This window comes from Buteo buteo, chromosome 11 (assembly GCF_964188355.1).
Source record: "Buteo buteo chromosome 11, bButBut1.hap1.1, whole genome shotgun sequence".
Classification (NCBI taxonomy): Eukaryota; Metazoa; Chordata; class Aves; order Accipitriformes; family Accipitridae; genus Buteo; species Buteo buteo.
Genome location: NC_134181.1, coordinates 14,829,609 through 14,949,560, shown reverse-complemented (window position 1 = coordinate 14,949,560; position 119,952 = coordinate 14,829,609). Strand labels below are relative to the sequence as shown.

At 41.3% G+C, this 119,952-nt stretch overlaps 4 protein-coding genes across 15 annotated transcripts; 3 read left to right on the top strand and 1 right to left on the bottom strand.

Moving 5' to 3' along the window:
* The first annotated feature begins 3,897 nt into the window (after positions 1-3,897).
* Positions 3,898-17,509, top strand: C11H16orf87 (chromosome 11 C16orf87 homolog). Of its 3 annotated transcripts, none has more exons than XM_075040160.1 (4): positions 3,898-4,028; positions 8,388-8,484; positions 11,099-11,281; positions 17,270-17,509. In XM_075040160.1, exons 1-4 carry the CDS (start codon positions 3,963-3,965, stop codon positions 17,386-17,388), a joined length of 465 nt encoding a protein of 154 aa, XP_074896261.1. In that variant the 5' UTR covers positions 3,898-3,962; the 3' UTR covers positions 17,389-17,509. The 3 variants fall into 3 exon arrangements, with proteins under 3 accessions (XP_074896261.1, XP_074896262.1, XP_074896263.1); XM_075040161.1 differs by lacking the exon at positions 17,270-17,509 and adding an exon at positions 16,146-16,918; XM_075040162.1 differs by lacking the exon at positions 11,099-11,281 and having other exon boundaries at positions 17,270-17,428.
* MYLK3 (myosin light chain kinase 3) lies at positions 3,922-67,481 on the top strand. 9 transcript variants are annotated; one of them, XM_075040150.1, is made up of 14 exons: positions 3,922-4,028; positions 8,388-8,484; positions 48,816-48,906; positions 50,211-50,649; positions 53,559-54,130; positions 55,856-55,961; positions 57,091-57,184; positions 57,505-57,614; positions 58,905-59,046; positions 61,260-61,330; positions 62,843-62,971; positions 63,993-64,145; positions 65,994-66,126; positions 67,140-67,481. In XM_075040150.1, the coding sequence occupies exons 2-14, from the start codon at positions 8,449-8,451 to the stop codon at positions 67,209-67,211; spliced, it is 2,148 nt and encodes a 715-aa protein (XP_074896251.1). In that variant the 5' UTR covers positions 3,922-4,028; positions 8,388-8,448; the 3' UTR covers positions 67,212-67,481. The 9 variants fall into 9 exon arrangements, with proteins under 9 accessions (XP_074896251.1, XP_074896253.1, XP_074896256.1 ...); XM_075040151.1 differs by lacking the exons at positions 3,922-4,028; positions 8,388-8,484 and adding exons at positions 29,468-29,595; positions 29,695-29,772; XM_075040152.1 differs by lacking the exons at positions 3,922-4,028; positions 8,388-8,484 and adding an exon at positions 11,144-11,281.
* Positions 67,482-68,456: 975 nt separating this feature from the next.
* ORC6 (origin recognition complex subunit 6) lies at positions 68,457-77,334 on the bottom strand. The gene is made up of 7 exons (XM_075040159.1): positions 77,216-77,334; positions 76,407-76,536; positions 75,422-75,585; positions 74,244-74,333; positions 73,048-73,160; positions 71,547-71,618; positions 68,457-70,882 (listed from the first exon to the last, which is right to left on the bottom strand). The coding sequence occupies exons 1-7, from the start codon at positions 77,278-77,280 to the stop codon at positions 70,707-70,709; spliced, it is 810 nt and encodes a 269-aa protein (XP_074896260.1). The 5' UTR covers positions 77,281-77,334; the 3' UTR covers positions 68,457-70,706.
* On the top strand, positions 77,289-104,236 carry VPS35 (VPS35 retromer complex component). Of its 2 annotated transcripts, none has more exons than XM_075040156.1 (17): positions 77,289-77,451; positions 84,377-84,475; positions 85,987-86,083; positions 86,873-86,996; positions 88,522-88,704; positions 89,027-89,240; positions 90,019-90,102; positions 90,591-90,700; positions 94,308-94,404; positions 94,495-94,643; positions 95,167-95,374; positions 95,902-96,057; positions 98,424-98,546; positions 99,520-99,699; positions 100,912-101,151; positions 101,871-102,014; positions 103,329-104,236. In XM_075040156.1, the coding sequence occupies exons 1-17, from the start codon at positions 77,446-77,448 to the stop codon at positions 103,506-103,508; spliced, it is 2,394 nt and encodes a 797-aa protein (XP_074896257.1). In that variant the 5' UTR covers positions 77,289-77,445; the 3' UTR covers positions 103,509-104,236. The 2 variants fall into 2 exon arrangements, with proteins under 2 accessions (XP_074896257.1, XP_074896259.1); XM_075040158.1 differs by having other exon boundaries at positions 77,423-77,510.
* The last annotated feature ends 15,716 nt before the right edge of the window (positions 104,237-119,952 follow it).

Sequence of the window (119,952 nt, the reverse complement as noted above, 5' to 3'; positions counted from 1 at the left end):
CTCAAGATAGAGACTCATGGAGGAGGAAGGATAGAAAAAAATCAATAGGTTGTACTGTCACAAGAAAGGATATTGCAAATGATAAGATGTTTGATTCTTTATTCATCATACAATATTGGTAGTAAGGATGAAGAGGTCTGGCATGACAAACTGGGAATCGGAAGTATGCTTTCTAGGGCATAAATGTAATTTACCTCTCAGAAATTCAGGCCCTGCTGAGATAGCAGAGGTCTAGTGCTTTTCCTGTTGCTTTGGTCCTGGTGGTGGTAGCGGTATGGTAGTAGCACACTGCTATCTGAGAAGATTGACTGTGGTCTTCAGGAAGAGAAATTTGTGTATGAGACTGCAGTAAGGATGGTTTTACAGTTGAGGCATTGGGCATAGAATCAGGAAAAGTAGATCAAACAAAAATGTATACCTGTATTTCTTACATTTATCTATAAGAGACAAAGTTAATACTTATATATGCTCATTGTAACTTACAGCATCAGCATCTAGAAAACCACTCAGAGTATATTTGTGCAGAGAGATGATAATCAGAGTTCAGTGATGTTCCCCCACTATGTCAATATTCAGAATTTAAACCACTTCTAATTATATTTTGACTATATGCACTTTATATTATGAGTTTATTTGTGTTTGCCTACAACTCATATATCCATTCCAGCATTGCTTTCATTTTGTCATAGTGTGCATGAAGCAAGCATTGCACTTAAAGTCTAACTACTATGTGTTCCAGTGGTGGAAGCATCCATCCTCTTTTGCTTTATGTGAGTAATTTAGAATCAAAATGTTGAGGTTATTTTATTGTCTTTACTTTTTACCCCAGCAAAAATATAAAGCTATCTGGAGCAATTACCTCTATCAGCATTTGTTTTATCACCTGAAATCAAAATCCTTTGTGTTGCTATAATGCAAAAGCTTCCACTGCAGCCAGTTGTGTCACGTAGGGCTTCCAGTGGAAAACAGGTAGAAAAACCATTTACCAAACAGATCCTTGCAGTTATTTAAATATCACAAGTTTTACATTAAATCAATTAATTTACGAAGAGTACAAAAAAAACAACAAAGAAACAGTACAGCTGGTCTATTTCCAGAATAGATTTTTCAGTGTCTTTAATTGACTTGCGTATATTAGTGAATACACAAAGTTATAAATACTTACATGAAGACTTGTGAAATTAAGTACAGTAAGAAGTACAACATTTTGTAGAAATATGGATCACGATCTTCTTCATTTAGGGGCTGTCTTCATGGAATCTCTGTCCATTACAAGGTATGCCCCTCTCTGCTAGGATGCTTTGAGATGGCTTCTCCCTCTTTAGGGTGACTGCTAAAGTAAGAGTGGGAAGATGTTCTCCTGGGCCAGGTGGGAAAAGTGGAGCTTAAACAGATTGGAAGTGATTAAAACCCTTGCATTTCCTCAGTTTGCATGTGAAAAATATCACAGTGAAGAGTTCTGTTATTCTGTTTTATCAAGGAGGTCTCATTGGAGATCTGCCCCTGATAATCATAGAGATAACTTTTTAACAAGAGAAGATAGTAAACAACTTTAAGTGATTATACTTGGAGCAGAACTGCAACCTCCCACTTTGAACGGTAAATGTGAGAAATATACTCTGCGGAGATCATGGTTAGTATGAAGTGGAAGAGATTTGTTTTTAAAATTTAGAAAAGGAAAATTTTATCCTAAGATTTTCACCTGTGGACTTTGTCATATGAGAAGATTACCCATCAAGATTACTAAGAGGAACCACATTTCAAATGATTAAGGTGAGATGTACCTCTTTACGGTTGTAAAGTTTATTATATCACATGATTTCCCTGTGTTATCTCCTAAATGTTCAGGTTTTCCTCACAATAGATGTATGTATTTGTTATTCTATATGGTCTTTCAGAAGATGTTTCAGTTTTTGCAGTCTACATTTAAGGTATGTGCAGCAATTATGTCACTTAAAAATCTGTAATAAAAATGTTGCTTATCTAGAGCATGTGTGGTCTTTTCTGAATCTGGAACTCCATTTTCAAGTTCCACAGAACCTGTAATAAATTAGCCTCAACAATTAAGCTGAATAAATCAAGCACTAGTGAGACTCTAGACAAACTTACTTGGCAACTGGGATACCTTGAGCTATCTGATCTGTAGGGAAGGTCAACAAGCCACAGGAAGACCACTGGCATTTCAGCTGTAAGGAGAATTTTACTCTGTGAGAAACTATGGCAAGTGCTAGTCTTTTTCTGCCTGAAGGAAGAAGTGTCTTTTTAATTTGCCTGGCAGGGAAAAATTGTTTGGGCTGTTCTGACAGACGAATAAGTACACTCTCTACATTCCTGTCCACCAAAACCTGACCACGTGCATCAAAGTAACTCAGTAATGAGCTAGCAGATGGTATTAACATTTAAATAGCTGTAAAAGTAACTTTAAAAAAGTTTCCTCCAAACTGCTTTTAGGTTGATTTCCCTGAAGGAGAAGTATAGACAAAAGTCTTATCAAAACTGCCTCTCCTCCAATGTTTTTTTCTCAATATGTAGGTGCAGCAAACTGAGTTCAAGACTAAACTACAAACATAAAATAAAAATTCTGTTATATTGGGCCTAGAGCCAGCCTCACAGATGCACTGATTGCTACCCATGTGAAAGCATTACAGTTCCAGTACAGTTCTTTAATATTTGTTGGCAGCTGTACCTCAGGCTATTTTAAACAGTAATCTTCAAAAAGAATTTTCTGGTTGAGACTTTGTGGCCCTTTTCTCCTGTAGACATTTTGTAGTACAACCGCCCCCCCCCCCAACATCCAAACTCCTGTTAATAGCAGTATTGTCATTATCACTTTCCTTTTTTTTTTTTTTTAAACTCCAGAGGTAAATGATTCAGATATAAATATTTTGTAGGAATACAAAGCTTTTACATGCTGATGCGAAGCTTCAGTCTAAGAGCTCTATCTTGAAGGTATTTGGGAGTTGAAATGAGTACTTCTAGCTGCAACATTTCTTTAAAAATGTATATTGTGAGAAACATAAAAGTGCAGTCAGTTTACATTATGCTACTAATATTTCTAGGTGGGTGTGACAGGAAAATTAACATACTAATGTAAAAACATCGAATTTGCAAGCATAACAAGTTTCAGAGGCATGACTGAATACACTAAGTGTTGAACTGGCAGGCTCACGAAGGTAAAGGAGCAGCAGGTGCTAACCCTTCTCCTCAGCTTTAGTCTTGTCTTTTTCTGAATTGCGACGAAGACCAGAAAAGTAGTATTTAAAACTTCCTGACCGCTTATATGTTTCAGTGTAACTTCATCCTGCTGGTGCTGCTCATGGGGCACAGGTAGCGGGAAGGCAAAAAGGAGCTGCCCTCTCACTTACTGCCTCGAATTAAACAGAAGACCCCGAGCATGCGAAAACCAAGCAGCGGCTGGCTTTTGTGGAGCGCTGCCCAGCTGTCAGCCACGCCGAAGACACCCGAGAGGGGCGATCGCGCCGGAGCCGAGGCGACAGCGAGAGCTTGGGCTCGAGGCGGGCACCACAGCTCCGGGGTCCCCCCGCTGCCGGCTCTCCCCGATTCCCCCTCGGCCCCCACGCTGGTGGCGCGAGGAGCCGTTACCGGCCCGCCCGTTACACGGCTCCGAGCCCGCCCACTGCGCGCAGCCCCGGCCGTGCGAGGCGCCTAGCCAATCCAGCGGCGGAGCCGGCTCCTCGCGCAGGCGCCCCGCCTCAGCTCCACCGTCGCCGGGGTGGGCAGAGCTTCTCCGGCGGCGGCGGCGGCGCGAGCGAGCGGCTCCTTTGTCGGAGGGCCGCGCCGGGGGCGGGCGGGGCCTGCGGAGGCTGCGCAGGCTCCTGCCGGCCGCGCGCGCCCCCGGCCGGCGCCGCGCCCCTGCCCTTTCCTCCCGCCCTCCCCGGCCGCCGTGGGGCGGGGCGGGGCGGGGCGGGGCGGCCGGCGCTCCGGCGGCGGCAGCAGCGAGCATGTCCTCGAGCAGGGCCAAGAAAGTGAAGATGGCCACCAAGTCCTGCCCAGAGTGCGACCAGCAGGTGAGGCGTCTGCCAGGCCCGCTCCCCTCGAGGGCTGTCCCCGCCGGGGAAGGGGGATTAGTGGCCGCGGGGTTAGAACGGCGCCCCCGTGAGCGGGAGGAGCGCCCGCCCCACCAGCCGGCGGCCCGCGAGCGGGGCTGGTTGGCCGGTCCTCAGGCCGGCGGGCGCCCTGAGGCGGAAGGGCTCGCCGGCCACCTCAGCGAGGACAGGTTGCTCCTGTCGCTGGGGCTCTGGCTGAAGGGAGGGATGGGGACCGCGGGCGGAACGGGGGGAGGTGGGCGTCAGCCCCCGCCGGCGGCCCGTGCCTGTCCGTGGGGTCCGGCCGCTCGGCTGCGGTCGGCGGCGGGGCTGCGGGAGCCGCTCCCTCAGCGCAGCTTTGGTGTTCACCGCCCCGGGCCACCGTCCCTCTCCGGCAGCACCTCGGGGACGAGCGCCACTGCCGATCCCGCTTTGGCTCGTCCCTGGGCACGGTGGGTGTGCGCTGTCCCTCACTGACCTTTCGCCGCGCCGGTCGGAGTTCAGGGGCCGCCGGCAGCCGCCCTCCGCCTCCCGGGGCGCCGGGCTGTGTGCCGTGCCCCGGCCGGCCAGCGGCTCCCCGCGTTAGTGCCCACAGCCTTGCTTCCTGTTTTCTCTCCTCTGCGTGTCGGTTGTGGTTGCTACTCGATACCCACCGCTGCAGATTATGCGCTTGCGATATCGATGCAAGACGCTGTCGGCTGAGCTGCTTGGTTTTGAGGCAGGAAAAAATCAAGCTGGCTCCGTGCTACTGCGAAACAATGCTTATGTAAAGTAAATAATCGTTGCCTTTGCAGTTTCTGCTGGGAATGTGGATTAAATACCGTGTTCCTCTTGCAGGGTAACGTAATAGTTATCTTATGCTGAAGGACTTTTGTGCGACGTGCGGAATTGATTGTTTATGTGCTAGTATTGTTTAGTAGCTATGTAATTTATTAAAAATGTAATGAATTTAGTAATTTATACAATGCAGTTTGCCCTTTGGATGACTAATGTGCCTAGGGATAGTCGGGAGAGCGTTCAGTTGTGTTGTTTTCTCATGGAGTAGTTTAGAAACGGCAAAACTGAGACCTTCACCGCAATTCCTATCATGTAGTCCAAATGTGTACGTGAACCGTTGTTTATGTCTCGCTGCAGTTTTGTTATGTGTACAATATGGAGTTACTTACCCTTAAACAGTAACAGCAGCTGCTTTTCACTGTTACTATATTACGAGCTTGTCTTCATTTACGCTTTTTCCTGGTAATGATGTTACTATTAAAAACAGGCCAGATTGTTGCAGCCGTGCTCCTCTGCTGGAACAATAGCACAGCACTGCAGAAGGTTGCTGTGGGGCTCAGGATAGGGGGAGAGGCTTTTACATGTAATCGTGGGAAACATGTTTCTGTTACTGGATCCTGAAACATGACTGGTATACACTAGTTTAGCTATACTTAAAAAAAACAATCTCATGCCATTTTTTCTTTACTTATAAAGATTAAAAAAAAGTCGTCTTATTTGTTCTGACTTGCATGGTTTTTTATAGTGTTTCTGCTCATCCTGGAACAGTTTGGAATGTTGAGCTGTGTGGGGGGGGCATCCTCTCATGTTTTAAGCAATAGATGAACCGCTGCAAATGCTCACATTAAGCATGTCACTGAAGTACTATTTCTGAGAAAAAATTGTGTGCCAAGTTGGGGTTATTCAGTTGTTGAAAGAAGAAATTAAAATGAGTGAGAAGTTGCATATGAGAGTGGTGGTGGTGTGGTTTTGGTTTTTTTTAATTTAAAGTAGAGAATGTCAAACCACCAACAATAGGAAGAGCAAGTAAGCAAGCATTATAGGCTTACTTTTTAAGCTGATGCCAAAACTTTCACTTTGTTCTGCCCTTTAAAACACGCGATATGCATATGTCAATGTAGATTTTCTGTTGGCAACTCTTCTGTGGCTAACATGGAATTAATGTGCATATGTGTCCTGCCCTGGCACAAGCATTGCTCATAGGACCTTGTTTTCCAGTGCCAAATGTTTGGGAGAGGGCAAGAAACTAAAACCCACAGTACAAGTCAACCCTTTGCAGAGTGTGGGGAAGCTCATGTGTGACTCTTTAAGTGGTTGTGTCCTGTACTAGTGTTTCTTAAATTCTTCCATAAACAAGAGCTTTGCATTTGTTTCTGATTTCTTTGCTAGAAGTGGCATGCATGGAAATATTTAGACAGCCACAAATATTGGAGTGTAATATTGAGTAACACTTCTTAGGCTTTTAAACTTTTTCTGCTGTAATTTAGGTGATACGTAGTTGCCATTTAGGCTTTTTTAAAATAAAAAAAAAGAAGGTTTTTGATGATATTTTCACAACCAAAGCACAGCCCCATTAAACTAGGGAGCCTGAAGTACTTGCAGTCAATCAGAAGAAATAATTATCACTTCTTAATTTAGCTTCAGGTAAACTTTCTTGTATGAGAAACTCAATTTCTTCTTGCTTAGGAAAATGTTAAACAGAGTAAAATAGTGTTTGTAGGCCTATGTTGCCTTAATTACATTACAGGATCTTATCAGTAAAGGTCTTCAAAGGATAACTGATACGTTTCAGTGAATAAGCCCCTTCCCACCTAATCCCCCCACCCTCCCCAAAAGGCTCACACACCTACATGCCAAACCTGCAACACAAGAACAATATTGTTCTGTTAAGCACAGTTAAGTTCATTGAAAAATATTGCGTCTGCTCCAATTCCTTTGGGTGGTTTTCCCCAAATTTTTTTTTAGGCTGAGCCTGGAAATGTAATTATTGGAGCGACCCAGGTGTTCAAAAAATGGGTTTAAATGGAACTTCTATATCATCTTAACAATACAGACAAACTATCGGCTAGATAGTGTTTTTTAGTACTCTTATACTGACATATGAACAAGGAGATAAGTGCGCACACAAGTCTGCTAAATTCCGAGCTTTAAAGTTCAATAAACCTTGATTAGAATTGTTTTTATTATGTCAGTGTCTCCATAAAGGGAATTTAAAAGTCTGTAGTTACATAAAACCTGTATCAAAAATCTATCTGTAATCTGTTTGTAGGGTGAGGTACAGGAGTTAAAATGTGCTACAGAAAGCAAAATAATTTGTTTATTCTGAGTAGCAGTTAAGTTCCCCTTTACAAATACAGGTACTATTTTGGCAAGTTTTTTCCCAGCCAGTAGAACATGGGAACTTGGTTCTTCTGTATGTCCGGTAAAATTGAGCAGGCAGTCATGGTTCTGTACTCCTGTTTGTTTCCATGGATATTGGCAAACTCATAGAGACCTGTCTTAAAGAATTACGTTTGAGAAATTACCTCCTGTTTTTTTCCCCCCACTGTTGTGCTTCAACATGACTTGACTTTAATGTGTGTTATGTTAATCTCTTCCAGATCTCTGTTTAAACTTGCTTTGATTTGTGTTTTCAGTCTTAAACCTAATGAAAGCAATGTGGTGTATTCCTTACTACTTAAAGCCAAGATCTTTTGAGATCTTTTAAAGTGAAGGTAAAGAGGTTTGTAATTTATCAGCATCACTTTTTTTTTTTTTAATTGCTCAGGGTAAGATTTTTGTCATTTTTCATGTAAGTGTGGCATTTCCAGGTTCTCTCATCTTGATTTAAATTGTCTTATGCTGGGGGAACGTACTGCTCCTGACTGCTTGGTTGATCACGAAAGGCACTATCGTCTCTTAAACTCTTCATCCTGCAGTCAGCTTTTGACTAGCTGTGGTAGGTTATTTGTGTTTTGAATTAACTAGGTACTTCTGTAACCACCCGGCCTTGTCTACAGAGCTGTTGTAGAGTGTGGTACAAATGCATCTGTTTTGCTTCGGGCTTTATTGTGCCTCCTGTTTAAAGCTGCTCCTGCTCTCTGAAGGAGTTGCTTTCAACTGCTTCTGAAAAGTGTATGTATTCAGAATGTACTGATACGTATGAAACTCATAGTTTTTCTTAATTTTTTTTTTTTAAAGTAAATGAAGGAAGCAAAACTGGGAATGTCTGATTGATTTGACTGGGGATGTTTTCTTTAGAGCTCTCCGCTTTCCCCCACCCACTTCCTGACAGTCTGGGGAAGAGGATTGGTAGTACAAAGTAGTCACAACAGCTGTACATTTCAAGCTTGATTTCCAACAACTGCATAAAGAAAAGGCTGGGTGGGTGATTCACAGCAGAACCTGGGTTTACTACGTTTAAGTAAAATTGTAGAATAGTACAGGCCATAGTTGGCAGTACAGACTGATTTTGAAGAGGTATCTCTGAGGACAAAATGTGCGTTACTAGTTTTTTTTCTTCATCAGACAGGAATTTTGTCATAATTTGAAATGATCTGAAATATTTGTCTTTTGTTTTCCCAGGTTCCTGTTGCATGTAAATCATGTCCCTGTGGCTACATATTTATTAGTCGAAAACTCTTGCATGCTAAACGTGCTGAGAGATCACCACCCATCACAGGTAATACAGAGATGGGAAGAAGGGGACAACAGTTCTTTCCCCTTATTTCTTGGAGGCAAAGGATAGAGTATTTTACTTCTCTGTGTAAAATGACTGTTGTCAGTTTGCTTTCCCTTGAATTTGTGCATGGTAGACTTTGAATATGTTGATTTTTCTTGAATTTTGAGGGGGGAAAAAGCTGATGTTTTCAGTCTTACTTTGTACTTGTGATGTTATTTATTCTGTGTATATTCTAGCTGTGCACATTGGTCATTATGCAAAATAACTCCTTACAGAAAGCTTTCTGTTAATCCTATTTTGAAGCTAAATGTCTAGAGGTGTCAAAGGGATCGGATTTCATAGTACATGCTGATTGAAGCTGGGTTTTCTGAAAGTAAAAACTGGTCATATGTTTAATCTAAAACCAGGTGGGTCTTGCTTCTCTCTGCATGGGTTAAATTAAAAAACAGTGTATTTTTGTGTCTAACTTGTTTGTCTGTTGTTGTTGATGGGCACAGTAAGAAGTTGGTTGAATGTGCATTCTGGCATGATTAATATTCTCCTTGTGTTCATTTTTATGACTTCCTCCAGTCCTAGTAGGAATTAGTCAGAACAAGCACCTGTCAGGGAAGATGTTTAAAAAAAATAAAAAAGGTATCTGATCTTTTTAAAATTGTCTACTCGGCTTACAAAATGGAAGCTAGGTGTATTTTGTATCACTATTTTGAAGGATACTTGCAGTTTACCAGCTTGTAGGAATTACATGATGTTATGCCAAATAACTGAACTTTCAAGGTGGAGGAGGTTAAGCAATGTCTGTGGTAGTTTGGAAGTGTTGGTAAATTTTATTTTTTTTTTTTCCCCCTTCCTGATTGTTGATAAAGTAGTTACCAAATGAAGCTCAAGGCCATGATCTGGTAGAGCAGAGCTCTTGTATAATTCAGCTTTGTACATAGGAAATGCACCAGGGGAGGAAGAACCTCATGCATGAATATATGCTGGGGGCCACCCTGCTGGAAAAGCAGCTTTGCAGGAAAGAACCTGGGGTCCTGGTGACCAGCAGGTTGAACGTGTGCCTTTGTGGCAAAGGCAAGTAATGGAATTCTGGGCTGTGTTAGGCAAAGTATTGCCAGCAGGTAGAGGGAGGAGATCCTTCCCCTCTATCCAGCAACGGAGGGGCTGCACCTGGAGTGCTGTGTCTGGTTCTGGACTCCCCAGTACAGGAGACACACAGACACACTGGAGGAGTCCAGTGAAGGGCCACGAAGATGATGAAGGGACGAGACCATCTTTCTTCTGAGGGAAGTCACAGAGAGCTGGGACACTTCTGCCTCGAGAAGAGAAGGCTCAGAGGAATCTTATCAATGTATATAAATACCTGAAGGAAGGGTGTAAGGAAGATGGAGCTAGGCTCTTTTCAGTGGTGCCCAGTGACAGGACAAGAGGCAGTGGGCATAAACTGAAACATGGGCTGTCCCCTCTAAACATCAGGAAACACTTTTTTACTGTGAGAATGACCAAACACTGGCACAAGTTGCCCAGAGAGGTTGTGGAGTCTCCAACCTTGGAGATACTGAAAAGCCATCTGGACATGGTCCTGGGCAACAGGCTGTAGGTGGCCCTGCTTCAGCAAGGGGGTGGGACAGGTTGGTCTCCAGAGGTCCCTTGATACCTGAACCTTTTTGTGATACTGTGAAATATAGCTTTTGTATTAATATTAGCGACAAGTTACCCTGCTGTCCAGTTTGTACCCTGTGTCTGTACTACAAGATTGATGGCACAACTGCAGCAAAAGGAAACCAGTTCCCCAGGAAGATAGAGTGGGAGACCACGTATGTCTATCTTGTGCTCATAAGGTAACTGCAACTTCTTTAAGAAAACGATGTTCCAGTATTTTCCACAATATAGCTACTGCAGAATCGTGCTCCAGCCTTGCAAATGTGCAACTAGTCTGTGTTGAATAGTGTACTGTGGCGACTGTACTATTTCCAGTACTGAAGCTCATTAATTCATACTTAACTTACAGGTGAAACTCATCTAAATACTTTTTTTTTTTTACTGGTGTGTAGGAAAACAGTACACCCGTTCAGTGTTAAGTGTTATGAGGCCTTGTCATAGGCTAGATTTGGTGAGACACATATGCTCTGTAATGTGGTGTTTACTGATTCAGCATTTCAATTTGTGAGAGCAGCGGGAATGATTTTGTTGTTGATGTCAAAAGATGATGAAGTACTTCGCTGTTTGCCTATATGATAAAATCCTTTTTTTTGGCTAGTGGAAACAAATGCAATGGGCAGTCTTGATGGCTGTGATTTGTACAGTTTTTTTCCATCTTATTGTGGGAAACGGTGAACTTTTTGCATGCTAGCAGATGTCTCATGTTGCAGAATGCATTTGAAGTAATTAAAGGCTTGATCCTTGTAATCAAGAAGTGAAGTGTCTTTCTGGATCTGACACCTTAATTTCTGCATGGATATCGTGCAGATGCAATTGTTCTGTAAAGGTACAGACATCTAACCACTTTTGCTAAGAGATTTAAAGAAAAAAGGTGATTGAGTGGGGTAAGCACTAAGAGTAAATTAAGAACAAAGATGAAAACAACTTTAGATCATACCATTTCTATTCATTTGCACAGAAAACAAGAGTGAGGCCAAAAGGAGACGGACAGAGAGAGTTAAGCGAGAGAAGATAAATTCTGCAGTAAATAAAGACTTAGAAAACCGAAAAAGATCCAGGTCTAACAGCCATTCAGATCATAGCAGACGAGGAAGAGGAAGACCTAAGAGTGGCTCAGCCAAAAAGCATGAGGAAGAAAGAGGTATGAGAACTGGAGGAATACGTTCATTGGGTTTACTTTTTGTATGAAGACTTTTTTTTATCAATAAACCTTTATACCACTCAAACCATTTAAGTAACTGGACCAGTTCAGCCAATACCCGTTATCTTAATATGGGGAAGGGACTGTTTCACACCTGTAGAGACCTCTGGTTTTATGTTTTTTCAGTGTCTGATTAGAACTTACTACAAAGAACTAAGTCTGTATTTTTAGCCACCCTATGAAGTTTCAACATGTAGGTTGAAAGCCATTGGACTGTAGTGCTTAGTAGGTTTTTTTGGTTTGTTTTTGTTTGGTTTGGTTTTGTTGGGTTTTTCTGAGGTACTGCTGCTCTGTATCACAAGGACAAACAGTGTCAGAGAGTGATGAGGATGACTGGATTGCTTAAAAAGTTCCTTGAAACCTTTTGGAGAGCCAAAGTAAAAAGGGCACTTTGAGTCACTACTATGACCTGAATTTTTGTCCCATGTTTCTATGGAATAATACTCTAGAGGAAAGAATGCCTCCTTGCTTATTAAGGTACCTTGGTGACCTGCTGTTTTTAATCTTTATACAATAAAGAGACTGTTACATGCACTAGAGTAATTTTGGAGCCCTTCAAGTATGTGACTTTCACTTAGGATTCCTATTTTTTTTCTAAGAGCGTGTTGACACTGCATTTGCTCTCTGTGGGTTTTGGAGATATTAATTTAAGGCCTGAATAATGAATCCAAAACTTTGCATGGACTTAGAAAGGCTGGAAGGCAGGTAGGAGGGGAAGAACAAGATTTCATATAAGTATACAGAAGATCTTGTTCTTAAAACTACTGAATCCTTCAAGCATACCTTATAGCATAATGCAGAAATGCAGTAAAGTTTTTCCCTGCCACCTTATTTGTTAACAAAAAATGGGTGTTAATCTGTGTTGCAAAGTGAGTTCCTTTAACTTCTAACTCTTCAAAACCAATTTTGTTGTCTCTGCTGTTTAATGTAGATCTAGTCCTTCTTAAATTTTCTTTCCTATAAAGTATGAATTGGGATTTGTTGTTGTTCTAGTGCTTTGGCTGTGGAAAGAGGAGATGGAATTTGATTTCTGTATGTTTTCAGAATGGTAATTGCTTTACTGTAATAGGAATACAGTTATAATATCTAATATCTTCACTGTTACATATGGATTATTGATGTATGTAGCTTCACAGAATACAGAGCTTCCCTATTTGTTGCTGATATAAGCTAAACTTTGTCTAGCACCTATAGGATCATTTCTAGGCATATTACTGCCAGTCTAGTTCACAGACAGCTTTGGTTTGAAAATTCCTGCAAGCTGGTTGGGTTGCCCTATAAATGTAAATCTTCTTTCCTGTCCCTGAAATAGAGGAAAGCAATCTAAGCAATCAAAAGAAAAGATCCATTCTCTTAATGCTTGTTTTATAGTCTCCAAAAAGCAAGATTTTGAAAGTATGAGGGATATTTAGAGAACATGTTTTCCTATCAAAAGCTAGGCTGAATGTTTTTAACTTCTTGCTGCATACTCTGAAGTGTGACAATATGCCAGTGCTCTGAGGTAGAAAACTAGAAATACGGATGCAGTGAGATCTTTGCATAAGAGTGCATGTGTGGTGTGTTGTTTTCTTCATGTTTGGTGTTGTGGTTTTTTTTAAGTTGAATCTCATCTGAGAAGATTGCCTTCAACTTCTTGTCCTGTCTTACCATCCCCTTTACTTGGTATTGTGACTACTGCTACTATTTCTTCTTCAACCTCTTCACCTGCAGACCTGGTACAGAGCTTGGGTTCATACGCATTTGTAATTATCTTTGCTCCTCACCAGTGCAGCACACATTATTGTTTAGGAATAAGTGGGCTTAGGATATTTTCTTACTTCTGATTTATTTCTGGTTATGTCAGACCGTAATGCGTGTAGACAACTGTGGTGGCTATTGGGCAGATTTAAAAAATAAAATAAAAAAAGTTGAGACATATGGCTGTCTCCTATAAAAATAAATTCATCAAAGAACTCATTGTTTTGTAAGTAATTACTATAAAACGAGTTAACATTGACTTTTCCCTTTTCAAGTGGCTTATAAAATTGGCCTAACTACTACGTGTGTCGTAATTAGTGGGAATTTTAGAAATATTTTTCCTTTACCAAACCTGTTGCTTGATAGTGTTGTTTGTGTAAAAGCATATTAAGCAACTTTAATTCTTCTATTACAATTAAGGTGATTTTCATATGACTCATTGTTAGTCCTTGTATCAATCTGCATAGAGTTGAAAGTCAGCTCTGGAGTCCAAGACATTAGCTTAGTGTTAGACTTTATGCGTCATATTTCCTTGCCTATTGTATATTTCTAGGATATTTTGGGTATACATTAGTTGCCACTAGAGATTGTGCTACTCTTCTTTCCCCCAAAAGACTTGAAAAGAGGCCACTGCTTGCAAAGCTGTTAAATATTTGGTGCCTCTTAGGTTTCTGCAATGCCTAATGTATTTGTAGGTGGAAAAACAGAAGGACAGAGAATACCTGAATAATAATAGTGTGCAAAAGCAGATAATCTGTCCCAGCTGTGAAAATTTTCTTCCTAAAGGCACCCATGACATCTATAGCTTTGCTTCCTTGCTTGTCATGCTCTTTCATATATAGTGTGCTTCTTCCCAGTTGTGTCTGTGCCTTTGACTAGTTCTTTTGTATCCTTCATGACTGGTTCATGTTAGAGCAAAGAGCTGCAGGATTCAACAGCAGTTAAGAAGAACAGGAGAAGGAAAAGGGCTTTTTAAAATAAGCTATTTTTTCTGCAGATTTAATAAAAAGGAATGGAGGGGGAGGAAAGAGGAAGCTGATGTAGATTGAGGGGATATGGCAGAGTGCTGGGGCCCAGAGAGTATGCCTATCGTGTTTCAGAGCCATGTGATGGCTCTGGAAAGTAGGAACTTCTCCCTGCAGGCTTGGCTTGTCAAAATTGTCCCTTAATTTCTTGGTCAGAAATGCTGCAATATATTTTGAAAATAAAAAAACTTCATAATAATTTCATTCTGATTTTTTGTTGTGGTGGTATGTTTTTTATTTTACTGTGTGGGACTGTGATACACAGCTAGACCGGTTCCCAGGCTGCCTTCTTATCTAGTTAACAACCTTGATTATATTGAAACAAAGAAAAAACCCCTCATATGCAGGAGGAAGTGGTATTGGTTATTCTGAAAGAGGTTACCATCAAGTGAGACTCACTGAGAGTGGCCTGTTGTCTTACTAAAGCATACTTGATACTTAACAAGGGATGAATCTTTATAAAGATATATAAATTTCAGTACCCTGATAAAACTTAAGCTGAATTAAGTTTCTTGACCCAAGTTTTCCTTTTCCAGTAATTTCTGCCTGTATTATATATACATTTGGTTGCCCAATGTGCACATTTGAAGTAACTTACTATCTTGGATAGTGAATCTCAGAAGTTTGGATTTTGAATCCAAAAAAGGGAGGGTCCATATTTGATTTATACATAATCACTATTTTAAGGGCTGTGGGTCTAGTGGGTTGCAGGAGATCTGGGGATGTGAGACATGCTCCAGAAAGACTAAATATCTTCACCTAAATAGTCTCTTAGTTGTACAGCAAAAGACGTAGTATTTTTAACATCTTACAAAAATGGCATTGTGATTCTGTAAGACAGTCTTTTGCTAATAATAGAGAAATGAGTCAGAGTTACTTTCAGATAAGACTGAAGCGGAAAGTTTTAATAGTGTCTGTAGAAACCATGGTGTCCTATGAGTAGCATATTATGAAATGTGATGCAGGTGCAAGCTCTTCTCCTCACTAGTTAGATGAGAACTAAGTGAACTTAAGAACACATAAAGCTTGTAAACCTGTGTTAATCTCTGCTACTGTTTGATATCAAGATTTGAATTTTTTAAAGCTGAAGTCTCAGAACAAACCAGTACTTTGGGAGGATGGGGGGGAAGGGAAACTTGACAATTTTTTTTTTTTTTTTTTTTGACTAAGAAGTCTACAATCTGTTAACTGTAACTGGGGGGGGGAGAAGTATTTTTAATTTTGCTGGGTGCTGACGTATTCAGGTGGTGGCTGGATTTGTTTGGATCAGGAAGTATGAAAAAAGGAGAGGTGTTTAGATAGAAAAATAGAAAAGATTAATGTGGAATAACCAGTGTGTGTGGTGTCTGTGCTCAGAACAACTCCCAGCATTGTTAATTTGTAAATGGTGGGAGGGAGGAAGTGGAACAACCCAGACTGAGTGTACATACAGAAACTGATTTGTCTTGAATACAGGGTAGGACTTGCAGTGAAACTCAGTTTCTTAGCTTTCATTTCAAGCTCAGTACACTAGAGAATATTGTTTTGTGTAGCCAGGGAACCAGCAGAAATCACTTACGTTCCAAATATCAAACGTGCTTTGATTTGTCTTATTTAGCTAAGCAAATTTCTTGTTTTCAGATTAAAAACTGATGCATCTTTGTATGTCCAGGCTCCTCACTAAGCAGTTTTACTTGTAGGGAAAGGTGAGCTTGTGTGTGATTAAGTTGCCTAGAAATCTTTAAGCATATGGTTTTGTTTCTGTGTGTTTGTGTATCAGTATTAAATCAGAACACAGTGGTAAAGGTTTTTTCAGTTTCTTCCACTTAGTTGTTTAAGGCAAGCACTTGACTTCACAGAGAAGGCAGTCTGTTGGAATGGTGTCCATAGCTGTAACACAGATGTGAAGCCAAATCTAAAAATGTTGTTATGAATGTGGACCCATTGAAGGAATAACTGTGTGAGTAGGTGGAGATAGGAGATGCTGGGATCTTTTTTCCATATGGTGCTTTCCATTATTTTCCAGTGCTGCTTTGTCTTTCACTTACCCATTGTTGATTTAGGTGTCTTGGTGGAGCTGTCTGCCAGAGCGTGCTGCGGGCAAAAAAAGTGTGCATATGTGTGTCTGTGTTAATAAGACAGAGGTGTCTGTCAGGTGAGTGTTATGTTGTGACTGTAAATTAGTCCAGGCCACTGTGGAACTTGGTTTAGAGATGGAGTTCCACAGCTAGACACCAACCTTAAAGCTCTATGTGTATTCCTCTCTTCTTTGTGTCTAGAGGCCTGGTCTTCTGCTGACAAAGCTGTTTTTTTGTTGGTGGTGTGGTTTTGTTTGGTTTTTTTTTTTTCTTAATGAGTTGTGTCAGCTACACATCGCTAGCTAAACTGGGATATAGATAGTAATGATCTGGAATAAATGGTATTTATGAAAGTGGTATTTATGAAATCATACTATTCTATGAGTTTTGTCATACGCTATAGTGTAACTTAGCATACTTGAGCACTGCACTATGGAAACTTTTTGATAGCTTGCTGTTGTGTGTCTGTAGCATTGAAACAAGCCAACATCCAGCCAGCAGAGGGAATTCAGAAGCTTTCACTTGCTCACTGAGGTGTTAGCACTATTCTGTAACTGGGATAAGATTTAAAGTCTGCAGTATAGAAAGTCCAGAAATGTTCATGGTGACAAATTTGGAACCTGACTTCTGCCATGTATCTGTTCTTTGGTCTTGGACACTGTAATAAAACTTTTGGGTTTCTGTTACTTAGATGTAAAACCGGCAGACAAATACTGTGTTTAATGAGGATATTGTAAAATAACTTTGTTTTCTAGGATGGGAGATGTTTGTGTAAAAGCAAAAAAAAAAAAACAACTAAAAAAATGGAGGAACGCTTGAGTACTTGTTTGTGTCAGGAATCAATATAATGTTAATGACTCATTCTTCATCATTAAAGAACAGAAATTCAGTCATGCTTTTGGATGACTAATTCTGTGATTCTTCTAGCAACGTTGTGTGCTTCCATTCCTTCCTCCTTTCTCTCAATCCCTCCCTGCATAGGAGTTGATTGTCTAACTTCTTTCAAATTCCAGTACTCCATTCCACATAATTTATTAACTACTATGTAGCTTGCATTAACTTCAGATAATGGAAAAAGCTTCTAATAGTGACTTTTTTTTCTTCTACAGAGAAACAAGAAAAGGAAGTTGACATGTATGCTAACCTTTCAGATGAAAAGGCCTTCGTATTTTCAGTGGCCTTGGCGGAAATAAACAGAAAAATTATCAATCAAAGACTTATTCTGTAATTTGTAAGCACAATCTGCTGCATTTATATGCAGAATGGCTAGCATATTTCCAAGGTGTTGTGGACTCTCGGAAAGTGTGTTGTCTGCACCGACAAGGACCATAGCATTTCCTGTTAAAATTCTGCTGCTGTTCTTGGAAATTGAATTATGTCTCTACAAGTCAGAAAGAAAGTGTTCACGAGATTGTACTATGAAAAATCAGAAAACAGATATGTTTTACGCCTTGAAGACAAATGCTAGACAAATGCACAGAGAGACTGCACCCATTCCAGAGCACTTCTTTTAAATTTGCTGCCAGAAATGCAATATTTTAAATATTTTCAGAAATAAATGATTTTCCTTTAAAATTATATATTTCAGATTTTTCAGCTATATTTCAGTTTACGTATGTACAGTTCACATAACTTTTTAATAAATTGATATTCAAATATTTTATTGAACCGGGAACTAAGTACATTTGTGATACTTAGGGTGTGTTGGTTTTAAACCTCTTAGAAATCTGGTATTCATCCTAGGGATGACTTTAGATTTGCATTTTTTTTAACAGGAGTGATATAATTCTGATAGGAAGAAAATTTAAGTGGTTTCGTTTTGGGGGGTTATTCTGCTCGACAACTTCATATTGTTTATGAATTCTCTCTAGAAAATTATTCCCTGTTATGGAGTTGTTTTTTAAAAATCACACATACTTTTTGGGGTCAGACTCCTGAAGTTTGAGAGCTAAGCACTTGTTTTGTAACAGCTGTTCGCTGGGTTTCTGCTTTGTCCAGCCGGTAAGTACGTCTTCCATATTCTTTCTTGGCCCATCATTTACTGGAGACTGAGAGAAGCAGGTGTCAGAGATGTAGATCTGCAGCTAGCATCTTCTTACTGGTATTTCCAAAAGATGAGGCTATGCTAATTCCTTTTACTCTCAATAGTTTTTTTTGTCTGTGTTTTAAAAGTGTAATTCTTAGCAGTATTTCCTTTGGACTGTTCACTGTAAATACCAAAGCAAAAGTCTACCTGAGTGCGCAAAAATGAGCTGTTTCAGTAGAAATAGGCTTGGGGAAGACATTCAACAAAGTTAGTCTTTGTTAAAGTGGTGTAGTGTAATTTGAGGCAAAACTCTTGCTTTTGTAAATATGTGGGGGTTTTGTCTTACCAAGGAAAAAAAAAAGATGCTCAAGCCCTGTAAAATCCTGAGGGAGGAGGTGTAGGAGGTAACTGCATTCATAAAATCTGACATACTAGCTTTTTGTCAGCTTTCATTCACCCTTTTCTAAGAAGGGGAATGCAACTAATTGTCTTAGTTTTTCTTCAGTATTACTCATGCTTTTCAGTATCATATTACTTTGATAGTGAGAATTACCTAATGAGGTTCTGCTATAGGACTGATCTCTGAGCGGAAGCAGAGATTTTTATTAATAGATCTAGACTATCAAATACTGACTGTTTATTAGTTATTGGTTAAAGGAAGGAGCTATGATAATTTTGAGTTAGGCCACAAGGGACTGATCAGATGCAAACTTTGTAAGCAGAAGCAGGAAACATGGAAAGTGATTTTTTTTTTTTTTTTAAATTCTTAACTCCTGAGCGATAATTGGGGTCCTTTTTAACACTGGATGAGAGGGATGGGTGTGGAAATGCACTTAAACCACTAATATACATTTGTCTTTATTCCAGTAAATGAGGAATTGCGAACACAAGACCTACTTCCCTACATCATGTAGACTTCTGCTTTCCTGAACTGTAGCCTGTCACAGATACCAGTAGTAAGGACAGATGAGTAACTCTTAAGGATAGAGGATATGTATGCATGGTAAGTTATTAAAGTCAGAATGACAAAAGGGAAGTTCTGATTTTGAAAACTTAAGGGTATGGTGAGGTTTGTCTTGCTTCTGTTGCTAGAAATGTGATCTACTGTGTTAAGAAGGGACAAAGGGAACTACTAATGCAGTCTGTTCAGCACTCTAACCTGCATTCCTACATTTATCTGTTTCTTTCTCCTGTACATGGAATTGAAATTATCTTCAGAGGACTGAAGTTAATGTTGTGAGATGTGACTAACTTACGATTTTTACATTTGTGCCTTCTCTGATAAGTACTGAAAAATATGTTCGTAGTTCTCAAAAGCGCAAGGCCATTTTTTCCCCTTCATTGGTGGAGACTCTCTTGAAGCAGTGGCTGAGTTCTATTTCCGTACTTCTTCCTTTTGTCTTCCCCAGGTCTCTGCTGTCAGCTCTTTCCCACTTTTCGTCATGCTATTTTTCTTCCCCTGCTGGCTTCCAGTTTATTCAGGAAAGCTGTGATGGAATCAGGTGGCCTTGAAAATATCCTAGGGAGAGAGTGGTTCTTTGCCAGTGGATCTTGCAAAGCAAGAGTCCTGACTTTCTCTTCCCACCAATCAGAAACAAACCATTCTTTCCTATATAGACAGGACACTTCAGCATCTTCCAGAAGGCCTGGTAACTCTGTGGCTGTCGTATGCTAAGACATAGATTTCTTGGAATGTATTCAGGGACCGAACTGGAAAGTGTCTGCATTGTATGAAATAGGCATCAACATAATGGCATCTCAAGAGCTCTTTGTGTGTTAGAGATGATCAATGGATGAAATACTGTGGCAAATCATTGTAGATTACATTTGTAAAATGTATTAGCTCTTGGTCTGCAAAACTAAAATAAAGCCAGTGACAGCTAAAGGATGAGAGAGTAAAATTCTATGTAGTGTAGCTCTGCCTTACTTGGAAACAGCATAGTTTCCAAGAAGCAAGAATAAATATGGTAACACTTCAGAAAGTTGCTTATGCAAAATTTTTTGGGGGGACTCTCTAGTTCCAGTATAAGTTTTTAAACCCTGCCTGTTTATACACCACCATCTAGCAAGTTCTCCTTTCTGCCACTTTTACCATTTTCTGAAGAACTATGCTTCCAGTGTTTATAGCTCTGTGTAATAGCATGTCAGACCATCAAGCAGGTTCATAGTTCAAATTCTCTTGAGATTTCTCTGCATTTACTCTATTCTGCCACTAGATGGAAGCCTTGTTCTAAAGACAGTTACTGTTTATTCAGGCATTCTTACTATTGATACTAGGAAGAGTATAGTATTCAGTTTTTAGTGAGAGTACACTGAAATGTTATTTTTCTTTAGAACATCACTCACTCATATCTAACATGGGAGCTTAAAATCCTGCTAATGGGTGTTACTGGCCATCTGCACTGAAAGTAGATGGCTTCATCGGTTGTGTGGGATGTTAGCTCTTGAGCTGTGAAAATTGGTAGAGGTGAATAATTTGTCAAGACCAAAGAACTCTGAACTTTCAACTGGCAATTTAATAAAAAATGGTTTAAGGAAACTCTTCTTCACCTCCCCTGGAAGTGCTATATATGTAAGTTTTCACTGGTCAGATTTTACAGACATCTGTAATTTTCCTGTTATTTTCACTCTAATACTGTTATGGTTGATTTAAAGAAAAGTTGAAAATGGGGCAAGGTATTGGGCAATACTTCGCAGATTATCATCACCCTGTGGATGGGCAGCAGGATTTACAGAGAGGGAGAGTAGAACTGAGATATTTGTTTCAAATATCAGGTCCCAAACAAGGTCTTTGGGTTGGTTTTTGATTTGTGTAGGCTACTAGCAGCACTGTGTCTCTTCCTTGCATTTCGGACTGTACTATCAAGAATGCTTAGTATCTTATTGCCTAACAAAACATGGTGCTTGACTTTTGTTCTTTAAGATACTGATGACCTTTAAGGTATTGATAATCTGTGATTAAAGAGTGTAACCAGAGAGCTGTCTTAAACCAGTGTTTTGTTTAAGCCTTTTTGGGTTGCTGTTTTCCAGAATATGATTCCTCTGCATGCATGAACACATGCAGGTATTGCTGGTGTCCTATTTTGCATCTGTGGGTGCATCTATGCAAGTGTTTTTGTTTGGATTAGGAGTGTGTGTTTCAAGCAAATCTCATGATAGTCTATACTTCCAGTGTTTGCATCATGGAACGGTCTTGGGGAGCAGGAATTAGATTCCTTTTACAAAAAATTGACCTTGAGGATGTCCTTCAGCAGTTAGTGGGTGCTTGGTCTGCTGGACCAGGGCTACCTGTAGCAGGTGTTGGGCGCTCTGTACCAACTGTTTCATACTACAGATTTCCTGATGTGCCTTACTTCTTGCTTATTATGAAAATACAGCAGAGCAAATGTTAACAAGTTTAACCAACACTTTCAGGTGAGTCTAAAAGCAATTTATCCTTCAAAGGATTAACAATGTCATCAGTGTTTTGTAGCAAGCTTCCTATTTTTGTATTTCACTGTGGATTCTGGCAAATAGCCTCTAGTGAATATAACCATAGCATTTCAAGATGTTGCTCTCCCCAGTTATTTGCCTATCCTTTTTGGAGGTTGCTGCTTAGATAGCAGTGGTAGCAGGACAGCTCTAAGTAGTAGTAGAATTTTTTTTTAATTACTTTTTTTTTTTTTTAGGCTGTCACTTGTGAAACTCATTAGTAGTTACAGAATTCTAACAGTCTGGCTGCCCCAAAGTTGTATCTAATTAAGCAGTTTTTCTTTTGAGTTGAAGATGATCAATTTTGCTGCCTTGTGGTTGATCAGACACTGCAGAAATACACTGCATGATTTCAGTAGATATTGTGAATTCATAATGAACTGAAGGTATATGTAAATCAATGTACTAGAGCGTTTTCATTGGGTTTTTTTCTGCTCTTACTTTAAAAAGGGTTGCTCATAGCTGCTAGCTGTTGATTGGGATGTGGAGTCTAAGTAAAAAGCAAGAAATTGATTAGGCAGAAGGCAGTGGAAGTGGATAAATCTGTGTATTTCTTCTTTTCTCCAGAAGAAAACCTAAACCTGCTTTTACAGAAGTTGTTTAGTTTCAAGCGCAAAACATGGTTCTCATGAATCATTTGGTGTCATCATGCAGCATATCCTCCAGGAAAAAGTCAGGTACCCCTCTCTCATCTTCCTCCCACCCCCAACAAGCTGCTTTTCTTGGTACTTCTTAGCTTTGTACATAGAACCTGAACTCCATCTTATAAAACTTAGTTTACTGCTTTTAGTCTCCTACTATGCATTATTTCTCTCAGTCATAACTTAGTCTTTAATTTTGTCATAAGTGTTAAGAAATAAATACTATTTTTAATCCTGGACAGTGTTGAAGGCCGTAAAATGCTGTTAAGAACAGTGAGTTTTCCAGATACCGGGAGTACAAACATCAATAGTCTGGCAATTTTCGAAGTAGCAGTGGTTTTTGTTTTGTCTTGGAATAATTTTATTGAAAATATCTTGCTAATAAAGAAAAATTTTCACATCGAGATCAGAGTTGCTTTATTTGGAGAAGTTGTGGCACAGAACTTGTGTGTTTGTGTGTGTGTACATGCACATGTGAGCATGCATAATGATGAGATGCACGGTTGGAGTCCGCTGTGTCGGTAGTCTGGGCCCCAGGTCCTGGTGGTCAACAGAAGCAAAGAAGTGTTCATCTAAGGTCACTGAACTAGCTGGAGCAAGAGGTGAACCAGGAGTTCTGGTTTGCAGTAAAATGAATAAATGATGCTGAATCCGAACACTGATTTTACTGGCACTGCATGGTAGTCTGTAATGTATTTGAAAATGTTTATTGATGGAGTTTACTTCTTCGGCAAATAAATTAAAATAATTCTGATGTATTAAAGAATATTTTTATTTAAGTCAAGGGATATAGTTTAACAGCATAGTTTATGACTTTTTAGATCTAGTGTTGTCATAACATGCATAAGAGGTGCACTAGGTATTAAATCTGTCTTGTAAAACCACACAGAGTGTCCTGAAGGTAGTACAGGTTTTGTCTTGAACACAAGACAGAAGTCAAAGAAAAGTCACAAGTGTAAGAAACTCTTGAAAAAAATAGCTGTTTATTTTGCATGAGGCGGTCAGCTGGAGGACTACATTAAAACTCTGAAATGGTGATGTGTAGCCTTGAATGAAGTTAGAAATGCAAGGCTCATTTTTTTTAAAATTCACTAAGGAACCTGTGTTACTGTAGAATGAGGGTTAAAGTATAATTGCTGTTTACTTTAGCTTTCTGAAACAGTGGAGAATAATGATTACTTTCTGTGACCTTGAAAAAAGTAACAAATGTGTCTATTCTTTAAGACAGAGCAATTCCAAAGAATGAAAAATGATACAGTAAGTTAGGAAATGCTTAAGAGGTTGAGATATATTGAGTCTTAGCCAGGTATTGACTCAGAGCCTGTTCTTGTAGTTTTACCTCTTAAATCTGAAAAAGAAGAAATTAAACTAAAGACTTTAAAAATAATAATAATTAAAAAAAATTGTACAAGTAGAATTCCCTACCAAGCTGAGCGGACAAATCCATTCTAAGATTTGAAGATGAGCATTAGAATTTACTCTTAGGATATTTTTACAATGACAGGTCTTGACATCCAATGAAAGGTTTTCAAGAAGGTACTTTTAAAACAAACTGTTTAACCGAATAAATAAAATTATGTAATGTCTTTCTAACACTTACATAGAGGAGTGTTTTAAAAATAGTATCTCAAAGCAGTGAATAATGGGCTGAATGGAAATGGAGAAAAAAGCCTAATTTAGATAAATACCAATAGCTGCATTCTGAAGAATAGCATAACTGTCCTGATAGGGGAAAAATGTCCCGCAGCATGTAGGATTACTTATGACTTTAATCAATTCTCAAGGTATTTTTCTTTCATTGTTGCACATGCCTGTTTTAAAAAGAGAGAGTCTCATCCAAAATATTTAGCTTACATTTCTTAGTGCTGACCAAATTATGAACTTGGCAACTTGTATGATGTTGCTTACAACATTCACAGTGCTATCTACTGACTGCCACACAGTTCCTTAGCAACAGTGAAGCTCACGTTTATGTACAGCTCATGTGTATGCATCTAAATGTAGTTCTGGAAAAAAAGAAGGTTAAAGGAGTGCAGAGTTTGGAAGAGGAAACATACTGTTCAGTTTTGATTTTGAGACTGATGGCAATGGTATATAGGAAAATACGTCTTAAAATGTTTTGTCTTTTAAAATCTTTATTAGATTGTTAACGTATTACAAAACTTGAAAACAAAATGAACAGAACCTGACTCCTAGCAACTATAGAAAGATCAAAAATTGAAATACAGCAAATGGAAAAGAGCAGGGGACGCATTCTATTTTTGAATGCCTGTGTTACAAATACATGCCTGGGAAACAAGAAGATTAATTATTTGAACATGGGGAATCTGAGAAAGTCACAAAAATGATTTATAAATATTTTGTGAGACTAACAGGTGGGTTGAGATTATACTAGATAAATTATTTCTGAGATTGCTGCTTGTCAATTTACTACTGCTTCTTTGCTGATCAAGCTGTGATATCTTAAGGGGGTTTTTGACAGCTTATGCTCTTTACAGCTGCAGTAATAGTCAAAAGCACAATGACTTAAAAGGATCCTGGCAGACTGTTATTGTATGATGAATACATTAATCTCAATTTCTGGGATTTCAGGCATGCACTTTTCATTATTAGCCAGTGTTATAGCTGCAGTGGAGTTTCCGTACATAGCAAAGGGAGGAAGGTGATTGTGGTTCGCTCCAGACATGAGAAGGAGGCAGAGACCAGAGTGACCAAGCTAGGAATGGTGAGGGTAGAAAAAAGAAAAACTAGACTTAGCTGGAGAATGGAGAAGGGTATAATGGTGAGAATTAAAGATGAGTATGTTGGGAGAGAGACATGGTGGAGAAAGCAGTGGATGTATTTCAGGTTTCTGGAGATGTGAGGAGAAGCAGGGCAATTTGGAGAACAAGAGAGAGGTGACTGGAGAGGTGATGTGTTTGTAAGAGGAGTAAGGATACTGCTACTCAAGCTTTTCTTAGAGTTGAGCAGTTCCTTTTTACCTAAAAATAGGTGGTTTGAGAAATGAATTCTCCAGAGGCTATATTCTTTTCTTCCTGTGGTGTTTGGGCTTCCCCATCTGTATCCTTAGTTGTGAGTTTACTGGGCTTTTCTTGTGGGAAACAGATTCAGACACGATGTGGAAGATGAACAAGATCCCCTACCACCACTGGGAGGGGGGATTGAGAGTGTTAATCCTTGTTTTTCAGACCTGACTCAAAATGAGGAAACATCTTGTAAAGAAGGCTTTTGAGGACTAAAATGAACCTAGTTAGTGGACACGATTTAAAGAGGAAAAAAAAAAAGTCAGCAATCCAGACTGCTGAATTTAAAATATATCTAAAAATATACCTCTGAATTTCAAACTCAAATGTAAAGGATCCTATAAATCTGACTTCTGCATGTATGTTCATTGGACACAGAATTTTGGTGCTGTCTGTGTACTTTATGGGGCTTACTCACAGAAGTGATGTCTTCTTTAGTTAATGGACCATTGAAATGAGAGGTTGTAATTGCCAACTATGCTTTGTGGCTGCCTCAGAGTGGGCAAGAAGGTATGAGTTAATCCTTTATAAAAAGTACAGAATAGTGTGTGTGAAGCTAGATAAAAATCTATCCAATGCAAGTGACAGCCTACTCATCCCACCTTCTGGCAAACATGCTTGATTTGCTCTTCTCACTACTCCAGGCTTTTTTGAGGGCAAGTGGATGAATGATGTCAAATTCTTTTGGTTTCAGGCTTTTGCAAAAGGTTACCTCTCAGCATTAAAAACTGAAAGGCTGTTGAACAGTAAATCTGTGTTACAAAAAATGCTTTGTAAAGGACAATAAGGTAAAACCAGAAAAAGTCGTCTTACTTTTTCCTTTTGCTGTTCATTCCTTCACTACTGGAGACTAGAAGGGTGCAGGTGCTGTCTGCCTCAGCATCCCAAACTTGTTTGTTGCTGCCTGTAGGGTTGACCTGTGTAACAAGGCTCTGTGCTATACAGAAGTAAAAGACTACTATCCAAACATTGGCCCTCATCCTTATAGAGAAGGCTTGAATCTGTTCTTCTTTGGACATTTTTTATGACCATCAAAGCCAGGTTTGATATGTGATGTGGTATGCCTTGAACGTGAAACCATCTACCCATGCTTGCCAGGAGATGAAGTAGATACTGAATCACTTTGTCTCTTTTAATTTGTTTTTATGGCGATTGTAGGCTGGTTTTGAAGTGTTCACTAGGTAAGTTGCTTTTTGTGAGTTTATTCAGCTGCAGATGTTATACCCACCCACTTTGGCAGCTGAAACAAAAGCAGAATAGTGAAAGAATAAAAATCCGCTGACAGTTGTTTTTGTGCTTTGCAGGCAGGATTTGTTCTACTGCAAATCTTTGTGGGCTAGTGAAGTTAAAGGAGGGCTTTAGATACTGTTCTTTTAAACAAAAGCAGCCTACCTAAAGCTGTCTCTGCTAGTGTTTTCCTTCTGAAACAATGAGAGTGAATACTGCAGGTTTAAAAATGGAACATAATTTATGAGGCTTCTAGCCTTAGGGATGAGTCTTCATGTAAATGGGATTTAAAATATAAAATGCCTATTAATGAGGTGGGGAGGCTTTCAGACCTGGCCTTTAATACTAATCTATTGTGAGTGGAGCAGCTCTAGAAATGTGCTGATACTGGCACAGAGACAACCAGGAATTGACTGCTCTTAGAAAACGCCTCATCAGTCTAAGTCTTCGCAGACTCCTGAATACTTGTCCTGATCAAATACAGAAGGGTACTTGAACATTTCTGATATCAATACTGTGCCTGCTGATTCTGCGTGCATTTCCCTGGGAACACTCCTGTATGCTGGCATTCAGTTCTAGCGTGTTGCATGGATGGAAGTGTAATGAAAGGGTAAGTTACTGGTGGAGTTTGGAAATCCCTTTTGGAAGAGAACTATGAACCTTCAATGAGATGTTTTGGGCGTAGCTGTGATGAGTTAAACTGGGTGACATCAGTGTTAGCAGCTCCTGGTCCCCAATTATTAATGACAAAAAGTCTCAAAAATACTTAAGTAACTTAGTAACTCATAAGTGTGCGTGAAAGTGTGCCAAGGGACTAAAGCTTCTCCTTATTTATTTTTGGGAAGGAAGATACTCAGTATTAACTACTATTTTAACAGTTTCAGCGAAGGAATGTTGTTTAAATTCCCTGAAAATGGAATGTGTTTGTGGAGCAATGCACCTTCTTCTAATTCACGGAGTCTGGTGCTGGGAGATGAGAGAAGTCATCTCAAAAATGCTGAGCCCCTTCATTTTACTCTGTAGATAGTGCAGGAATTGGCATATCTGTCAGCAGCTGGCTGGGAAAGCTAGTAATAATTAATAGCCTCTTAACATTACCTTTTTCCTTTTCTTGGTCTTTGCTCCAAATGCACTGATTTAGCTGTCAAACACCTCTTGGTTTGAAAGAGGAGTTTTGGAGCCTTAAGTATAGCAGATTCAAAGAGTTGCTCTAAAAGCTAAAGTACTAACCTGGATCTTGATTTCATTTGTTTGGTGTTACTTGCATGATTTTTGTAAAAGCTTTGCATTTATTCTATAAGTAAATGATGTCTTGTGACATCTACAAAGCCTCTACTGGAATACCTACACTCAAAGTGAGCACCTTCCTTGTCTCTAGCTTTTAGTATTTTAGGGCAAGGCACCAAACTCTGTTTTTCCTTGTAAGTAAAATCCACTAGACTTTTCTCTAGTACTAAAGAAAATGTGGTCCTGTGTCCATTGCCTGTTTTCTATCCACAGCAATACATTGAATTTTGTGAAAAGTGAACTGTTTCCTTGTGGATTGGATGTTAGATAGTTGCTACTGATTTGTTGATTTTAATACTCTTCTGAAAACACAGTCCAGAATCGGCATCATAAGACCTGAAATCAAAATGGGGGGGAGAAAAGCTCCAAATTTTTTTTTTTTCCAGAAGCTAAAATGGAGAAAAAGCAAAATCAGTGAAGCTTATCATTATAATAATTATATTCTTAGTATTAATTAATGAAAATACTGCAGAAAGGTGTTGTTTTACACTACAGTTCTGTATTTAGAACTGCTAATGGAAGGTCACAAGCTGAGCATTGCTTGTTCCGGAGTGCTTGCCAAATTTCCTAAAGGATTTTCTTTGTCATGCAAGCTTTCCCCTGTGGCATGGTGCTTACATACTGTACATGCCTCTGCTGCCACATTAAGTAGTAGCGTCTCTTTATTAAATCTGGAGTAACAACATGATTATTTGTGCTATTGAAATAAGTCACAAATGTATTAAAAACACTTTTTTTGTCCCCTGGGTCTAGGGATCTCCTGACTCATCTACTAAGCACTACGCCTTTTGAATAGCTGTAGTATTTGTTGTTTTCTTAGGATATGGAATAGGGGTCTTTAATTCATATGATCAGTTACATGTGAATAAAAAAGCTTAAGGCTGTGTTCAAGAGCTTGATGTCCATGTGGGTAGTCTCCTCTCCCACTGAGAGTGGCTGGATAGTGTTCCTTGTGCAAATGCCAGGAATACTGTTTGAGGTGCTGCCACAAACCTGCAAAAGTCTTACCCTATCCTGGCAAAATGGCTCAGCAGCAGTCTCACTGCTTACTGCTCGGAAGATACCAGTTTTCCTGTACCACTATATGGAGCTAGCCCATGCATCTTAAAATTTTTGAGGCAGTTTTGACCTAGGATTTATGGGTTGGTTTTGCCTTTTAAAGGGGGGAATAGTAATAACAGATTCTAAAGCTCTGAAAATATTCTGTGAGCTAGGAAGAGTTTAACTCAGTTTTACAGATGGAAAAGCCAAGGCACAGAGATTGAGTTAGAAATTATGCACGAGTCTGGCAGTTGAGACTGGCCTCCCATTTCTGGAGGTCTAAGTCCAGCATCTTAGGCAGCCTCAGGTTGGCTATGTCCCTTTACCAGGATGTTAGACTACTGACCTTTTGGTAGAACTATCCTACCTCTACGAGCTGTGGTCAAATCATCCTGTACCCCAGGCAGTCCCTGGCCTTTTCACTTGTTTGTTGAATGGCCTGAAAAATGTTCCCTGCTGGGCAGTAAAAAAATACTTGCAGCGTAGCAAGCATGCCCATCTCGTCCCTGGCTTTTGCCCTGCTAGAGTTCCTTGTTCACCTTAATTCACTGGTTTCTTCTATACTCACATTGGTTTTATTTGTTTTTTTTAACAGCATATTGATTATCTTGCTGTACAGACCCAAGTGGAGACAAAGCACTCGTTTTTGCTGTGAGAGGCTTAGCCAGATCTATACCCACACTTCTGGACCTGACATCTCTTAGATCATAATGATAAAGGTACAGTATCTTAACTCCATTGCTTGCTTGATTATTTTAGGGGAGAGTGCATGTGCACTCATCCTGTGGTAAAACACACTTCTGTTTTGATTTAAGCAGTGAAGACGTGGCCCGTGCTAAGCCCAGATACTGCTGTCTGAGATGCTTCTCCATCTGCTCAAAGGCCGCTGGTCCACAGTGAGTGGCTGTCATTTTGTATACCCATGCCTGATGTGATTCAGGTTAATGTTAGATCACTGGTAGCTAATAATGAGAGATAATTCTACTGCAGCTTGTTGGCAGAGTGGGAAAGGAAGGCACAGCACAGATGAAAATTGAAAGCAGATTTGCTTCTACTTCTCCAGAACTTACCTTCCTTCTTAGGTCACCCAGCATCTTGGTATCTGTTACCTTTGTATATTTGTACTCCACTGACACAATCTTATAGGTAAGAACTCAATAAAAAAAGATATGTATTTTCACAGGGCAAAATAAAAAGGAATTGATTAGTTGAGGACCAAATGCATGAGGGGGAACATCGATTGGGTGTATTATGGCTTTTTATTAATCTAACTGTGTAGGTGGAAAAAAAATATTCTAAATCTAGGGGTTCACAAATATGCCTACATGGACTTCATGGACATGTACATATACACTTGTGTAAGTACTTTTGTTTGAGGTATTTTACAGACTGAAGTGAATGGCTCTGTGCATAGCATCAGACTGTAGAAACAGTGCTTGAAGGCATAAATAGGTATGTGAATTCTGATAGAGGATGAATATTTGCCCTTTTTTGTCCATTCTTTTGTTCACTCTGTTCCTATGCTTAAGAAACTGGAAATAAAAGAAATGCACAAATGTATAATAATCATGTTATGTTAAAGCAGATTTCCTGCAGCAGTAATCAGTGTCACTGAAAAAAAGAACAGCAGTCAGATAAATGACAGTCTTGTCACTGCTTGGCTGAAGCAAACATGCTGTCCCTAAGTTAGAGCTAAAGCAAAGTTAAATTGGGCAAAAATAAGCTGAGGAACAGAGAAATGTGAAGAAGGGACTCTTCAGTGACTCGAGAGATTTGGCTGTCATCTTCTGCTGTTTCTGTGCCTTACAGTAGCTGTTATCAATAATTCAGGAAGTGAGCTGCTGGGATAAGGATAGAACTTAGTACTGCTGATAAGGAAGTGAAATGATTGAAATGCCTGGTGTAGTGTCAGATAAGATGAAATGCCTAGTTTATCACACAAGCAGACTTCTAGCAAGATCTAGGGAGGCTGCATGGCTTTATTCAGTAAAAGGCTGCAGGCTACCTGGGTGACCACCATACAGGCCAAACAGGATGGGAACTTTATATCAAGAATCTTCCCTGTACAGATCCCTTTGAGCATGGGAGGATTTTGTGTTTCTGATTACACAGAGAGATTTACGGTAAGGGATTCTTTAGTGTTCTATTGTGAGCCTAGTTTGAAAGTAAAAACTTTCTCGATGGTGCAGTATTGGTTTCTCTGCCTTTTGTAAAGTGCTATGTGTGTTTGACTTTCTTGGCCAGGTTGTGCAGTTTGTTGGCTTGCAAAACAGCTGCCAATGTCAAGGAGGTGTTTCTGAAATGATGAGTGCAGGCTTTGCCTTTGTAAATAAATTTAATTTTCATGACAGCCTTGGCACGTTAAAACTTTTATTCTAAGTGGTGTATTTGTAGTATAGGATGCCAGACTGCCATTCAAATTATGTGGAGGTTGGTTGTTACAGCTTTTTGCTTTAGTTGTCATGTGTCTGAGAGTTTTAAGACAATGAATCTGTTGGGCAGGCTCACACTCAGGTGATTTAATGAGGAGCCAAATTCTACATGAGCCCATTCAACCTGTGGTAAAAGCAGTGCAATCAGCTTGAGCGGTGGACACTCAATACCCAAAACGTGTGCTCTGTGGTTAAAAGTTGTGAGATCAGAACCCCCTTGTGCAAGGCTCTGAGGAAACAAAGTGAAAAAGAGTCTGTTTCTGAAAGCTTAAACACCGATCGACAGACCACAAACCCTGCAAGAGGAGAGAGACATAGAGATGTCACTGGTGGAAGAGAGAATAGGGATCTGCTTTTCTACCATTGTAAGCTATTTATCAAACCACACTGTGTTTTAAAGCTGTCTGTGGAGTTAAGTTTCAGTTGCTACAGTGGTAGGGAGTCTAGGGAAACACTATTTCTGTTTTCTTCAGTTTGTTTGCATTCGTCTACTTTTGGCTTGCTGAAAAGACCATTACCATCCAGCAGAAGATGGACTTGGGCAACCTTAAAAAGAATGTACATACAATAAAGTTTAAGTAAATAGAAAAAAAGAAGTTGTAGGAGTTGCATTTTAAATGAGAATGTCTCTTTCAAAATTTTGAAGAAAGGATTTCCTCATGTGTTTTGTTCAATAATAGCTCTAACAGGCTTTCTTAAAGAGTTTATGTTTGTAATCATCTTTGCTCTTTCAAGAGCCAATGCAGTAAATGAACTAAATCAACAGGAATAAATTAAATTCTGGCCCAGTTGAAGAAAAGGACAAAATTTCTAGTAATTTCAACAAGTTGGATATTGTTCCAAAGCTTTAAATTCACCTAATGTAATGTCATGTAGTGGATGTAATATAGCCAAAAGTACAATATGATTTTTTTTGGGGGGGTTATTTATTACATAAGAAAGAGCATGGCTCAGAAGACTAGATATGTTTCATACCACTGTGGCCACATGATTTATTGTCTGTTTATGGCAACATAGCAGAAAAACATTTTTGTCTATTAATTTGGATACACTGCTCAACTGTTCTTCATGCTGAACAGATAATGATGTGTTTAAATAGTTTATGTTCAGCTTTTTGTTAAAGAAAGATATTAAGCAGCCTCAAACACAAGAAATTTTCTTTTGCTTGTTGCCAGAGGACTGCAAATGAAAGATATTTCAGGAAGGACTACGGAAGGTGGCTTTAGAACCATCAAAGCAAATGATCCAGGGTTTTTTGGACTAGTCATGTCTTAAGGGAAAAAAGTAATTAATGCAGTTATCTGTCTACATGGCATTCTGTGGCTTGGCTCTGTGCAGATCAGTGTTAGTATTTTGCAATAACATGAAGGTGTATTGCCTTTGTGTGGCAAGGTTTTGGTAGTGGGGGGGGTTACAGGGGTGGCTTCTGTAAGAAGCTGCTGGAAGCTTCCCCTGTGTCCAACAGAGCCCATACCAGCCAGCTCTAAGACGGACCCGCCGCCGGCCAAGGCTGAGCCAATCAGCGATAGTGGTAACGCCTCTGCGATAACATTTTTAAGAGGAAAAAAAGTTGAGACAGAGGAAAACGGTAGCTGGAGAGGAGTGAGAACATGTAAGAGAAACAAGCCTGCGGACACCAAGGTCAGTGAAGAAGGAGGGGGAGGGGATGCTCCAGGCGCCGGAGCAGAGATTCCCCTGCAGCCCATGGTGAAGACCATGGTGAGGCAGGCTGTCCCCCTGCAGTCCATGGAGGTCCACGGTGGAGCAGATCTCCACCTGCAGCCCATGGAGGACCCCATGCCGGAGCAGGTGGGTTCCCGAAGGAAGCTGTGACCCCATGGGAACCCCACGCTGGAGCAGGCTCCTGGCAGGACCTGCAGATCTGCGGAGAGAGGAGCCCACAGAGCAGGTTTTCTGGCAGGACTTGTGACCCCGTGGGGGACCCACGCTGGAGCAGTGTGCTCCTGAAGGACTGCACGCCGTGGAAAGGACCCATGCTGGAGCAGTTCGTGAGGAACTGCAGCCCGTGGGAAGGACCCACGTTGGAGAATTTCGTGGAGGACTGTCTCCCGTGGGTGGGACCCCACACTGGAGCAGGGGAAGAGTGTGATGAGTCCTGCCCCTGAGGAGGATGAAGCGGCAGAAAATAACGTGTGATGAAATGACCGTAAACCCCATCCCCATCCCCTTGTGCCACTGCGGGGGTTTGGTGGAGAATCTGGGAGTGAAGTTGTGCCCAGGAAGAAGGGAGGGGTGGAGGGAAGGTGTTCTGAGATTTGGTTTTATTTCTCATTACCCTACTCTGGTTGATTTGTAATAAATTGAGTTAATTTTCCCCAAGCTGAGTCTATTTTGCCCATGATGGTAATTGGTGAATGAACTCTCCTGTCCTTATCTCGACCCACAAGCTTTTTGTTATATTTTCTCTCCCCTGTCCAGCTGAGGAGGGGGAGTGATAGAAGAGCTTTGGTGGGCACCTGGCGTCCAGCCAGGGTTAACCCATCACAGAAGGCTGTAAAATATGAAGGTTATAATGAGATTCAGAATATCTTGTTTCTCTCTAATTGATCTGTTGGGTGACTGAGTAACTCTTTCGTATTCATTACTTCAGTCGCCCTTTGTGTAAAGCTAGCGATAATGGGACTTCTCTTCTGAAAACACATTAAGGTCCACAGGTAAAAGTTATCTTGGATTTAGTTTGATTTACTGGTTTTCCTAGTCCTCAATGAGCTAAGAATCAAAAATAACTGTTTTGGATGTCTTGCTTTGGATTAAATCGCTCCGGCCAATTTACCAAACTCATGCTTATCTCTTGGAAAATCATTCTTTGTTTTGTTCACAAAGCTAGCACTCGAATTCATTGAACATTATAAAGGGAAGGATGCTTTTGGAGGATATGATGAGCAGAGAAGCATATAAGGATAAATAGTGTCTTGGAGCATGCGTGCAGTTCTTACTATAGTTGATGAAAACTGCTCTAATCTGTAAGCTTAATGTTAACCCTAGTGAGAGTTCTCTTTTCCCATGTAGAATGACAGCCTATAAACTAGGTTTGAGCCTGTTCCAGCAGGAGCTGATGAGCGTATGTATGCTTCTGATTTCCGTGGTTGCAGTGTGGAACCTGTTGTTTGCATATTTGTTGACTGTAGTCTCTTTCTGGCATAGTACTTGATGATCTGCCTGCTTGTACTCAAGTAAGTGGTTGGCTCAGCTGATCCTGGTGTTACAGAAGGACTCATAACACTAGGCAGCTCTGTAAACAGTAGCCTAAGCGTGTTTACAGATTGCTTGGAAATCTGTGTTATTGCTCAGATGTACAGTGGAGGGTGTAGTTCATGCTCAAGCACTAAAATGAGGCATTTTGTGTTTCTGGAATTAATTGGACTCTTTGTGAGGAGAGGCAGTGATAAGGAGTGTTCTAACATGTGCCTGAAGACTGAGTTGCTTATACTTCCTCCAATATTTTCCTTCCCATTAGCTGAACAGCTTTGATGGTCAGCTGCATCAACCCTTTTAACCTTAGTGGTGCTGCTCTCTTTCTTCTGTTGACTTGCTGGAGCCAAGTCTTATTTTTGGATATGGCCACTTAATGAGATATCTGAAGTCACCTAGTCCTTCACATAAGCTAATATTGATTCTCCTCTCCTACTTCTTGTCTGTGGTAGGGGGCATGCATTCCACTCACATATTTTTGGGTAACATCTTGCTGATTTTGCTACTCAGACTTGGTTCTGGGAGTCCTGTGTAGGGTTATTTGGAACTCTTCAGGTACTCTTGGTTCACATCTTGACCTTTGTGTATTCATTTTTGACTGTCTTGGACTGCACAACATTTACCTTTGTTTTAATCTCTCTTTGAACAGTTCTATCACGTTTTGTGTAGTTATTTGATGCTTGGATTACAGAGCTGCTGGGATAGGCCTGATGGAGGCCAGGCCTGGACACCTGCAGTTCAGCTCCTGTTTACCTGGGGAGTCACTCTTCTACACAGCAGAGTGGATCTGGGATTCCAGGCTCTGGGGCGGTCTGCATACTACAGAGGTCTAAACTACCATCCTTGGGTCCAGACTCTTGGCAGGCTATGTGCAGACTGCTACAGAGAGCTAGCAGAAAGGCAGACAGACTGGGGGAAGAAAAAAAAATAATCAATGGAAGTAGTAAGCCGTTTTGAAGGATTGGGATTTTTAGAAAAATACATGGTTGGAAAATTTCTGAGCATCTGTTATTAATGCTGTCTTCCCAGGCTTTGTGGGAACTCAAGAGAAAGATGTTATATGCTCCAGTGTAAATTTTGCACCAGTGTATAGTGGTTTGCAGTCTAAATATATTCTGTTGAGTATCCTTTTAGACAGTTCATATCCCAGAAACAAGAGTAGTAAACTATATATAGTCTGTGACATTACAAAACAGGTTTGTTTTCACCTTCTGTCGTGGCTGAATTGAGCTAGCAGGAGCTAGCAGGTCCTCCTTCTGTTGTTGTCTTCTATATTTGTGGCTCACCTTTCACTCTCTCATTTGTGTCCTTGTTTTGGTGTTAGGCTTGACAGTACATGTGCTTTCTGGCTCATCCAACTTATTTACACGTGCCTCTGACTTCAGGTATGTACTGTCCTGAAAGATTCTTTTCAGAGACCTGATTCTTTCCAGCGCTGTCATTGCATGCTCACTAGTATTGTATGGGGCTGAATAGAATTAAAAAGAAATGTCCTTTTTCTATAAATAGCTCTGTTCTGGATATTTTCTTGGTGGGTTCCTGTTCCCAGTTTCAGCTGAAGTCCCTCAGAAGCCCAGTGTGGGGAGCTTAGGCTTCAGGGTCCTGATTAATTCTCAGCATCAATTTAGGAATTGACACAGTTTGAATTGCATCTTCCTTGACCCTTCTTGCTATAAAAGAAAATAGTTTGCTACAAATTTGATGATTGATTGACCTTCTTGTTTTGTGGTTTGCTTTATACAGAATTATCAATCTTAGGGCCAGAAAACATTGGCACAAGTTATTAAATGGCTGACTGGGTCATCCCGCTCTGGGAGGCTGTTCCTACCACGGCTGTCAGTGATTGTTTGTCTTGGTAAGCCAGGTAGAAAGCTTCTGGTCATTGCTGTGGGGCATTATGCTTGTTTCAGTGCACTTTTCACTGCGTTAGGGTCAATGCAGAATTTCATAAGATCAGTTCTTCACTAGATTCAGTTTAGAGAAACTTTTGCAGAATTTTTCTGTCCCTTCTTCTGTGGCTGAACAAGAGCCAGGGAGCTCTGCATTTCACCTTTTTCATGGACTGTATGTAGAGGCTCTTGCCAGGCGTAACTTGCTCACCTCTCTGCAGAATATTACTGCCGTCTTTTCCAGCATCTGGCCCAGCATTTTAACTACTTACCTAATTTCTCACACTGAGAAGATCTTGATGTTCTGTAAATAGATGCGTGACTGGCACTGCCCTACTACCCTTTAGTGACAAATACTCCTGATATCAACTAATGTGAAATCCAAACCATTTATATCCTGGATCTTTTATCAACAGTGTTATTTGCTTGCTTTCCTCCGAGTGATTTTTGCTTTATGGTGCCAGGACTTGGTGCTGGTTTTTTAGTCTACCACTGATAATCAGTGTATCTGGGTTTACACTACAGCTGTCTCTGCATGCATCTGGAGATTAATTAGTCACTGATCTAATAGCAAATTGCAAAAATGATGGTTTAGTAGTTTTAATTTGGGAGCTTCTTATGAGTGCAGAGAACATTCTATGTAGTTTCTTAAAATTAATACTCTGGAGTCTGTTGGCTGTTAAGGTAGTAAGGGAAGCAAAACTTCCTGGGTTCTGGTAGAAGCCATGCAGAGAAGCACTAGGGGGTACTTGCTGTTCTGGGAGTTGAAATGGCTGCACCAAATGTGCTCTGGATTTCTGTTTTTACTAGATATTTGTACTGAGATACCAACTTCAGATGGAAAAATGGATCACTGTGCTTAGTCATACCACTGGGGCCCTAACTCAAGGCTTCTAATTCATACACAACTGTTCTTATGCAGAGAGATAAACTTAAAAAATTGCCTTCTAATTCCTTGCTCTGGAAAGCTTGGGGCCTGTTGTTAGCTGCTTTCTGCAATTCCACTGACATGCAGTATAATTTTCTTTTAGACAAGTTTTTTTGTAGATGACATTCTTTTGTTTGTTTCCTGTGTCTTTCCAACTTGATGAAAACCATTATAAATTTACCTGGAGATCTTCTGCACATTTGAAATGGATGCAGCATTTTCTGTGTTTTTTGCCAGATGTTTAAACATTCACCTAAAGGAGTGCAAGTGGCTTCTCTGTGAGTATTTGATTACTGAGAAGAGTTTGCAAAACCATCAGCTTTTGTACACAAACTCTTTTACTCTGAATCCTTTTCAAAGCAGAGTTTGTGTTGAGACTAAGCCTGAACTGATGACATGATTCCTGTGTTTGTGAATGACGTCAAAGCAAAATGTCAGACATCTAAATCAGCAGGTGAATATAGCACATAACAGACTTCATTATAGGACAGAGGACTATTTACTTGATGTAGAACTTCTTTAATATGGTGTTCTGGTTATTGGTGGGGAATAGTAATGTCAAGGAGTATTCTTACTTAAAATAAAAAATCACTCCATTGTTAGGTTCCTGTGAAGACCATTATTAGCAAGGAACACTGAGCACAGTACTTGGTGTTTGTTGTACCACAATGGCAACTGTCAGATGGAAGTGTGAGGGAGAGGAAAAAAAAAAATCAATAACTGAGACTCCAATTTGCACAAGGCCTGAAATGATGGCACTAACTGCTTTTGCAGTTACTTGGGAAAAGTTTCCAAGAGTGTGTGTCGGTAGCCAAGGCATGCTCAAGTCCAGTCAAATGGTTTGTGAGTGGCTGGAGGCTGCCCCTTGTGTGGTTGTCCATGGACGCTTTGTTCACTTAATTCCAGTGCGGTCTGACAGGATTTGAGGTGCTTGTGTGTTTTACCTTTCAAACACTTAAATCAATGCAATGTAAAACTGTGCTTGAGGTAATCATACTTCAGTCAGTAACTGTGAAGGGCAGAAGGGTAGCTGGGGGAACAGTATTATTGCCTTTTAACTTCGCAAATATAAGTGGAGGAGCAAAGAAAAAAAGTCAAATTTATTCTTACAGCAGTTGTCAGTGGTGGTATTGAGAAGGGTGAAGTTGGAAACGATGGTTATAAATTAGGAAGTCAGTACAGCTCTGTGTGCATATTTTTGTGGTAATTTTTCAAACTTGAAGCTGAAAAGATCTTCTGAAGTAGGAAGGGAACAGAAGACAACGCAAAGCACAGTGCAATTTGGTGATTTTCATCTTCTCAAACAAAAGTGTGTTGCTGACAAAACAGAGACTTTTCTGAGGGATTTGATTTGAAGCCAGTCAAATTTCAAGTCAGCAAGAGCAATTGTGCTGTTTTCAATGTGTTTTGGAGCAAACTCTGGATTATGTAAGGTTTTTTTTCTGGAAAGTTGATTGTCTAGAAATAACCCTTTCTTAAGGAACAGATCTGTTCCCTATATATTTATACTCAGAGGCCTATCACATCACTTCAGTGACAAGAATTTGCTTTTGCTGATTTTATTCCTGTTGGTATTACTGCACAGCCAAGGCTACTCTTCTGTATTATGGTAGATGCCTACTGACTTAAAATTACTTGTACCGGAGCAAACTGCCTTAGACACAAGAGCTTTTGGCAGGTGTAAAACGTGCCTTAGGGTTCTCTAATGAGCTCCTAGTAGTAGTGAGAAGGAGTCTTGTAAATGAGAGGCTTCTTGAATCTAAGGGTAGCTTTTGTGGCTGACTGTTAAAATCAGCAGGCTTTATGAGGAACTGACTGCATTCAATTAAAAAAAAATAAAAATCACTGAAATTCAGGGAAAGCAGAATGAGCAACATGACTTTTCTGTTCAGTTTCCAGAGGACAGGTCTTTGTTGGAGAGTGTGGAGGAGTGGGAAGGTGAATCCTTACCATCACACCAGGGAAACATTACTGATTACCAACTGGGACCAGAAGAGTGGTAAAATAGTTTAGTAGATGCTTGGATTTAAAAAAAAAAAAAAGTTTGAAAGAGTGAAAATTAAATGTAATGAGACAAATTCTTAATGTAGTTTCTGAGGTAGTGAGACTTGGTAGTGAGAATAAGCTCTGAGGTCAAGTAAGTGAATGTGAATGGGCAACAGGTGCTCTCTTGGCCTCCTGAGAGGCAAAGTAACCTGGAGGAAGGACTTAAAGGTTCTTGTTAAGCCATGTGGGCAAAGGGTAAACAGTGTTATCTAGAAATCTCATCACTTTGATGTAAATGAAATGTCATAATTGATCTGTTCAGCTATCTGCTGTCAGCTGCTTGACAGAGATGCATTACAATACTACACATGATCTCAGATGCATTAACCTATCCTTAGCTGTGCTGCCACCTGGGAGCATTATCCTTAGATTCAGTTGTTTGAAAAAGAATAACAGAAGGGGGGGAAGAAGTCAGGACTTGCAAGAGAGTGTTTCATAACCTACCATGTTAAAAGTTTTTTATCACTAAATATGTAGAAAAAGGAAAAAAGTTTGTATGGTGATTGTTAAGATTTAGTTGATATGGTACTACAGTAATGTTGGACTGTTGTGAGCTAGGCAATATTGAAATGTATCATGCCAGGGTCACTTAGGAAGACTGATAGTGCTTTATAGACCCTTTTACTGTGCAGGTGGATTTCAACCAACAGCTGACATGAGTGATGTGTTAAATGTCAGGTTCTTGGCCTTCTAAAGCAGGTGTGGGTCAGTTCCTAGTACAGTCTGATGTCAGCAGGAAACCCAATTATTGGACTAGACAGACTTATCCAGACTGTATGGCATATCTTACCCTTGGAAGTTATTCCTCTAAATTAGAGCCAATGCCCTTTCAGTGCTTGCCATTTGTCATGAGAATTGATCTGTGGCTGCACCATTGCACTGTGGACATGATTTATTACCTTTCACGTGTCTAGGAAACATGTTGTTCATGAGAAATTACTCGCTGGTGTAGGGCTTAATTTTTCAAAAGTTTCGGTACCCTAAAAAAGTTTAGTTACCCTTTCATTTGCTGGGGGAAAAACTAAGAAGTGTATGTTAATGAGCTGCAGCAACTAGATGTAGATTAAGTAGATTTTCAGTGTAACTTGGAAAAGTTGACAGGTGGTTTCTAAATATGTAAAAGATGTTTATTGGTATTTTTTGCCTGGGTAGTGTTTAGCAGATGTAGCCAGATTATCTGCTGTTTGGTTTTGTTTTTTTTTTTCTAAGCTCCTGATGTTTTACCACGTTGAGTCCTTCATCCCCTTAGAACTCTGTTGCGTTGCAACCACTGCAAACTTCTCCCAAAGCCCCCAAGTTCTCTATTAAGCTTTGGCTTTGTTTAGGCCGTATAAAAGGTTATTTTTTCATTTACCTACGTTATTTTCAGCCATCTCTGGTTTTACTGTGTTGTTGGAAACAACGCAATAATCTAATGAGATGATTGTTTGAGCAGCTGGTTTTAACCTCTGTGACATTTCTTGTTTCGGATATAAGCCTCTGCTGTCATTTTAGTACATGCTATAGATTTTTTTTTTTTTTTTTACTTTTCTATTCACACCATCTTTGTATTTTTTCCTTCCTTTGGGTCAGAGCTAGCAAGGAGGTATCGTAACTGAATAGCCATATCATAGATTATTTGTGTTGAATGTGAATTTTTCTCTTGGTTTTTGACATCTCTCTTTCACAACTGGGAGAGTGTGCGTGGGGTTGAAGCCAAAGAGGAATAAGCTCTCATTTCCCCCTTGAGAATAGAAGTCTCTTTGGCATCATCAGTTCAAGGTCACTCGTAGCTGTGATTCTCCAGCGTTTGTGTTCTTTTTCTTTGGCGCTCCTGAGATACTTGATACCTTGGAGATATTTTAAAGGTATCTGAGAAGTTCATTTCAGTTCAGCTCTTAATGGAACAGAAGCAGTTGCCTACACACTCCATCTCACAGTGCTCATTTTTTTGTTACCTGGAAGAAACAAGCAGAAATCCACAGAACACCGATTATCATCAGAAATTTTATTCAGGTTACATCCAGACTATGATGGAGTCTTGTGGATCATCAGTTTGTTTTGCCAATGACAACATGGGTTGACTGAGCATAGCTCTGTAATCTACAGAGGTCCTGCAAGATTCACTGGTATTTGTTGCTCGTACAACACTTCAAGTTCTTCAGATGTAATTTGGGGGGTATTGAAGATGAAGTAACATGCGTTGCAGTATGTAAGTGCAAAATGTTATTATAAGCAATAGCTCCTCGCAAACAAAAAGTGAGTTTAATAGGCTATTGCATTTGTTACGATAACTGTACTTTCTTGTGATGTCTAAGGATGGGTATGCTATGATCTGTAATATGGAGTTAGGCAATTTAGGATTTTTCTCTTATTTTTTTGGTAAGTATTGAAAGGCTTGAGACTGTCAATGGAACTGAATGCTCTCTTCAGGCTGCTGAAGGAAGATGCAAACACTGGGCACTAAATCAATGTTCTGAACAAAAATTGCTTTCTATTGTAATTCAAAGCAAAAGGAATAAAAGAGGGTTTGCCAGTATTTGAGCTTATTATCATCCTGAAGAAAAACAGTCAGTTAGATTTGTTGGAGCCATTTTTTCTTTTTGTGTGTTTGCCGGCAGTTCAAAAGAGGAGAGAAAGGAAGAGGCAATTAATGAGAAAAGAAAAGCTGACCTTAATAACTTTGTGACAGAAGTTTAAAACTTCACACTATAGGCCAAATGAGGCTTCCTTCTTCTCTGCCCTTCATCCCACCTGTAATTTTGCAGTTGCTTAGGGATGCACAGTACAATGTAAGTAGTGTTATAACTCTAACAGCTCTATCTGAGTAGGAGGCAGTTTTGGCTGTGTCTTCTCTGTATGTACCTCAGACAACACTAACAAGGAATATTTGCTGCACGTAGCAAGAATTCTCCTTAGTGCATTATCTTACACATCTCATCTTACACACTCACCTGTGTGAGTAGGTATTAGGTGGTGAAATCTGTTCCATATTGCTGGAATACACGGTGTATGTGGCTGAATCCTGAGGAGGAGAGATGGTTTGTGGCCCTTGATTTTGTTTTTTGTTTTGTTTTGTTGGTTGTTTTTTTTTTAAGTCCTCTTTTTTTGTTTTACACAGCGGTTACCATTAGAATCCATTGTATGTGAGGAAGATTATATAATCAGAGTTATATGAATAGTAACACTAGTAAACAACAGTGGGGCAGTGTTAATGCTTTTTGCTCTCAATTGTTAAATAACTAAGAAGGTGGGTCAAGATTTCAAAAGACTCCCATTTGCCCACGAACACTTACACAGAGGCCAGTTGTGCACTTTTATTGTACTTGCATTGTTTCACGACCGTGCATGCTGTGCCTGTAATAGCACACTGGTGATGGCAACCTAAGTTCTAAGTACGCAACTGTGGATGAGTTTCTATGGCTAGGTTTCCATGTTGAAATATTTGCTGCAAGTTGTCTGACTTTAAGTATAGCAATCATAACAATCTAATGACTCTACCTTTTTCTTTTTGTCCCTAAGAGGACAACATTCAGCTGGTACTCTTGATTTAGTAAAAAAATTGTCTGTTTAGATTATTTGTCATCAAGCATGTTTGTAGGCTTGAAAGAATTAATTATTTATAGGCATTTGGCTGAAGACTCTAATTCTTTACATGCAGCAGTAGAGTTGCAAAGCTTTTATTGCCAATGTCCTATACTTTTAAGATAGAGCTGTATATTTTACTGTGTTATATGCTTGATTATTGAAATAAGAATATATGGGATATCATAAAACTCATGCCATACTATCCCAGACCACTGTGAAAATCCCAGTGACTAAAATACTTTTTTGATCTGGAGAAGTGAGATGGCATGAAATACCAACTCCTGTCAGCTTTCACAAGCCAAGTTTTCTTCTAAAGTCATTGCTTGGTATTCAAACTCTCCCTTGAAGGTGATGAACAGTCCAAGTCTTAAAGCTTTTGATATCTTTTGTAAAGCCAGTTATTGGCCTCTAAATGTCACAGAACCACCAGGTTGGCTATAATTATTTGGTGGCCTTAGTAGACGTAACGAAATTTTTTTGTTTTAAAGGTAAAAACCTTGTCTTACAGAAGTGGCAAGGATTTAACATCTTCTCCAGAGGGTAATTTTAATGCTGGTACTACTCTGCAGTGTGTAGAGGAAGGATTTTAATTTTTAGAACATCCTATTTCATACAGCAAATTCACTTTAAGAATTACATTTTCTTCCCATAAGCCCCTTCCAAAAAATGAGGAAGGGATTGGAGGCAAAGGGATGCTCAGTATCCCAAAGCCCATGGCTTTGACATGGTTCCATGGTTGTGTTGCACCAGGACTTCAGCAGTAGCAGGATTTCCCCATTGCTTTCTCCCCCCTCCTCTACAGATGTATAGCAGTGAAAAGGGACCTGGGAGAGCTAGATGCAGTTTGACACAATGTCATGTCTGGCATGGGATAAACTGCTTTATCTGTTGATGCCACAGTTCATCCTCTGTGGAAGAGGACTGACTCTCATTTTGTGTTGTAAGGATACATTCGTTAATGTTTCTAAAGCATTCAGAACTGTGCAGTGGGGGCTGTGCAAATACAAAGTGACTATCTGTCTGTTCTCTAGTGACTGACTGTAATTTTTGTAGTAGACGTGCTGTGATTCAGAAGTGAAAGCAAGTCAGTAACAAATCCTTTAAGTAAGATTTATGGTTTAATAATTTTATTGCTAATAGTTGGAATAATTCTGCTGTCCCTTCATGAAATTTTTTTTTTTTTTTTTAATTCACTCGGTTCACTTTCATAGCCTGGGAGAAAGATTTAATTTTAGAAGTTTCACTTGACAAAGACATGCTGGTGCTAGATACGTATTTCAGATCCTTGTCATTGTACTCTATTTTTAAATTCAAGTGCCAGCCAACCTAAAGAGCACACCCTGTGTTTATGCTGCGTGCTCTGCATCCATGCTACAAAGCTGAATTCTTCCAAGCTTTAGCACAAGGCCACCAAATTTACTTTTGTATTTTTCCTATTTAATGAAGAAAAATGCTCTAGCAAGTTATTTTCATAATCAGGGAACTAAAACTTCTCATAAAAACAATCCTTCTCCCTCCAGAGGTCTGCTCAGGCATTGGCAATTGTTAAGATGCTTGCCTATCAACAGCCACTCGAGAAAGAATTTTAAATGGTTTTGTGACGTCAAGGAGGCCCAAGAAAATATAGTCTGGTGCCAAATTACCTCCATCATTGAAAGCATGCAATAAGGAATAGATAACACTGAAAAAAATCTTTTGTGCAGCAGCTATCTCATGATATGGTCTAGCGACTCCAGTAAGTGAGGTTGTCTGGTATAGGAATAGCTAAAGAAGATGAACTTCCCGACTGTCATTTTCTAATTTACGATTAATGAAAAGCTAACCTAATCCATCTGACATCCTGCTGTCTGGACAGAATGTCTGCGGGTAACTTGGACCTTGCAGAGGGAAATGCCCTGACAAAGTTACAGCCTACAAAAGTGAATAATTTAAGTATGATGGACAAAAAACTCAATATCTTGAATGAAAAGATGGACAAACTGTTGCATTTCCAGGAAGATCTGACAGGCAAACTGCAGCAAGTTGACAAAGGCATTGATGATGTAGAAAAAGGCATTAACAAGCTAACAGTATCCCAAGCAGCTCCTGATGAGACAGATGCAATGAAAAAAGGCCTAAAGGTATCGGACAGTACTCACCAGACTGATGTCCAGAGCATATGCTCAGAAGTGTTGAAATTGATGAAAGCTGCTCGGCTAGATGCCTTGAAGCATAAGGAAAGGCTGGCAAAGATAGAGAAAAGAGTTGATACACTGGATAAAGTTATTACATTTGTGGGAGAAGTATTAAAAAATTCTAAAGTAGTGGATTTTATTCTCAAAGGCGTTGTGCCTTGGAAGAAGGGGAGTCTGCTGGAAATCCTTGTTGAGGTTGGTTTTGTTTTGCTATTCATATTTTTCTTTATGATGTAGCAGGGCTTTAGGTTCTTCTGCTATTTTTTTGCATAACGTATAATTCAGGTTTTCCTTTCAGTATTGCTGTTACAGGTTACTGCTGTGACCTTTGAATTGCAAGGCTATTAAGGCATGTTTTAAGCCTTGGTCTCTGCCTTACAGTCTTATGTTTGAGGTTCCCAAAGTGTGCCAGGCAATCCTGTAACAAGTGTGAGGAGTAGGTTGCTACTGTAAAGACAAATTCAGCTTCTACCAGTGCTTGAAGATCAGCAATGTCATTCAAATTAGTGACTGAACTGAGGCCCCAGTGAAAAGTGAGTAACATACTGGAGGCATTTTTTTGTTGGAAGAAGCTTCTATTTTCTTGATTGATCATGCATTCTGAACACAACATCAGTTACTAAAACCTGTGCTGACTTATGGTCATACTACTGAGCGGATTTGTATGTCCTAAGACATCTAAGTTGTCTTTAGCTACTTTTTTATGATGAATCTGTGACTTTATCAACTCCATTGACATTGTTCACTCCTCAGATCAAATAGGTCTTGTGTTTGCAAGTTCCTAGGCATCAATTCCTAAGCATTTCTTAATTATTGAGAACACTGAGGAAGGAACAGGCAAGACTGGTATGTAGTTGATATGGTGTTTTGGAATTGATTAACCTTGTTTTTAAAAGTTACAGGCAGCTGGAATTAGTTTTTGCTAATGGGAGTTTTGAATTTTCACTATGGCCTGTATCCCATAGTGGGGAAGAATGGGGAGAAAACTGCAAGAGTTGGAATAGGTTTTGTTCATTCCAAGAATCCCTTGTATGTAGAGATATGATTACAGTAAGGAGAACTTAGCTCAAGTGCAAATGTACATTTGTATCTTAATCCAAATATTTTTCACCGAAACTGTAAAATGTATAGGTACACCTAAACTTTTACAAGAACAGGGCAATGCCAGATGCTAGCATACCTTTTCAGGCTTCTTGAGTGCTCCCCTCGCCTCCCTTTTTAAGTGCCAGAGGCTGACAGGTGAGCTAGACTGTTAGGAGACAGAAGAATTTATAAAGTTTCCATTAGTGTTGAGAAGAATAAATCATACATTAGGTATCAGTTGTAATTCTGGATAGAGATGAAGCTTGTACTTGCTTGCGGTTCCAATTTCAGTTCTACAAATTTTTTGAGAAATGGAAGAGTTTGATACGTTTTGGTTAGAGCTGCATTGTTACATGTTACTGCCTGCAGTCACTGCAAAATGCCTAGAGACAGATACAGTCCTTTGCAGTCCTTGAACTGCACAGTATGCCAATGGCCAGGTGAAGAGGAGTTTAAAGATGATAAATTAATTTTGTTTCCAGATTGTCAGTTTCTAAGTGAAAAGAGCAGTAAGGAGGGATGTAAATAAAGGAAAGTGATGTGAGGGATACTGGAGAAATGTTTCACATGGACTTCTAGCATACTGTCAGGATTAGTTGTCAGCTAGCCCCTATGCAGTGCCTCCTCATTGGTGTTTGCAAAAGAGGAGATTGAAGGAGGTCAGAACTTCATCCAGGTTGTATGGATAGGCAGATGGAGACTGAGAGGTGAACTGACCTGCTGGGCTAGGATGGGGTTGGAGGTCTGTGTCCCAGGCTGTAAGTACTGCCTCTGTTGCAGAACAGGCAATGTGCATTGGGCAAGCAGAGAGTTTTATGGCTAGCTCCAGTTTTGCAATGTGACCATCATTGTTCTCCTTTTTTGTTTCTGGTCATGAACAGTTTTTGAAATTGGAGCATAAGGTCAGTTATAAGACCTTAAGATATGTCTATACTTTGATCACAGGCTGCTGAGTGATATTTGAACTAGGTTTGAATTAGTGAGGTAGCGTATGTACGTGACCTAGCTGGGATAACGTGGAGCAAAGCACGGGTGAATTTAAAAACAAATTAACTTGTGCTGAGCCATGTGCTAACTTTGGTCTAGTTTTTGCAGCCTGTTTTGTGATAGCAGTATAGACATGTCCAAAGAGCTCCACAGTTGCACAGGGGTTGCACACAAAAAGAGTTTGCTACCTGTTTGTTTCTGTTTTCCAACCTTTGCTGTTTTGTAACAGCGTACTGCTTATCATGGAGCTGGCTTAGCGCAAGGTTACTCAATATGGGGATGGGAGTGGGGAGGTCATGTTTTCATTTCTGGGTGAAGCTGTTTGTTGATGGTATGACAGCATTCCAGGGATGCAATGGGAATACTTACAGAAGAAGTTCTGCAGGATTGGAGTTAAATTAATAAAAGACTATGAATTGAGCTTCATAGGATCCCAAACCTCTAACTTCTTATTTGAAAAACAAACAGACGGAAAAACCCACCAGCATTAAACTGTCAGTTATCCAGGGCTTTCTTGGCACGTAGGATTTCACAAGAATAATGTTCCCCCTGGTCGTTATTGGAGGTTTGCTTAGAGATGTAATAAAAATGGTAATGATTTTTTTACTACTTTTACTCTTTGGGTGTTTTATTTTTGGGGAAGGGGGAGATGGGGGGGCTCTTGTGGAATCTCTGTGGTTCGAGCATGAAATCCTTAACTGCTTTTACTTAACAGATGAAGGGGCTGATTTGCAGCAATTTGTAATCAGAATTATCTGTAGAAATATTTTAAGCATTGCTTTGTTTGCCTGTACAAATAAGGATAGGAGGCTGCTCATCACTAGATTTTAACTATATACCAACCAAGAAGTACATTATGCCTTTTCCTATTTTTGTGTAATGCTTTTTGCTAAATTTTAGTTATTTAGTTTTAATTTGATTTAAAATGCATTGCTGTGTGAAGTGTTTAGTGGTGCTATTACAAAATATCCCTCCTCTATGCTTTCTTAATTGGAGGAAGAAATTTGCTTAAAAATAAAAATCTGCTTCTAAAAGACAGTAAGTCTGTTGTTAACCATGCCAAAGGTGACACCTGTTATGTCAAATACATACACAAGAGTTACCATAAAAATAGAGGCTCTTTTTTTATATCACCTTTATCATAGCTCAAGTCATGAATCTTTGGATGCTGTGAGACAAATATATTAACAATATCTTCAGAGACATTGCTTATATTTCAGTCACCAGCCAAAAAGCAACAGAAATACAGTATAATTTCTTTTTCTAATCTCCCTGTTATGTTTCACGTGTCAGGAGTTTTAATCAATAAGAGTAAAGATGACAGGAGGCAAAATCTCTGACAGTCAAAATTTTGGAAAGCAGTAAGCTAATGTATTATTCTGTGTCATCTTGTTTTCGAAGTATGTCTGTCTGCAAAAGTAGGGAGAGATTGGAATAAGGGACTAAATACAGAGGTAACTAAAAATTCAGAACATCAGAAGCAGTAGCTAAAAATTCAGACGATCAGAGGTGTTAGCATCCATTTTACAGAGTCTGAATACCTATGTAGTTGGAGGAACCTAGTGGAAATAAACACTCTTGGCCATAACTCTTATTTTTGTGTTCCCCTGTCATTTTTAGGCCAAAGATAAGCCTGAGGAGAGTGGTGCAAAACCTAAGCATGTGCTTAGTAACAGAGGAACCCAAACTGAAAGCAAGAAGCCTCTGGAAGGTACGTATCACTCCAGGCATCCTACAAGCTTTGACGCTAGAATGTGCAGCAGACAAACTGGAAATTAATAGCCTGCTATTTTCTGCTACCTGAATTACTCAAATGTAACCAAGTAACTTTGTCCACCAGTACTGGGAAAATAGAGTTGTTCTCACCTCCTCCACAAGATGATCTGTCTCCCAGATCAAGCCCCGCAAAATGCTAGAAGATCAAGAAACTAAAAGCAGCATCTTTGTTTGGCTGCACTTTTTTTTTTTTGCTTTGGAATTACAGTGAGTTGAATTAAGAGAGCAATACTTGTTCAGAGATACCACGAAGATAGTGGCAATATCGCATAGCTGAACCTAATAAATTCTTTTCCCTTAACACATCTGAACCAGCCCTCCCTCCTCCCCCTCTCTGACAAAGGGATGTGTTGACATTAGGAATATCTTTTTTTGATCAGCAAGTTTCATTGCCATGTCAGGGCTAGATTCCTATTTAGGATGCATCTGTCAGGGCATTGCCCTGTTGCATCCATTATTAATGCCTGTGGGGTTGTAACGGGGTGAACGTGATGTTGAGCAGGCCCTGTCATGCTGTTGTCTTCACAAATTGTCAGTGAATCCTTTAAATTATGGGCGACCCTCTTTTTAGCTTCATCATTTAGGAAGTGACAAAAATAAAGCAGATGGTCATAATTCTGACTCAAAAGCTACACGGGGTTGTGAACTAACCTTGAATGCCAGTGACCTGTGCATGCTGAATCCTGAAAGAAGCTACCCTAGAAATTTCCACTGTTAATATTCACAACCATTGTCATGAGAAGGTGCTGAAGAACCTTGTTGTCCTTTTTGTGGAAAAGCAAGAGGCACTGTCTCAAGCCCATTGTCCCTTGGTGTCTTACTCAGTGCGTCTCTGCCCCTTTAATCAGGCAGAGGGTGTATCAGGTTCAGGAGGGTCCCGGATGGGTCTGCAGTGCCTGAACTACCTGTTATATTTGCCCAGAGAGTGACTTCAGATTTTATACGCAGTGAGCTTGAGCCTTGCAGGTTTTTTGTTTGCTTTATGGAAATCCAAGTTCAGTCTGTAACGCTGCTGGAAAGCCAGCAGAGCAGTTAAACTTCTGATTAAGCCGTGAGCATTAATAAGGGCTGTCTCAAGCCTGCTGGTGTAAGGATTTTATACCTTTCGGGAGGTTTCTTGCTACCTTTTCAGATATACATAACTGCGTAGGTTATTTTGAATGGTGGGTTACTTTATTCCCTCTCTGTTTTGCTCTTGCTTTTGTCAAGGATAGTTTATTAATGGTTTATTTTATTCAGAGACAAAAAGTGGGAAAAAGCTGGATGAAAACAAGGGAGCATGTGAGAAGGTGAACGCTTCTAGTGCAGTAGCCCACAAAGCTGACTCCAAACCCCAAGTTAAAGAGAGGACAGCGCAGCAGCAATTAGTAGAAGGTGCTGACAAAACACACAGCTCTAAGAGCTGTCAACAGGAAAAGGATGTTGGTATCAAAGCTTTGAATCAACACAACGGTCTTCCCTTCGTAAATCAAGATCATGTAGGCAACCAAAATGTTCCTGCTAAAGCAGATGATATGGACAGAGCCCCACGCCTAGATAAGTGCCACAGACAGCTTGTTCATCAGAAGCTCAGAGAGAATGAAAACAAACCTCCATCGTCAAGCGCGGCATCCCGGGAACCTGTGCCTTCCACATCCCAGGCTATAGCTGACACAGGGTGTGAAGTGACACATACCAGGTAACAGCCTTGCTGGTAGCTTTCTGTGTGATCTGAAACCATTTCACGTGTTAGAAGGAAAAAAAAAAGGAAAGCCAGGTCATTAAAGGAGGCAGCTCCTGCTGAGGTATGATCCAGGGGAAAAAAAAGCCATGCTGGGATAGGAGTGGCAAGACCTTACAAATGGTTAAGGCAAAAAACTCAAAGCAGCAAGGGCCCTTTGTAAGTTTCTATGAAGCCAAGGAGTCAGAGGGCTAGATGTATGGGAGATTTTTTGTATGATCGGGGCTTCTGTGTATTAGAGGTAGAAAGGTGACCACCCTAGTACAGCTCAAGTAGTTGGACATTTATAAACCACTCACTCCTGTCCAACTTTTCTGTTTCTATAACCGTGGGGATGAAAGGAATTTGAGATATTTACTCATATATGACAAAAACAAACAACTTGTTTCATTTGCTGTCCTTGGTGTTTTTGTGGGGTTTTTTAATGCCTTGGTTACCTAAAGATATGACCAGATTGCTCATTTATTAATCTCTATTAGCCTAATCTTTACTCATATAAGTGTTTTGTAATATGTCTTTTATAATCCATTTCCTTTTGAATTATTTATTTAGGATTTGATTTTAATTCCATTTATTTAATTTAAAAAATACTCCCACACCAAAAAAACCCCAAAAACCCACAACCAAAAAACCCCAACCAACCAAACCCCGACAGATGGAAATTCTGTCGCAAATTTTAACTGCTATGCTTTCTCTGTCTGAGCTGGTGGATATAAAGTTGTTTATATATGTGTATGTATGTACTGGTGATAGACACACTCACACATACATACACACACACATACATATACATATATAAGTTACTTTGTGTATGGAATTTCCTTATTGTTCATATGTACAAATCAGTGTCTGAAACGCGGACAAGAACATGACACTGTGTATGCTAATTTGAAGACTTGTGATTCGTAGCAGTACTTGTGAATACAGGGTGGACACTTAAATCTTCCTGTGCAATGGGTAATCCTGTGCAATCCTCTACTGGGATTATGGGACTCTCTAAAAAAAAAAAAAAGTGAATGAAGAATAAATTAGCAAAATGAATGAAAGCTGTCCTGATGTTGGCACATAGGCTTAATGAGGGAAAGGGCTCATTGCAAAGACTGGCACATTGGAATATTTTTTTCCTAAGAGGCCGAGTGTCAAGATGTATCAGGAGAAAGTAGAAGCTTTCACTACTGTGGCCTTTTTTCAAACATTCAGGAACAACTTTGTGTACAGTTTATAGATGTTGTTACCTCCAAACTGGTTGCTGTAACAACACCAAGAAGAGAGGGACCTCCGTGTCTTTTCCCCATGGGTTTTAGGCTCTGGCCGGTGAGCCGTAGGCGGTGTGCCTCAACAGCTGGAGTGGGTCCATCCCAGCTGCCTGCTGGAGTGCTGCCTTGGAGGCTCTGCCTGTCAGGCAGGGGATGGCTCAAGGTGTTTGTGAAGCTGTGGAGGAACAGTTGCTGTTACCCCTTGGAAGTCAGTGCTGGCTGATCATGATGTGCCAGGCCGTGAAGTTGGGGATAGGCAGCAGCTTCTGAAGCAGCTGGTTGGTTTGGACGGGGCGGGTGTCTGAGCACCAAAGGCTTTGGTTTGGGGAGGAGGGAGGCCGACAGACAACTGGAGGGCAGAACCTCGAGTAAACCCCAGGGGAAGCTGCAGCCTTCCTGCACAGGGTACCTATTATGCTTTTGTGTGTGAAGTCTCATGAGGGTGGTAAATGCCTCTGTAAAATGAATGCAACTTTTAATGAAGTCTGTAAGCCCACGCAGAAGCGTCAAAAGAACATAGTGTTCCCCTGTTTGGAGAAATGCCCAACAGTCCTGCCGAGTTCAGGCTTGTCTAGATAGCAGTGGAAGTGTTTGCTCAGCTCACTCTGGTGCAGCTTTAGATTCATAGCACGATGCAAGGGTGTTAAAGGTGCTGAAAATGAGAAACTTCAGACTCTAGTTATGCAAAAGCAGAAACATTTTCTTTTATAACATCTCTTGTAATAAAGTTGCTCCACTGAAAGAGGCAATAACTTTTGTGAAAATGAGGTACATTCTTTTCTAGACATCAGAAATTTTCTTTACTTGGTGTTGTATAAAATCTACTTTACAACTTCACAAGTTTCAATTCAGTCTCACTGAAATCAGGCTGCGTGCTCATGACAGTTGGAGCAGTAACAGTTGACTCAAAAATTATCACATGAATATCTTTGATGGATTTTAGGAACATAGAGAATTGGTTTTAACCTGTATTCTTTTTAGGCAACACAAGAAGAAAAAAATTATTAAACTTTTCCAGTAGCTAGAATGCCAAGGAAAATAGTATTGATGGTGTGAGAGAGTTTGTGAAAGTTACATTTTTTAACAGAAAGCTGTGGAAAGAGTACTATCCCATCAGAAGACACAAACACAGATGTTTGAGTGTGCAAGTCAGCCAGCTGGAATAGGACTGGGATGGATGGAAACCTTTGGATTTGTAGAGCTATATGAGCAGTCAGCCATTTAGATAATTAGCCTGTAATTTGTGAAGGCAATCACTACCTCTTCTCTGCCCAAATAGTGGTATTTTATTGGACCAACTGTAATAGTTGCAAAAAGCGGGTAAGCTTTCAAATGTGGGATTAACACTTTGCAGTGTGAGACTTTTTGTGTTCAGCAGAAGGCAGGCATATACACAGATGAGGACACGGAAAAAGCATCAGCGTGCTTTTTGATGCTCTTCCCTTAGTGTTGTGAGTATTTCCTAAGAGGATTGATATGGTTAGATTTCTTTAATACTGTAGAAATCTGTGGGTTTGGAAGCTTATAGTTTTTTGCCTTTACACCCCCCCCCCCCAAGTTACAAAAGCAAGGCTAGTCATCCGCACAAAATGTCAACTGTTTGCTCTGCAGGATATCCATCAATGTACATATGACTGAAATGAAAGAAAAGGTGGAGATGATCAAGGAAGGAAACTTAAATGATCACAGAGGTAAAAGTCCCAAAGTAAAATCCCCATCCTCCACACTAGCAGAAGTGGAAGGAGTCAAACAGCTACCTGACAAATTAAAACTTCAGCAGAGTCCTAAAAACATCAGCATTGAGCCAAATCAAGAAGTGAAAGGAGACAATAAGCAAAATGAACTTGCACCTCAAACAGGGAAGCAACAGCTATTACTGAGCAAGCCCAAACCAGATAAAAAGGCTGAAGAGAAACTGGAATTAAAATGCAAGCCCATAACCTCACAGAATACATCTGTGAAGGAGCCTACAAAAGATGTGGGGGTAGAAGTGAAAATCCATCAAGAAACAGCAAAAGCAGAAGAATCCCTGACACATAGCAACTCTGAGAGGAGGGAATCTGAGTCTGCATCTTCAGGGGGAAGTGAAAGTGATGCTCATCAGTGTACAGGAATGGCACCAGAGAAGCCTATGTCATTGGAAGCTAGCAAAGAGCTTCCTACACAGGATGAAATGATTGTCGGTAAGTTGCTTGCAGTTACTCTCAGAAACTTTTTGTGCTACTCGTGTTTATATATACAATAGTAGCTGGACCAGTGCTCAGTAGACCACCTGTGTCCTGCAGTTGAAGAGTATTTTGCCACTTATCTTTGACTATGTAAATAACAAATGAATTACTATTTGTACAAATTGTTTCAATAGTGATTTTCCTTTTAAAGTGTGTTTTGGGAAAAAAGTTCCTTTAAAATAAAATTAGGCGAAGTATATGTGTGATCAGAAGTATGAGTAATTTTGAAAAAGTCCATTTTCTTTAGATTAAGCATTTATTCCTTAACATAGAGTTTGCAAATCCGGGTATGCTTTAGCAGCTATGGAGATCCAGAGAGCAGTAAAATATTGCAGTAGTATCTTGCTGTGGTCTTTTTTGTGTTATTGGCCATAGATCTGTCCTCAGTTACTGTGTGAACACTTGATTGCATTGTTTCAGGGAGTACTCTCTCCTGGCAGCGTAAACGTGTGTATGTCCCAGAATGCACATACATGGGTAGATGTCCTGATCTGGATCTGGCTTTCTCAGCAGTGGCTAGAGTTGAGTTGAATACAAATTGCAGCCCAAGATATCTTGAGATTAATTGTAAAATTGCTTTGAATGGGGGGACACCAAAAGTGGGTTTACGGAAGTTTTACCCTAGAAAAACTTGGCCATTAAGTGTATCATGGTTGACTGATTTAGCTTCCCACAAACTGATGAAACTTCATAGTTATAATGTTAATGTCTGCAGCTTTAACTTGGACATTGTCTGCAAAAATCTTGCTGCTAGGAGAAACTTCCTGATTTTACCAATAACTGTCATCATTTATCAGTGCTGGGTATTTGTGCTGGTCCTTCCAGCTGCCATATAATGATTAAAAGAAGATCAAGTGTAATTTTTTCAAACTTCCAGACATTTTTTTCAGGTGACCTCTTCTGTTAGTGGATGAACTAAGATGTTGATCTTCTAAAGGTGTCCAGTGGGTTTACTGTGTTTAAAAAAACATGGTTGAGATTCAGGAGGTGGGATTCTATTCTCAGTTCTGGGCCTTTATTCCTCATCTGTAAAAGGGTGTTAGCAGTAAAAGTCCCTTACTTGAGATAACAGATTTTGGATATTTTCAGCACCTCCCTTCTTACGGCTAACTGGAAACACAATGGTTATTTTACTTGCATGCCACTCTTAAAAATAGAGACAGAATCACATGCTTAATGTTATCCAGATTCTTTAGTGCTTGTCTGAATTCCAGTAGAAGAAAAATTGATGGTGTGGTAGGGGAACATGAAGCAAAGCGAAAAGATGGGAGAGAGGGCAGTGCACTTCATACTAAAGTTCTATTTTGAGTGTTTGCATTAGCAGCTTATCGGCAACAGTTGGAGGCTGGCTTGTCCAGGCGTTTGTGTCGGCCCCCAGTGTCTCTCCTGTAGAACCTCATGCCCACAGAAGCACTGAGGGCTGTGTCAGTAATGCCTGTCTGAGAAACTGGGCTCATCCCTTCAGGAACAGTCATGCCCAAGGTGGGGGGAGCACAAGAGTATGGTTTTGGAGGTGTGGGTACTGAGAGCACGGAAGGCAGTTGAGACTTCTCATTACACTTAGCAAACACAAGGTGATGCGCATGTCCTGTGAATTGAAATCATTGGTGTAAGGGAGGTGAAACTGAGTGCAGTGATGTGTGCAGAAACATCTCAATGACCAGCTTGTCTCCTCTTTAGATGACAGCCCTTCTCCTCCGGCTCCTTTCGAACATCGCATAGTGAGTGTCAAGCAAACAGAGGTGACAATGTGCTACTCGGTATGTCGTCACGAAGTACTGGGGGGGTAAGTATCCCTGTCCCTAATGCTGTACTGCTGTTGGTAGCCAAGGCACAGAGAAATGTGGTTAGCTGGAGAGCTAGAGCTATCTTCTTCAGACGGCCCCAAGTGTGTGTGGGTGAGGCACATGCAAGCTCACTGCAGCCATAGTGAGCAGGTTCATCCTTGAGACCTTTTGGGCTACCGTAGTTGCTGGGTTCCTTCTATCAACCTTCTGTTGATTTTGGGGGGTGTGTGGGTGTCCCTTAGATGACTGGTTTCTGCCCCAGTTCCATTTTCAGATGCCTGACAGTGGTCTTAGATGACTGTTTTTTGCATTTGTTATAATAATCCTGGCCACAGCTGGTGTCATGAGAAAAACCTGTACCCTTCAGGCAGACAGATTCAAAGCATTTGAAGTCAGCAAAACCCATTAGGTCAGGCAACTTCCAAAATCTTTTTTCTATGTTGAACTGCACGTTAAAAAAAAATAAGGGAGAAGTTATAATTATTTTGACCTTGTGTTTAGTTTTCATTCATAGGAAGTCTGCAGCTGCTTCAGCCGTTGTATTCTTGTATCCTTACTTATCTGACAGGAAGGTTTGATTTACAGGTTGATCCAAGTACAAATATGGCTTAATAAGTATAAGCAATATGATGCAATAGCAGAGAAGATGGTGTTTAGAAATCATCCCAAGGGGCATTAACGTATCTGGGTGACATGGGGGAGAATTTACAACATGCAAGAAATGCACTCTGTGGCCTAGCTACAGTTACTGGTCTTTTAGTCATGTAAAAAGTTATGAGATCAGGACAGAAATATCCTTGTTAATATACCCACTAACGCATCACTGAAGGACAGCAAACGGATACAGTTACAGAACCGAAAAAGAATATCATCAGGTCATCATACCACAGTGAAATGTAGTAATACAAAGGGGGCATAATATTTTAATGTAAGCATTGAACAACTGGCTGGAAAGATAAAACTAATCCTTCATAAGCTGAGAGAAAGAGGAGATTCATGCTGCTGGCCACCTGATTCTGTTCACTTTGTACTGTGCTATTTTTAATCAATGATAAGAATAGTTGTATGAAAAGTTCCTGTGGTGAGCTGTGTTAAGCCGGTTTCTCATCTTTTCCTTGGTATCAACAGGGGGCGTTTTGGGCAAGTTCACAAGTGCACGGAAATATCAACTGGTCTCAGCCTGGCAGCCAAAATCATAAAAGTGAAAGGAGCAAAAGAGAGGGTAACTATGTTGCTGTGAACCCAAGTGAGCACACACTAAACCTGGCCTTGTCGCAAGCACCTTAAAACCACTTCCCTGAATCAGCCCATAAGAGGCAGTATCTTGTTGTTGGGTAGTATCAAATAGTGTAAAATCTGTCTTAGTAAGTAGCAGCTTGGACTTTATATGACTGCTTGTCATCTCCCGTGTTTGTGATTAAACCTGCTGTCCACATGAGACCTGTTGTATAGCTGTTACTGGGTTTTACAAATAATTGTATTTGAATGTATTGGAATTTAAGAAGCGTTTTTTGCTCATTTTTTGTTAACTTATTTTTTCAGGAGGAAGTAAAAAATGAGATTAATGTCATGAACCAATTAAATCACGTGAATCTGATCCAGCTTTATGATGCGTTCGAAGCCAAAAATAATATCACTTTAATTATGGAATAGTAAGTTTAAATGATCTCAGGAATTGTCAGATGTTTGGGTTTTCTCAGGTCACTAAAGGAAATAGGGAATGATAATTCTGAGGTCTAAAGAAGACTTGAATGGTTTCCCAGCCTGAGAGTGAGTTGATTTCACTTTCAGAAGGAAAAAAAAAAGTTTTAAAGGTAAATTCTTCAGGTTAAAAATTATATATTTGGCAAGATTACAGCTTAAACAAATTATAAGAAAGGCAGCTATCTTCAAGAGTATGAAACAGATTACAAGATTATTAATGAACGGAACTTTGCTATGGTTCAGTTTTCATTTAAGTTTCACTTACAGGCTCCATCATTGTCCCTAGCTACCAAATTACATAAAAGTGTCATGGGTAAATAAAAGCTTATACTAGGGAGAGGGTGAAGGTGAAAGACTCAGACAAGAGGAGGAGTGAGGTGTTTTAAGTAGAATTAGAAAAGACGTGGAGAAGGTAGGAAGGTGATTAGTGCGTGGTCTGCCTCCTTTGAATAATTTTGGGATTAATAAAAATGCCTCCCCATTTGAAGCTAAATAAGAATTTTGTTCTATATCTAACATGGAATTCACAAGAGGGAGATTTCATGATGTATACCTGCTGCCTTTTCTGTGTAGTGGCATCTTGCTTTACAAAAACCTGAAGTTTTATAACCTAAAAACTGAGTTTTTGCTACAGAACTAATTGTTAATAACATGAAGAAAAAATAATACAAAATTAAATAGCAAGTATAAGTATGATAAGACATTTAAAATGTGTATATTGAAATTAATACCCGAAGTTTTTACCTTGCAGAACCTTTTCAGAGCTATATGTCTGATGTAATTTTCTCTTAATTTTTGTGCAGAATTAAGTTCAATTGTCAGCTCATTTAAATAGCTTTCAGTTTGAGAAGTTTCATTTAGTAAATTTTATAGGTTGCAGACTTATTTTCTGTAGACTAATAAGATGAGCAAATAATAGATACTTTGGTACTCTCTGTAGGTTCTTCAGGTCCCCATCAGATCGCCAGGTTGTGTGGGGTTGGGTTTGACATATATCTCCCCCCCGCCCCCCCCCCCAAATGTTAGTGACAACTTTTCCATTTTTTAATTTAGATTGATACTTAATTTTACACTCTGAAATAAGTCTCCTGAAGTCACTGAGACTACTGATACACTTTATATTGGACATGTTGTTAGGACCCTTGGTAAATTAGAAAGCCTAAGTTGCCAATTTGGAAATAAATTGAGCTAATAAGGAATTTTAGGGGTTTTAACACTTTTCTATGTCAAAATTTTAGTCTTGATGGTGGTGAATTATTTGACCGGATCACAGATGAAAACTACAATCTAACTGAGTTGGATGCGATCCTATTTACCAAACAGATTTGTGAAGGAGTCCACTACTTGCACCAGCATTATATTCTCCATTTAGATCTGAAGGTCAGTAGTACGTGCTCTCTGCTCTTTAGCAATGCTATGGTTTGGACTACCACAGAGTCTCTAATTACAAGAGTCATTTCTTGTTTCATGGACTTATGTCATAAAGGAATAGACTTACTTAATTCAGTAGCCACAATGAATGGAGCTCTAGAGATTCATTACCTTTTTTTCAATGTCTATTTGGTAGCTTGCTTAGAATAGTGAAATGAACAGGATTCTGGTTTTTTTGTCTCTCTTAAATCAGAAGCTTTTCATTCTGTGTGGAATTAAACAATTCCCTTTTGTCCTCAATTAAAAAAACCACACCCAAAACCCTCTTTGGCTAGAAATGCCTGCAGTCTTCCCTCCACTTCCCCCTACCCCTTGTAACTGTGTTCAAATACCTCTTCAATCATTCGCCTATTGTTTGTGCTTTTTACTGCCTGGAACTGAACTGCAGTAAAATGACAATGTTTTCCTAATGGCCCCTTAATAACCGATCTTTTTGAACAGAAATACCAACTGATTTTTTTTTTTTTTTCTGCTTGTTTATACAGTGTCTTACACAAATGATATTAGATCTGGTTGGCCTGTAGACAGTTGTGGTGGGTTGACCCTGGCTGGATGCCCGATGCCCACCAAAGCTGCTCTATCACTCCCCTCCTTAGCTGGACAGGGGAGACAAAATATAAGGAAAGGCTCCTGGGTCGAGATAAGGATGGGGAGAGATCATTCAACCAATTACCATCACTGGCAAAACAGACTCAACTTGGGGAAATTAGTTTAATTTATTACCAGTCAAATCAGAATAGGGTCATGAGTAATAAAACCAAATCTTAAAAACACCTTCCCCCCCCATCCCTCCCTTCTTTCCCGGCAAAACTTCAGTCCTGATTTTCTCTACCTCCTCCCTGCTAGCAGCATAGGAGGACGGGGAATGGGGGTTGCAGTCAGTTCATCACATGTTTCTGCCGCTCCTTCCTCCTCAGGGGCAGGACTCCACACTCTTCTCCTGCTCCAGCGTGGGGTCCCTCCCATGGGAGGCAGTCCTCCACAAACTTCTCCAACGTGGGTCCTTCCCATGGGCTGCAGTTCTTCACAAACTGCTCCAGCATGGGTCCCTTCCATGGGCTGCAGTCCTTCAGGCACAGACTGCTCCAGCATGGGTCCCCCACGGGGTCACAAGTCCTGCCAGAAAACCTGCTCCAGCGTGGGCTCCTCTCTCCATGGGGCCACAGGTCCTGCCAGAAGTCTGCTCCAGTGCTGGCTTCCTGTGGGGTCACAGCCTCATTCGGGCACCCACCTGCTCCAGCGTGGGGTCCTCCATGGGCTGCAGGTAGATATCTGCTCCACCGTGGACCTCCATGGACTGCAGGGGGACAGCCTGCCTCACCATGGTCTTCACCATGGGCTGCAGGGGAATCTCTGCTCTGGCACCTGGAGCACCTCCTCCCCTTCCTTCTTCACTGACCTTGGTGTCTGCAGGGTTGTTTCTCTTACATGTTCTCACTCAGCTCGCCGGCTACCATTTCTGTGCCCCCTGCAACTTCTTTTCTCTTCTTAAATCTGTTATCCCAGAGGTGCTACCGCCATTGCTGATGGGCTCAGCCTTGGCTGGCGGTGGATCCGTCTTAGAGCTGGCTGGTATTGGCTTTGTCGGATGTGGGGGAAGCTTCTAGCAGCTTCTCAAGGAAGCCACCCTGTAGCCCCCCCACTACCAAAATGTTGCCACACCAACCCAATACAACAGTTCTCCAGTTGTAATAAGTTTGAACACCATCATTCTCCCCATCTCCACCTTGAAAAATACTCTCATTGTAAAAAACAAAATTTTGCCCTCATGGGCAAACCAAAGGATGCATTTGACCTGTTTCTTGTGGCTTTATATGGAGTTACTTTTATATTTAAGAAGTAAATCCAGTGGGTAAGCCTCAACCATCAGACTGACTCTACTATTTTATACAGGGGGGCCTTTCCATTTCAAAATCTGTCATTATGGTTAAATATAGGAATATTGTTATACAGGAACAAAAGTTAAACTACTTTATGGGAAGTCCAAACCCAAACCTTTCACTAACTCAGTATGCCAGTCAAATCTCTCTCTACCATGATAGGAATAGAAGGAAAAGTATTATGCTAAAAATTATTAAAATCTGATACTTTTATACTCTTTTGCTAGATCTCCCTCCCGAACAGTCACGTTTAACTCAAAATATCCTCTTCTCTTTTTGTAGCCTGAAAACATACTATGTGTAAATCACACAGGAAACCAGATTAAAATTATTGACTTTGGATTAGCAAGGAGGTAAGAGAAGTTCAGTTAAGAATTTATTTTAACAACCAAAACATAAACAAACCCACAAACCTCTGACATGTTTTTGGTAGTTCTTGGGTTGGGTTGTTTGGTTTTGGGTTTCTTTTTGCATTTTGGTGGCTCTAAAGTGATTCTGCTATGTGAGTGAGCTAAGCAGTATGCTGCTGCAGGCATGAGTTTTCTGCTGTGTGTGTTAATTATCTATTTACTTTTTCAAATAACATTTCTGTTTGAATAAAGCTAAACTGCTGTTATAATTATCTCAAAATGATTCCCCATGTAGAGCTTTTACTCTAGAAACTCTGTGAGGGCTCCCAGAGACTTCTTGATTGCTGGGTTTTATTGTGCAGATTCTGGTTGTGTAAATTATCTGCTTAAACTCTACATAGATAAGTTGATTGAAGGAAAAAAAAATGGGGAGGGGGGGAGCATGTTTGAGCCATCCCATGTGAAACAGGAAACCCTTAGAGAAATACAGGCTTTTCTCCATTCTTTTACTTTGCTCGTGTGCATTTGTTAAATGAAGGCTGTGAGAGCATAAGTCAATTCCCATAGAAAAAAAAGGAATGATTCCTGTTGGTATAACAGTAAGAACAACAACATTTCTTTCTTTCTTTTCTAAACACTTTGTGGCTTTTCTTAAGCCAAAACCTGGTGCATTCATGCATATATGTACCTATGTGAGTATATGTAAGTATCTGTGCAAAGACTTTTTTCTTTTAGAGGTATTTTATGAAAACAGAAATAGATACACTGAGTTTTTTGGTTTTGTTTTTTTAAATTGGGAGGGTAAAGATGCAAACTTCTACTAAAGCCATTTTGAAAACGAGATCTTCCAGGAGAGAGAGATGTAAAAGCAATGCTTTAATGGTTTCTTCTGTTTGGACACAGATGTAACTCCAGTTGCCATCAGTGACAATTATTACTGGTTCAGTTTTGTAACCTTTCCTTTTTAAGCAATAGAACAGAATCATTTTCTTCCAATATGGGAGCACTGTTTAACTTGTTACCAAGCCCAAATAACCCTATTCAGGGTCCCACCTTAGCAGTTACATTGTGCTCCTTTTTTTTTTTTACACAGACCCTTACCCTGAGCTGTAGCTGGGTACATCCCATTAAGCAAATGTTCTCCAAACCTGTTGTAATGGAAGGTGCTTTATTTGTTTTATGTTGGACAACATCTGCTGGAAAGTGTCCTGTAAAGCCTGGCAGAGAGTAAAGCTGCTGTCACTCCGTGGGGGAGGCCTTTGCAGGTTTTATTGCCCTTGGTCTTCCTTCTGGTTTTGCTCTGGCAAAGGGATAGCTTTTGGTATGTTCACATGAAGTCACAGCAAAATTCACCAATTTATTCTTTAAAGACTTTAATGCTGTCCTGATTGCCTGGGGAATCTGCTTTGCTCGCTCTGCCATGCTCACAATGGCAAAAAGCCATGCCTTGATTTTTACAAATGTGAGATGTGTTCCCCAGCCTGCGCTCACCACTGATGTCCCTTTCTGGTAAAGGTACAAACCTCGTGAAAAACTGAAGGTTAATTTTGGAACTCCAGAGTTCTTGGCTCCTGAAGTGGTGAACTATGACTTTGTTTCCTTCCCAACGGACATGTGGAGTGTAGGCGTCATCACGTATATGTTGTGAGTAACCCTGCGAGGGGTTGTGGTGATAGCACCAAAGGCTCTGCAAGAGCACGCCAGTGGGGAGGGTATCTGCAGAGCAGGAATGCAGCAACCACTGAGGCCATCTGGCTGTGACTCCTAATTCATTCTGTTAAAAAAAAAAAACAACAGCTCTTAACGCAAAGGGTCTAAACAACAAATAACCCTTTTGATAAATATGTAAATGTTCTTCTCCCTGACCACCTTATTTAGCAAGGCAAAATGGATCAGGTCTTTTTTTACTCAGAAAAGTTGCCCAAAGCATGTCAGAGTTTTCATTTTGATTGCATTCCCGAGGACTTGAGTTAATTTTCAAATTTGCAATCTGATCATTTTAGTAGCTTGGACTTGGTGCGCATCTGCACAGAGTTGGATGTTAGGCCATGGGTCTAAAAAATGTCAGACTTTTCTCTGATATCTGGATGGTGGCCATGGACAGCTTGTCTGTCCAAAGTCGCTGACTTTGCGTCTCAGAATCTTTCACAGATGCCTTCTGTGAACTGGATACATTTCTGGTTTAAATTTGTATGTTAGCCAAAACCCAACTGAATGAAGTAATAAATGACTGGAGCAATAAATCTGGGCTTAGAGACTAATTGAAAAAAAGCATACTATTGTTCAGAATTCTGTTTAATTCAAGCCAAATATGGATATGAGCCTTGATTTAGGAAAGTGCTTGAGTCCCCCTAGCTTTCCTAGCTGGGAAAGCACTGAAGTATGCACCTAGGTCCCCATGGAATTAATTTTCTTGGGGATCTATTAACAGTGCTCCCTGACATAGCTGAGTGAACTGCTAGAGAGTAACACTAACATTACAAAACTTTACTGCTCCAAACTGTTGGTTTATCTTGCAAGGATTGAGAATTGGAACCCCCCCATAGCTGAGATTCTTTCCTCTCCGTAAGCTAACAACAGCTATACAGCAGAGGATTCGTAGCAGGAGAAACACATCTTGCATATAATACCTACTCATCTCCCTCCCATTCTTTCTTTTTTTAAGGCTTAGTGGCCTGTCCCCATTCCTGGGAGAAACTGATGCAGAGACAATGAATTATGTAGTCAATTGCAGCTGGGATTTTGATGCAGAAGCATTTGAACAGCTATCAGAGGAAGCTAAAGACTTCATTTCCAGACTACTTGTGAAGGAGAAAAGGTACCTCTTTATCTGATCTTGAGGACAGTAGCACCTAATGACATTAAGTTCCTCCTAGCCAACTGTTTGGATTGCAGCCGACAATGGGAGCTTAATATGTGACATTTTTGTATGCTATATCTGTGCTTGCTGGGCAGTTCCTCAGTGATTCGAAAGTCCCTATTTAAAAGCACAATGTCTGTGTACCTTGACTGAAGAAAGTTGCTTTTCACAGTAGCATCAATACAGGCAGAACAGAAGAAATATGGAAGGATTTGCTGTGTAGGAATCTGTCTTTAGTATTCCTTCTCTGACCAAAAGCTATTTGTATTGTTACTTTGGATTCTGACAAGCCCTGACAAATTGCAAAAACGTCTCTTGAATGGCGTAGAGGATAAATGGAAGCTGCAGCTGTGAAAATATGCATTGTTCTCTTCTAAAGTAGTCTACGTGCATTTGGTAGATATTAAGGAGCATCTGCATGTGGCTTCTCAGGGTTGGCTCCAGTGTAATAAAAAGTGATTGCACATATGAAATAACTGGAGGGAACGAGGATGATACTGATGTCAGACCGTGGCTATGGGGTTGGGCATATGAGTAGAGAAAATTTTCTCTTGCTGAGTAGCGATACAAAACTAATCAAAACAGGAAATCATGCATACAGTAAAACAGATTGTGTGTTTGAGGGGAATTCAAAGGAGTGCTTAGAATATTAACAACTTGCAGATCATTACCCAAATCAGACAAATCAATTCTAGTACTAATTACATTTTGAACAGTAAGTCACATGAAAAGCTAAGAATAAACTGAACTTTAGCATATTGCCAGCAGGAGACAACAAAGGGTTTTTTCTCAGACTGTGATGGTGATTTGCTATGAAACTGTAAACTTTGCTTTGGAGTCTTCCTTTTTTTTTTTCTATGCAATGGGAATAGGGACTCCAGAGGGACACTTCTGGTTAGAAGCTGTGAATGAAATGACTATGCAAGAAAAGAGCGTTGTCAGTGCAAAGAGCAACAATTAGTTGGCCCACTTGTTCACAAAGTACATGGACAACCTTTGCTCTCCTACAGACTAGGCACCTTTGCCATGCTGGGACAGTAGGTCTGGCCTTGTGCAAGATCTGTACCTACCTCTCCTGACTACTGAAATTATATGCAAGCAGGCAGGACTTGTCTTTTCCTCATCTTCTCAGTGACAGCTCAGACAGAGCTCAGGTGTTAGGCATAGGCTTTTGTTTTGAAAAAAGGCAAATTAAACTTTCTTTCTCAACACCTCTGCCCCAAGATTTCCTCTATTACCATATATTTCTCAAAGCTTTTTGGATAGGCCTTCACATTTGGGCCCATTGTTGAACGTCAGGATATAATGTATGCTTAGCTTGATCCAAGTTTAGGGTGAATAGACAATTGTGCTTTTTAAATATGAGGCACAGAATAAGCCTGTACTATGAGGACAGACGGGTAACACCACAAATATTTTTCTGTATGTACTGATTCTATTAGTAAAGTTCTGCATTCACGTAACAAAATGATACATAAACTGATGAACCTGTACAGCTGCTTCTTCAAAGAAAAAACCTCCATACCTAAAACTAAACCCTAAAAAGGCAAAATACAGCATTTAACCACAGCTCAGTCAACCCACTGCAGACCCACCAGCAGCTTTTTACACCACTTGCACTGGAGAGTGCAGGATGTCTTTAGCAACCTACGCATTCAGATGAACAGCATCTCAGGAGGCATCTCCACTCGCTTGTGTTGGTTCATTTAAGGCAGTTTCTTTATCAGTAGTACTGAGGAGCACAGAGCACTGAGAAAATGGCACTGAGGGTAGCTGGATTTACATGGCGTATTTCCTCTCCTGCAGCTGTCGGATGAGTGCAACGCAGTGTCTGAAGCACGAGTGGTTAAACAATCTACCTGCCAAAGCCAAGAAGTCCAAGCTTCGCCTGAAGTCCCAGTTGTTGCTCCAGGGTTACATGGCTCACAGAAAATGGAAGGTAAATAGACAAAGTCTGGCAAATCTCCTTCCAGAGGGAAAATCAGCTCAACACAGACAGACCCATTCCCTCCTTTTTTGTGTGTTGGCTCACTTTTGCCCACAGGCTTCTTTCTTGTAAATATGAGTTTGGGAAGTCTGTTTTCAGTTGTAAATCAAGTTTTTTCTCCTGCAGAATGATACTGCTTCTATTTTTAGCAAGTTTGGTTTCAATTTTTATTCTTTCTGATTGGCGTTTACTATTTTTTTTTCTTTACAATTTCAGAGACTTCAAATGCTACTTAGCTTATATTAAATGTTCTTTCTCTTCGTGTTGGAGAGATTTTTTCCATTGACAACAGTTGCATTGTTCCGTTGTCACTAGGGAGTAGGGATACAACATAAGGAAGTTTTGTGCCTCCCATTGCAGAGAGTAAAAGTGTGGGAGAGAGATAAAATTAGGCTTAAACCCATCCAGAGAACTCAGAACCTTTCTGATAACCCCATGCTCCTTCAGAACTGAATTTTATATGAAGAAGTGATACATAAGAATTTCTATTGGAATCTTTATTGGATTATAGATAATCAATCCTGAAAGGTGAACACAGTGATTTTGTTACAAAGAAGCCTGTGGAAATGTGAAGAAAACTCAGTGAGGACCATTTCTTTTTCTTTTGTCACTGGAGAGTTGTAATTCCTTGCCAAGGAGTTAAACCAGAGCCTTACACTTTTTCCACTCCTGCGGTCCAGCTGTTTCGTCACAGACTTCTGCACTTGCATTTTAAAAAAAATACACAATTTAAAGACGTATCACTGTACAATTTGTAATAATGCTGCAGAAATTCACAGTACTAGCAGTCTGCGCTGCAGTTATCAGTGGTTCCCCAGTACAAAGCTGTTCTGCACCGCAGTCCACACAAGGTGTGGGTCACTAGAGGTAAATGGATTTACTAAGAAGAAAAATCCATGTCAGCCACAGAAAAGGTCCTTTACCTCAGCTGCACTCACACTTGGACTGTTCTGTTTTGTTCACAGAAACATTTTTATGTGGTGGCTGCTGCTAACAGGCTGAAGAGATTTCAGAGTATGTCTGTCAAGCTTGCCTAAGCTTATATGAAGCATCTGCCACTCCTGGAGATGGATATGAAGCCATGGAAGGACTCAGTATCTTCAATAATTTCTACCCCTTTGTTTTATAACATAAAGTTTTGGGTTTGTCCTCCTCAAATATTATGTGTGGTAGTGCTAACGTTCCAGAAGCACCTCAAGGAAGAGGCACTGAAATAATTTCTCAAAGCAGAAGCTACCTTGTTTGTATTTACAAGTTTTTAGTTGTTGTACATAGTGATGGAAAAACATGGCTGTTATTGGGGCTGACTTCTTGCTGAAGGCTTTGATTCTGCAGAGTATTGTTGGTGTGTTTACACAAGAAAACACCTTGTCAGTTTTCTGGTTTCTCACATCAAGCATGGGATCTCTAAAGACTTTCTTCATGACTGAAGTATGTCATCAATTTCAGAGCATTGCCACAACAGTGGCACAATTTTTCCCTCAGATGTTTGTTACATAGAACAAAAGATATGGGATATCCTTTTCTTCTGTTATTTTTTCAAAAATTAATTTCTTCCTCCAAACATCATGATGATGATTCACTGCAGCTACTCAGAGCTGAGTAGTTTTGGGTTGTTGTTTATTTTTTTTCTTTAATTCTGCTCTCTCCTTTAAAAAATAGTCACTGCATAGTTAGGAAGTATGAGGAATCCTGGTTTCAAGCAACTTAAGTCAGTCGGTCCACTGCTGCTTTTTCTCATGGTGAATTGATTGAACTGTTGGAAGGGAGATAGGTGAAACTGCCACAAATAAAAATCACCTAATGACCATTAGGTCTACGCAAAAAGATCTCATGTTGTCCAGAAAAGATTTCCAGACATAATTTTGTATGTATTTAAAACTTGTAAGTGCTTCTCATTGGCTGTGACTGCAGCCCTTAAGCTTCTAAGTTTTAGTTTGAGGATTTTTTTCTCCTTTTGGACAATTTTAGTGAAGTCTGAGAAACTAATACGGTGTGATATGCAAAACAGGTTTTATTCCTGTTCAGTGGCAGGAAAATGGTGTGTTGCCAGACTCTGCCTTTAGCCCAGTTAGGAGGTTGAAGCCTGTTTTTTTTCCCCAGTTTGCTCTTGAACATTAAATGTTTTCTTAACAATACTGACTTATTTTGGATTTTAAACTTTTTCCTGATGTATAAAGAGTTGGAGCCACTTACAACCTCTCAGCTAAAAGTATAACATTATTTATTAAACCTGTGGTTTCCTTTATTCCTATTCTAGATTCTGCAAAACACAGTGTGGGCTGGATGGGCTCCTAGGAAAACCAGAAACTAATAGTACTAAAACTAGCTTTCCAGCAAAGGCATCAAATCACTGTAAAGCTCCCTTCACCTTTATGGACTTTCACATCCCTTGAATCTGCAAAAGTGTTTGTTGCTAATAAGGAGGTTTGTAAGACTGGCTTACCATAGTCTTTTCCACTCCAGTGCTTCTCACTTTGCATAGTCCTGAATTCTGCGCTTCTGCAGCATTTCCAGAATTGAGACAGAGCAAAATTATTAAAATCAAGTAAAATAATCTTGACAATGTATCACCTTCTGTGAAGGCCCACTTTAGTTCATGTTTTCCTTCCACAGTAGTTCTGCATGCTAAATGTGATTATATTAATTGGTCTGTATATTTCTGAATTAATACTAATAAATTCCATTAAAGTGGAACAAGCCTATTCCTCATTTTGGTTTAAATTAACCCCCCTGCCAAACAAACCTGAAAGTATCTCTGAGCAGGTCTTAACAACAGAATGCTAATGTACTAGGTTGGATTCTCTCCCATTCTGAGGACCCTCTGCTACATATTAGATCAGACTTTAAATGGCAGACATTTTGTTACAGCTCTTACTCAATGTGGGTTAATTATCCAGTACTTTCTCTGCACATCAGACATTTGTTTGGAGTCCGTTCCCCAATACTTACTGTTACGTTTCAGAACTCTCATCTGGAATGAAATTAGCTCTTGCTAATTAAAGTTGGCTTCAAGTGATTTCTTTTTTTATGCATTGGGAGGAGAAGTGAAAGGAAAATGTCCAGTAAGTTTTAATTTTCCAATTACTGTGTGCTTCTTCCTCTATTTTTTAAGAAGGCAACACATGTATGCTCTCTGCTGTCTTGTACCTATTTCCTTTCCATTTTCTACAAAGAGAAGGTGCATCTGGCCAGCAGGATTACTATTTCATTTCTAATAGACAGAAATCCCTTTAGATTTGGCAGCCATCACGTTGTTCTGCAGTACCATGGAACCCACCTCTGCAGCCTTATGGGATGTTTCTGCTTTGAGGTCTACAAAAAGCTAAAAGAACAAACCAGAGGTGACCTGTGAGTCACTGGAACAGTAAGTAAGTATGACAAAAAAAACTGGCCCCATACACTGATATCTAAAGCAGTTAATGATATCAACTATCATAATCCTGGTGCAGTGTCACCCAGGTAAGCAGGGAGTATGCACAGCAGTGAGGCATTTGGCAAGCCATTAAATTACTGTTGAGAAGCAGCTCATATGGGAGCAGTGTTTTAAATCTTAAATGCTCAGACATGAGATAATTTATCTTGTTTCATACAGACACTTAGGGTTTTCTGAGCTGTTTTGAAACAAGGGTTTATGAGTTAACTTCTCTTTGCAAATCCCAGGCAGAAAACATGCAAGAGAAATGGGCAGAAGACTTGGATTGGTTTTATTATAGTTACATCAGCCAAAGTTGTGATTTTTTTTCTCAAAAATTGGAGTTTGAGTAGCTGGGATGCAAGTGTAGGACCAGAGAAGTTGCCTCTAAGAACTACAGGGCAGGGCACTCTCTCTCCTCTTCGCTAAGTTTGTGACTGTGAGATGCAAAAAACCTGTATTACCCAGAGAACATCCTTGTCCCCTGGGTATCTTCCTTCTTAAAGAACAGACAGCTCCTGTATATCTTTTTATTTTGTGCTCTAAGGGTTTTATATATGACAAGTGCCAAGAACCTGATATAATACAAAGCTTTTCCTCCTATCTTTATTGTTTCTTGGAATATTTGGGACCTGTTACAAGCACAAGAGACTTCAGTCCCATACAGGTCATAAAAGTAAGTCTAATTCAGTGACTAAACAATATTTCTTCAACAGTAAAAAAAAAAAAAAAAAAAAAATTATCAGTCTTATAATTCCTCTGCTGATTTTGCAGTGTAACAAGGCACCATTAGTCCCCTCCCTCTTTTTTCACTGACTACTTCCAGCAAGGGGCACAAGAGCATGTAACTTACAACTTATTTACACTTAACACAGCATTAGAATGTTACGTGCTTCTTGCAGCAAGAGAAATGAAGCTATTCTACCACCTAATGCTATAGCTGCTCCAGTACCCACCTGGCAAGTTGTCAGGCTTCTTGTAAAATCACCTCAATTCTGATGTCATTTACTAAAAATAGCATTCTTAAATACTTAAAAACTAGCTCATAAATAAAATTAGCTGGCTACCAGGCAGCCATCACTCATGCCACTGAACTCTTGTTAGAGCAGAGAGAAAGTTAAAACTGTGAGCAAGCAGCAGTGATATTACTAGGTGGCACTACAGAGACAGTACTTCTGCTTGTCTCTTGTGCCTTAACAGCATTTTCCAGGATTTTCTTTTTCCATTCTTCATAGTCTTGCTTTGTTTCAGTCTTTGGCCGTTTACATGGCATCTCCTTATCATCTTCAGATCCTATGAGAGAAGGAGAAAGTCCATGACAGGCCATTGTGGGCAACATGGCGCTGGCAATAACCATGGCAGTGAGCAAATGTACAGACACAAGCACAGGGTCTTGCACAATATCATCTAATCCTGTGGTTTGCTGCTCTCCTCATCTGCCAGAAGTCACCTCTTCATCTTTGTGTCTGAATGGAAGACTTGTCTTTAATTCTACTAGGACTACTCAGTATAAACACCACTGTCCTTCTGCTAGGTTCTCTTTTTCCTTTCATTAGCCAGTGGTTTGCAGAATTGGAGTATGCTGCTGTGAACTGAATATTATGGCGTATTACACCACTAAAACATAGGACACAAGGAAATGGAAGGAAGCTGCATCAGGGGAAGTTCAGATTGGAGATTAGGAAAAGGTTCTTCACTGAGGGTATGGTCAGCCACTGGAATAGGCTCCCCAGAGAAGTCACAGTGCCAAGCCTGCCAAGAGTTCAAGGAGCATCTGGATGATGCCCTTAGGCATGTGATACAGTTTTAGGTAGTCCTGCGAAGAACAGGGAGTTAGACTTGGTAATCCTTATGGGTCCCTTCCACCTTGAGATATTCTATGATAAAATATTATTAAGCACCATTAAAGCTCAGGACTGCTCTGGTGAGCTGATTTTAGTTCATAAACACAACTTACCATCTTCCTTCTCACAATGCTCCAGGTTGGTGTTCAAGCTTTCAGCTGTCTCTGCAGCCAGTGGAACATCATCTAAAAAAAAAACAAAAAAACGTTGCTTTGCTTCTGCGTGGTGCTTGGGGCCTCAAGAGTGGCCGTCTACATTCAATTCTTTGACAGCAGTGCCACCTTCCAGAAGTATTGTCTATTAGTCAGAGCAGTTCCCTGGTCCAGACTGATGCCCAAGCTGTACATACAGAGGTGCCAACACACTTCAAGGTTTGCACAGACTGGTTGGCTGCACTGCTGCTGCGTTTGTAACCACAGTGATCCACCATGTTCATACCCCAAAACCACACTGCTACCCTTCTTGATTACTCAGGCAGGATTATCAGTTATTTCTTCCCCTTCTATCCCATTTCCACACTTTGTATTATAGATGCGCACAACCCATGGGGGGCTGTCCGTATATACAAATGCACACTCTTCCCTGAACTGATACAGAAACTCCAAGTTGCTTTAGTGGTGGGGTAAGGTTTTGGGGTTTTTTTTATAGGGCACTGCACTATGGGAAGGTCCTTGCGTATGGAGAGAGCAGCAGCTTTTGGGTTTGGATTCAAGCAGCACATTCCAGAAAACTGCATGATATGAAGCATGAAGACAGGGTGAAACAGGGGTACCGTCAGTGGGAGAGGAAGAATGAAAACCTGGGAAAGGAAAAAGGATATAAGTAGGAAGGAGCAGAGATGTAAGACACACATGAAGACCTGTGGCATATTTCAATCTTCCTCCTCCACAAAAAGGAGTGGAGAGAGCTGCAGGTTCAACAACAGGTGAGAAAGATTCCTCATGTCTGCCCACTGTATGTGGAGGGATGGTGTCAGGTAATGGCTGAATTACTACTAGAAGAGCAAGGATTAGGCTTGTTAATCCTGCAGTGGGGGAAAGGAAAACACAGAACTGAGTCAAAGCAGCAGAGGTAGCACGATGTTTATGTTAATTTGTGTGTGATTTTGCCATGTTAATAGGGTGCAGAAACCAAGCAAGAAGGAGGAATCCAAGACAGGTCCGTTAGTATAGGTGAAGCAGGGAATAAACTGCAGCAGCAGGGAATAAACTGCAGCAGCAGGGAATAAACTGCAGCAGCAGGGAATAAACTGCAGCAGCAGGGAATAAACTGCAGCAGCAGGGAATAAACTGCAGCAGCAGGGAATAAACTGCAGCAGCAGGGAATAAACTGCAGCAGCAGGGAATAAACTGCAGCAGCAGGGAATGTAAGGAGCAGCAAGCATTTGAGAAGAGAGAAAAATACTTATTTTTGGCCTTGCCACATGCTAAGCTGTTGTGACTTCCCCAGAAGCAATTCCTGTGACTGGGAACTGGGCTGCAGGAAACATGTTGGAATGGATGGGCAGGTTTGGCTGAAAGTGATCAGAATGAAATCAATAGTGGAAAAGGATGGGGCACTCTGAGGCCAGGCGATGGATATGCTGTCTTACAGGGATAAAGCCAAAAAACTTACTGCTGAGTTGCTGGCTTATCTTCTGCAGCTGACTGCACAGCCGGTCAAAGATTGCTTTCTTCACCCCAGACATAGCTAACATTTTAGTTTTGTCCACTTTTAGCTTCAAACACCTACAAGAGAAAGTTAAGTCATCTCTGTACAAAGCAACGCTCCAGCAACTATCACTCAGATAAGGGTGACATTTACTATACCAGCACTGCCTGTGAGAATGAGGAAGGTAGGCCTGAGTTTTCGTCCTGTCTAATCCTTGTCTCACTCAGAAACAAACTTGCTTAAAAAACAGGCCCCTACACTACTCACTCAATACAGCTCAGAAATTGAGACCCAGGGTTAGTTCAAGTTACATGAGGAAATTCTATTAGGAAAAGGTACTTTTCAGATTTTGAAGGAACCAGGACAAAATCCCACTACTGCAAAAAGCTGAATGGGACCTCTGTGTCAAAAGAACACTAGTCAGGAGCTGTGCAACACAGCACCTGAATCACTTAATAAGATTGTTACAAGGCATAATACTGAGAGGGAAGATACTTGCATGCAAGCAAATTCTTACAAAGGATCTGCTGAGTCAGGTGCTCCTGACACCTATCTTTCAAGCTGATGCAGGCCTAAAGCTATTGGATCCATCTCCCAAAGGTTTTTCCTTCTTCAGAATGGCTGATTCTTGGTGCTTAGAAGTAAGCCAGCAGCCATTCTTGCACCATGAGCAGTATCTCACCAAAAGCCACGTTTTGCTTTATGCCCAGCTCATATCTATCCTGATGTGGGAAAAAAATCCCCACTAAATCTGAAAATATTACTAAGGAATTATGCTGGTTAGGCTGAGAGGAAGGAGGGTGAAGTGCAAAACACTAACAGAAGTTCTTCAGCTACTGACATGGATGTGTCCTAATAAAATTACCCACAGCATACACTTACACACTAGGGAAGACATAATGTCATTTATTTTAGGGTAACTAACTCAAGATTCTTTTCCGTATATTTTATATAATACTTCTGCTTTCTCCTGAAAGCAAATGCAGTATAGGTTGGAGACTTCTCCATTTCCAGGAGCAGGGCAGCATAATGCACTAAGCAGACCCTTCACACTATTCAGACATGCTGAATGAATCAGCTGCTTACACCATAAGCACTGTGTCAGTTTGGTGTCTCACTAGGCGTTTAAACGCACAAAAGATCCCTCAAGCTATACTCACCTGCATGCAGTGAGTAGTGCAGCTGTTACAAAAAGTGGTTTTGAGAAATCAAGGTCCATTTGCTGTGCTTCAGAGAGGCTGGATTCATACCTAGAGCAACAATAAGAGAGAGAATTGTATAGTGCATTTGCCTTAAATGAAGCTGTTGAAATGAATTTGTCACATGGCACTACTCAGCAGTCGAACAGGTCTCCTGTTGGATCACTTGGTCCTTTGCAACCCAGTGAAGCAGAAACAGCTGCTACTGGCTGAGAAGAGCAAAACAGACTAGGGAAAAGAAGGGAATTAGGATCATCTCCTCTTTTTGAATTAAAGGTATTTTAACTTAGGGATCTGGGTCACTGCAGGTCAGTAAAATCTATGTCTTGTGCTCCCCATCCACACAGCACTTTTATCTCTACATTACATCTAAAAGTTACAATGAGATGCTTTGCATAAATCCATCCTATAGAGGGTAGAATTATAGTTTCTTTGACTCTTATAATATGTATATTACACAGATGAAGGCTTAAATACAGAAAATGACATGATGGATGTGCAGCACTAGAGAATTTTTTATTGACATCTGTCCCCAAGCTGGTTTTTTTAGTTTGTATTAAGCATCAACAAGCATACACAGCCTTTGTTCACTGACCAGCAACTCAGAATATTCTAAATCCCTAACAGCATTTAACTATGGGCTATCAGGGTGACAGCACTCCAGAATAGAACTCTTCAGTGATTGCTCTTGTTAAAGTAGATGTTACAGAGTGCAAAATTTTAGTTATATCTGTTGAATCTCCATTGAATTGTTCTACCTTTTGTTTTTACAGGTACTATGCATTGTAAGACATCTGCTTCTCCAGAAGGGAGGACTTGTTTCTGTTGAGCATTACTTCTGAACTGTGACATGGAAGACAGCGTGATGCTATAGACAAACACAGCGACTAAGAGTCCTATATTTTTTATACTATTCCTACTTGAAGAACTGGGACTCAGACAATGACTTACTGAGATTCACAGACTAAGTCTTTCTAATATGTATTCTAAAAAGTAGCCTAGATAAACAGCTTAGAACTCACCTCATCACTCCACTCAGTGGGAGATAGCTGGCCCTTCAAACCATCAAGCTCCTTACACATCTAATGAACTAAGAATATTACTAGTGGTTACCATTGTGCTCATGAGAGCTTCCTCACCTCTGTAGTATTTTTGAAGCGGTGCTCATTGCCTCTGTGCAGCAGAATTGCACAGCCAAGTCTCGCATTCCCAATCTGGGGTTCACCTCTAGCAAACACTCCAAAGACTTCATGGAGCTCTGGTAGGTTGTCTTCTTCAAACCAGAGAGTTTAACAAAATAGCTCTTTCAAGAAGACAAAGACAAACCCCGAGAATTAGCAAGATTCCTTCCCGACATCTTATTCAGGCAACCAAAATAGATTAGGGAGAAACCACACAACACCATAAAGTTCAACTGCTGTATTAAACAAATTTGTGTAAAGAATGATGTAAGTTTTGACTGCACACAGAAAGACTAACCACCTAGGAATGCCGCATCTTTTAATGCAGTGTTATTTTTAGACCATTTCACTGAAATGAGGCTTGTCTTTTCCATACAATATGACATGGGCCTTTTATCGCAAGGTGGTTAAAAACAAAGGTAACCAAGATCTGGGCAACTTGAAGAGTTGAGCAATACTTTTATGCTACTCCTCACAGGGTCAGGTCCAATTCAATTCTCCTCTGTCTGCGAATGGACAATCATGAACATCTTGTAGCAGACATTATTTTGGCAGCTCAGTGCCATTTACCTGACAGGTCTGTAGATGGATACTTACAGGTACAACTATAGAGAGGGATTCCTTGGAGCCGATTCCTTCCCTCCCACAGTAAAAGAGACATATCTTAAATTTAACATCCTTGCTGGTAGTTTATTTGTTACTAAAAGAGCTGAAATTATAACAAAGCAAGCTGAACTTGTGAAGTGACTACGGCACTGATCTCAGTCTACCATTTCAAACTGTGAGTAGTGAAAGGTCTAACTCTGTGTTTAGCAGCACACTGCCAGGGTAATGTCAGTTATTACTATCCCTTTCCTCCTCCCAACATACGCTACACAGAACAGTGATTCTAGTGGGCTTATGGAGAATGCACCAGTCAGCCAAGTCGTATACTGTGTCTTACTTTGTCAACTGGTTGTTTCATGAAACTAGCTGCTAGGTCCAGGCACATCACAGCACTGCTTGTTGCTGTCATTTGAGCCATCAATCCTGTGCATTTCACCTGGGACAGCCGCAGATACTCTTCAGCTTTTCTGCAAAACACCCAGCATACAAAGCCCTCGTTAAAAAAGGTCTACCTCGTCCAGCACTCCGACTCCAGCAGCGGCTGTAGCACACACGTAGGGAAAGGGCGCTAAACAGGGTGGCAAACACAGGATAACACTGCCCTTTCTCTAACAATTTGCAGCGGTAGCTCTGCATTTCATCGCCTGAAACGACTCCTTCATTAACCGCATGTACCGCAAGGTCGATGACTTTTCTCACATCGACCAAGACCAAAGGAAACCGACGGCAGGCCGGCATTGCAAGGAGGCGAGGCACGCCTTGCCTGCCGCTGCCGTGCCGGGAGGGCTACCGGGGCTCGCCAGGCCACCCGCCGGGAGCAGCCGAGGCCGGCCCAGCGGCGAAGCCCGGCCAGGCGGCGGCAAGGGCGCGGGGCAGGCCAGCACCGCGCGGCTGGACCCGCTTACCCGGGCGGGAATAACGCTCCCGAGAGCGGGGGCGGCCGGTTGGAGCCGGTGCGTAGTAACCGGGAGCGCTGCACGTCGCGCAGGCTCTCCTGCAGCGGGAGAGGACGGCACCGACTCCCGGCAGGGGCACCCCCCCCCCCCGCCGGAGGAAGACGCCGCTCCCGGGGCTCCACCGCAGCCGGGCCGCCCGAGGGGAAGCCGCTCCGCGGCACCGTAGTCCCCGCCGGGCGGCCCGCCGTACCTGACGACGCCGGGCTCGGTGAGGCCCAGCCGGGCGGCGAGGCGCCGCACCGCCCCACGCTCCATGCGGCCGCTCCCCCTGCAGCGCGCGGCCCCGCGACGCGGAACCAGGTTCGGCCGCGGACTGGCCGGCCCCGCCGCCAATCATCGCCCTTTAGGCCAATCGGCCTAGAGCGGACCACTTCCTCAGAACGGACCAACGGGAAGGCGGCGGCGGGGTGGTGCAGTCACATGACGGTGCGCGGCGCTGCGGGGTGTTGCTGGTGGGGGCGGCTTGTGGCGGCGGCGCGACCATGGTGAGGGGCCGCGGGTGGCGGGGGACCGGGCCAGGCCGGGCCGCGGCGAGGGGTGCCGCGGGGCGCCGCCCGTCTCGGCGCTGACGCCGAGGCTGAGGCTGGTCTGGCCGCTGCCGTGTGTGCAGGTGGGAGGAGTCCGGCCCGCGCCCGCCGGTGGCTGAGGGGCAGGCCCGGCCGCCCGGGTCCGGCCTGGACCCGGGGGCTCCTCTTGGCTGCCGCTCGGGCGCGCCGTCAGCGGCTGCGCTCGTCTGCTGGCGGCGATGGGCCGGGCCGGGCTGGGGCGGGGCGGACCCGGGCCCGGGCTCGGAGGCCGCCGCTCGGCTCGGGCGGGGCTGAGGTGAGGGCTGGGCCCGTTGTGTCCGCGGTAACGGTTCGCCCTGCGGTGAAGGCTGCCTGCGGTCCGCCGCTGCGGCGGGTCAGTGCGAGTCACTAATTTACAGGGTTCAACCGACTTTGCGTATAGGGGCGCGGGGGAAGTAGGTGTTTTTATTGGGGAACCGCCGCTGTACTTGCGGTCAGAGTTTAAGTGTATTTTAGCGTGCCGCTCCTGTCATAAACCCGAGGTTATGTCATTTAGAGTGCTGTGCATATGGGCTCTTGTTGTCCACGGGGCAGTCTGCTGTTCATTCCTGACCCTCCAGGACTGCTGTTTCCGACTTTCCTAGTGAACCTTCTTTCTCTGCCTGCAGAAGAGGTGGTTTTGCATTGGTGGGCCCAGCTCCATTGAGTCGTTTTGGAGCAAATACTGGGGTTTATTTGAGAGGCAAGCCTGAAATTTCAGCGTCGAAATAGCTCTTATTGAGAAATGCTTTTCATTTTTCAATAAAAATAAGGGGACAATCAAGTTTCCTACTAAAACTGAAAAGTCTACCTCTTTAATTTTCAATAACACTGTAAGCAGCAAGTGCTGTAACTATCATGGCGTGTTAATTAGCTGAAGTGTGGAGTATAAACAGTACCAACAGTATCTAGACAGTGAGGCAAAACCTAACTGCTTTATAAAGCAGGGATTGCACTGTTCATAGGCTTTTGGCACAGGCTTTCTTTTTAAAGTTATGTGTATGTTGCTATCAGTTTAATACTGTATCCTCGGGGCGGGGGGGGGGGGCAAAACCTGTAATGTTACTTGAAAGATTAATGGAAAATACTTAATTGGGTGATGAGAAATGCTAAATCTACATAGATAGCAGTCTCTGTCCCCCACATAAGTGCTTTGTGGTAGTCATTAACTCATGAATGATACAACTTTCCTCTGCCTGTCACTTCCATGGGAACTGGCCTGAGACTTCTCTGGTCTCGTGTCCTCTTTCTAAGAATAGCTGGTATCAGGTGATTCAGAAAAAATAAACTTTTAGGTGTTAAACATGGGATAATCCCCTCTACCAAATTAGGCCCTGCTGCCATTTCCTATGGTCGAGCTTGGTTTAAACCTTGAAGCTGAATGTTTAAGTACCTTTAACAAGACTGATTTTAAGAGGGCTCTGGCTGTTCTTGATCATCCCCTGAATAAAAAGTCCAGCCCCTTGATTCTTGTTAATGTCTCGTGGCTTCCTGTGGCAGTAAGTACCAGTTTAAACATGTGAAAAATGTTTTCTTCTCTCTGGTTCATCTTTGAGCTCCTATGCTGTGAGATACAATAGAAGTTCTGGAGTTGCCTTCAGTGTTGCAGAGTAATGCTTTCTATATGGCATAAAATGCTTATGTGTATTTTGTTAATTCCAGGGAGCTCAGTGACTTTTACAGCAATGCGTTGTATGCACCCAGACTTCATCTGTAGGTTGGCAGTTGTCCTGATCAACTTCTGTAGCTAACCCATCTTCTGTCTTGGGTAGTGTTCATTTTAAATGTCTCAGTGGTGGCTGGTTGGTAGGTAGTCCTAATAAAATCCAACTAGGAGGAGGCAGAAAAACTTCTTTGGGTAAATCTCATTCATTGTGGTACTAAACACAAGCATGTGAGCAAACAGAAGGAAAAGTCATGCGTGGAATAGGCTGTAAGCACATCAGTTATCTAAAGAAAAGTACTTAATTGTTTAGAGATTAGGTGAAAATGCACTCTAGAATGGAACAGAAGCAAAACATTCCACTTTGTATTATTTATACTCTGCATCTAGCTTAAGATACCTATATCATCAGAATACAAGCTGTTTGGTAGGCTCCACAAGCTTGCCTTGATTCTGCTGTATTTCAATACTATGTAATCCTTTCTCTTGAGTACTGCAAGTTAACCAGATTAAGTAGAATGAGCATCTTAACTAGTCAACACATTGACCCAAAATAATAACCCTCTCCAGAGTGCAGTTAAGTGTCAAGTATGAATCTTAGGAAGTCTTCCCATGGAGCTGAGTGTTAGAAAATAAGTAAATCATACACAATAGTTGTAATGTTCGCTTTGTATGTTCAAGAATAGTTGCCATTATGAGGATAGGCATAGTCCAGAATAACGTTTGCTGCTGCGATAATACACTTTTCTAATTGTTATCTGCAGGATAACTTGTATTACCCATTCTGATCAGCCAGACAGTAGACTTCTTCCAAGCTAGTTTGGGGTTTAAGAAAATTCTTGTTTTCCACCAACTTAGAGTTCACTAGCCTTTATTTAAAAAAAAAACCCAAGGAAACAAAACCTGAAACAAACAAAAAACCACACCCCCCAAAAAATGCACACCAAAAGCCAGCTCTCCTCACCCCCCTGCCAAATTCAGCTGCTGTGTGTTATGACTTCCATAACTTGCATGTGGTAACTTATGATAGTCCTTTCTTCCAAGCTAGAAGACGACTATGGTCTTTTGTACAGAAACTGATAGTGCAGCTGAAAGAGGCTGTTCTCTGTCCCTTCTCCACTGCTCACTTGCTTCTTTGTGGCTTCAGAGGAAAAAAGGTTAGGTAACAAGTAAAGCAGAAAACTGTTCACATCAACTCTCCTTTTTTCTTCAACATTTGCAGTGTATCTAATGGGGGTATGGCTCAGGCATTTCTAAAGTCTAAATGGCTGCATAATTGCTATAAATTGCTTATCTTGTGTTCATGCAGGAGTTTATACCTTATAGTACATGTTGTTGACAAGGCAGGACATTCTGTGCCTTGATTATGGAGTAGTGCTGCTTTTCTCTAGTGTCAAAGTATCTCCCACTTCAAAAGCTTATGTTCAAGACTCTTGTTTGTAGATTGGCATAGGACTCCACAGTGCAGTTGCATTTTTTGGTAAAATAACACTTGAAAATACTATCTTGTGTTACTAGGTTCCTCATTTGAAGTGGAAGCTACAGAGCATAAACAGCTTTATTCAACATTGTATCTGACAGAAGAACTAGTTTCTAGTTTGGTGTGTGCCCTGCTGTCATTGGTATGCTTTTGCTCTACGTTCTCTTTACTTCAGTTGCTTTTTGCTACAGCTTCCTCAAACTTCAGGCGTATGTGTCAGGATATGCGTATCTTGATGTGATTTTGATAATAACCGGGTTATGTGTGGAAAACTCTATAGTTCTGAAGCTGAAAGTAGCTTGCTTTCTAAAGTGCAAAGAAAAGGGTAAGCTGATAAATATTCAGACTTTGAAAAGTAAGAAAGAGTTGGTGCTGCTGTTAAGATGTTTTCTCTTCATATAGAAGTAAAGTTGCTACAAACAACACCTCAGGCTGCTTCCATTGTTTGCTTGTGACAGTCAGTGGTAGGTTATCTCACTACCTGTGCAACTGTAAAATGCTGAGATTGTCTTTTCTTTAGACATGAAGTGCAGTACCCTTGTAGTAAAGACATCTTTGTTTAGACCAATCACCTTCTCAGTCTTGAAATCAGAACAGGTATGAAATGTAATTTTACTTTTAATCTTGAAGAGATACAGAAGAAAAAAGTTAATCTCTGTGGTAACATGGAGATGCTTCTGTTGATGAATTCAGTTATGTACTTAGTATGGTCCTGGTGTTGAATACAGTGTGGGACCTTGCTGCTCAAATTTAGAGCAGAAATGGAAATGCTGTCAATGTCTTCTGTTGATGCAGACAGAACGTGATGTAAAGCTGACTCTGGTTCATTATAAATGGGAAAGCTAGGTCAGACAGAGCAAGGCTCTGAAACTCCATTATTTCCCCAACTGTTGCTAAAAGACAGTGGTTAAAGTTAAAGTGTATACCTTCAATTAGATATTTCTGATGAGATCATTATTGGTGTCATATAAAGCATAGTCTCAAACTTGTCATAGCTATTATGCTTTAACCAGTGGTTTTCACACCAAAAGAAAGGAAACTGATGCACGTGCACTCTGCCAACCACTTCTTGAGGTTGTGACAAATATTATGTGTTTCAATAAATGCTTTAACTTGATGTTGCTGTCAAAAGGCCTTTTCACAGACCTACTTGCAGTGTTTTATGTGGTTGTAGGGTGAACTAGGTGAATGGTAAACTATTAATCAGCTGGGCTAGTCTTCTAGTTTATTTGATGTTTTACAGCCTAAACAGCTCTCCCAGCACTACATGGCCTTGGGGATGGCAGAGCAGGACTGGTAGCTGTGTAAGCTTAATGCCCATTAGGAGAAGGGGGCTTAGGAAGTTGTGGTTAGTGTTAACGTTACTGCATTGGTTTTAGCTGTGTTTTAAGATAGAGAGATCTGATGTGGTTAGAGCATATGGCATTCAGCTGAGTAGTGATGTATCTTCTCTAAAGCACTAGTATGGGTTCAGGGGACTGTAGATTGTGACAGACATTCTGGCATAGACATAATTCAGCAAGTCTGTTACATGATGTTTTGATATTGATTGTTGCACACTAGTCCCAGCACTGTCATTTTCTGTTCCTTGAAAGTCCAGTCTGTCATGGAATAAATAAAGCTTAGCAATTACAGCAGAGTTCTGCCAGTAGAATGTACTTGCTTCACAGTTGGAAGTTTTCTGAGAGTTTGTAGCTATTGAATTGCCTGGGAAATAGGGTCATCTAGCCATGGATACTACTTTTGCCTTATACTTAAATTGTTTTTTGGAAGATCTGCACTTATGTGATTAATTAGAGAGAGCTTTGTAAGAGGGGTGGTCATTCTAATTAGCAGAGGGTTTTTTTCTGTTGACTAAACAGACTTGTTGATTAGTTATTGTGCAGGGTTTGAATATTACTGAGGCACATTGAGTCATAGAAGTGTTGGTTGGAAGGACCCTTTATCTTATATAACCTCCTGCTCGAAGCAGGGTTATCACCAACGTTAGATCAGATCAGCCCTGATTTTGTCTAGCTGGGTGATTGAAAACCTTCAAGGACAGAGTTTTACTGCCTGTTTGGGCACGATCCAGGCAAGAACAGTATTGCATGGCACTGTCCGTTTTCTGTATGTGGAAAAGGGTAGTGGGGAGAACAAAGGGGAGATACTGTCTGTGACTCTTATTAGGGAGATTCCAATTGCAGAGCAAGAACCCAGTTAAATACAGGAGAAAACAGGGGTGTGCCAAAGCCGCAGTGCTCTGTAACCATTAAGTTGCTGTTGAACTAACACCTCTGTATTTTAATGAAGACCTCAATTTTAATCCCAGTCTTCAAAAGATACTTATGGGGACTCCAAGCATGGGGTGTGTGGGAGGAGTTGGTACTCAAGATACTGTTTTTAGGAACATCAGGATGATGTAATTCATGGCCTGCTAGCTTGTCACTGAGATTTAGTAAAAGGAAGAGACCAGGAACCTTCTGAACACAGTGGATGAGGGGAAAAATGTAAATAGTTGAGAATGTAGTGAAGCTGCAGGCTCGGAGAACCTGCTGTACAAATCACTGTGTACGTGGTATTTGTCAAGAGTAGAGAAGATGTAATTGGGACACAACATCGGTGCTTTTATCTCTGTCAGCATTTCAGAGAAGCCACCTGAAAACAAACTGCAAGATTGGGAGAAGCTGGAAGGCTCTAATGAGATATTGAAAACTGGGCCTAAACAATAGGTGGATGGTGGTGTTTCCTTGTAAGGTGTTAGGAGGAAGGCTGGTTGTAGGTGGGGAGAGCATTAGGCGTTCTGATCTAAGTAAATTTGGGCATCTTAGAGGATAACTTAAAGATGCTTATAGGAACTGATCTCCAGTCTGGTAGAGGGCAGGGAGCAGCTGCAGTAGGAGAAGGCCTATTGTAGTTGGGTCGTGCGGGAAACTTAAGGCTGTAAGCAGTGGATTTAATTAATGTTATAAGAAAATGCAGTATGATCTTTGGAAAGGCAAGAGATGTTGAAAGTTTAAGTTGAAGACCCAGGATGTGCCTCTTTGAGGAGAGGTAAGAGGAAGAGGGTCACTGGGACAAGTAGGGGACATGAAGAGTTGTTGCTTCTCTTCAGTTTTCTATTGCCTTCGGCAAGTTGCTTCTACCTTCCGGAAAGCAGTAACTGTACCTTTTGCTTTGCTTATCTGAGACTTGTCCTTAATAGAGTTGTGTGGCTCAGACGGCAGTTAATTGAGAACTTGTGAGTACAGGAGAGCATGTGTACAGTTGCAGCGTGTGCAGTCCAGGCATTGCTTTGAAGCTCTGTGGAAAGAAGTAATGCTTCCTCTCAGCATAGTGATGTCTTTGCATTCTCTTGAAGCTTTTTCTTGCCAGATACTTGCACTGGATTCTTGACCTCTAAATGTTGGAAGGGAAAAGTTGACCCTGTTCTGTCCCCATAGTTTTGCACTCCAAGGAGCGGTGCTGCTCGCAGGTTACCCATAACCTATCTTTCCCTGCCCTCAGGTTTTTGCAGAGTACTGGGAACTTTCTCCCTTACATATCCCACAGCTATTTCTGACAACTCTGGAGTGGTCACACTGCAGTGTCACTTGCACTATGTTCTAAACTACAGGAACCCAGTTTGAATCAAGTCATGAACAGCTTCATACAAATAATTGAGTTCTGTGTTTTTTCTTCCAGCCAACAACACAGCAATCTCCTCAGGATGAACAGGAAAAACTCCTGGATGAAGCCATTCAGGCTGTGAAGGTGCAGTCTTTCCAGATGAAGAGATGCTTGGTAAGAATGTGACTTTAAAATGCAATGAAGCTTCTTGTCTGCTAGATGTTAAACAGTAAATCAATACTAATCTCTAGTGCTGTGAGGAAAATTAACCCTTTATGCATCTTTCTGGTAGAGGCTTTGCAAATAAATGAAGCAGCTGCTCAGTGAGAGTTAGCCTTGAGTATTCTTTGAATGTGTCTTCCTGATTTTGCTCCAGTATTTGACAAGATAAATTATAAAGATGTGCCTTTATAATTTATGTGCTCACATTTCAGTAAACCTAAACTGAGAATAAGCCTGCCATTTGACATCAGAAGGCTATTGCTCAAATTCATTTTATATGGAACTATGTGATGAGAAAGTATGTTCAACGTAAACAAGAATAGTGTTGTTTTTTCCATGTAGTCTTTTCTTGGCATGAACCACAGGCTGTGAGGCTAATAATGCATTACCTGCTGCATAGGATAAATTTTGTAGTGATTAATTGTAGACTGATGCATGAATTCTTCTGTGACTGGAAAACACCATTGGCTAGGGTTGTGCTGAGATCTTTATCTTGAAATTGTAGCCAGTGCAGACAGATGATGTCATCATGTGTAGCTTTCTTGGGTTTGAGAAGCCTATTTTTATTTGGAGAAACTGCTTGGAGTTGCAATGAAAACTTATATATTCCCGTAGATTTTCATGTGGTTAGCCAAGCTAACTTTGTTTGCAGCCAAATGACAGTAGCAAGAAAAGTAACACCCATTCCAGTTTTATACTCTGTGGAATGCTTTTGAAGTCTTTGAAGTACCTGCAGCTGAGCTTTTCACTGCTATCTGTGACTGAGTGACAATATACTAAGTGGATCACACTAGCAATTCCTTGCATTCTCCCTCACAACATAATGCAGCTGCTTGTGATGGGTTGAACAAGCATGCATAGGTGGTAGATTAGAAGTTTGTCTTGTATCCTGTGATGCAAGGTGATTATATGCATCATAAGTGTAAGTTATATGCAGCCTAATAAACTGTAAGGTGTTCAGTAAGGTGTTGTTCCTGGATGAGAAGTAGGGGAAGAGGAATCTAATTCTAACAGTGGTCTGCTGGCAGTGCATATCCTCTGTCTCCTAGAAGTTTCTTCATGACCTGAGCAAAACAACAGACCAGACTGGGGGCGGGGAGGGGGAGCGGGGGAGAATCTGTTCTATTTTGCTTGCTGGATAAGATCTGAGTGGTGAGTGGAGATTTCTGCATAAGCAAAATTTTCTTTTAAGTTTTTTGTACCATTAGTATTCACAAATTATTACTGTAGCTCTGTCTTCAGATATGTCTTCTTGCTACCTTCAGGTATAATGTTCTGCTTAATTAGGATGGGCAACATGGTACAAGCTAGATACTAACTCACTTGATTTAATTGGAATTTCCTGGTGTTTACTTAATCTTTGCATGCTTTTTTAAAAAGCTATAAGTGTAGCTTTCTAAAATACTGCAGTTGCCCAGTGTTATTTCTTACAGACTGTTCTCTCTTTCTTTCTTCCTCTAAAGGACAAAAACAAGCTCATGGATGCTTTGAAACATGCTTCCAACATGCTTGGTGAGCTGCGGACTTCTATGTTATCTCCAAAGAGCTACTATGAGCTCTGTATCCTTTGAAGAGGGAATGAATAGTTGAAATGCTGAATTTGGAATGTTCATCTGCTCTTTTTGGTACAGTGGTGTCTCGTCAGTCTCAGATATTTACTAGCACTTTTCTCCTCAATATTTAGTTATCTGGATATATTGTAGGAGAACACGCACTTATTTGCTCACTGTGTAAGTTCATCTTTTCCCTTTGGTATAAAACAGGTCTTTAATGTCTTTCATATCTTCCTTTGGTAGGTTCCAGAAGTCTAGTTCTGTAAAAATACCAGCTCTGTAAAACAACTCTGGTTGCACTATGCTACCCCAAAAATCTGGAAAACCAACTTACTTTTTGCCCTTCATTATTATCTTAGCTTCTAACCATAAATCAGTGCCTCGGTGTATTTACATGTGCATACTGTGGTATCTGAAGAAGGGGAACCTTTTCATGAGACGTGGGAATAGAATGTGAATATATTCAAATACTACTTTCTCTGTGTGTGGATGATATTCTCCTGTGACACCTAGTATGCCTTTATTTTAGATACTCTGTTCAATCACATCTGTTTGCTTGCTGGTTTGATTTAGGGTTTGGGGTTTTTTTTCCCCTTTTCTGATACGCTAAAAATGACAATTGAAGGCTTGGGGTTAATTTTGCACACTTATCCCAATAGTGATTATTGTTTCAGAAGTACTACCTACCTGGGCATGATTGTATTTAGTACAGTATCTTTCCTCTTTGGTGTGAATGAGCAAATTACTATGTAAATCTGTTGTAGACATTCTAGCTTAAAATCCTTAACTATGAGAGACATGGCAATTTCTGATGAGCTACACTACTTGGAAGTCTACCTGACAGATGAATTTGCCAAAGGAAGGAAAGTGGCAGACCTTTATGAGCTAGTACAGTACGCTGGAAATATTATTCCAAGACTGTAAGTGTGTATACATATGCTGGAAATATTATTCCGAGACTGCAAGTGTGTATATGTTAGTGTGTGTTTGTTTTTTTTAAAACTGGTGAATAGTGGTCAGACTCTGGGTTCAGATAATGACTGACTCTGCATTCTTGCTTGACAGCAAGAATTCAGTTTGCAATGGTGAATAGTATTTCTGCTTATCTTAAGAGTGGATTGCTATGAGACTTTGGAGATCTAGGCCAAGAGTGCAGCTAAAGAAGGTCAATTCCTCCTGCCAATGTGTTGGTTTTGCACATGACCAAGATGGAAGCACTTTGATCTTGGAATAAAGTTGGCTTTTGAGTAAAGAGCTGGTCGGTGGAAGATCAACCAAGTACCACATTCTGATCAGTGAGACTGACTACACATTTATTAACTTTTTCAGTTATCTGTTAATGAACTTGTACCTGAGAATCTAGGTCTTAGATCCTCACACATAGTAGATGCTTTGTAACCATCTGTCTCTTTGGAAAGTAAGAAGTGTGAGAAGGAAACTGAAAATTTCTGTAACTTAATTCTTAAAAGCTTTGTGTTTCTGTATGTTTTTTTGGCTATGTGTTAGCATGCCAGAGATGATACTGGAAGGTTTATCTTTAAATATGTGACCATTGGGCTGGAGGAGATCTTCTAGATATTCAGACTTAGGACTCAGATTTTGCTTGGTACTACAGTTTTTAATTCCTGACCTTATGTTCATGCCAGGAAGAGGCTTTGGAGACACCAGGCTGCACCCTCATGCAGTTTCTGGAGTTTGGCTAATGACTACCACAATGTCTTTACCCCTCTGCATAATCATTTGAGTTGTCTTCCTACCTGCTTGATGTAGACTCTGGTTCTCCCTGATGAACACTTCTAGTGCTTTCATGGAGGTTCTGTGCACATCCATGCACGAGGCAGAGAAACATACAGAGAGGGTTGAGGCCTCTAAACCGAATATGTGAAGGTTCTGAGCATTATATGTTTTTTCCCTTAAGCTGAAGGGGAGTCCAAGTATACTGGAGTACTAGTCCTTTGCATCTTGCATGTTTCTTCTACCTGTTGCCTAATATAGAGATGCTGATGGAATGAGTACAGGCTTGAGGATTTCCGAAGAGCATAACACCTGTCCTGCTAGACTACAGTGTGAAAGAGGCTTAACTGCCTCACCATAACAGGTTACTTATCTATATGTGCTAGAGCTGTTTTCCAGCTTAGTGGGGTGCTGGAGGTACAAACAAGATAGTCTGAGAGCGTTCAGAACTTCATGCATGCTAAGCATTTACACATACAATGCATAAAAGCATTGTAATGTGGTCAAGTGGCTGTGCAGACTTACTGTGCTCTGTAGCAGAGGAGAATAGGAGTTGAAAGCTGATTAAATATCCCAAATTATGGGATCTAGCTGATATTTTATTGCTTTCTGTGCTTTGGTAATTCTGGCAGGATGAAAGAAGGAAATTGTTGCCTTTGAGTGTGATATTGTAACTTTACAATTTATTGTTTGATTCTGTGCCTTTTGCAGGTATCTCCTGATAACAGTAGGAGTTGTCTATGTCAAGTCATTTCCACAGTCCAGGAAAGATATTTTGAAAGACCTTGTGGAGATGTGCCGTGGAGTACAGCATCCTCTTAGAGGCCTCTTTCTTAGAAACTATCTACTGCAGTGTACCAGGAATATCTTACCAGATGAAGGCGAGCAAGCAGAGTAAGAAAGATGGGCTATAACTTCTAAAAATTACTGTTTTTAACAGAACATATTTAAATTTTCTGTATGACTTTCTTCAGATTTGAGAGAAGTAGATATGTTAGAACTCTACAGTTTTGACGGGTGTTTGGTCCATTAAGAATTCCCTTCCAGAACTAAGGTTTCTCACAAATGAGGATATGAACCTTTCTTATGAACCCAGATATTGAACCACACACTTCCCCACCCTCTTACCTTCTTAAGAATTGGATGTTCACCAGTGGATGGAAGGATGAATACCTCTGACAAGCTTTTCCTGTTCCTAACCTGTTCTCAATTGCAGTGAAGAAACCACTGGAGACATCAGTGATTCGATGGATTTTGTGCTGCTGAACTTTGCTGAGATGAACAAACTTTGGGTGCGAATGCAACACCAGGGCCATAGTCGGGACAGAGAGAAAAGGGAGCGAGAAAGGCAGGAGCTGAGAATCCTAGTAGGAACAAACCTGGTTCGCCTCAGTCAGTTGGAAGGTGTTAATGTGGAGCGATATAAGCAGGTAGGATGTCTGTCCATCCTTATGACTTCTGTTAATTTTTTCCAAATGAAACCAGTTTGGACTTTCAGATCAGCAGCTTGAAGTGTTACAGCTATGCTAAAAGTCCAGTAATCTTGGTGCTTCTCGAACTCTTCACCTGAGGAAAAGTTCTGAATGCTAATGAAGCTGTATAATGTGTTGTGAGGCTAAGGACATGGCTTATGCATTTTTCCTATAAGCTTGTCTGTAACATTAACAAGAGATTTTAAAACTTTTATTCCTGATTCCCATTTTACTTATAGAATAATGAGTTGCTTTAAGGGATGTGTACACATACAGTGTTCTATGATAGACTTTACAAGTTAAATGAAGCTATGTTTCCCAAAGCATTCAAGAGAACTATTATTACATGAAATGATAGTCAAGCAAATATATAATTTAGAAGTCTGTCCCTTGGTAAGTTTTACCATATCGCTGCTGAAAATTATTTTGGTCGGTATTGCTGAGACCCTGAGTAGTGCTATGTGCCAGCAAAACTAGTAGCACTGACTTACTAAATCAAAGTTTGCAGGTTGTATAATGTACAAAAAGGACAGGTGTCTGAGACCAGTAGATTTTTTTTCCTCTGAAGGATGGAACTGCTGAAAAATGGGACTTTTTATGAGGAAGCCTTTATGTAAAGGTTAAGCTGAGAAATTTTAGAAATACTGTTCTGCTTGGATTAAACACATATGTATGTCTGCATATAAACTTAGAAAGTAATTGTAAAATCACTGCAAGACTACTTTTCCTATTCCAGATTGTTCTGCCTGGAATATTGGAGCAAGTTGTGAACTGTAGAGATGCTTTAGCTCAGGAGTACCTCATGGAGTGCATCATACAGGTGAGTTGCTTAAATTCAATTGCCTGAATTCACTCAATCAAGTGATGGGACATGGGGACACTTAGTCCTATACTTTTAGTCAGATTCGGGCTACTTTCACCTCTTCCTCATGAACTGGAAAACTTCGTCACTAGGACTCTTACATAGTGGCTTGTCCTGTATTTCTCTGCCCATATACCAGGTGGGCAGAGTGGAGACGAATCTATTTTGTGCTCCTTCTGTTGCGGAAGCTTGTAAACATCTGAGCAGCAGTGCCTGCAGTATGAATTGTAATAGGTAGCTGGGCCCTGAAGTTATCCATTTGTCTTGCATCTCTTGCTTCATGCATTTACCCAGTCAAGGTCAGCTTGGGGAACCCTAAAGCATTCGTAGGCCAGACTGTATTTATTATGTGGCTGTCTGCTTTAGAATTACTGTTGCATTTTACTGCTGTGTAACAATGGGCAAATTCAGTTTATAACTTGATGACTATTGATCTAAAACTTCAGGTTTTCCCAGATGAATTTCACCTCCAAACCTTGAACCCATTTCTCAGAGCCTGTGCTGAGCTGCACCAAAATGTGAATGTGAAAAATATAATTATTGCTTTAATTGACAGGTGAGTGACCAAAGGGGGTGGAAATTGGCTCAAAATTAAGTTTGTGTTGTGCACAAGCGGATGATAATTCTTTTAGCACTTGGAAGCTTTCAATTTTTTATATCACTTAACTTCACTGTTTCTATGTCTTTCTATCAGCTGTAATTAAGGCTGTGAAGAATATTATTTCTATAGCTTCTGCTGTCTGGACTCTGCTTTTACAGCTTCTGATGAAACCTTGCTTTAAGGACTGATTGAAACCTGTAAACAGATTAAGCCAGGAAACAACTCATTTAGTATTGACCATTTTTATGTTTCTGAACTAAAGTGGCAGCAGTGTTCTGCTTTGACAGCCATATCTAGGTCATAGCTATCTCTTGAAAACTTGAAGATCCTAATGGCTAAATCACATATAAAGGATACTTTGCCTTGCAATGTTGATCAAAGAACATAACATATGCCTCTTCAGAATAGAGCTAGTATGAAATGGAACTACTTTCTTATTCTTAGTTTACCACTAGCTTCCTGCCTGTTCTCCCAAAAGTATGTTTTTACTGTGGAGGTGCTGCTTAAAACTGCTTTCACTGAATTCAGATGTGAGGGAGAAATCGGAACTGAAGTTTTGATTTGTATCCTGAAACAAAAGAACACAGATTATCAGTGAGTATTGCAGAAAGGAAGTGCACTTACTTCAAAAAGTGGACTTTTTGAAGCTTCAAAAAAGCCTTGTCCTCGCATTTGCACACAGATATATGTACCTTTGTGTATCTGGTCCATGTACCACTGTATGGACTTCAGTAACCGTAGAGGTCTTGAGTCCCACTGGCATTCAGCAATGAGTAGGGTGGTTGTGTCTTTGTTTCTTTATCTTCTCTAATGCCTGGAGATGGAGCATATATGTTATGTATAACTGGTATAACTTAGGATCTTGAATTTTTTACTTAACAAATCTGTAGTTTGTTTTCTCCAGGTTACATCAGATCTATTTGTTCAGGACTTCAGTCTTAGTGGAGTATCTTTCAGTATTTGTGCATTTGGCAGAGAAGCATCTCTGCCTTCACCTAGAGATGTTCGCAGGAATTCATTGGTTTTCTACACTTTGCTGCCGTGGCTGAGATTTTTCATAATTTTGTTAGCTTTAAAAAAAAACCAAACAAACCACAAAACAAAAAACCTGTAAAACCCACAAAACCCCAAAATCCCAAGAAGCATTGCCTGAAACAATCTAATATCTTGAGACTACTTTCAACAGAGGTCATCTTTTGCTAGGTTCTTACATTAGTGTGTAGCTATAATTTTTGCAAGAAGGTTTTCCTCATGTAGCTTTTGCTGTCATGTCTACTTAGAGGACTTCAACAGCTTTGGTATTACTTCCACAGTAAGTTTTCTATTCTTACTGTTACGAACAACAGTAAGCAACTGACTAGCAGTGAACCTGCTGTCCTCCTAGACTTAATGCTACTATGTTTTGTTGGGCCACTAATAGTGTCTTCCAGAACCTTCTCATTTAGCTACAGGACAAGGGTAGAAAGGTGGCAGTGTGATGATTATCTTCTTTCTAGTATGGCAACTCGTGCTTTTGACTGTAATGTTACTGCAAGTGTTGGAGGATATGAGTGGATCTGTTCTTGGAATCTGTCCTGGTTTCAGCTGGGATGGAGTTAATTGTCTTCCTAGTAGCTGGTGCAGTGCTGTGTTTTGAGTTCAGTATGAGAAGAATGTTGATAACACTGATGTTTTCAGTTGTTGCTCAGTAATGTTTAGTCTAAAGTCAAGGATTTTTCAGCTTCTCATGCCAAGCCAGCGAGAAAGCTGGATGGGCACAAGAAGTTGGCATAGGCCACAGCCAGGGCAGCTGACCTAAACTGGCCAACAGGGTATTCCATACCATGGGACGTCACATCTAGTATATAAACTGGGGTGAGTGGGGGTGGGGGAATTGCCGCTTGGGGACTAACTGGGTGTCAATCAGCAGGTGGTGAGCAATTGCACTGTGCATCATTTGTATATTCCAACCCTTTTATCATTACTGCTGTCACTTTATTAGTGTTATCATTATCATTATTAGCTGCTTCTTTTTATATTCTATTAAACCGTTCTTAACCCGTGAGTTTTACTTTTTTTTTTCTCAGATTTTTCTCCCCCATCCCACTGGGTGAGGGGGGGAAGTGAATGAGCAGCTGCATAGTGCTCAGTTGCTGGCTGGGGTTAAACCACGACAGAATCCATGCGTGTAGGGAAGATGTTGCTCTTCTGTTTGGATTGGAGTTGTTACGAGCAATTGTTTTGTGTTTTGGTATTGTGTACTTAAGATGTGAATCTGCCCCATACAGATAAGTGCCTGTTGGGGTTTCTCATCTTTATTTCAGCTGGCATGGCATAATTGAAACTGAACATCAGTGACTGCTGAGGAAGCTTGTGAAGCTTCAGTGCCTATTCCTGTGGTGCTTTCCTGTTAAAGGAATTTTTCTGCAAATAGTCTTGCTGCTTTGGGATCTTTCTTGCCTTACTAAACCATTTGTAGCTGTTAATTATGCTGCCATCTGCCTGCAACTTAATCATACTTTGTAGTGTGCTGGCCTTACCCTCTGAGCTGTTGCCACAAAAAGCTGCCTTGTCCCTTTGAGAAAAGGCAGTGATTATTCCAGGCTTTAGAAGGTCTGCTTGTTACCACCCTAATGAAATGTTAAGAGTAGTTCAACATCTTTTTTTCCTGTTAGTGAAGTGTTTTGGCACCTCAACCTCTTCTTACCTGCCTTTTTGTTTCAAACCCAAAGTTCATTCAGAATCAAAGTTTAGAAACCCTGTAAGAAATAACTTGAATTTTAATTGTGTCCCTTCTCCTAAATATGTTTGTAGGTCTTCCTCTAATTCAGAACAGAATAATCTCTCAACAATTAGAAAGTAAAGGTAACAATGCTGAGTTTTTTAAGCTGCAGCTTTGGTAAGGTGCTAGCCTTCCTATAGTAATTCTTCTTGTATCTGATTTCTGCAGAAACGGTGGTTGGCATGACTTTCTCCTGTTATAGAAAGAGATAGCTCTACAACAACTTTTGAGTGCTTGCTAGATAGCAATCTCTTGCTTTGTTTTTTTTTTTTCAAAAAAAAGTACCCTTCTCCACTTCAAATTTACTTTGTATTTTGCTCTTTGCAAACAGAGGAAGTCGCAAACATGTTGGTCTATCTTTGGAGACAAAGCATAGTTAAGTCAGCAGATTTCTGTTTTTTCTCTGGAGACTGTTTTGCAGGAATGCTACTGGATGTCTAAATTCAGTAATATCACTGAATGGATACAGGATATTTGCTCTTCCATCAGCCTACTCTATACCTCTTACTCTGCTGGAAAGAACAGAACACTTGCTGCTAGCTGAAGAACATGGATTATGAGAAACGTCCTTGTTGCTCTTCTTCATCTTGCCATCTCTGTCAGCATTCTTTCCAGGGCTGTTATTTACCAGGCTCAGTTGCTCTTAAGGCTTCTGACTTCCATTAATTTCCTTTTTGCTTGCAATAGAACTTGCAAATATACCTGAAGGACTTGCTTTTTCTGCCAGTATCTCTTTCTGGCCTGTATCTGAGGAGTGGAAAAACTATGCTGACCAAGCTTCTTTCCTTTATCTGTTACCAGGTTAGCTTTATTTGCACATCGTGAAGATGGACCTGGTATCCCAGCAGATATCAAACTGTTTGACATCTTTTCACAACAGGTTGCTACTGTAATACAGGTATGCTGGGTATTCTTGAATGCAGTTTTGGGGGTTTTTTTGCAAAGTTACGTGCTTTTTTTATCAACTCAGTGCTGTCTCAAATTACAGTCTCGCCAGGACATGCCCTCAGAGGATGTTGTATCTTTGCAAGTTTCTCTCATTAACTTGGCTATGAAATGCTATCCAGACCGTGTTGACTATGTTGATAAGGTGTTGGAGACAACCGTGGAAATATTCAATAAACTTAATCTGGAACAGTAAGTGTCTCTTGCATTCTCTCTAGAGTGGCAATTAATACTCTAAAATCTAGACTTCTACATTTCACCACGTTTGGCAAGATAGCAGAGACATGTGCTTTGGATGTGAGAGGTTACTGCTTTTGGGCCAAGCTATAGAGGATCATGATAAACTACTGACTAACCAGGACTTGCTTACCTGTGCATAAATCCTACTGCGCAACTGTACAGCTACACAACATATATGCCAAGCTGTGTGTAGTCATTATCTATTCATCCCTTACAGCACTCTAGAGTTCTTCTCTTGCTGAATTTGCAGCCACAGCCTCTGCTTCTGCGATCAGCAACTGAAAACGTGCAGTTTCCACTGTACATCCTAAAGAGCAAGATAGGACTTGTTTTGATGCTTTATTTCCTTTCTCCCTAGCAGCAAGTTGCTTAGATGTTGTGGTATATATCAGAATTGGTATTGAGGCAGACTTTGAATCAGTCTACATATGTGAACTATTGATTAATTGTGGTTTTTGCATGTGTTTTCTTTTAGTATTGCAACAAGCAGTGCTGTTTCAAAGGAGCTGACTAGACTTTTGAAAATCCCTATTGATACTTACAACAATATCCTGACAGTTCTGAAACTAAAACATTTTCACCCACTCTTTGAATACTTTGATTACGAGTCCAGGAAGAGCATGAGTTGTTACGTGCTTAGCAATGTATTGGATTATAACACAGAAATTGTGTCCCAAGAACAGGTATGACATAAGTTAACTTGAAATTGTAGGTATTTAAACTACTGTTTGAAGACTTGAAAACACATACTAGGTGACTTCATGCAGGGTGTGCTTTGTTTCCTAGCCTTCATGCCCCTGCATGCCCCCGCCTCCCCATCTTGGTAGTAGAGGCTTTATCCCACTTGGTAGTTCTTCCACCCGTGTTCTTAGATATCTTGTCACATCTTACCTAATGTCATCCTAGGGACTACTTCTGTTAGGTTTGAACAAAGACCCTGAATACCCTTAAGACTAGGCCTATTACCTAAAGAAGGCTGGATGGTACTTCTGGAATCTGAATTTCCTCTGTACTGCTATGCTGTCCCACTTGTGCTAAGAGGGACCCTTCTTCAGGGAGTAAGGCAAATATGTCCTAAAGTATCACCATCTAATAGACTTTCCTAGTGCTTTGTCAGCGCTATGAATGGCTGTAAAGGTGTTCCCAGCTGCTGTCAACTTATGCTTATAGACTACTCTGGTTTAAACAGAGTTTATATTGCCTTTAACAGGTTGATGCTATCATGAATTTGGTATCCACACTGATCCAGGATCAACCGGATCAGCCTGCTGAAGATCCTGACCCCGAGGATTTTGCTGATGAGCAGAGTCTTGTGGGAAGATTTATTCATCTTTTGCGTTCAGATGACCCTGACCAACAGTATCTGGTATGTTGATCAGTGCTTCTGAATGCTTGTGCTCTCTGAACTGTCAGTTCGTGCATTATTTACTATACAAGAATTTAGTGTAGCTGGGAGCTGGGACATCACTGCTCTGGCACTGCAAACTCAGAAAACATTATGTATGACACCTTTAATGGTAGTATGAAATGTTGTTTATTTGGAAAAGCAGGCAAGGGCTTAAAAACATTTGTGGATTTAAACTTCTAGTCCCATGAGGTGGCAGTTTGGATGCAAATATATTAGTTTGTGGTAACTCTTAATTAACATTCTGACAACTTTATTTAACTGTCTAGCTAAAAAGCAGCAAGTGGAATTTGGAGCACTGTGCCATTTGCATTCTCTTGGTATCAAAATACACAAAAAAGCTCAGAAAGTACAGCGAATATGTTTGGCCTCAGGGATTTTAATTAGTGTAGGTATATGGTGGTCTTACAGCATGTGGTTACAAATATTTTTCCTCTCTGCTTGGTCCATCCTTAATAGCAGATTTGATAGGCCTTGAAACTCATGCTTTGTTACTTGTAACAGTTTGAGTTGATCCATCAAAGCTTTATGTAGCTTTCTGAAGTTAATCTGCTATTTCTGGCTTTAGTTTATTTCAAGTTTAAATGATCTCCCTATATTGAGAAGTGTGTTGGGGGCAGAGGGACAGGGATATTCTGTCTTTGCAAAATCCATTGGAGAAGCTGGCAGAAGATGTACTGAAGTTGGATGCTGTTACAGATTGCAGCAGCTAGATTTAGTTCTAGTCAGAGCTCAGACCTGAGTAGGGACTACTGTGAAGTTACAGTTAGCATGCCTGAAATACAATCGGCTGACTTAGTTTTAAAGTTGCAGCAATATCATACTGTATAAACAGTGAGAATAGACCAATGTAATCCAGGAGAAGCTACACATAAAATCACTGGTATTCATTTAGCTTGGGTTTAAGTATTGTATAAAAATTTCTTGCTTGAAATGTAGAGCTTTGCTGCAACTTCTGTAATGGGGAGAAGCATAGCTTTAAGGCCCGTACAAGGATTGGAGGCAGTTGTGTTTCAGGACCTGCTCTTCATTGACTGTGTTATTTCTGAATATTGCTGGAGTAAGGCAGGAAGCTCAACCAGGTTCTTATTAATTTCAAGAACTATATGGGTTGATTGCAGCTAGCAAGTACCGTATTCATACAGGAAAAGCCAAGATAACCATGTGGGGGTTTTTTGCTAATAGAGAACAAAACTTTCCTCAAAGGGATGCTGGCACTAAGGGAGTTAATGTATTTTTAGTCCAAAAGACTTTGCATAGCTAGAGGTGTTGAAGCTGTTTTTGCAAAGCTTCTGCATATCAGGCTGTTGTCTTTCTCATCTAGCAATACTTAGCTTTAATTGGATTGACCACCTTTAAATGCCATCATAGGAGTTGTCAAATTGTCTTTTGGATAGAATTTTGTAAGCTACTTAACACCTTTTAGTAAAAATGCTTAATAGCTTCTTGATGAGCATCGCAAATGCTTGTATCAAATTTTCCTACATTACAGAAACAGTAGGAGAAAATCCGAGGCTATAGGATTTTAACAGCTCTTTCACAGTATCTCACTTTAAATGATGCAGAGAATTCTAGTTATGAGAATACATGACTAACTCTATCAATAGGTAGAAATAATCCCAAAATAAGGGCAAAAGTAGAAGCTAACAGTACAAACAAGTAGAGCTCCATAGTCTTTCTCCACAGGTTTAGAACAAGGGTGATAGGCAGAAAAGTATCACATTCATGTTGTGTGTGCAGCTTGTGCTCAAAACTGAGAAAGGCAATAAAAGAAGCTGTCATTAATAAGCATAATGAAAAACTAAAACTAGGGGAAAATGGCAAAAGTTGCAGGTGTGGCCACCAGAATGTGGCACTATAGTCTTTCTCTCAGAGTATGAGAAGCCATATGTGTTTCATTTCATGAAACTTGATTTCTTTCTTTTACTTTCTTACAGGTTAAGAAAGAATAGTCCTTTTTGTAGCTTCTATTGAGTTGAGGACAGAATGTATCCGATGTCATTATTAAATGCAAGCTCAGGCAACTTCCATCTCACTGAACAATCCAAAATGTATCTGCAGCTAATACAGTACAACAAGCGTTGCCTAACACTTACTAAGCAGCTGTAGGAAAACTTTGGGCAAATACCACATAAAAAGCTACAGACACTGCACAAATTTAATTCAAGTAAATCAACTTGCATGTACTTCCCCCAAAATACTGTAATTTATCTGATGCTAACACCATGTCTTTCTGATGCTCTTGTTCCATAGAGTGCACATTAAGTTGGAGCCAAATAAGACACCTCTTTCAAGAGTTCTCTAAGCTTACAGTGCTTCTGTTTCAGATCCTAAATACTGCTCGGAAACACTTTGGTGCAGGTGGGAACCAACGTATTCGTTTTACACTGCCACCACTGGTTTTTGCTGCATACCAGCTTGCTTTTCGCTACAAAGAGAACTCCAAAGTGGTAAGCTGACCTATAGGTAACTCTTGTATACTTGCTTCTTTGTGGCTTTCTTAAAAATGCATTTTGTCTGGCTAAGACTTTGTCTGTATGCTAAGACTTGATACAGAATGCTAGGGTTTCTTTTGCTCGAGGCAGATTTTTTTTTTTTTTTTTACTTGAGGTGTGAATGCTTTCTAATTTAGGGAGGATTTTTATCAATTCATATTAAATTACCTCAGCACTTGAGGAATGATGAAGCAGAAATTGGCTAGTTGTGTTTATTCATGAAGGTGACTGATATGTGGTTTTACATGGAGACCAGAGAACTATGATACTGCAAGTGATGGCATGAAACTGACTTAAATCTAGATATTGAAATTCATCAACTTCTAAGTCTGTAGCTATACTATTTTAATGTTTGTAAAAGCAAGTGCTTCTTTGTAGGTTAACTTACATGGTAGTTGCAAAAGTGCATGCTAAAAAAAAAAAAAAATCACTTATCCATTTTGGCCCTTTAATGCTTTCTGATTGAGCTAGCTTAAATATGTATTTTCCCTTATTGTGGTGAAATAAGTTAAAATGCTGTTTGTTAAAACAATCCTCAAAATGAATGTTTTAAAATTCTCTTTCACTTCTGATTGATGCTCTAGACTGAACAGAATTTTTCTCCACTTAGCTAACTAGGCTTTTGCTCAGTTATGTTCTAAGCATAGCTGTAGTAACTGCAATTCAGTGTAGACTTCTGAGGAAGGTTTCTATGAGCTGGTAGGAAAAATGGGTGTGAACTTTTTGTAGATGGAAGAAATACTTTGAAGACCCACTGAGGTCAACACAATACTGCTAGGGCACTCACTACTACTTCAGTAAATCAGTGACTGGAGTGGCATGCAGAAGACAACAGACGGGAGTACTTGACAGATCTTATTACAGTTTAAATTCTCTTTTCCTTATAGCAATAGTCTTGTTCAAACTTTGACTTGTTTCACTTCTCTAGGATGACAAATGGGAAAAGAAGTGCCAGAAGATCTTCTCGTTTGCTCATCAGACCATCAGTGCTCTGATCAAAGCAGAACTGGCAGAGCTACCTCTTCGCCTCTTCCTACAAGGAGCACTGGCTGCAGGAGAGATTGGCTTTGAAAATCATGAAACTGTGGCCTATGAATTCATGTCCCAGGTGAGCATCCAACTATTACTGTCCTGTGCTACCTTAAATTTGGCTTGGGTAGGTTTCCTGAATGCTGAGCCATCCAGTGTGATTAAAACATCTGAAACAATTGACAGCTAATGCTACTAGGTAGAAACTCCTTATCTTCATTCTTGCTTCCCAGGCTGCTGTGCAATTAAGCTCCATCACTACTGATTTGAATACTCAGTCTGACAACATGTGGTATGTTGCAATGCTGCCTCCTACTTGCATAGTTGGTTCACTGGAGGAGTGTAGCTTTCTAAACATAAAATACTCCTTCACTGCTTCTAAGACTGTCTCCCAGCTCCTGTTACCTAGCTGGTATTGCCCTGACCACAAGCACTCTTCGGAAGTTCTCTAAAATTTGCAGTGTTCACAACTGCCATGCTGGGCTTTGCTAATTAAAATCCTTGTACTGAAATCTATTATAAACTACTCTGAGAATGCATTTAAACCTGTTACTTGGTCTTAAGCCTTACTTGTTCCAAAAACCTTCCCATCAGATAGAGAACTAATTTATTTAATGTTATCCATATTGCAAGCTTTGTCCTAAATCTTTCCTCTAATACTGCTACTAATGCACGTTCTTAGACTGAGTTGCTGATAACCTCAGCTTTTCCTCACTGTCTTGTATCAGTTGCTATTGTAGCACAATTCTGAAGACAAGAGCAGTGTGACAATTATTTACCTTCTCTTAGAGATATGATTCAAGATTTTTAGTCTTGTGTGTTCTCTCAAGGCTCTTCAGCCACGTAGCAGCAGTGCAAACACTTTTCTTACCTACTGTGTGGTCACTGACCTACCACTCAACTTCTGCTCTACTGTTTTGTGTGTTTCAAAGAACCAAATCCTTTTCAGGGACTATTTCTGCTACTGGAGTTCTGTATTTGAACAGATGCTTGAAATGAGGAAAAACTCAATCTTCAGATTATATGTAGCATCACATTTGTTTACTATGACCACTTAAGTAAGAAGTATTTCTTGTGAGACTTATTTCCAGTCTGTGGATTTAACTTGATTTTGACACTCTCAGTGAAAGATCTTTTTTGCTGCCTGAAGCTTTTAGCAAATGTAAAACTAGACACTTTCCTGCCATGTCACTAGCAGGTGTGATTTGTTGGTTTTGGTTGGGGTTTTTTTTGTTTTTTTTCTGATGTGTTCTAAAGCAGCAATTAAGAGTCTTGCTTCTCCCTTGACTAGGCCTTCTCTCTCTATGAAGATGAAATCAGTGATTCAAAAGCACAGCTGGCTGCAATCACCTTGATAATTGGGACATTTGAGAGGATGAAGTGCTTCAGTGAGGAGAACCATGAGCCTTTGAGGACGCAGTGTGCGCTGGCAGCCTCTAAGCTCCTTAAGAAGCCAGACCAATGCCGGGCTGTGAGCACTTGTGCCCATCTGTTTTGGTCTGGCCGAAATACTGACAAGAATGGAGAGGAGGTAAGAACAAAGCGACAGCAGTGTAACACATCCTACCTCAGTAACATAGTTCTGCCTTTCTTCTGAAGGCACTTCTAAAGTAGATATATCACTTACTGATGTAGATTTAGTTGGAATGTGTCCTAATACTGTCCTAATGAAGCTTCTAAATATCACTGCAGCATAAGATGCATAAATACAAAAATGGAGAAACCCCAAATTTAAGGGTTGAAGTACCGTGCAAGCTTTGGAGTGTAAACTAGTTTAAGACTGGCTGTCAAAGTACAGTCTGCATTTTGCATGTGTTTATTATAATAACTGTGTTTGCATGTGAACTACTAAACTTCCAAATTAACAATACAAGTTGTTGAAGATAAATGTAGAAAAAAACCCAAATTGTGTGTTCTTCAAGGCTTGTCACATAAGCAGTTGTGAAGAGCAGTGTTTGAAATCTGTTTCTTGAAGTATGCATTAGTGTACTTACTACAAAATTCAGTTCATTGATCTCATAATTGAAGGCTTTCAACAACTGTTCATGTTATTGCCTGATTTGGCAAAACTTAAAATTCGTGGCACTGAGGCAAGGTAAGCTTTCAGTGACAGGTTGTTCTCCACAGTTTGTGTGTGTCTGCGTTTCTGTGGTGGACCACCAGGAAATGCCATATATGTGTGAAGGGAAGAGATACTGGAGCTTCCTAAGGTTCTTTTATTTCTTGTAACTTTTGGGTTTTTCCTTCTAGCTTCATGGAGGAAAAAGAGTGATGGAATGCCTAAAGAAGGCTCTGAAGATAGCAAATCAGTGCATGGATCCTTCTCTGCAAGTCCAACTTTTCATAGAAATTCTGAACAGATATATCTATTTTTATGAAAAGGAAAACGAGGCGGTGAGTGAAAATGCATTCTTTCCATAGCATCTGTTTTAAAGAGCATTTCTTTAAGCTTTTAATTCACCCTTCTGCCCCAAATCATGTCTCTTCAACTTGCTCTGTAGTCTCTCATGAGATGCACAAGTTCTGGTAATAACAACAGAGTAGTCAATTCTTGATATACTAGTAAAATTGTCGATAAAAGTTCATTCTTGTACATGGGGGAAAACACCAAACATTGGCAGTTTAGTTATGAACTTAAATATTGTGAGACTTGGATACCTGAAATATTTATTAAATGAAAACTTACTGGGACTTATATGAGAAAGTAGTAAGATTCTAACTTTAGAGGTACCTAACTTAATATGTACGTAAGGGAAAGAAAATTGTTACAGCTGTTCAAGGTCACTGCCGAGCACACCACAAATGGTTGGTGTCCTATCTATTTCTTGAAATTAAAGTTTACATCTCATGTACCAGCTTAAATTCTGCATCTGAAATCTGAGATTGTTACCTCATACATTTTCTGGTAGCAGATAACTAGTAGACTTACCCAGTTTGAAAAAGCTGCTTGGTCAAGTAGAGATCAACATCCCATCTGATGTCATCATTTGATCAACAGAAGATGTTAATTTTTACCCTGTAGTTCTGAGAGAATGTCTAAAGAGATTTTAGGGATTTGCTGACTTTCCAACAACTGAACTGGCTTCCTGCTATAGTAGTGCTTTAGTGTAGGAGATGCTGTATCTGATGGAGATGAAAATAAAACTTTGAATTTCAAAGCACTTGGCAGATGTAAAAATAGTCTCTGGATATAGTGGTGGTCTGTGGTGCATTTTGTGCTGTGGTGGTCTGTGTAGTGCTGGACTTAACACCATGGGCAGCCATACTTTCCAAGGTAATGACTTGGTCACCAAGAATAACTTTAAATCTGATATTGCCATCCTGACTGACTTCTACAAGAAACAATTATGTTAGAGTGCATAGACAATCTGATTAGGTGCTTTATTTGTTTAAAGCTTTTAAAATTTGTATTGAATAGACTGGAGAGAAATGCTGTGGTGAAACTTACAAAGCTAGCAGGTTCATGACTTAAAAGTTCTTCACATTTGCTGGGATGGGGGGAGTTTCCACAAAACTCTGAAATCAGAATGGTCCTATGAGGAGCAAGAGAAGGCAGTCTCCAACAGTTTGTCTGCATACAGTCTTACCCATATTTTTAAGAACTGTCCAAATACCAATAGATTAGAAACGAGCCTGTTAAAACTAATGTCTATGCACTTATGCACAGGTCTTGCTGATGACTTTTGTTCTGTTTATATTGTCCTGTAGGTGACAATTCAGGTTTTGAATCAGCTTATACAGAAGATAAGAGAAGATCTCCCAAACCTTGAGTCTACTGAAGAAACAGAACAGATTAACAAACACTTTCACAACACACTGGAGCACTTGCGTCTGAGGAGGGAATCACCAGAATCTGAGGGGCCAATTTATGAAGGTCTTGTTATTTAGGAAGATACACACTGTACTTATTTCTTTTCATTTACATACCATATGGTTTTTTTAAGATAGATTCATAGGTTGTGCCTTTCAGAAATGTCAAGTTAAGTTAACATTCATGTGTTCAGTCTGGCACTTCAAACACTTGTGTTGAGTACTCTAACAAATTTGAAAGGTTGGACTAGCAACTACAGGTTTCATCAGTTAGCATGGCTGAAACTTTCTTTGAAATCCATGTGACATGGTAGGGCTCTTCGGTTCTGATTTCTCTTCTGTCTGTTCACTGTTGCTTCTGTAGCACTAGAGTTCTAAACTGGCAGTGACTGTCATCTGAAACTGTGTCTGATCCTTACAGACCATCAGATTTTTGGGATTATTGTATGTCAGATTCTGCTTGTGCTTTTCTTTTAATGCAAGTTAAGACTAAGTGTAATATTTTTCCCTAAAAACTAGAATATATTAATGCATGTTTGGAGAGTTTTAAAGTACCATGTTCAAAAACAGAAGTTATATTTTGCATATTAAGGCTCTGTGACATTCAGTGAGGGCCAGTACTCTGCACAGGGCATATTTATCAAGATAATTTTGTTCCAAATAGTATAAAAATAGAGAATTTGCAATCTATATAGATATGTATAACCTTCATTACTGTAAATTTAGGGGAAAATGCATTACACAAGTTTATTCAGTATCATGATTTTTTGCACCAGTGAAACAATAAAGTTGCTATTAACACCTCGTTTCATGTCTTTTCAGAGCCCACTGTTGAACCCAATGCTAATGTTGAACCTTCTGATAAAAGCAAAACTGTTTTGTAGGGACAGAAAAATCAAGGCATAGTTAACCTGGACAAGCTGGGAGGCTGCTAGCGTTTCTAATGTAGAAGTTTATCATTCAAAACCACTGTTTTTCCAAATGATGCCGAGATGATGTGTGTTCACATTTCAGAATGCTTTTATGACATATTTTTGAGAGAGTGGTGGAGAATCCTACTGGATTCTAGGTCTGTGCAAGAGAGATGAGTGGCAATTAAAAGCTGTAGGAAACTAAGCAGTAGAGCAATTGCCAATGGCAACTCCTGTGAAAACTGCTATAGTCTGTAGGTTAATGCCAGTTGCTGAAAGCTTTGAAATGTCTGTTTTACCTTAACTAAATGTAATGTTCTAAAGCTAACTGATTGAACTTCCTAACTCCTTAAGTTGACCACTGTTGTGAAAATTGTCCTGGCTTGATTGGATCATGAATGAGACCTTGGTGGGAGCGTCCAATAATTTAGTACTACCAGTTTTCTGAAAAAGGCAAATACAATCTTATGGAAGTAAGAATTATGAAGTAGACAACAATTAGATCATTTATCTACTGATGTATAAGTCTGGCTTGGAGGTGAGGAGGAATGGAGAGATAATCTAATGGCTTTACATTCCCAGTGGTATAATTAATGCTATTCAAAAATCTTAATGCTGCTCTGTATCTGTTGATGCTCTTCCTCTTAAGAGAACGGTTAAGCTGATTGTTTTGTCATAAAACATCCATAGCAGAAGATGATTATTGTGTTCATGTAGATACATTCATATAGTACGGATATGCCCTCCTAGTTTACAGTATTTGCTAACCATGTTTGTTTAACAGTCAAGGTCGGTCCTTGTAACTTAAGAATTGTCTTTGAATAATGGTTTTGCAGTTTCAACTGCAATTACCCAAATGTTGTAGGCTAGTGCTTTTTCCTGTGTACCGCTTGTTAAGGCTACAAAGTTACGACACTTGCACAGTTCTTAATTACTTTTATTGAAATTTTACAAAGTCAGTAATTTCAAAACAATGTCTGTAAACTTTAAGATCAACTGTACTGTCATACATTTTGGCTGTGGCCATGGACAACTATGGCTGTTCAATAGCTATCACTTGTCAGTGAAGGGAAGTGTCTGTTAAGCTATGTAGAAAATGCCTGTGATGGTGGAAACAAACTTGTATCACTAGTGATTGCGAGCGGCGGAGGAATGCACAGAAGACGACTCAATATGAGTGATAGAAGTGATTCCACTTTTTTTTGTTTTTGAGCAATCCAGGCTTGCTTAATAACTTGGGATGCCATTTTTCCTTAACAAGCTGAACAAGGTAAAACTATTACAATAGCTAAAAATCACAATAACTACAACAGTGCCCATAATCCTTTGAGCCAACCCGTTACCCCTAATGACCCGAACCATGAGGACTACGAGGAAGATGAACCATCCATACACTCTTGTGCCATCTTGCTCCGCGAACTCAGCCCAGCAATCGGTAGGTGCCAGCTTTCCGTGGGCGTCCCCACAGAGGCAACGATGGTCTCACCGTACACCAGCCCGATGCTCTTCGGAAAATCCTGGTATTTATACATTTGCGGAGGAACGGGTTTTAGCACACGTGGCCAGCGGGTGCCAAAAGTCCGCCTCGGTTGCAATCTATGACGCATGCGCTTGCTGGCCAGGCGCGCTGCACGAGTCGTACCCATCTTGTCTATTGGTTCATGGGCTTTATGATGCGGTTGCGGTGCGCAGAGAATCTTGACCTGTTACGTTAACCAAGATGACCTATACATTAGTTTTTGACTGAGGTGGTCTTCATATTGCCACACCATCTATGATGCTCCAGATGATGATGATCGTGCAAATTCGACAGGAGTCCGTCGTGGGCCTGTAGCTGTGGAAACACAATCAACCTCGTTCCCAGGTTATTGATGGAAATAGACCTTACCCCTAATTTTGGCTTTAACTAACGTCTACGTTTACCCCACACTGTCTTCCCGTAGTCACACTATGTTTAACCAAATTATGCTTAACACACTTTTTACCTAAAGCAGGTTCTATATACAATAAGGCACGCTGTTCTAAAAACCTCTGTGAAGGACTCCATGTCCGCTGGTCCTCTAAAGTGTAATACTCTATTAGTCGGAATCTGTCGGATCAGTGGCTCCAGCACCCGCCGGTGCCATGCCAGTTGCCGCTGGGACGATTCCGGGTCCAGCATCACCGCGAAGCCATGGCTTGACCCACTTAGCCGGGATCCAGCAAAGGCCTCCATCTGTAAGCAGACACATATACCCTCTCCCAGTAAGTTTTACTTCCGCTGGTCCGCACCATTTCCCCCTTTTTGTTTTTGCAGCATGCTCTTTTAGGTTTGGTTGGCCTGTTCGACAATAGCCTGTCCCGTAGGAAGACGTGGAATGCCCGTACCATGGTGAATTCCCCACAAGTTACAAAATCGAGCAAATTGTGTAGAACCATAAGCCGGCCCGTTGTCTGTCTGTATTTCTTTAGGCACACCCAGCACTGCGAAAGAAGCGGTGAAGATGTCATTCAATATGTAAGGCCTTTTCTCCAGTTTGTACCGTGGCCCACATGGCAGCAGGATAGGTATCAATCTGCACGTGCGCTCGTATCCAAGAGTTCTACCAGAGGGGCCATATCGTTATTAGTGATACTGCAAAGATTCCGCACCTGCTGGATGTCTCCCACAAGCTGCTGGACACCATGTACTGGTGAAATTTCTAACATTGCTAGCATCTATGCGCCACCCCAAATACTTCCAAGGTGCTGCCTTTTGCACCTTTTCAGGAGTAATTATTACTCCGCGATGGCTTGCGATGTCCTGCAATTGAGTTAAAATTTCATCCTGTGGCAAGTTCCTTCCCGCTATCAAAATGTAACTGAGGAAACTGCTTTCTTACAGGCTCTAATGCCCAGGCCACATATACCTGACACATGGTGGGGGAATGGCACAGTCCTTGCGGTAACACGACCCAATGGTATCTCTTATGGGGCTCTGCCTTGTTAATCGATGGTACCGAAAAGGCGAACCGTTCAGTGTCATCTGGGTGCAAAGGAATGGTGAAAAAACAATCCTTTAGATTTATAATTAACAAATCCCATTCTTTTGGAAGCATAACTGGAAACGGCAAACCTGGCTGCTGGGCTCCCATACTGTGCATCTCTGCATTCACAGCTCTGAGATCATGTAACAGTCTCCACTTCCCAGTTTTTTGGGTTTTGTTTTTGTTTTGGTTTGGTTTTTTTATGAGTTATAAATATTGGTGCATTCCATGGACTAGTAGAAGGAACAACATGTCCCGCTCCCAACTGGTCCTTAACTAACTTTTGTATTTTTAGCAGCTTTTCAGAATTTAGCGGCTACTGATCAATCCAAACAGGCTCATCTGTTAATTCAGTTGGGGTAGTCATGACATACGGACGCGTCCTAACGTTTTCACCGTAGGGGAACACAAATGTAATCGGTAGCTGACTTACTAAGGCGGCTTGTGTGCCCCCTTATCCCTGCAATGCCAAAATTTGAATTGATCAATGGCCATGATGGAGGCCAAATATACCGTGAAATAATTGTAACGTCAGCTCCTGTATCGATCGTCATCGGTTTCTTGACGATAACTCAGTCAGGCCCTTCCAATTGCACTGCCTTTTCCGGTTTACCTTTTGTTATGGCCATGGCAAGGTATACCTGCGGTTTCCCTGTGGCGCCGAATCCACCAGCTCCACGTTGCACTTCACCTGGGTTTGGAACACACGACCTCAATGGAACTAATTGTGCTATTCTGGTACCTTTAGGAATAGAAACAGGAAGACTTAAGCCATGAATCATAATTTTCACAGTCTTACAATAATCTGCATCAATAAGCCCTGGGACTACCAACATTCCTTTTAGAGCTGTTGAAGATCGTCCCATCACAAACGCACTAAGCCCAAGCCCCAGTAGTCCCTTTATGTTGAATGTGTACTGCGGTTTCCATGTCCACTCCGGAGCTTCCTGCAGTGGCGGACCTGGTGGTCGTGAGGCTGCCCGAGGGCTGGCAGCCCAAACCCCTTGCGTTTGTGTCATCGCGCGAGGGGCCTTCGTGCTCGGTGTAAAGTTTCCCTTCTTCCTGTATTCTTGGTGGTATTGTCATCTTTCGCAGCAGAAGCTGTACATTTGCTTTTAATGTGTCCACGTTTGCTGCAGTTAGTTAAAACACTTGACCAAGGGTGTCTTACTGGCCTTGTGCTTCTTTGTAGCTCCTTGTGGAGCTGCATGTTTTCTTTCATGCCCTCGTTCATGTCATGGTGGTTGTAGATTGTCCTACGCAGTCTATTAATAAACTGTGCGAAAGGTTCATTATGCTCCTGTTTCACCTGAGTAAAAGTAGGGTTTCGACTATTATCTGGTATGGAAGGAAAGGCTTGATACCCCAAGGTCTGTGATAGGTGATGAACCTCAGTGATACATTGTAACTGAGCGTTCCCTGATGCGAAGGGTCCAGTACTCATCAGCATCTGTGTGGTTACTCCCCGTAAGGGATCTGTTTGTTGTCGTGGCGTTGCTTGTTCCCAACCACAGAGCGTCTCCCACTGTCGGAAAAACACTAGCATTTCGGAGGGCTCCAAAACCAACTGTGCTATCTGTTTAATATCGTGGGGTATCAAGCGTATCAGCAGAAAAAATGAATTGCACTATTTGGTGAGCTAACGCAGATTTGATTCCGTACCGACTCACAGCATTCTTTAATTTCTCACTGACCTTCCAGTCAAATGCTTCCCATATTTTTCTGTCCATTTAATGCAATAACTGGGAATGCTTGGAGCATAGTCCCGTCTATAATGGCATCTTTCATTACTCCCCTCCAATGTCTCTGCCTTTTTTCTTCTGCAGCGGCTACTGCAGGCGACTCCGCGTCTATCGCGGGCGCAGTTGGTTTCACCGTCTCCGGTTCCGAGAGGCGGGATGGATTAAAGGACGGTGGCGGGGGGCGCGGATGGCTCTGCCCGGGGGCCGGCCGCGGCAGCGCCAGGCGGCGGCCGCTCCGTGGCCGGCTGACACGGGCCGCTGCAAGGCGGCGGAGGGGGTGGGGCGGGGAGCGCGGCGGTTCTTGATCGTCTCCCGGGCTTCCCTCTCCCGCCAAGGTTTCATCGGCTTTTTTAGCTGATTTATCATCGTCAATTACCAGATCCCATAACACATCTCCTAATTTACCCCATTCACTTTCCTCAAATAATGAATCTGAATTTTTAAGGCATCCCTTAACACGACCTAAAGTAACTAATCCCGAAACTTGCTTAACGCAATTTACCCCCCGCTTTTCTAAAAAGCGCTGTAATAATTCTAGGGCTACCTCTAGATCCATTGCCGGCCGGCTTCTTGATGCTCCTTGATTAAGGCACCTCGATTAGTAAAAGTCTTTTGCAGCCTTTTCCAGTAGCCCTCACTGACGGCGAACCCCTTTTGGACGGTCCAGGCACGAGAATTAACACACCAACCAAGACGATCAGCGTTCGGTTAATCTTTTGCCCCCCGGTCGCTGCTACCGGTGCTTCTCAGTGTCCGCCGCTCCTATTCCCCGTTTTTCGGTCCCTGTTCGGGCGCCATTTGCGAAGGAAAGTGTCTGTTTTAAGCTATGTAGAAAATGCCTGTGATGGTGGAAACAAACTTGTATCACTAGTGATGGCGAGCGGCGGAGGAATGCACAGAAGACGACTCAATATGAGTGATTGACGTGATTCCACTTTATTTGCACGGATAGCTCATATTTATACAAGACTGACTTGTCCACGCGCCTTATACAATACTCTAATTGGTACAATACCCCGTTTCACGCGACACTATCTTATTCTCTATTGGCTGTGCAAGCTTCTTCACGAGGCGTCCAGCAGTTACTTATCTCATTCTTCAGCATCCAGGTGTTGTTTGTCAGGCTCTTCTTATCTTCCTTTTTCCCAGCGTACAAGGACACAGCATCCTTGTCTGCTCCAGTATTTTGTAAACTTATGCTTCGTGCCCACATAACGGCTGGATTGCTCACATGCCTTTGCCCAGCCAAGAAATCCTCAACAAGGGGGACCCCTTTTTCTTTTTGAGCAATCCAGGCTTGCTTAATAACTTGGGATGCCATTTTTCCTTAACAAGCTGAACAAGGTAAAACTATTACAATAGCTAAAAATCACAATAACTACAACAGTGCCCATAATCCTTTGAGCCAACCCGTTACCCCTAATGACCCGAACCATGAGGACTACGAGGAAGATGAACCATCCATACACTCTTGTGCCATCTTGCTCCGCGAACTCAGCCCAGCAATCGGTAGGTGCCAGCTTTCCGTGGGCGTCCCCACAGAGGCAACGATGGTCTCACCGTACACCAGCCCGATGCTCTTCGGAAAATCCTGGTATTTATACATTTGCGGAGGAACGGGTTTTAGCACACGTGGCCAGCGGGTGCCAAAAGTCCGCCTCGGTTGCAATCTATGACGCATGCGCTTGCTGGCCAGGCGCGCTGCACGAGTCGTACCCATCTTGTCTATTGGTTCATGGGCTTTATGATGCGGTTGCGGTGCGCAGAGAATCTTGACCTGTTACGTTAACCAAGATGACCTATACATTAGTTTTTGACTGAGGTGGTCTTCATATTGCCACACCATCTATGATGCTCCAGATGATGATGATCGTGCAAATTCGACAGGAGTCCGTCGTGGGCCTGTAGCTGTGGAAACACAATCAACCTCGTTCCCAGGTTATTGATGGAAATAGACCTTACCCCTAATTTTGGCTTTAACTAACGTCTACGTTTACCCCACACTGTCTTCCCGTAGTCACACTATGTTTAACCAAATTATGCTTAACACACTTTTTACCTAAAGCAGGTTCTATATACAATAAGGCACGCTGTTCTAAAAACCTCTGTGAAGGACTCCATGTCCGCTGGTCCTCTAAAGTGTAATACTCTATTAGTCGGAATCTGTCGGATCAGTGGCTCCAGCACCCGCCGGTGCCATGCCAGTTGCCGCTGGGACGATTCCGGGTCCAGCATCACCGCGAAGCCATGGCTTGACCCACTTAGCCGGGATCCAGCAAAGGCCTCCATCTGTAAGCAGACACATATACCCTCTCCCAGTAAGTTTTACTTCCGCTGGTCCGCACCATTTCCCCCTTTTTGTTTTTGCAGCATGCTCTTTTAGGTTTGGTTGGCCTGTTCGACAATAGCCTGTCCCGTAGGAAGACGTGGAATGCCCGTACCATGGTGAATTCCCCACAAGTTACAAAATCGAGCAAATTGTGTAGAACCATAAGCCGGCCCGTTGTCTGTCTGTATTTCTTTAGGCACACCCAGCACTGCGAAAGAAGCGGTGAAGATGTCATTCAATATGTAAGGCCTTTTCTCCAGTTTGTACCGTGGCCCACATGGCAGCAGGATAGGTATCAATCTGCACGTGCGCTCGTATCCAAGAGTTCTACCAGAGGGGCCATATCGTTATTAGTGATACTGCAAAGATTCCGCACCCGCTGGATGTCTCCCACAAGCTGCTGGACACCATGTACTGGTGAAATTTCTAACATTGCTAGCATCTATGCGCCACCCCAAATACTTCCAAGGTGCTGCCTTTTGCACCTTTTCAGGAGTAATTATTACTCCGCGATGGCTTGCGATGTCCTGCAATTGAGTTAAAATTTCATCCTGTGGCAAGTTCCTTCCCGCTATCAAAATGTAACTGAGGAAACTGCTTTCTTACAGGCTCTAATGCCCAGGCCACATATACCTGACACATGGTGGGGGAATGGCACAGTCCTTGCGGTAACACGACCCAATGGTATCTCTTATGGGGCTCTGCCTTGTTAATCGATGGTACCGAAAAGGCGAACCGTTCAGTGTCATCTGGGTGCAAAGGAATGGTGAAAAAACAATCCTTTAGATTTATAATTAACAAATCCCATTCTTTTGGAAGCATAACTGGAAACGGCAAACCTGGCTGCTGGGCTCCCATACTGTGCATCTCTGCATTCACAGCTCTGAGATCATGTAACAGTCTCCACTTCCCAGTTTTTTGGGTTTTGTTTTTGTTTTGGTTTGGTTTTTTTATGAGTTATAAATATTGGTGCATTCCATGGACTAGTAGAAGGAACAACATGTCCCGCTCCCAACTGGTCCTTAACTAACTTTTGTATTTTTAGCAGCTTTTCAGAATTTAGCGGCTACTGATCAATCCAAACAGGCTCATCTGTTAATTCAGTTGGGGTAGTCATGACATACGGACGCGTCCTAACGTTTTCACCGTAGGGGAACACAAATGTAATCGGTAGCTGACTTACTAAGGCGGCTTGTGTGCCCCCTTATCCCTGCAATGCCAAAATTTGAATTGATCAATGGCCATGATGGAGGCCAAATATACCGTGAAATAATCGTAACGTCAGCTCCTGTATCGATCGTCATCGGTTTCTTGACGATAACTCAGTCAGGCCCTTCCAATTGCACTGCCTTTTCCGGTTTACCTTTTGTTATGGCCATGGCAAGGTATACCTGCGGTTTCCCTGTGGCGCCGAATCCACCAGCTCCACGTTGCACTTCACCTGGGTTTGGAACACACGACCTCAATGGAACTAATTGTGCTATTCTGGTACCTTTAGGAATAGAAACAGGAAGACTTAAGCCATGAATCATAATTTTCACAGTCTTACAATAATCTGCATCAATAAGCCCTGGGACTACCAACATTCCTTTTAGAGCTGTTGAAGATCGTCCCATCACAAACGCACTAAGCCCAAGCCCCAGTAGTCCCTTTATGTTGAATGTGTACTGCGGTTTCCATGTCCACTCCGGAGCTTCCTGCAGTGGCGGACCTGGTGGTCGTGAGGCTGCCCGAGGGCTGGCAGCCCAAACCCCTTGCGTTTGTGTCATCGCGCGAGGGGCCTTCGTGCTCGGTGTAAAGTTTCCCTTCTTCCTGTATTCTTGGTGGTATTGTCATCTTTCGCAGCAGAAGCTGTACATTTGCTTTTAATGTGTCCACGTTTGCTGCAGTTAGTTAAAACACTTGACCAAGGGTGTCTTACTGGCCTTGTGCTTCTTTGTAGCTCCTTGTGGAGCTGCATGTTTTCTTTCATGCCCTCGTTCATGTCATGGTGGTTGTAGATTGTCCTACGCAGTCTATTAATAAACTGTGCGAAAGGTTCATTATGCTCCTGTTTCACCTGAGTAAAAGTAGGGTTTCGACTATTATCTGGTATGGAAGGAAAGGCTTGATACCCCAAGGTCTGTGATAGGTGATGAACCTCAGTGATACATTGTAACTGAGCGTTCCCTGATGCGAAGGGTCCAGTACTCATCAGCATCTGTGTGGTTACTCCCCGTAAGGGATCTGTTTGTTGTCGTGGCGTTGCTTGTTCCCAACCACAGAGCGTCTCCCACTGTCGGAAAAACACTAGCATTTCGGAGGGCTCCAAAACCAACTGTGCTATCTGTTTAATATCGTGGGGTATCAAGCGTATCAGCAGAAAAAATGAATTGCACTATTTGGTGAGCTAACGCAGATTTGATTCCGTACCGACTCACAGCATTCTTTAATTTCTCACTGACCTTCCAGTCAAATGCTTCCCATATTTTTCTGTCCATTTAATGCAATAACTGGGAATGCTTGGAGCATAGTCCCGTCTATAATGGCATCTTTCATTACTCCCCTCCAATGTCTCTGCCTTTTTTCTTCTGCAGCGGCTACTGCAGGCGACTCCGCGTCTATCGCGGGCGCAGTTGGTTTCACCGTCTCCGGTTCCGAGAGGCGGGATGGATTAAAGGACGGTGGCGGGGGGCGCGGATGGCTCTGCCCGGGGGCCGGCCGCGGCAGCGCCAGGCGGCGGCCGCTCCGTGGCCGGCTGACACGGGCCGCTGCAAGGCGGCGGAGGGGGTGGGGCGGGGAGCGCGGCGGTTCTTGATCGTCTCCCGGGCTTCCCTCTCCCGCCAAGGTTTCATCGGCTTTTTTAGCTGATTTATCATCGTCAATTACCAGATCCCATAACACATCTCCTAATTTACCCCATTCACTTTCCTCAAATAATGAATCTGAATTTTTAAGGCATCCCTTAACACGACCTAAAGTAACTAATCCCGAAACTTGCTTAACGCAATTTACCCCCCGCTTTTCTAAAAAGCGCTGTAATAATTCTAGGGCTACCTCTAGATCCATTGCCGGCCGGCTTCTTGATGCTCCTTGATTAAGGCACCTCGATTAGTAAAAGTCTTTTGCAGCCTTTTCCAGTAGCCCTCACTGACGGCGAACCCCTTTTGGACGGTCCAGGCACGAGAATTAACACACCAACCAAGACGATCAGCGTTCGGTTAATCTTTTGCCCCCCGGTCGCTGCTACCGGTGCTTCTCAGTGTCCGCCGCTCCTATTCCCCGTTTTTCGGTCCCTGTTCGGGCGCCATTTGCGAAGGAAAGTGTCTGTTTTAAGCTATGTAGAAAATGCCTGTGATGGTGGAAACAAACTTGTATCACTAGTGATGGCGAGCGGCGGAGGAATGCACAGAAGACGACTCAATATGAGTGATTGACGTGATTCCACTTTATTTGCACGGATAGCTCATATTTATACAAGACTGACTTGTCCACGCGCCTTATACAATACTCTAATTGGTACAATACCCCGTTTCACGCGACACTATCTTATTCTCTATTGGCTGTGCAAGCTTCTTCACGAGGCGTCCAGCAGTTACTTATCTCATTCTTCAGCATCCAGGTGTTGTTTGTCAGGCTCTTCTTATCTTCCTTTTTCCCAGCGTACAAGGACACAGCATCCTTGTCTGCTCCAGTATTTTGTAAACTTATGCTTCGTGCCCACATAACGGCTGGATTGCTCACATGCCTTTGCCCAGCCAAGAAATCCTCAACAAGGGGGACCCCTTTTTCTTTTTGAGCAATCCAGGCTTGCTTAATAACTTGGGATGCCATTTTTCCTTAACAAGCTGAACAAGGTAAAACTATTACAATAGCTAAAAATCACAATAACTACAACAGTGCCCATAATCCTTTGAGCCAACCCGTTACCCCTAATGACCCGAACCATGAGGACTACGAGGAAGATGAACCATCCATACACTCTTGTACCATCTTGCTCCGCGAACTCAGCCCAGCAATCGGTAGGTGCCAGCTTTCCGTGGGCGTCCCCACAGAGGCAACGATGGTCTCACCGTACACCAGCCCGATGCTCTTCGGAAAATCCTGGTATTTATACATTTGCGGAGGAACGGGTTTTAGCACACGTGGCCAGCGGGTGCCAAAAGTCCGCCTCGGTTGCAATCTATGACGCATGCGCTTGCTGGCCAGGCGCGCTGCACGAGTCGTACCCATCTTGTCTATTGGTTCATGGGCTTTATGATGCGGTTGCGGTGCGCAGAGAATCTTGACCTGTTACGTTAACCAAGATGACCTATACATTAGTTTTTGACTGAGGTGGTCTTCATATTGCCACACCATCTATGATGCTCCAGATGATGATGATCGTGCAAATTCGACAGGAGTCCGTCGTGGGCCTGTAGCTGTGGAAACACAATCAACCTCGTTCCCAGGTTATTGATGGAAATAGACCTTACCCCTAATTTTGGCTTTAACTAACGTCTACGTTTACCCCACACTGTCTTCCCGTAGTCACACTATGTTTAACCAAATTATGCTTAACACACTTTTTACCTAAAGCAGGTTCTATATACAATAAGGCACGCTGTTCTAAAAACCTCTGTGAAGGACTCCATGTCCGCTGGTCCTCTAAAGTGTAATACTCTATTAGTCGGAATCTGTCGGATCAGTGGCTCCAGCACCCGCCGGTGCCATGCCAGTTGCCGCTGGGACGATTCCGGGTCCAGCATCACCGCGAAGCCATGGCTTGACCCACTTAGCCGGGATCCAGCAAAGGCCTCCATCTGTAAGCAGACACATATACCCTCTCCCAGTAAGTTTTACTTCCGCTGGTCCGCACCATTTCCCCCTTTTTGTTTTTGCAGCATGCTCTTTTAGGTTTGGTTGGCCTGTTCGACAATAGCCTGTCCCGTAGGAAGACGTGGAATGCCCGTACCATGGTGAATTCCCCACAAGTTACAAAATCGAGCAAATTGTGTAGAACCATAAGCCGGCCCGTTGTCTGTCTGTATTTCTTTAGGCACACCCAGCACTGCGAAAGAAGCGGTGAAGATGTCATTCAATATGTAAGGCCTTTTCTCCAGTTTGTACCGTGGCCCACATGGCAGCAGGATAGGTATCAATCTGCACGTGCGCTCGTATCCAAGAGTTCTACCAGAGGGGCCATATCGTTATTAGTGATACTGCAAAGATTCCGCACCCGCTGGATGTCTCCCACAAGCTGCTGGACACCATGTACTGGTGAAATTTCTAACATTGCTAGCATCTATGCGCCACCCCAAATACTTCCAAGGTGCTGCCTTTTGCACCTTTTCAGGAGTAATTATTACTCCGCGATGGCTTGCGATGTCCTGCAATTGAGTTAAAATTTCATCCTGTGGCAAGTTCCTTCCCGCTATCAAAATGTAACTGAGGAAACTGCTTTCTTACAGGCTCTAATGCCCAGGCCACATATACCTGACACATGGTGGGGGAATGGCACAGTCCTTGCGGTAACACGACCCAATGGTATCTCTTATGGGGCTCTGCCTTGTTAATCGATGGTACCGAAAAGGCGAACCGTTCAGTGTCATCTGGGTGCAAAGGAATGGTGAAAAAACAATCCTTTAGATTTATAATTAACAAATCCCATTCTTTTGGAAGCATAACTGGAAACGGCAAACCTGGCTGCTGGGCTCCCATACTGTGCATCTCTGCATTCACAGCTCTGAGATCATGTAACAGTCTCCACTTCCCAGTTTTTTGGGTTTTGTTTTTGTTTTGGTTTGGTTTTTTTATGAGTTATAAATATTGGTGCATTCCATGGACTAGTAGAAGGAACAACATGTCCCGCTCCCAACTGGTCCTTAACTAACTTTTGTATTTTTAGCAGCTTTTCAGAATTTAGCGGCTACTGATCAATCCAAACAGGCTCATCTGTTAATTCAGTTGGGGTAGTCATGACATACGGACGCGTCCTAACGTTTTCACCGTAGGGGAACACAAATGTAATCGGTAGCTGACTTACTAAGGCGGCTTGTGTGCCCCCTTATCCCTGCAATGCCAAAATTTGAATTGATCAATGGCCATGATGGAGGCCAAATATACCGTGAAATAATCGTAACGTCAGCTCCTGTATCGATCGTCATCGGTTTCTTGACGATAACTCAGTCAGGCCCTTCCAATTGCACTGCCTTTTCCGGTTTACCTTTTGTTATGGCCATGGCAAGGTATACCTGCGGTTTCCCTGTGGCGCCGAATCCACCAGCTCCACGTTGCACTTCACCTGGGTTTGGAACACACGACCTCAATGGAACTAATTGTGCTATTCTGGTACCTTTAGGAATAGAAACAGGAAGACTTAAGCCATGAATCATAATTTTCACAGTCTTACAATAATCTGCATCAATAAGCCCTGGGACTACCAACATTCCTTTTAGAGCTGTTGAAGATCGTCCCATCACAAACGCACTAAGCCCAAGCCCCAGTAGTCCCTTTATGTTGAATGTGTACTGCGGTTTCCATGTCCACTCCGGAGCTTCCTGCAGTGGCGGACCTGGTGGTCGTGAGGCTGCCCGAGGGCTGGCAGCCCAAACCCCTTGCGTTTGTGTCATCGCGCGAGGGGCCTTCGTGCTCGGTGTAAAGTTTCCCTTCTTCCTGTATTCTTGGTGGTATTGTCATCTTTCGCAGCAGAAGCTGTACATTTGCTTTTAATGTGTCCACGTTTGCTGCAGTTAGTTAAAACACTTGACCAAGGGTGTCTTACTGGCCTTGTGCTTCTTTGTAGCTCCTTGTGGAGCTGCATGTTTTCTTTCATGCCCTCGTTCATGTCATGGTGGTTGTAGATTGTCCTACGCAGTCTATTAATAAACTGTGCGAAAGGTTCATTATGCTCCTGTTTCACCTGAGTAAAAGTAGGGTTTCGACTATTATCTGGTATGGAAGGAAAGGCTTGATACCCCAAGGTCTGTGATAGGTGATGAACCTCAGTGATACATTGTAACTGAGCGTTCCCTGATGCGAAGGGTCCAGTACTCATCAGCATCTGTGTGGTTACTCCCCGTAAGGGATCTGTTTGTTGTCGTGGCGTTGCTTGTTCCCAACCACAGAGCGTCTCCCACTGTCGGAAAAACACTAGCATTTCGGAGGGCTCCAAAACCAACTGTGCTATCTGTTTAATATCGTGGGGTATCAAGCGTATCAGCAGAAAAAATGAATTGCACTATTTGGTGAGCTAACGCAGATTTGATTCCGTACCGACTCACAGCATTCTTTAATTTCTCACTGACCTTCCAGTCAAATGCTTCCCATATTTTTCTGTCCATTTAATGCAATAACTGGGAATGCTTGGAGCATAGTCCCGTCTATAATGGCATCTTTCATTACTCCCCTCCAATGTCTCTGCCTTTTTTCTTCTGCAGCGGCTACTGCAGGCGACTCCGCGTCTATCGCGGGCGCAGTTGGTTTCACCGTCTCCGGTTCCGAGAGGCGGGATGGATTAAAGGACGGTGGCGGGGGGCGCGGATGGCTCTGCCCGGGGGCCGGCCGCGGCAGCGCCAGGCGGCGGCCGCTCCGTGGCCGGCTGACACGGGCCGCTGCAAGGCGGCGGAGGGGGTGGGGCGGGGAGCGCGGCGGTTCTTGATCGTCTCCCGGGCTTCCCTCTCCCGCCAAGGTTTCATCGGCTTTTTTAGCTGATTTATCATCGTCAATTACCAGATCCCATAACACATCTCCTAATTTACCCCATTCACTTTCCTCAAATAATGAATCTGAATTTTTAAGGCATCCCTTAACACGACCTAAAGTAACTAATCCCGAAACTTGCTTAACGCAATTTACCCCCCGCTTTTCTAAAAAGCGCTGTAATAATTCTAGGGCTACCTCTAGATCCATTGCCGGCCGGCTTCTTGATGCTCCTTGATTAAGGCACCTCGATTAGTAAAAGTCTTTTGCAGCCTTTTCCAGTAGCCCTCACTGACGGCGAACCCCTTTTGGACGGTCCAGGCACGAGAATTAACACACCAACCAAGACGATCAGCGTTCGGTTAATCTTTTGCCCCCCGGTCGCTGCTACCGGTGCTTCTCAGTGTCCGCCGCTCCTATTCCCCGTTTTTCGGTCCCTGTTCGGGCGCCATTTGCGAAGGAAAGTGTCTGTTTTAAGCTATGTAGAAAATGCCTGTGATGGTGGAAACAAACTTGTATCACTAGTGATGGCGAGCGGCGGAGGAATGCACAGAAGACGACTCAATATGAGTGATTGACGTGATTCCACTTTATTTGCACGGATAGCTCATATTTATACAAGACTGACTTGTCCACGCGCCTTATACAATACTCTAATTGGTACAATACCCCGTTTCACGCGACACTATCTTATTCTCTATTGGCTGTGCAAGCTTCTTCACGAGGCGTCCAGCAGTTACTTATCTCATTCTTCAGCATCCAGGTGTTGTTTGTCAGGCTCTTCTTATCTTCCTTTTTCCCAGCGTACAAGGACACAGCATCCTTGTCTGCTCCAGTATTTTGTAAACTTATGCTTCGTGCCCACATAACGGCTGG

Bases quoted from the DNA above. Each gene is read 5' to 3' on its own strand.
- C11H16orf87 (XM_075040160.1), top strand. From the start codon at position 3,963: ATGTCCTCGAGCAGGGCCAAGAAAGTGAAGATGGCCACCAAGTCCTGC. The intron at 4,029-8,387 runs GTGAGGCGTCTG...TTGTTTTCCCAG, and splicing joins GCCCAGAGTGCGACCAGCAG to GTTCCTGTTGCATGTAAATC. The intron at 11,282-17,269 runs GTATGAGAACTG...TTTCTTCTACAG, and splicing joins AAAGCATGAGGAAGAAAGAG to AGAAACAAGAAAAGGAAGTT.
- MYLK3 (XM_075040147.1), top strand. From the start codon at position 44,808: ATGTCTGCGGGTAACTTGGACCTTGCAGAGGGAAATGCCCTGACAAAG. The intron at 45,321-48,815 runs GTTGGTTTTGTT...TGTCATTTTTAG, and splicing joins TGCTGGAAATCCTTGTTGAG to GCCAAAGATAAGCCTGAGGA. The intron at 48,907-50,210 runs GTACGTATCACT...TATTTTATTCAG, and splicing joins AAGCAAGAAGCCTCTGGAAG to AGACAAAAAGTGGGAAAAAG.
- ORC6 (XM_075040159.1), bottom strand. From the start codon at position 77,280: ATGGAGCGTGGGGCGGTGCGGCGCCTCGCCGCCCGGCTGGGCCTCACC. The intron at 73,161-74,243 runs GTGAGTATAGCT...TTTCTCTTGTAG, and splicing joins GCACTACTCACTGCATGCAG to GTGTTTGAAGCTAAAAGTGG. The intron at 71,619-73,047 runs GTAAGTTTTTTG...TTTTTTTTTTAG, and splicing joins GATAAGCCAGCAACTCAGCA to ATGATGTTCCACTGGCTGCA.
- VPS35 (XM_075040156.1), top strand. The intron at 94,405-94,494 runs GTATGCTGGGTA...CTCAAATTACAG, and splicing joins AGGTTGCTACTGTAATACAG to TCTCGCCAGGACATGCCCTC. The intron at 101,152-101,870 runs GTAAGAACAAAG...TTTTCCTTCTAG, and splicing joins CTGACAAGAATGGAGAGGAG to CTTCATGGAGGAAAAAGAGT.